Source organism: Elgaria multicarinata, chromosome 1, assembly GCF_023053635.1.
Source record: "Elgaria multicarinata webbii isolate HBS135686 ecotype San Diego chromosome 1, rElgMul1.1.pri, whole genome shotgun sequence".
NCBI lineage: Eukaryota > Metazoa > Chordata > Lepidosauria > Squamata > Anguidae > Elgaria > Elgaria multicarinata.
This window is the reverse complement of record NC_086171.1, coordinates 217,109,989-217,254,167: the sequence shown is the minus strand read 5'-3', so window position 1 is coordinate 217,254,167 and position 144,179 is coordinate 217,109,989. Positions and strand designations below refer to the sequence as shown.

Genomic DNA, 144,179 nt, shown 5'->3' with positions numbered 1-144,179 from the left:
AATTCCATCATTCATTTCATCCGTGTTCCAGATTTTGCCACCACACTTCTTCGCAATGGGCTTCTCCAGAGTCACATCCTGGCCATTCACTTCCCAGATTCCCCTCACAAAGGACACCCTGACAACTGGATCATGGGGTAAGTTGACGATGGTGAGTTTGCTGCTTCCCCCACTCCCACCCCACCATTGGAGGAGTCAAGGAAAGGAGCCAGATTCAAAGGATGCTTTGTCTTGGGAGATCTTTTCTCGCCTGGGGTTATGGCAGGGGACATCCAGCAATTTTAAAGGCTAGATGTTCTTGGCTGGCTTTGGACTGGACTTGGCAGGGTTGAGTGCTGGTGTTTTGTTTGACCATCTGCTTGCTTAATCTCGTTTGGAAGCGATTAAGCCCAACGCTAGACAATCACCAAAAGTCACACTGTGGGTCTCAAAAAATGACCTTTGATGCTCTTGCGACAGGAGCCAGCCTTCAAGGTAAATGTGGTCTGAGGTCACTGGACTCACGTTAAGAATGATGCAATGGATCCTGTTGAACAAGACAAGGCGAGACCTATGCTTAAGGGCCAAACTCCGTGTGACTCTAAATGTCACTAACTCCATGTGACTGTAAAGTATTTTAAGGAATGCCAATGGTGGCTGCAGGGAGAGGCTGATCAGGACTGGGACTGCAGGGCTCAGCGAGGTGATTTTAACCCTTCCCTTCCCCATGCCATGGTCCCGATGGAAATTGTATCTCCACACCGCCACAGGGCTGGTTAGGATTTAGTTTCTTCTTTGGAACTAAATCATAATCATTTACACTGGCTGGAGGTAATGGGGGTTGAAGTCCAGCCCGTCCAGAGGACATCAGGGTGGGGAGGTTCATCTTAAACCATATGCACGGGTGTCATCCCCCTGCCCCAATTCATCTACTGACCTTCAAAGCTCTTCACTGCCTAGCTCCTGCCTATCTCTCCTCTCTCATCTCACACTATCGCCCCGCTCGGGCTCTCCGCTCCTCCGATGCCATGCTTCTCGCCTGCCCAAGGACCTCCACTTCCCTTACTCGGCTTCGTCCTTTTTCTTCTGCTGCCCCTTACGCCTGGAACGCTCTTCCAGAACACTTGAGAACTACAAACTCAATCACTGCTTTTAAGACTCAGCTCAAAACTTTTCTTTTCCCTATAGCCTTCAAATATTGAGTTTGTTCTGACTTTACACTGTTGGTTTTGCCCTACCCTGTGCCTGTTTACACTTCCCTGTGCCTGTTTGCATTCTCCTTCCCTCTTTATTGTTTACTACAACTTATTAGATTGTAAGCCTATGCGGCAGGGTCTTGCTATTTACTGTGTTATCTGTACAGCACCATGTACATTGATGGTGCTATATAAATAAATAATAATAATAATAATAATAATAATCTACATACTCAGCATGGAAAGGATTCCATCTTCCACTCTTCACCTCAGTCAATTTCTGTCTCTCCACTGAATTGCAGATGATGGCTTCTCCCCACCAGCCCCAATCCGGTATTCATTGTCAGACTGCTACTATTCTGATACTGTTCTGACTCTATTCTGTTTAGCTTCACCCTACCCAGTGCCTGTTTACACTTCCCTGTGCCTGTTTGCATTCTCTTTCCCTCCTTATTGTTTACTACAACTTTATTAGATTGTAAGCCTATGCGGCAGGGTCTTGCTATTTACTGTGTAATCTGTACAGCACCATGTACATTGATGGTGCTATATAAATAATAATAATAATAATAATAATAATAATAATAATAATAATAATAATAATAATAATAATATATAGGAGCTTCCATTTGCAATGAACTAAAAATTATTGGTTAGACTTGTTCTCCTTGAATGCGTCTGATTTCCTTTTAATGCCATTTAAGCAGGGGCCATCCAAACACAACTTGTGGCAGGCCAATTCTGTCAGCTAATGGTGTATTGTGTGAAGTATTTTATACAATACTTCACACAATACACTTTGTTTCCAGGGGTCTGGAAACAAAGCCCTATGAAGAGAGTCTGAAAGAACTGGGCATGTTTAGCCTGGAGAAGACAAGGCTGAGGGGAGACATGAGAGCACTCTTCAAATACTTAAAAGGTTGTCACACAGAGGAGGGCCAGGATCTCTTCTCAATCCTCCCAGAGTGCAGGACACGGAATAATGGGCTCAAATTACAGGAAGCCAGATTCCAGCTGGACATCAGGAAAATCTTCCTGACTGTTAGAGCAGAATGACAACAGAACCAGTTACCTAGGGAGGTTGTGTGCTCTCCCTCACTAGAGGCCTTCAAGAGGCAGCTGGACAACCATCTGTCAGGGATGTTTTAGGGTGGATTCCTGCATTAAGCAGGGGGTTGGACTCGATGGCCTTATAGGCCCCTTACAACTCTACTATTCTATGATTCTATGATTTATTTATTGCCTGCCTTGAATCTACTGCCAAGCAATTCCATTGGGACACCGCATGTTCTAATGTTACAGGAGAGTAAGAACTAGGGATGTGCTCCACTCCGATTAGAAGCGGAGAATCAGAAGTGAATTGGCCTGCTCCGCCTTGCCCAGAGGCAGAGTAGAAGCGGACCGGGGACCCGTAGAAGCAAGGCGAAGAGAAGCGGCCATTGGCAGAGCGCTTCTCTTTATGTGGACCGATCCGATCGCTATTTTGAAACATTTTGCCCATAGGATTGCATTGCGGAAAAGAATTGGGGATAACTGTGTTGTTTTTTAAGCTATCTTTCTGAAACTTATTGTGCTTAGAGAGTCATGGATGGGGGTCATTTTGAGCCTACTCTCAGCTCTCTGCATGCTGCGGTTCGCTTGCTAGGATTTTTGGAAAAGTCGGGTAAACAAACAGGGACAGCGGGTAAACCGGCGGGTTGTGGGTTTTTTTTTGAAGCGATGACAGGCACATTCAACTCCCAATCCTGATGAGAATTGATCACCTCATGAAGCATCCTCCAATCCCAGCGTTGGAGGGGGGGACTAAGGCAGAGGCACCCTCAGAGCTTTGAGCTCTCAGCGTCTTGTGGGTTTTGCGTTCGTGGGGAGAGGAGTTAGTTAGGTGCTGCTGCTGTGTTTGGAGATAGATTAGATTTAGCTTGGCGTGTGTGTGTGTTTGTTTGCTTCTTTCTGACTTTTTGCTTAGTTTGCTCTGTGTTTTTCCCTTATTTTGATTTAATATAAACTTTATTTTTAAATTTTGGAGTGTTTGTTTGGTTGGTTGGTTCACCCCCCCCCCTTCCCTCTCTTAAAGCATTCTTTCATCTTCCTTCTTTCTTCTAAATACAAAAAAATACAAAAAAAATATTCTCTATTTCTTCTCTCTGTTACTTGGACTGTGTGTGTGACTCTGTTATTGTGTGAGTGTGCTGTGTGCACTGTTTGTGAAGTGCAACAGCCACAGATTGAGCATTTCAAATCCTGTTTGGGCAAAGCATACACACTTCGTGTCCCATTTCCCTACATATAGTATTAGTAATATTCTTATACATATTATTATTAGTATTAGTATTATATTCTTATACATGATATTATAATTAGTATTAGGGTGGCATCTGGGAGGGTGCCCACTTCAATTTGTTTTTATCTGTCAAACCGTCGGAGAACAGCCCATGTCTGCAAATGGGGTGTCCGATTTTCATAAATTCCCCAAAAATCAGGGGATGATGGGACTGCCTTGAGTCTTGGCATGCATTTGTATCCCGGGATAAGCTGTCATGGTGGCGAGTTTGAGGTTTCTAACATGCAAATTGACGGAGCTATTGAAAGGGGTGTGAGTGGGTTGCCCGATTTTCATAAATTCCCCAAAAATCAGGGGATGATGGGACTGCCTTGAGTCTTGGCATGCATGTGTATCCCTGGATAAGCTGTCATGGTGGTGAGTTTGAGGTTTCTAATGTGCAAATTGACGGAGCTATTGAAAGGGGTGTGAATGGGGTGCCCAATTTTCATAAATTCCCCAAAAATCAGGGGATGATGGGATTGGCTTGTGTCTTGGCATGCATGTGTATCCCTGGATAAGCTGTCATGGTGGTGAGTTTGAGGTTTCTAACATGCAAATTGACAGAGCTATCGAAAGGGGTGTGAATGGGGTGTTGGATTTTCATAAATTCCCCAAAAATCAGGGGGTGATGGGACTGCCTTGAGTCTTGGCATGCGTGTGTATCCCTGGATAAGCTGTCATAGTGGTGAGTTTGAGGTTTCTAACATGCAAATTGACGGAGCTATGGAAAGGGGTGTGAATGGGGTGCCCGATTTTCATAAATTCCCCCAAAATCAGGGGATGATGGGACTGCCTTGAGTCTTGGCATGCATGTGTATCCCTGGATAAGCTGTCATGGTGGTGAGTTTGAGGTTTCTAACGTGCAAATTGACGGAGCTATGGAAAGGGGTGTGAATGGGGTGTCCGATTTTCATAAATTCCCCAAAAATCAGGGGATGATGGGATTGCCTTGAGTCTTGGCGTGCGTGTGTATACATCCATGTGGTGTCATGGTGCCAAACTTGAGGTTTCTAACTTGAACAGAAAAAAAGTTGTATACTTTTTTAGCTTAATGCAAGCCTATGGGGGGGAAACGGAGCTTCGATCATGATACGGAGCTCCGCAGCAGAGCAGAGCGGACATAGGCGGAGCGGGGGCGGAGCGAAGCGGCCCGATCTGCAAATCACGGATCTGGAAGAGAAGCGGAGCGGGGGGGTCCGTGCACACCCCTAGTAAGAACAACATGTCTCAGTCCATTTTCTCCACATAAGAACATCAGGAGAGCCCGGATACTAGGGTCTATGTTCAGGTGGGCACACCCCCTTGTTATTGGACACACACCCTTGGGGGCGACCATGTTGTCCTCCTTTTTAGTTTCCAAAATATGGAGGACAACATGGTCGCCCCCAAGGGGGGGTGTCCAATAACAAGGGGGCGTGCCCACCTGAACATAGACTTGGTCACATGTCTGATTTTACAGCACACATTTAAGACAAATCTGTTCTACATAACATCTTAATGTTAAAATCACTGAAATAAAGAACAAGTGAGAGATTCAATGTATCTGAAATTAACTTCACTCACTCCTACTTTTGTAGGTTTTGCTGTACTTTGAAGCTTTAACTGTTGGGATGAAGAGGAAATTTCACCAGGTTCTCCATATCTACAAATGACACCTGCTGAAATTCCCTTTTCCATGCAACTGTTAAAGATACAGGAGCCCTGTCCTCCTTTTCATAGGGTCACCCCAATTAAAGTGCAAGGAGAGTGGGGCGGTTTCAGTCCAGCACCTGCCACTACGTGATCTGGGAAAGGCCTGGTGCATTTTCCTCTATTGGTTGGTTTCATCATGGCCTCAAAGGCCGCTGAAGGACCATCGCAGACCTCCAGGGGCTATGGGGCTGCCACTCCAAAAAGATTAGATAGATTAAGGAGAGAGCTGCCCTGGTTTCCCAAAGAGGGTTAATCTGACTTGTGGTACACTCAGAACCTGACACTGATCCTGCCTGTAATAAAGATCCCTTTAGATCTTGTGTACACAATGATTTCTCCCAGGCCCAAATTCTCTTTGATCTCAGATTTCATGGCACTCTTCTAGGGCAAAAATGAGGTTCAGGTGATTACAGAAAGAATAATCTGGAGCTCTTTCCTAATGAGCATCATTGAGCAATATCACAACCAATGCCTTGGAGGGGCCGGTTGGCCAGATTCAGACCTGTGCTTTTCCTCATCTGCACAGGATGGGAAGGAACGATAGTTCCTAGTGCAAAGGCAGCTGTTGTCTGGCTCCCTGCCTGGGATTTATTTTATTTTCCCTGCAACACAAAAGAAACACCACCTGTGTGTGTAGCAGTCATAGCCCTGGATGGAGGACTGCAGCAGCTGTTTAGCAGTAAACAGGTAGTTTTTAGGCACACCCTAAATTTGAATGAAGTTCTTCCACCAGCCCACCCCCACCTCTTTCCCCCACCAAAGATGTACCTCAGTTCTAGTATATAGAGTTTGCACCGCCTCGTTTCTCACAGCCACCTGCTTTTCAATCTTCAGATTGCATATTGTGAAGGTCTTCGTTCCCACCATCAGTTTGGAGCTGCGGAAGAATGGATTTGCCTTGCTGTGTATCAAAGCCAGACTACATTTCAGTGCTAAATTGTGAGTCCCCCACAGGCGCTTTTGGCTATCGGATGACTCTGTATCAGGGACCTCTGTGGATATTGTATGGAAGGGCCACAGAGGCCACTTTGAATCCCAGTACTGGGGAAAAGGTGGAATACAAACATGATGGTGATGGCGATGATGATGATGATGATGATGATGATGATGATGATGATAGACTGGAAGAAAATGTTGGTATAATGTGTTAATATTAGCTACAGAATGGGTCTGTGTAGAAATTTGTTCAATGTTCTTCCCCTACTCAAAACCAAACAAACAAGAGACTGAAAGAACTGGGCATGTTTGTTTGTTTATTTATTTATTTATTTATTACATTTCTATACTGCCCAATAGCCGAAGCTATGTTTAGCCTGGAGAAGAGAAGATTGAGGGGAGACATGAGAGCACTCTTCAAATACTTGAAAGGTTGTCCCACAGAGGAGGGCCAGGATCTCTTCTCGATCCTCCCAGAGTGCAGGACATGGAATAAGGGGCTGAATTTAAGGAAGCCAGATTCCAGCTGGACATCAGGAAAAACTTCCTGACTGTTAGAGCAGTGCGACGGTGGAATCAGCTACCTAGGGAGGTTGTGGGCTCTCCCACACTAGAGGCCTTCAAGAGGCAGCTGGACAACCACCTGTCAGGGATGCTTTAGGGTGGATTCCTGCATTGAGCAGGGGGTTGGACTCGATGGCCTTGTAGGCCCCTTCCAACTCTGCTATTCTATGATTCTATGATTCTATGAAGAATGTGTTCTGTCCAAATTATCTCCATTCAAATGGGGCCCACAATGCTCAGGCGCACACAGCTATAAGGGAGCATCTTTTCAGTGCTGGGCCATAGACATGAGGAACATAAGGCCCAAAAAGAGCCTTTATTGAGCAGAGCAGATTCCATCTATTTCAGCATTTGGTCCCCCATTGTGGCCAGCTAGTTGCTTTGGAGAAGATCACAAGCAGAACAGGAAGTGGTGTCGGTCCTCTGAGGTCCAAGCTAAATTGGTTAAATACGTATAACTGAGTGACAATCCTTTGGGGACATAGCTCAGTAGAATAGTCCGTACATAGTGAGTGTCATCAGATGGGGAGGGGGGGAATCACATTTCCCTCCCATCATCACTATCTGGCCTCCTGCTGCTGTACCACAATAGCAAAGATTTCTTTACATGAGGAAAGAAAGAGGAAGCAGTAAAAACCATGTGGTCCATTCAGTGGGCATTTTTATTGCGCTGCTTTTCCTGCACACAGCTGGAAATGGCGGCGCATTTTGCTTTAAAAAAAATAAGTCAGATTTACAGGGGTCTATTTTGTCCTGGAAATAAGACCAGAAGGAGACATGCAGGAGGCAGCCATGGCGTCAAAAGGATGAGCAAAAAAACGTGAGTGGGCAGCAACAAGCATGCACTAAAATGCTCATCTGATGACACCCAGGCCTTAGCTAGACGGGGCGAAATCCCAGGGCGATCCCAGGATCATCCTTGTGCGTCCACATGACACACAGGGGTCCCGGAATCAGGGAGGGATGATCCCTCCCTCGCCCTGGAATCTCACCCTACAATTTAGGCTTGACTTTTCCACGGTCTCGGGCCCAGAACGTGTGTGCGGGTGTCGCAGTTTGTCTCAGTTCCTCACAGCTCCTCGCGAGGAGCCAGGACCCGCGCAAGGAGCACTGCGTCCATGGGGGGTGAGGTGGGTAGAGTGGGGATTTTTTTTAAAAAAAAAATCATCTTACCTTTTGCGCACGAGTGCTCATGCACATCTTCTTCTTTAAGAAAAAACCCAAAATGGTGGGCGTGACGCCTCTCCATCTGAGGTCGTCGTGCGCTGCGTGTGAACAGTGGGGGAGATCTCGCAATAAAAATATCGCAAGGTCTTCAGCCCTCCATCCCGCTAGAACAGACGGTCTAGCTAAGGCCCCAGTATGAAAAAAGTTTCAGGCTCAGCATCATAAGGCAGTTTTGAAGATTTGGACACAAAGTACAGAATACAAATTACTGAAGTTCTTCGCTGGATTTTTTTTCTTTAAATTGTTTTTTTAAAAAAACAACATGATTTCTCTCCTCCCCCAATAAAAAAAAATCTGTTTCTCTCCAGAAGCACAGTGGTGTGGGTAATGATAAGGGATGCTACAAATGCTGCCTAATATGGTGGAAAGGTATCTATGCTGCTCTGATTAATGTATATTTGTCTTTTAGCTATTTTGGCAAACACTTTGAACGGACTGATATCATCGTTGATGTGGACCTTCAAACAGAATTCAAATTTGTAGACCTTTTCGTGGGTATCCTTGATGTCAGGTTTGAGACATGCAAGAGTGAATTCAAAATTGCGAAGATAATCTGCCCTTCACAGTAAGTGCTGGTGTATTCCTTAATCTATATATGTGTACGGACACCTTTGTCTGAACTGCCAAACACGCCTCCACAAATCCCTTTCCAGCCACATCACGAGTCCCTGAGCTTCATTGCCAAAAGGTGGTATTATGGCACCATCAAGTGGAAACATTTTGACACTCCCAGTGGTGGGGAAAAAAAAAACACAAGGAAGTGTGAAGAAGGAATTTCACCAGGTTTCCCATATATACAAATGGAAAGAAAAGGAAAGGAACCTCTCGTGCAAGCACTGAGTCATTACTGACTTTTGGAGGGACACCAGCTTTCACCTGACGTTTTCATGTCAGGCCTTATGGCGGGGTGGTTTGCTATTGCCTTCCCCGGCCGTTATTACTTTTCCCCCATCTAACTGGGTACTCATTTTACCAACCTCGGGAGGATAATAATCTGAGTCGACCCGAGCCGGCTACCTGAAACCAGCTTCCGCTGGAATCGAACTCAGGCCATGGGGAGAGTTTCAGCTGCAGAAACTGCTGCTTTACCGCTCTACTGAAATTCCCTTTTCTATGCAACTGTCAAAGATACAAGAGCCCTGTCTTCCTTTTCATATGGTCACCCTAGGTGACACCTTGCCCCATTTCTCCTCACGACCTCTCCCAACGGCTTCATAGAGATATTAGATAACATTGCATCCCATAGTTGAACTGCCTTTGTGGAAGGCACCAGGTTGGGGTAGTCTGCACATTTAACATTTAAAAAAATGTTAGCTGTTTTTATGCTTTTGTTTTTAAATTTTGTATATTGGTTTTTAATGTTCAGTCTTTTTAATCTAATCTTTTAAATCTTTGTAAACTGCCCAGAGAGCTGCGGCTATGGAGTGGTATATAAATGCAATAAATAATAATAAAATAATACTAACCAGATGGCCATGGGGAGGTCCTGGTCCTTCCTTTTAAAAAAAAAAAATTCTTCTTTGTCCATTTCTGCAGCTTGCTAGTGAATAAAGTGAAGCCCATCGTAACAACTGTCCTTGCAGCAACACTTCCCAAATCGGTGAGTTGCTGTCAAAAATGAAAATATTAACCCAGCGTGACACATCAATGGAAAACCTGGAATCCATCTTGGGAATTTGTAGGGAAGGGGGTCAAAAAAGAAAACCGCCAGCCGATATTGTATTACCTTCATAGAGACTATTGATGCAGCCATATTTGGAATACTGTGACTAGTTTATTTATTTATTTATTTATTTATTACATTTTTATACCGCCCAATAGCCGAAGCTCTCCGCCCCGCCCTCTTCCACCGAGTTCTCCGACCCGGGTGGCTCTTTCCCCGGCAGCAGGAGGCCGGCGGGGAGGTGGGTGGCGGCAGCAGCGGCGGCAAGGACGCGGCCGGATTCCCCAGCCTCCTCCTCCTCCGCCTCTTCCTCCGCCTCTCTGGGCAGGATCTACACCATCGTTTTCGGGGTGCACTGGAGGCGCACGCAAGCGCCTTCAGTACGCAGTGTAGATTCCCTCCTGGATTCTCAGGAATAAACGAATGGCAGCCGAACAACACTGTTCTTCAATTTCCCAACACCTTTTTTTCTTCGGCTAATGGTATTATGGAGTGGGGAGTGGGCCATAGTGCTGAGGGAGGGGATCCATGGTGCTGAGGGAGGGGGTGAGCCCTTTCTCCATGCCATTTCCCTGATTTAGGCCATAGCTAGACCTAAGGTTTATCCCAGGATCATCCCGGGTTCCTCCCTGCCTGAGCGCTGGATGCCCTGTGTGGCACTTAGATGAACAGGTTTGACCCCAGGACAATCCTGGGATAAACCTTAGGTCTAGCTACGGCCTTAGATGAACAGGTTTGACCCCAGGACAATCTTGGGATAAACCTTAGGTCTAGCTATGGCCCTTGTCTCCAGCCCAAGCTGCGATTAGCCAAAGAGGGGGAAACATACAGGTGTGATACAAACAGCGTTGTGCTTTCCTTTCCCTGGGAAAAAGCAGCTTTTTTTAGGGGGGGATTTGGATCACAGTTGGAGGAAAGGGGCAAATCCACTCACTGCAATAGCAAAAAAAAGATGCTGGAAAATCCACTCACAGCTCTCCGGCTGCACGTGTAATTTTGCATGAAGAGCAAATACAGAAGAAAAGCGCTGGTGCGGAAACACGACCCGTTCTTTTCTCCAGTTGGATCCTTTACTTCAAAGCAGATGCCTCAGCATCCCCTTCCTCCACATGGTGCCCTCCAGATGTACTGGACTACAATTCCCTCAATCCTCAGCCAGCATGGCCAAGGCTGAGGATTGTGGTAGTTACAGTCCAACTTGAGGGCAACAGGTTGGAAAAGGGAATGCCCTCAGTCAGAGATCATAGAATCACAGAATAGCAGAGTTGGAAGGGCACCCTAAAGCATCCCTGACGGGTGGCTGTCCAGCGGCCTCTTGAAGCCGTCTAGGGTGGGAGAGTTTTACCCACCCTCACAGGGCCACGTTTTCGCTTTAGCGCCTCTTGTCTTGCCTTCCAGCTGTGTGCAGTGGTGCAGCTGGTTGTTCGGCTGGTCAGGATTGATATCCTGTATACATCAAATGGTGAGTTTCTTGGAGGAGCTGCTGGTAGCGGCCAAGTCTTTTGTCTCGTCGGTCTCTGTCCTGGCCCTTTCTCTGGCCTCTCCTCAGCTATCTTTCCCCCCTTCTTTCTCCTGGAACAGCAGCAATTGAGAGACATGGTTTCAGGGTGCTGCTGACCAGCCTGTGGACCACTGTCATCTGGCCTGCAGGCCGCCTCCCTCTGCAGCCCAGCTTTTTGGCTCTGGGCAGTGAGGGAAGGAAGAGTAAATGTGGAAGAGAAGGGCATGGGGTGTGGGTGGGTGGCCTTAGCTAGACCTAAGGTTTATCCCAAGCAAATGGAGGGGTCATCCCTGCCTGCTCCCAGGATCCCCTGTGTGTCATTTAGATGCACAGGGATGACCCCGGGACAATCCCAGGATACACGCCTGGTCTAGCCATGGCCAGTGTGTGCAGGAGCATGAGTGAGGATAAAGCATAGAATCATAGAATAGCAGAGTTGGAAGGGGCCTATAAGGCCATCGAGTCCAACCCCCTGCTCAATGCAGGAATCCACCCTAAAGCATCCCTGACAGATGGTTGTCCAGCTGCCTCTTGAAGGCCTCCAGTGTGGAAGAGCCCACAACCTCCCTGGGTAACTGGTTCCATTGTCGTACTGCTCTAACAGTCAGGAAGTTTTTCCTGATGTCCAGCTGGAATCTGGCTTCCTTTAACTTGAGCCAGTGTCCTGCACTCTGGGAGGATTGAGAAGAGATCCTTGCCCTCCTCTGTGTGACAACCTTTCAAGTATTTGAAGAGTGCTCTCATGTCTCCCCTCCATCTTCTCTTCTCCAGGCTAAACATGTCCAGTTCCTTCAGTCTCTCTTCATAGGGCTTTGTTTCCAGACCCCTGATCATCCTGGTTGCCCTCCTCTGAACACGCTCCAGCTTGTCTGTGTCCTTCTTGAAGTGTGGTGCCCAGAACTGGACGCAATACTCTAGATGAGGCCTAACCAGGGCCGAATAGAGAGGAACCAGTACCTCACGCGATTTGGAAACTATGCTTCTCTTAATGCAGCCCAAAATAGCATTTGCCTTTCTTGCAGCCATATCACCCTGAGTGGAGGAAGTCTGCCTGTGTGCATCTATAGATGTGCATCCACGTGTGTGGGTGTGGGTGTGGGTGTATACAGTATGCATTTGTGATGCTACAGTGACATGATGCTGTGTATTTTTCTTTGCAGTGTTTTTCTCCATTGGCACAGTAGCAACTATCCACTATCAGCTGGCTGCTCTTCCATTGATAGGTTCAGGCTTCTTGGCACTGGAATCATATGTAAGCAGCATCACTCTTATTGTCTTGAATTAATTGGTATTGGTTTTGTAATGCACTTGGGTGTTTGTTTATTTGTTTTTTTAAAGTGTGAACAGCATGTTGGGCTCTACAGACCCTTGGTCTGATCCAGCATGACGCAACTTACATTCCTTACAAAATTATTATAATCATCATCACCATTATTATTATTAGTATCTCTCTTTTCTTGCTTGTGCCAGTTTTTCTCGATGGACACGATTTATTTATTTTATTTATTTATTACATTTTTATACCGCCCAATAGCCGAAGCTCTCTGGGCGGTTCACAAAAATTAAAAACCATGAAGAACATAAAACAACCAACAAATTTAAAACACACATACGAAATACAACATAAAAAGCACAACCAGAATAAATCCCCACAGCAAAAATGGATATAGGTTAAAATATGAGATTAAAACAGCAAAGTTTAAATTTAAGTTAAATTAGATGTTAAAATACTGAGGCCACAGCTAGACCTAAGGTTTATCCTGGGATCATCCAGGGTTCGCCCCTGCCTGAGCACTGGATCCCCTGTGTGTCACCTAGATGGACAGGTTTGACCCCTGGACGATCCAGGGATAAACCTTAAGTCTAGCTATGGCCTGAGAAAATAAAAAGGTCTTCAGCTGGCGATGGAAAGAAAACAATGTAGGTGCCATGATGGGCTTTGCCAAGTCATGCTGTCTTTTACTGATTCAGGAATTTCCTGACTATTGAACATGTTTTAAGTATGACTGCATCATCATCATCATCATCATCATCATCATCATCGTCATCCAACACCACTTTGTTTTCTACTCTGTCCCCATGTCTTTTTCTAGATTGTTCTCCGAACTGGAAACCGATTCATTACTGTTCCTTTCAGCGATGTCCCATCCCCTGTGCCTTCGCTGCAGGACAACGCTCTCAGTTTGGGTATAAGTGAGAGCAGCCTAAACACCATCTTCTCTGTTCTGCTCCAGATTCAAGTGCAAGAATTCATCTGCACACCTCAGGTGGTGAGTGGTCATGATGCACTCATCACACAGAATAGCTGCACGCTCGTTTAGCTCATCATAATTTACAGGTAGGGACTCAAGACAATGTCAGCATGTCAAATTCCTCAGCTCTTAGAAGCTCAGGAAGCTCCTTTATCTCTGGACCCCAGTTAAAGCAAGGTCCGTTTGGCTTTCCTGGATGTCAGAATGCTGATTGACTCCACCATTTCTACATAGGCAGCAGCCAGCTAACAACCTAAAGGGCAGCTGATCGTGTCAATTCTCTTAACATAAGAGAATCCTATGCATGCTTACTTGGAAATAAATCCCCATTGAATTCCATGGAGCTTATTTCTAGGACAGAGCTACACCTCATATTGATATGATGCCATTATTGGCATCTATCGGGCTTCTCTGAATGAGGCTTTTATTGTGGGCTTGTGATTGGTCACTCGGGATTTTTTGCGGGGACTTTACATGATGTAGTCAACCTCCAGGGTGTATTATTATTATTATTATTATTATTATTATTATTATTATTATTTATTTATTTATATAGCACCATCAATGTACATGGTGCTGTACAGAGTAAAACAGTAAATAGCAAGACCCTGCCGCATAGGCTTACAATCTAATAAAGTTGTAGTAAACAATAAAGAGGGAAGGAGAATGCAAACAGGCACAGGGGAGTGTAAACAGGCACCGGGTAGGGTGAGGCTAACAGTATAGAGTCAGAACAAACTCAATATTTAAAAGCTATAGGGAAAAGAAGAGTTTTTAGCTGAGTTTTAAAAGCTGTGATTGAGTTGGTAGTTCTCAAGTGTTCTGGAAGAGCGTTCCAGGCGTAAGGGGCAGCAGAAGAAAAAGGACGAAGCCGAGTAAGGGAAGTGGACGTCCTTGGGCAGGCGAGAAGCATGGCATCAGAGGAGCGGAGAGCACGAGCAGGGCAGTAGTGTGAAATGAGAGAGGAGAGATAGGCAGGAGCTAGACCGTGAAGAGCTTTGAAGGTCAGCAGGAGAAGTTTATATTGGATTCTGGAGTGAATTGGAAGCCAATGAAGAGATTTCAGAAGCGGAGTGACATGGTCAGAGCGGCGGGCCAAGAAAATGATCTTAGCGGCAGAGTGGTGGACAGAGACCAGTGGACTGATGTGAGATGAGGGAAGGCCAGAGAGAAGAAGGTTGCAGTAGTCCAACCGAGAGATAACCAGTGCGTGAACGAGAGTCTTGGCAGAAGAGACAGACAAAAATGGTCGAATCCTGGCAATATTATACAGGAAGAAACAACAGGATTTAGCTACTGCCTCGATGTGAGGAGTGAAGGAGAGCGAGGAGTCAAATATAAAGCCAAGACTACGAGCTTCCTTGACCGGAGTAAGCGTGACATCATTGACAATAAGAGAGAATGAGAGGTGAGGAGAAGGTTTAGGAGGAAAAACAAGCAGTTCAGTTTTTGCCATATTAAGTTTCAAACGACGATGAAGCAGCCAGGCTGAGATATCTGAAAGACATGCCGAGATACGATCGTGGACATCAGGAGAAAGTTCCGGAGATGAGAGATATAATTGTGTATCATCGGCATACAGGTGATATTGGAGGCCATGAGATTGAATAAGCTTACCCAAGGGCAGCATGTATAAAGAAAACAGCAACGGGCCAAGCACCGAGCCTTGCGGAACCCCTACTGAAAGGGGAAAAGAGGAGGACGAGCTGCCGTTAGCCGACACACTGAAAGAGCGACCCTCTAGACCCTCTAGTTATAGACAGAGCCACAGAGTCCAAGGTCATGAAGGGAATCTAAGAGAAGATCGTGATCAACCGTGTCAAAGGCCGCAGTTAGATCAAGGAGAATAAGAACGGAATAATGGCCCTTAGACTTGGCAGTGAGAAGATCATTGGTGATCTTGGTAAGGGCTGTTTCAGTGGAATGCAAAGGACGGAATCCAGATTGAAAGGGATCCAGAGCAGAGTTACTAGAGAGAAAGTCAAGACAACGAGAGTAGACCACACGTTCCAGAATCTTTGAGACAAGGGGCAACAGAGAGACAGGTCAGTAGTTAGACAGAGATAGTCGATCAAGCGTGGGTTTTTTGAGAATGGGAGAGACTGTAGCATGTTTAAAAGCAGAAGGAAATGAACCAGAGGACAGAGAAGAATGAATGATGTGAAGCAAGGACGGGAGGATAGCGGGGATAAGATTAATAAAGACGCGAGAGGGAATCGGATCACGGGAACAAGTGGAAGGCTTCGACGAGTGCAGTATTTTAGACAGTTCATCAGCTGAGACCGAAGGGAACGCCGAGAGAGTTGCAGGAGGAACTGACAGGAGAGGAACAGGAGCTGGAAGCGGAGCAGAGCTGGCCAGATCGGAGCGAATAGTTTGGATTTTACCATTGAAGAAAGAGGCAAAGTCATTGGCAGACAGAGAGGCGGGGAGAGAGGGTGAATTAGGCTTCAGAAGAGAATTGAAGGACGCAAAGAGCCGCTGAGGGTGCCTAGCATTTGACTGGATCAACGTCTCCCGTGCTTTTGGCTGTTATAGGAGCTTTATTCTCAACAGGGAAAATGTGAGTGGGATGTTGAAGTGCGATAAATTCCCCGTGAATTTCCAGTATCCCACTATATTGCAGCTATACCCCAGCACCATCTAGTGGCTGTATAATGAAACATATAGAACTTGCTCAAGAAGGAAAACCCTGGGAAAATAAAACCATAAAAGAAGCCAATCTTAATCCTGCAAGAAATCCAGAAGCAGGAGCCCTGGTAAGGGTACAAGATTTTAGCTTCGTGTAGAGAAGCCCATCATAAGGGTATCTTGCACGTTCTCAGAGTGCATTGAATTAGGGATTGTGGTGCACCTTCTCCAAACTGCCACTGGTTTGTCCCAGACTGTAAGACAAAACTCTGAGCGTGAAACGGTAGGCTGCCTGAAAGTAGAGACTCCTGTTCACTTTGATAGTGTGACCCCAGACTGGTCCTACTATCATGCATGGTACTTCACAGAGTACCCAGTATCCAGGTCCCTGCCATGAGGAGCGTAAACTCTAAAACTTGACATAGAAAATCAACAAAAGAAGTGGAGGAAGCTGAAGTCAGAGCCAAACAGGGGGTGAATATTTGGGTTCCACATACTTAGATATGGGGACTGTTCCTAGCCCACCTCCTCCTCCCCCACCAAAAAATGACACTGTGGCCACGGCTAGACCAGGCCTATATCCCGGGATCATCCCGGGATCATCCTTGCACATCCAAATGACACACAGGGGGTACTGGAAGCAGGCAGGGACGACCCCTCCATTTGCCAGATCCCTGCTGGACATCAGGAAAAACTTCCTGAGTGTTAGAGCAGTATGACAATGGAACCAGTTACCTAGGGAGGTTGTGGGCTCTCCCACACTAGAGGCCTTCAAGAGGCAGCTGGACAACCCTCTGTCAGGGATGCTTTAGGGTGGATTCCTGCATTGAGCAGGGGGTTGGACTCGATGGTCTTGCAGGCCCCTTCCAACTCTGCTATTCTATGATTCTATGATTCTATGCCTGGGATAATCCTTAGGTCTAGCTAAGGCATACACCCCTGGGCTGCTTCCAGATGGAAGGCTCCTATCACCAACAGCCAGAAAACATTTGAAAGAAATCCGACCGACCATTGTCAACACAGTAACATTTTGTCCCAACAGTTTTCTGGTGCTGTTGAACTCACAGAATCCATTGCAGGTCTTCTTTCACATCAAAAGGTGAGTGTTTGTCTGTCTTTAAGAACTGTATGTCCCATTTTACCAAAGCAATTAGCAAGAAAAACAAAACATAAAAATTAAAAATTACACAACAGAGCAATAAAATAACACTGCAACGAAGTGACATCTAGCAGCCATAATCCATTGGTTATTCTTGTTGTTAATGGTTTATTAGATTTTTTTTTCCATGTTCCACTTTGGTGTGATTAACCTTTTTTTCTTGGTATTTGTAAGCCATTCTGAATATAGGAAACTAAATGTTTATTGTTGTTTCTATGCTTTTGATGGTTTTAAATTTTGTATATTTGCTTTTAATGTTCACTGTTTTTAACTTTTGTAAGCCGCCCAGAGAGCTTCGGCTATGGGGCGGTATATAAATGTAATCAAATAAAAAATAATAACTAAAAATACAATACAAACGATAAACCCTTCCCCATGCCTGCTCCATTTTAAGTTTAGCTCTCCCTACTTTATACCATCCTGTATTTAAAGAAAAAATGTTTCATGTCTGTAAGTAAAATCATTAAGCAAAAAGTGGATGAATTAATAATTACATAGAAAAAATAAATTGAGGCTGCAATCGTATGCATGTTCTAACAGGAAAAAGAAAGTCTTACAGCTCCCAGGGTTCCCCAGCCAGCCACGCTGAGGGTTGTAGGGCTAAAAAAAAATCACTCTGAACATGCGTAGGATCGCACCCTAACAAATAAAATAAGAGTTGTCTCAAGCTTGTCTTTTTGCTGGCCTACATGGCTACAACAGTGGATCACATTACCTTGCATATAATTCAAGATAAGTTCCATAAAATAATTGGAATTGATTATCTTTTAGCAATTCGGTGTAATATACTTTTTCATAGCCTGTTAAAAATCAATAGATCTTTGTTTTATCCCAGGTGCCAGGGGGGATTGTCTGTAATTTTCTATAATGTCCTGGAATGACAGGCTTTCCCCTTTAAGGCTGCTATGAGCATGTGCAGAGGCCCTGGAAAGTTCACTTTCCTGCCAACCCTGCACTGCCCCAATCGGGGCCCTTTAAGGTGGTAGCTGGGAAGGACACGCTTTCCGGAGGCCCCAAAAAGGCACCTTCCCACCCCACCCCCACCAGGTGTCTTCTTTTTTGGTTTCCCATATATGGTCAGGTGCATATCGAGTAGATACCAGAGCAGGCTGCTGTTTGCCCATTTGGGCCCATTGGATGGGTGGGGAATCCATTCTCCGTCTTCTGAACCCTCAGCGTGAAACCATGATATCCTGTCCAAGGACAGACAGGTATACGAGGCGAAGGGCCAATCTACACCTAGCAGGATACAACACTTTTAAAATGGTATAAAAACGGTGTATGTAATGTGTCCTGGGCCTGAACAGTTGTTATAACCCTTATAAACCGTTATAAGCAGTAGTGTAGATCCTGCCGATGTCTGAGCGCCACCTTTGTGTCCCCAACTCGTACAGTGCCCCAAGTGTCCTAGGAAGTCACAACTGAAAATCATCATCACTCTGGTTGGAACAAAGAGGATTATCCTGGAGCCCAAGAGAGCCTTCCTGGAGCTCTCCACCAAGATTGCGATATTAGCAAAGGGCTCGTCTGGGACCCTCACCGGCCTCTTTGTCCTGAAGGCTGTAAGTACTGAAACAAGAGCTTTCTGCATGGCTTGATTTTCAAAGGCTTCTGAATGGCAGGGTGGGCAGGGCCGGTGCTACTATAGAGGCCACTCAGGCGGCCGCCTAGAGCGCCAAGCTAAGAGGGGCGCCGGGCACAGCACAGCACTCACGCGCATTGTTGGCTGTGAGTCGGCCCGGCCCGAGGGTTCAGCTGGGCCTGGGCAGGCGAGATGGCACCCCATGCCAGCCCAGCCGAAGTGAAGCCAGGGACGCTGGGGTGGGGGTGGGGCGGCTCCACGTTCGGACTTCCGGAATGTGCCCAGAAGAGAGAGAGAGAGAGAATGTATGGGTGAATGGGGTGCATGGGCTCTTTGAGTGAATGCATGTGTTCATGCCCGTGTTTGGAGTGAGTGATGCTGAGTGTGTGTGCGTGGAGCTGATATTCCTATTAAATAATGCATTTTAGACTCATAGACGTTCCTTTCCAATTTGTTTGCTATAATTGGCATGACGTATTTCTTGCACTTTAAAATAAATTTAGCAGTTTCAAGTTTTGTGCTTCTTATTTTTTCCAGGAAACATCTATCCTTAAAAGTCAAAGTTGGCATTTTTGGGGTGGGGAGGGGTGAAAGTAGCTCACTTTGCCTAGGGTGCAAAATAGTCTGGCACCAGCCCTGAGGGTGGAGCGGGATGGAGGGGGAACAGATGGTCCCCCTTTCAGTCCACCCTCCCCTGAGACATTTTCCTCATTGTCTGATTGCAGAACTTAAAACTGAGTATCCTGGCTTCTGTTCACGATTGCAAACTGCTCTTCTCTGCAAAACTGATCAGGTATCGCACTTTAACGTTACATGATGAATCGCTCTGGAGGGGAGAAAGGAATGGGGGAAATATAAATTGCCATGTTTACAACCAGACAATGGATGCTACAGCCTTAGGGCATGTCTACACCAGGGGGATGGAGAGGGAGGCTCTCACGACATGTTGATTGCGAGGTCCTCCCCCTCAGTCTACACGTGGTGGCGCACGACGTCCTGGGAGGAAGAGGACATCGCGCCCGCCATTTTTTTAATCAAAAATGAGCGCAGAAGCACTCCAGCAAAAAAGCTTTTTTTAAAAAAATTAAAAAAACCCAACCCCTCCCACTGCCCCCACCCCACCCTGCAAGGAGCCAGGACAAACCGGGACACCCACCCACACATCCCGCTGTCTCAGGATCATCCTGGGACTGGGGGGAAACCAGGAGGAAAGTGTAGGGCAATATCCTGGGAAAATGCAGGGATCTTCCCTTCCTGCTCCCGGGATCCCCTGTGCATCTTGTGGATGCACAGGGATGATCCCAGGATGATCCCTGGGATATCACCCTGTCTAGACATGCCCTTAGTTCCTCAGAGACTGCTTCCATCTAAAGATGGGCAGCCTTGACCTGGCTCACTTTGGATTGTTTTGGAAAATAAGCAGAGCTATTCTACACACCAGTCTGAAAGTCATTGGCCTATATTCTGTCGCTAACCTTCAGAAGGTGCCCCGACCCAATCCCTTAAACCATCTCCCTCGTTCTCTTTAGTGTTCCCCTCCCAGGGCAGAAGAGCTGTCCCTTCAGCTGAAGGAAGAGGGGAAGCCTGGTCTCTCCTTCTCTTCCTTCTCCAGTGTGGCGTTAGCATTCCAGTAAGAAAGGCCCCAGTGGCCCTCGGGAAATGTACACAGTAAGCACTGCAGTCCAGGTCCGGGCCCGATTCAAAGTGCTGGTATTAACATTTAAAGCCCTAAACGGCTTGGGGCCAGGCTATCTGAAGGAACATCTCCTCCCGTATGTATCTGCCCAGACCCTAAGGTCATCCTCAGGGGTCCTTCTCCGCGAGCCCCTGCCAAAGGCAGTGAGGCAGGTGGCTACCAGGAGGAGGGCCTTCTCTGCGGTGGCACCCCGGCTGTGGAATGAGCTCCCTAAGGAGGTTCGCTTGGCACCTACATTATATGCTTTTAGATGCCAGGTGAAGACCTTTTTATTCTCCCAGCATTTTAACAGTCTATAAATAAATTTTAACTTGGTGTTTTAAATTTGTAATTTTGCATTGCTGCTGTTTTTATCTGGTTGAGCTTTTATATTGTATTTTATATGATGGTTTTATACTGTTGTTTTATACTTTGAATGTTTTTAATTTTTGTGAACCGCCCAGAGAGCTCCGGCTATTGGGCGGTATAGAAATGTAATAAATAAATGAATAAATCTCCAAAGTTTATAGCTGGGGCCAATCCCAGGGAGTTTCACCAGCACCTCTTTTCCAGTCCATTCAGTGAACATGGATGAATGGCCTGGTCATATAAGCACCCATTCATTGGCCTGAATCTTTCTACTTCCATGCAGAAGAGAGTTCATTCTCATGAACGTTTGCCCATGAATCCTCCCATCAGCAGTGCCCTTGGGCATGTAGCTTAGGGCGTTCTAGTGTCTTGACCCTTATGTCCATCTTCTCTTACCACAGCATTGAACTGACCCTGCTTTCTACAGAAGTTGGACCTGTCGAAGTATGTTCCTTTTTGCTTAGTGGTTGGTTGGTTGGTTGGTTGGTTAATTTTATGCTCCCCCCATCCATAGGGACAAGAGCGGATTATAATATTAAAATAACATTTATGTGAATGATGAAATAGGAGACTCCTGAAGGAGAGCTTCATTCCATCCATTGAAACCCAGACAAAATAGAAAGGTGGGACAATGTTTGGAGGAGGGTCTTGGGGGTGGATCTAGAACACCTTAAGGGGGAGAGACCTCCACAGCTATGCTGGGAACCACAACACAAGTTGTCTCCTAGGAGGGGAATCATTTTAGGGCCGCTAATGAAGAGACACATCTCATGATCCTTTGCAATATTGCAAAGGATGCTGAGACACAGCTCTCCCTCAGTATTGCTGAGCCTTACTTGGCTCAGCAATACTACAAACGAGAAGGATCTTGGAATTGTTGTAGATCGCAAGCTGAATAGGAGCCAACAGTGCAATATGGCTGCAAGAAAGGCAAATACTATTTTGGGTTGCATTAATAGAAGTAGAGCTTCCAAATCACGGGAGGTACTGGTTTCTCTTTATTCGGCCCTGGTTAGGCCTCATCTAGAGTATTGCGTCCAGTTCTGGGCTCCACAATTCAAGAAGGACGCAGACAAGCTGGAGCGTGTTCAGAGGAGGGCAACCAGGATGATCAGGGGTCTGGAAACAAAGCCCTATGAAGAGAGACTGAAAGAACTGGGCCTGTTTAGCCTGGAGAAGAGAAGATTGAGGGGAGACATGAGAGCACTCTTCAAATACTTAAAAGGTTGTCACACAGAGGAGGGCCAGGATCTCTTCTCGATCCTCCCAGAGTGCAGGACACGGAATAACGGGCTCAAGTTACAGGAAGTCAGATTCCGGCTGGACATCAGGAAAAACTTCCTGACTGTTAGAGCAGTACAACAATGGAATCTGTGACCTAGGGAGGTTGTTGACTCTCCCACACTAGAGGCCTTCGAGAGGCAGCTGGACAACCGTCTGTCAGGGATGCTTTAGGGTGGATTCCTGCATTGAGCAGGGGGTTGGATTCAATGGCCTTGTAGGCCCCTTCCAATGCTGCTATTCTATGATTCTATGATTCTAAGTGTTGTGTTCCAGAAGGAAATAAAGGACTTGGATCCTCCAGGTTTAAAGTTTTGGTACTAGTGTACAAAGCCCTGGAACCAGGATAGCTGAGAGTGCGCCTTCTCCCTTACCAACCTGCCCAGTCAATGAGGTCATTAGGGGGCATACTCCTGGTAGTTCCACATGGAATCCTAGAATCCTAGAATAGCAGAGTTGGAAGGGGCCTACAAGGCCATCGAGTCCAACCCCCTGCTCAAGGCAGGAATCTACCCGAAAGCATCCCTGACAGATGGTTGTCCAGCTGCCTCTTAAAGGCCTCTAGTGTGGGAGAGCCCACAACCTCCCTAGGTCACTGGTTCCACTGTTGTACTGCTCTGACAGTCAGGAAGTTTTTCCTGATGTCCAGCTGGAATCTGGCTTCCTGTCACTTGAAGCCTGCCCCCACCCCCCTTCATAGAATCATAGAATAGCAGAGCTGGAAAGGGCCTACAAGGCCATCAAGTCCAACCCCCTGCTCAAGGCAGGAATCCACCCTAAAGGATTCCTGCATTGAGCAGGACCTATGGTTTGATTGGAGCCCACCAGGAGAAGCCTTTAGTGTGGTAGCCATTTCTCTTTGGAACTCCATCCCCTGGAGGTCAGGCAGGTGCCAACGCGGTGCTGTTTCCGGCACCTCCTGAAAACAGCTCTTTTCCAGGAAGCATTCCTCAACCGACCAGACACCTCTTTTGCTGGTACTCTGCTTTAAATTGAATAATTTTAATATGCTTCTTTAAACTTTTTATTCTTTTACTATTTTATTCCGACGTTCACTACTCTGGAATATTTTAGATATGGGACAGTATATCAATATTGTAAATAAATAAATAATCAACCCAACTCAAGAAGTAATTCGTGAGGAACTCATTTGCTTCCTCTTGCAGTTATAAAAACAGCCACGCAGGATCAGACCCAAGGCCTGTCTAGTCCAGCGTTTTGTTCATAAACTACCACCTGCTTCCCCAGCAACTGGCAAACAGAGACATGCTGCCTCTGATGCAGGAGGTAATACGTAGCCATGTGACTAGTCGCCATTGATATCCTCCATGAATTTGACTAACCTGCTTTTAAAGCCGTCTGTGTCGCGAACCATCACTGCACCTTGTGCTTCACAAGAACCGGACCTCAGCTCTCCTTTCAGTGGTGCCCTTCGACAGGTATTGGAGCAATGAAAGAGAGCTTAGAGCATGACTTAGAGCATGACCGGTAGGAAGCATCAGTTCCGTGCATGGACAGCCTTCTGCCAGTTAAAACACACCTGTGGACATGAGCCAGATCCAGACACCTGCATCTTCTGCTGTTCTCTTTACTGGATCACTCTACTTTGCCTTTCAGATCTCTGGCCTTGTGAAGTTGATAAAGAGGCTTTTAGTGGAAACCTTTGTGCCACATGTCAATGGTAAGTCCAGCTGAGTGCCATCTCTGATGAACACCACTATCAGAGCATCTCGGAACTTTTTCTTTGCCCTAGAATCCTCTTTTACCAACTCACCCTCTCTGGGGTATATTTTGCAAAAACAACAACATATTTTTGCCTAGAGATGTTCAGGGCAAAATTCAGCTGTGAGCCACTGAGCGGGCCAATATGTGCATATGCTCTAAAACACATTGCGTGTGGAAGGAGAAAAATGGCCATGGCACAAGTTGGACACATAAGAACATCAGAAGAGCCCTGATGCTGGATCAGACTGAGGGTCCATCTAGTCCAGCAACTCAGTGGTCAACCAGCCATCAGCCAGGGATGAACAAGCTGGACGTGATGCACCAGCACCCTCCCGCCCATGTTCCCCAACAACTGGTGCACATAGGCTTACTGCCTCGAATACTGGAGATAGCACACAACTATCAGGGCTGGTAGCCATTGATAGCCTGGGCAAATTCAAGGGCCCTTACCAGCTGATCTATGTATATTTTTCCCCATCATGGAGACTCTATCCATGTATTTTCCCCACCTTTCCTAATATTTCTCCGACCAGTTGGGGCCAGGCCTCCAACATGTATATTTTCATTCACATGATTTTATACACTTAGGAGGACACTTGTGTTAATCTTAACATATGAAGTTGCTCTCAGTTGGAAAAAGTATTGGCAATTTGCACAGAGATGGTCTTGGTGAGTCTCTGGCATCATGGGATGTTGGCATTTGGAGAGCCCAATTGCAGGCGAGGCTTCCCCTCAGAGAAGTCCCTGCAAGGTGGAGATCGGATCTTAGATGATATGGGGGAGATGTTGCTTGGACTTCATGGCATTGGAAACAGCTGGAGCTGCCCCTCTGCCAAGGGAGGCTTTTGGATCATCTGGCCCAGTACGGCCTGCTGCTCTGGCTGGCTGAGACCATGGAGATTTCCTGCTGCTTCCAGAGATCCCATCACCTCCCACCTGCTCCTTTAACTGGAGCTGTCAAGGACTGACCCTGGGATCTCCTGATGCAAAGCAGGTGATCTACCTTTGAGCTGGGCCCCCCCTTATAAACACAATCAAAACATGGAGGCGAATGGATCTTGGAACATGCAGGCACGGTCCCACTCACCTATCCCCTGTTCACCTATTTCTACATCTGGCATTCCCCTCCCCAAAGGGAATTTAAGGCTCAGAACAGCCTTCCTCAAGCTGATGCCCTCCAGATGTTTTGGACTTCAACTCCCATCATTCCCAGCTAATGTGACCAACTTGCTGGGAATGAAGGCAGTCGCAGTCCAACGCATCTGGAGGCCACCAGCTTGGGGAGGGTGGTTCAGAAAGTGACCTGAGAAGAAGAGCAGCTGGGTGTTTTGCTCCCCAGCCTGCGGCTTGCAAGAGCGGGGATATGTTAAAGGGTCTTGTCCGGAGAAAGGGTTCTGCCATAAGATTTCTTGAAGACTTCCAGCAACGGGGTGGCAAATGGAACCTATGCCACAGGTTGAAATAAGGTAGCTAGAAACCCACAGCGTGTCCGACTCTGGTTGCCCGTTTCTGAAAAGCACCAGAGCAGAGGAGCACAATCTGTAGCTCCCAAGGCGTTACTGGTGGTCCCCATGACTCCCACGGCCAAAATTGCCACTGAATTGGATGCTGAGGACCCCAAGAGGGTCTGTTTTCCAAAAGACACTCCAGAAATTAGTACAGGGCCTACTTCAAGGGAAACTGTGTGGTTATGGGAAGAAATGAAGGGGGAATGACACAAATGAAAAGGATCTTGGAATTGATGTAGATCGCAAGCTGAATAGGAGCCAACAGTTTGATATGGCTGCAAGAAAGGCCAATGCTATTTTGGGCTGCATTAAGAGAAGTAGAGCTTCCAAATCACGGGAGGTCCTGGTTCCTCTCTATTCGGCCCTGGTTAGGCCTCATCTAGAGTATTGTGTCCAGTTCTGGGCACCACAATTCAAGAAGGACGCAGACAGGCTGGAGCGGATTCAGAGGAGGGCAACCAGGATGACCAGGGGTCTGGAAACAAAGCCCTATGAAGAGAGACTGAAAGAAGTGGGCATGTTTAGCCTGGAGAAGAGAAGATGGAGGGGAGACATGAGAGCACTCTTCAAAGACTTAAAAGGTTGTCACACAGAGGAGGGCCAGGATCTCTTCTCGATCCTCCCAGAGTGCAGGACACGGAATAACGGGCTCAAGTTAAAGGAAGCCAGATTCCAGCTGGACATCAGGAAAAACTTCCTGACTGTTAGAGCAGTACGACAATGGAACCAGTGACCTAGGGAGGTTGTGGGCTCTCCCACCCTAGAGGCCTTCAAGAGGCAGCTGGACAACCCTCTGTCAGGGATGCTTTAGGGTGGATTCCTGCATTGAGCAGGGGGTTGGACTCGATGGCCTTGTAGGCCCCTTCCAACTTTGCTATTCTATGATTTTACGTGCGCATGTACACCAGAACATCCTTATGTGCATATAGGCAACCAACATTGCATGTGGCCCTTAGAGACAAAAAGGTTATGAGCAGGAGAAGTGTTCGGGTATCTGGAGGTCAGAGGTCGTGGTCTGAAGCCAGAAGTTCCCACGATATTCTGCGTGTTGTCTGATGGCTTTGGCAATATTTGGCAGTTCTCCAAACTAAGCCAGTCCACTGCCAATGAGAGGAGAAACCTCAGCCTAGGACATGGCTCAGCATTTTGACAATGCCCTTGCCAAACAAAATGTGACACTCTGCTCTTCTTTGCTACCTGCTCTCTTTCCTATTTCAGAGTGCCTGACGATCGGAGTCCCAACGCCCTCATACATGGACATACACTTGACTTACCCAGTGATCCAGTATATACCGGTAAGACCTCTGATGAAATGTTGCTGCCTTCCATCCCTTCAAATCTATTTATTTATTTATTATTACATTTATATCCCGCCTTTTTTTTTACTCCAAAGAACCCAAGGCGGCATAAATAATCCTCCTCCTCTCCATTTTATCCTCACAACAACAACCCTGTTAGGTGGGTTGGGCTGAGAGTCTGAGACTGGCCCAAAGTCACTCAGTGGGTTTCCATGGCCAAGTGTGGGACTAGAACCCGGATCTCCTGACTCCCAGTCCAACACTTTAACCACTACACCACACTTTGCCTGCTCCCTCTGCCTGCTTTGGGGTTGTTTTTTAATCTTGGCTTACACATCTCACACATAAGACACTTTTTTTAATGGAGTTCTGCATGCTAGGTCCAGAACAACTGGACCACCCTGACTGCCCAATTTGCTTTCCAAGAGTAAGGAAAAATAGGAAAGGAACCTCTCGTGCAAGCACTTGAGTCATTGCTGACTCCTCGAGGGACACTTGCTTTCGCTGACGTTTTCTTGGCAGACTTTGTAGTGGGGTGGTTTGCCATTGCCTTCCCCAGTCACCGTTACCTTTCCCCCAGCTAGCTGGGTACTCATTTTACCGACCTCGGAAGGATGGAAGGCTGAGTCGACCTAAGCCGGCTGCCTGAGCACCAGCTTCCGCTGGGATCGAACTCAGGCCGTGGGGAGAGTTTCATGGCACTTACCACTCTGCGCCACACGAGGCTCATTTCCAAGAGTAATTTTCTTCATATAAAGCTCCCTGGGTAGGAATCATTCTGGAAAGAGCAGCTCTGATCCAGTTCTAGCTTTGGGAAACTAGCCAGGCATGGTAGCTAGCAGCTCTGGTGGGGACGCTCCTGCCCAGATATATCATACGACACACAGCCAGCCATTTCCAGGGCTCTTGGATGGGCAGGCATCACACGACAGGCTGCAATGTGCATGTGGAAGGATGCTTCTGCAGGCAGATCTCTTCCTAGACAAGTCTTCCATTCTGTAGCTGATAACAGTCCCAGAACCATAACGGCCTGCCCTGGACATGGGCACCAAACGAGCAGCAAATATGGCATATAATGTATTGGCAAATGACAACACTAATCTATGCAATGTTTTCTTTTCACCGTGGAATAATGAAATCTCTTTCAGAGACAAGAGCAGCTGTGCTGCCTCAGACCAAAGGCCTCTCCAGTCCATCATCCCCTTCCCCACAGTGGCTCAATGAGAAGCCCACGAGCAGGACATGAGCGCAACAGCACCCTCCTGCCCATGTTCCCCAGCAACTGGTATAGTGAGGCATACTGCCTCTCACACTGGAGATAGCATAGAGCCATCAGGACTAGTAGCCCATAAATTTGTCTAATCCCATTTTAAAGCCATCCAAGTTGGCAACCGTCTGCGCGTCCTGCTGCAGCCAGTTCCACATTTCCGTTATTCACCATGTGGGGGGGGGGGGAATGCTTCCTGTTGCCTGCTCTGAACCTCGCTCCTTTCAGGTTCATTGGATGGTCCCAGATCCTAATATTATGAGAGAGAGAGAGAGAGAGAGAGAGAGAGAGAGAGAGAGAGAGAGAGAGAGAGAGAGAGGGAGGGAGGGAGGGAGAGAGAAAAGAACACTACTTTCACCACACCATGTATAAGATGGCCGGTGAAAAAACAGATGCTCAGAGGCTTAATTAAGGTGGCAGGTGAGGCAGATGGCAACGCAGCAGTGTCCCATTGTCCCTGCCTCCGCAGCCTAACACAGTAAAGCTCATTCTGTCACTGCATTTTAATGAATCATAGAATCATAGAATCATAGAATCATAGAATAGCAGAGTTGGAAGGGACCTACAAGGCCATCGAGTCCAACCCCCTGCTCAATGCAGGAATCCACCCTAAAGCATGATAGTGCTAAGTTCAGAACTGAAGTGTTCTTCCTGACTGTTAGAACAGTACGACAATGGAATCAGTGACCTAGGGAGGTGGTGGGCTCTCCCACACTAGAGGCCTTCAAGAGGCAGCTGGACAACCCTCTGTCAGGGATGCTTTCGGGTGGATCCCTGCATTGAGCAGGGGGTTGGACTCGATGGCCTTGTAGGCCCCTTCCAACTCTGCTATTCTATGATTCTATAATGCCAAAAGCAAGAGCCCCTCCCCCATCCCTGCAAAAAAATGTTCTGCAGCTGAGCCCAAACGTCACTAGAATCATTAACTGGGAGGGGATCTACACTACTGCTTTTAAAGCGCTTTAAAGCACTTTGAAAACATTTTGAAAACTGTATATGGGGTGTGTCCCGGGCCCCAACAGTTGTCAAAACTGTTATAAAGCACTTTAAAGTGCTTTAAAGCAGTAGTGTAGATCCTGCCTGGGCCCAGCCGCCCCCTCCTCTTCCCCCTTATCCAATGACAGCTGCAGCATTAAGGAAGCCTAAAAGGCGATGCTTCCGTGGGGCCTCCCTCTCTCCCTCCTTCCCTGATGGCCTGGACCCTGGCAGCAAGTGCCAAGGTCCCTAGAAAGTCTAGTTGTCCAGGAAATGCATCGCATGGACAGCAGGTGTCATGGGAACGACGTGTACCCCTGAAATGCTGTCATGAGCAATGCTGTTTTCAGCAGCAAGCATTTCACACCACAGCGGCTGCCCATCTATCAGCATAGGAAAGGCTTTGCATTTCAACGGAAGGAAGAAGTAGCCCCATAGGTCTACCTCCAGCCCAGGGCCGGTGCTACCATAGAGGCCACTCAGGCGGCCACCTAGAGCACCAAGCTAAGAGGGGCGCCGTGCAGCGCGTTGTTGGCTGTGAGCTGGCCTGAGGATTCAGCTGGGCCTGGGCGGGCGAGATGGCGCCCTGCGCCTGCCCAGCCGAAGTGAAGCCAGGGACGCTGGGGGGGGGGTGTCTATGTTTGGACTTCCTCCTGGTAGCCACCCTCCCACAGCTGCTCTAGCCACCTGGAAGCCTCCCTCCCAGAGCCGGGAAGCTGCCGCCAGAAGAAGAAAAAGCACGTGGCAAGCTCGACCCTGGCCCAAGCCAGCCTCTGCCTTACTCCTGAGGAAAGTGCACCGGGTCGCCTGGCCTCTCTCCTCAAACAGGCTGCGAAGTCCAGGCAGGCGGGCAAGCGGGACTCCCTCTCCCTTCCCCCAGGAAGCTAGGGACTTGTGGACTTCTTGCAAGGCAAACTCTCCTACTTCCCAATCCTGCGCGCGTGGATCAATGGGACTTTCATCCAAGAAAGCGTTGCACTGGGAGGCACCAGTGTGGCCCGATCCACCTATGCCTCCTTACTCGGAAGCCTTATTCCCCCGAGTAAATGGGACACCAGGCTGCAAAGCGGGTTGCGTTCACACAGAAGTAAGTCCCGGTGAATTCCAAGCGGCTCAGTCCCAAATCAAAGTGAGCCAGTCCCAGCTCTCCACTCGGTGCACACGTTCGGACTTCCGCACAATTTAGGGGTGGGGGGGTGCAAGTAGCTCTGGCCTTGCCAAGGGCGCAAAATAGTCTGGCACCAGCCCTGCTCCAGCCGTAACTCTGCTCAGTTCCAGCAGAGAGGGGTGTGAAATAAAGGCAGGGCCATGACTAGCTGCGGCCACTCCAGCCCCTCACTTCTTCCGAAGGCCTCACACTCATCACAATCCTCACACCTGATGGAAAAGTGCAAGGCGCTCAACGTTTCACTTCTTACATTTCTGCAGGGGATGCTCGTGCTGTGTGTGTGAGAGAGATGAAGGGGGGACCTCGCTGCCAAACCCGGTCCCGGTTGCTTACAGCTCTAGCAGAAGGAAGGTCAAGAGGAACGTCTTAGCAAGAAAGAAGAATCTATTATCTATAAGATCGTTTATTTTCCTAACTTGATTTAACATTTTGTCTCAGGTCTGGGGGCGAGCTAGGTGTGATTTGCACAAGTACTAGTAGCCCCACATGCTCAAATAGCAAGGGGGAGATAGGCGTGTTTGGACCGTCGGTAGCTAGTTTGGCCTTGGGTGTTTTCTTTTTAACATAATGGAGGGATGCAAATAAATAAATAAATAAACAATGATTATATGATTATAAGGGGGAGGACTCTGACGTTTGCCATTACAAGCCCCCGCTCTCAATTCTGAACTTCAGTTGTATCATTTAGAGTTCAGTGGCTGAATGTGCTTTACTGTGTTAGGCTGCAGGGATAGGAATCATGAGAAGCAGCATGAGATTGAACGTGATTCCAAGGACCATTTTATAGAGTTAGCAGCAGAATCAAGGGACAAGGTTTTTCCTGGACTATACCGCTTCAGCCTGCAGGCAGAGGGTCCCATATTTGAGTATTCTGCTGTGAGAAAACCCAGAAACTCTCTCTAGGCATAAATGGAGCATATTTTGGAGAAGAGTTCAGTTTATCCTTCTTCCTGGCTTGTAACATTTCTATATGTGAGGAGGTAGGTGTGTTGTTGTGTGGGGAAGTATTTAAAAATGCAGCCCTCCACCTGCAGCCTGAGATACAATCCACCGATAGCATCAGTGCTCACATCTACAGATTGTATAAATTCGCCCAGAGAGGTAAAACAATAGTCTAATATGCATGCAAAACATGACCGTATTCAAAATGGCTTGATAAAGAAGCTTCTCCGTTCCGCAGTGGATTGTACAAATGTAGACACCTTTTTAGATTATGGGTGATATTTGATGCTCGTGGTAACTCGCTTTACAATAAACATATATGCTTTCTCAACAGCCAGAGGGTACGTCCATTTTGTATCACTTCCCATGATCCCTTGCAGTTGCTCTCAACTTGCAGCAACAGAAGTGTGATTCAGTATTTCTGGGTTGGCGGAGGTCAGATAGCAATGTAGTGTCTTGCTTCAGGCCTCTGCAAAGAGCTGTACTCTCCCAGCTACTGTTTGCAGGGGTATTAAACGCCAAACTCCCTTCACTATACTTCATAAAATATTACTGATCGTATTGGTTACATGGCATGTCCTTCCATTGACAATTGGCACAGATGTCGCTTAAACAAAGGCTACCATAAAGGATCTTAGAAGTTAAGTGGAAGAATATCCAAGGGGGGGGAGTTGTGAAGCCCTCTTAAACATCTGGAGAATAAAAATGCTAACTTGTGCTTTTTTAAAGGTGGGAGGAGGGGAGAGATAGATATATGAAGAAAGCACCTTCCACATGGGACACTGGGTGGTGCTGGGATACAGCTTATGGGTCATGTGTGGCTATGCTCAAGCCAAGAGCCACATAGAATCATAGAATCATAGAATAGCAGAGTTGGAAGGGGCCCACAAGGCCATCGAGTCCAACCCCCTGCTCAAGGCAGGAATCCACCCTAAAGCTTTCCTGACAGAGGGTTGTCCAGCTGCCTCTTGAAGGCCTCTAGTGTAGGAGAGCCCACAACCTCCCTAGGTAACTGGTTCCATTGTCGTACTGCTCTAACAGTCAGGAAGTTTTTCCTGATGTCCAGCTGGAATCTGGCTTCCTTTAACTTAAGGCCTTTATTCCATGTCCTGCACTCTGGGAGGATTGAGAAGAGATCTCGGCCCTATTCTGTGTGACAACCTTTCAAGTATTTGAAGAGTGCTCCCATGTCTCCCCTCAATCTTCTCTTCCCCAGGCTAAACATGCCCAGTTCTTTCAGGCTCTCTTCATAGGGCTTTGTTTCCAGACCCCTGATCATCCTGGTTGGCCTCCTCTGAACACGCTCCAGCTTGTCTGCGTCCTTCCTGAATTGTGGAGCGCAGAACTGGACACAATACTCTAGATGAGGCCTAACCAGGGCCGAATAGAGAGGAACCAGTACCTCACGTGATTTGGAGGTATCTGGGCATCCTCTGCAGAATTGCAGGGGAACCAGGATGCACCTCTTGGTTTGCACCCGGTTGTGGCCACGGAATGTCTTGTATCCTGAATGTAGGATTGTGCAGACTATGCGGAAACTACTAGACTACTCAGGATGATCAAACATGCCACTTTGAAAACACCTGCAAGACTGGCCATTCACTCCAGGCAATTTAGAACAGAAGACGTGTTTTAATAAGGCAAACATGGCAGCTAAATGACACATCTTGGGCAGCTGTCAGATAAAGCCAAGTGCTTGTAATGCCATCGATTCGTACAAGAGAACTGAGCATTCCACTGAAATCAATCTGAATTGCTTTGGCTGAGATTGCTGTCAATCTATTGATGCGGCGACATTTACAGGAAAAGGACGAGAAGGCGATTTGCAGAGGCGTAGAACGGGCGCCATGGCTCTCGCGAGAAGGCTGGCGAAGCCCACGCTGTGCTCCTCTCTTGAGTTCAGGCCAAGTCAAGGTCACTGTTGACTTCAGCATAACCCTGGAAGATTAAAAGACAGTAGAAGAAAAATGGCCAGAATCCATATTGTAGAGAAGACCAGCCTCCCAAATCCTGTCCACTCCATGGTTGAGCCAAACCTTTGAAGACTAAAGCCAAGCACGCTTTAAGGACCAAAGCGAGTTTATTTACACAACTAAAAGCTACCACGTAAGGCCTTGGTCCGGCAGTAAAAGCTGAGGGACAAGGGGGGAGGGGGGAGGAGTGAAGGAAAGAAACAGAGGAAAGGTTAGCAGCAAGCATTTACTCTTGGCCAGCCTTCCCCAAGACATCCAGACCCTTGGACCATAAAAAACCTAACTAACTTTGAGCAGCACCCCCTGCTCGAACTAGACCTTCCCCTGAACACGCATGTAGCCCGCAGGAAGAAGATGGAGGTTCTTCACGACTGGCCTTTTTTTATCCAGTCGGCCGGCCCCATGATCGTTTCCACCAACCGATGCCCTTCCCGGGCCCCGGGTGTCCCCCTCCCTTTAGGAGCAAGAATGGTTCCTTCTAAGCATTCTTTCCCACAGCTGAAACAAGTCAGCTTCCCAATTAACCCTGATACCCGCCAGGTACTGTGGTGGGAGTTGGAAGTGCCAGGCAGAGAACGACCTTGGCGAAGCCTCCTGGCTCATTCCCTCCCACAGATGCCTGGGCCTGCGAAACAGTTGGAGCACAGTAACACCAACAGGGACATAAGAGCAAGACTGAAGCCATCTTGGACCACTGTCCTTCACACATACAAGCTCTCACCTAGAAGCATTTTGGGTAGAGTGACAGAAGGGTGCTCAGCTTATCCTATGCAGCAGCATTTATTTCTGGAGCTCAGGGGACTGGGTGTGGCAGGGCAAAGGGACACACTATGGCCTCACATAGATCAGACCATCAGCTTTCAGTCCATTGGCCAGCGCACCACCATAAACAACTGGGCCTGTTTAGCCTGGAGAAGAGAAGATTGAGGGGAGACATGAGAGCACTCTTCAAATACTTGAAAGGTTGTCACACAGAGGAGGGCCAGGATCTCTTCTAGATCCTCCCAGAGTGCAGGACACCGAATAACGGGCTCAAGTTACAGGAAGCCAGATTCTGGCAGGACATCAGGAAAAACTTCCTGACTGTTAGAGCAGTACGACAATGGAACCAGTGACCTAGGGAGGTTGTGGGCTCTCCCACCCTAGAGGCCTTCAAGAGGCAGCTGGACAGCCACCTGTCAGGGATGCTTTAGGGTGGATTCCTGCATTGAGCAGGGGGTTGGACTCAATGGCCTTGTAGGCCCCTTCCAACTCTGCTATTCTATGATTCTATAACAACATCACCGCTGGAAAAGCAGAGGAACCCAGAAGCCTTGCTCCTAGGGATACAGATACCTATGGCCATAGCTAGACCTAAGGTTTATCCCAGGATTGTCCTGGGGTCAAACCTGTTCATCTAAGTGCCACACAGGGGATCCAGTGCTCAGGCAGGGGTGAACCCGGGATGATCCTGGGATAAACCTTAGGTCTAGCTATGGCCTATTACTCCTTGACATGGATTTAGCTCCAACTGCCTGCTAAAGCATTCCCCAAAACACTTGGTGATATGGCTCATGTTTACAATAAACAGGGAAGAGGCCAGAGACGGTGCAGCAAAGGTGGGTTTGGGGAGATGCGGCTGGTGGTGGAGGAGCAAGTAAAAGTGTGGGCTAGAGGGATTAGTAAAGACATTCCCCAAAGGAGAGACCTGGGCATAGAGGAACTGGAGGAGTTGGAGGAGTTGGAGTTGGAGGAGGTGGAGGAGGAGTTGGAGGAGGAGGAGGAGGAGGAGGAGGAGGAGGAGGAGGAGGAGTTGAAGGAGGAGGAGGAGTTGAAGGAGGAGGAGGAGTTGGAGGAGGAGGAGGAGGAGTTGGAGGAGGAGGCAGCAGCTCAGCCAAGAGTCTCACCTTATGAATCTCTATTTTGGTATCGATGTACTGGACACTGACCAGCTTGGGAAGAGGAATCCCGACACTCAGAACGGCTGAAAAGGAAAAATACCAGTGGACTCAGCAACTCCCATCTCTACATACTCTCCCATGGATCCGTGCTGCTGTCACCCAAAGAATCTACTCACCCAGGACAATGCTGCTGTAGAGACATTTGATGTGAAAAAATGCTGACCCAAGTGGGCAGGTATTTAGGCGCATTGACAGTAGCTGCATCAAGCCCTACCCTGGGTGGGAATCCCATCCAGGATGAAGAAGCCCTGAATTTCGGAACCAATCAGTGGTTGAACTGATTCACAAATAATTGGGGCTGCACAGTAACCCTGGTGAGACGAGGGCCATATATGGTGAGTAAGGATAGCATGTAACAAGGAAAGGCTTTCTTACAAATGGTTTTCACTGCCTGGTTTTAGGATTTTCTCTCTATCTCCCCTTAATGCTATTTTGGGCTGCATTAATAGAAGTATAGCTTCCAAATCACGTGAGGTCCTGGTTCCTCTCTATTCGGCCCTGGTTAGGCCTCATCTAGAGTATTGCGTCCAGTTCTGGGCTCCACAATTCAAGAAGGACGCAGACAAGCTGGAGCGTGTTCAGAGGAGGGCAACCAGGATGATCAGGGGTCTGGAAACAAAGTCCTTTGAGGAGAGACTAAAAGAACTGGGCAGGTTTAACCTGGAGAAGAGAAGATGGAGGGGAGACCTGAGAGCATGCTTCAAATACTTGAAAGGTTGTCCCACAGAGGAGGGCCAGGATCTCTTCTCGATCCTCCCAGAGTGCAGGACACGGAATAACGGGCTCAAGTTACAGGAAGTCAGATTCCAGCTGGACATCAGGAAAAACTTCCTGACTGTTAGAGCAGTACGACAATGGAACCAGTTACCTAGGGAGGTTGTGGGCTCTCCCACACTAGAGGCCTTCAAGAGGCAGCTGGACAAGCATCTGCCAGGGATGCTTTATGGTGGATTCCTGCATTGAGCAGGGGGTTGGACTCGATGGCCTTGTAGGCCCCTTCCAACTCTGCTGTTCTGTGATTCTATGATTCTCTGTTAGCCTTCCTTCATTCAGCCTGTTATGCCACCCTTCTCCTATCAATAAAATTTTTCTTTCTTTCTCTTTACCTTCAGCCTGCCACCCACCCTCATCCCTCTCCCCCTTCCTGTCCATAAAGTTGCCAGCTTCATGGCCTTGCGAGGGGAACTTCTGCCCACCCTCAGGTGTAAACTGAGGCCTTTGCTAGACCTACCCGAAAGTCTGCGACGTAATAGGGGAGAGCCCATGATGCAAGTATCGTTGGATGTCGCCCTAGTCTACACATCAGGCGTGATGAGCTCAAGGAGAGACCCATTGCGTCCGCCATTTTTTTTTAAAGGAACAAAGCGCACGAATGCTCATGTGCTAAGGTAAGGGTTTTTTTAAAAAAAAATAGGTTTCCCCACTCCCCCCACCCTGCCCCCGATGGGTGCAGCGCTCCTGGGGAGCACTGCACCCCATGTGCAGCTCCCAGCTCTGCGTGAGTTATCGCGCGGAGCCGGGAAAAGCCGCGAAAATTGGCTACACACTCACGGTCTTGGGCTCATCCCGAGACAGTGAGAAAAAGCAGGCCCAAAGTGGTAGGCTATATCCTGGGGCCAGGCACAGGGGCGATCCCGGGTATCAGCCCGGGATATAGGGTGGTCTAGCAAAGGCCACTGGTGCCGAGACCTCATTTGAAACGTCACAAATGTGATGCAAAGAGATATGTACCAACATGACCTCGGATGTAATGTGAATTGTGAACAACCTGATTGTCTCTGTGTTACCAGAACATGAAAATGTCAATGGACCTTATCAAGAGAAGGAGCGGGGGGATGAGGCAGAGACAGCAACTCTGTGTGAATTGCCCTGGCCGTAGTGGGAAGGATGCAGGTGACCCTAGGGTGCCAGGAAGAGCAGAAGGCGGGAGGAAATTGGAGGCCTACCAGAAGCCCCGACTCCTCGGATGTAGCAAGGTGGAGATGGGTCTGAGGGAAGGGAAGCCAGAATGTTCCCAAAACAACAAGGGACAAAGCGTTTATGGCTCTGAGGGCAGCCTTGGGAGCCACATTAAGGCTGTCAGAGGGGCTGTCAATCCTGCAGTAAAAAAAGCAACTTGTGCTGGTACCGAACATGATGAACTATCAACGAAGAGCATCCCAGACACCCACCTCCCTTTGTGGCCCTAAGCCCTAGTGAGAAACCAAAGGCATAAAAACCCTGAGCTTTCTTTGCTCAGGGAGGTTGTGGCATTTTTTATGTGTTTGCCTCTGTATACTGTGCAAATACTATACCAGATTATACATCCAGCTGAGGGCTGAGGGAAGTGTTCTCTCATGGCATGACTCCTCCCTGCCTCTTGGCAGGTTGGATCCAAGAAGCACCGTTCCAAGACTCAGACTGGCAGAGACTGTATAATCCAACAGAGACAACTGGAAAAACAGTGCCCCAGTAACCGGGAGTCAATGAACTCCTTAGGGGTTGTACTACCAACTGAGGACAGTAGAGAGAGCCCTCCTGGTGTGAATCACTCATAGAATCATAGAATAGCAGAGTTGGAAGGGACCTACAAGGCCATCAAGTCCAACCCCTGTTGATAGCAAAAGGTGATCCAGAAAGATTTGTTTCCCACTTCCTGATTGGCTGGGCTTGCACAATTCCAAAGCATTCCTGCCCTCAGAGGGGGTCTAACTCTGTGAGTGTTCTGTAATTAGGGGCTCGTCTACACGGGCGCTTTACCCCGGGACAGCTTCGGAGTGTCGGCAGGTGATCTACATGATGCAGCCGCCACTCCGAAAGGATCAAGGGGCAAAGCCCAAAAGCTCTGCACTAAAAAAGACCTCTGCAGAGCCTTTTTAAGGCAATTTTTTTTTAAAGGGGCTGTTGGAAGAGGGTGGACAGGGAGCTCCGGGCTCCACACTGTAAATTTATTTATTTATTTATTTATTACATTTCTATACCGGCCAATAGCCGGAGCTCTCTGGGTGGTTCACAAAAAATAAAACCATTCAAAGTATAAAACAACAGTATAAAACCATAATATAAAATACAATATAAAAATAATTTTATTTTAATTTAAAAAAAAAACGGTGGGGGGAGGAGAAGAACAGGGCAGCTGGCTCTCCTCCCTCTGAACTCACTCTGGCTGCCCCATTCCTCTCCCCTCCCCCCTGTTTTTTTAATTTTTAATCTGTAGCTGCGAACCTTCGCATCTAAACATTAAAAATTAAAGAAATTGGGCGTAGAGGAACGAGGTAGCCAGAGTGAGCTCAGATGTTCCTCCCCTCTCCTCGGTTCTGCCAATGACGGCAGCGGCAACTCCGATTTGGCATCCCTTCCCATGTAGATGCTGGGAAGGAGGGCCAATTTGGAAGCCCATGGCCTCAGGGCGTAGACCTGAGGCCGTCAAGATGGGGGGTGGGTTTTCTGCCCAGAGGGGGTAACACTCTCTGTGAAACACTTGTGCTTGCTTTCCTGTCTTGTTTTATTCATTGCTATTTCCCTTCTCCAATTCCCTTCAATATAGGAATTGAGGGGAGACATGAAAGCACTCTTCAAATACTTAAAAGGTTGTCACACAGAGGGGGCCCAGGATCTCTTCTCGATCCTCCCAGAGTGCAGGACACGGAATAACGGGCTCAAGTTACAGGAAGCCAGATTCCAGCTGGACATCAGGAAAAGCTTCCTGACTGTTAGAGCAATATGACAATGGAATCAGTTCCCTAGAGAGGTTGTGGGCTCTCCCTCACTAGAGGCCTTCAAGAGGCAGCTGGACAACCATCTGTCAGGGATGCTTTAGGATGGATTCCTGCATTGAGCAGGGGGTCAGACTCGATGGACTTGTAGGCCCCTTCCAATTCTGCTATTCTATGATTCTCGATCCTCCCAGAGTGCAGGACACGGAATAACGGGCTCAAGTTAAAGGAAGTGAGATTCCGGCTGGACATCAGGAAAAACTTTCTGACTGTTAGAGCAGTACGACAATGGAACCAGTGACCTAGGGAGGTTGTGGGCTCTCCCACATGAGAGGCCTTCAAGAGGCAGCTGGACAACCATCTGTCAGGGATGCTTTAGGGTGGATTCCTGCATTGAGCAGGGGGTTGGACTCGATGGCCTTGTAAGCCCCTTCCAACTCTGCTATTCTGACTCTATGATTCTATGAAATCCTTTTGCTTGCTTCACAAACTGGTTGCGTTTCTTGTCTCCTCCTTAAAAGATCCAAGCTGTCGCAGCCTGATCAACTGGCTGGGACAGTCCTTTTCACACTGGGAGTGGACCATGCTACAGGGTCTGATGCTAAGATGTATTTGCCTTCCTTACCATTCATGTGAGCCAGGAACGGCTTCTCCAGCATGGAGAGAACCACAGTTCTCAACCGGGAGACCTGCCAGAGCAGAAAAAGCAATGCGTTAGGAACATCGTGACATTTATTTATTTATTTATTTATTTATTAAATTTTTATACCGCCCAATAATCGAAGTGCTATTGCGCTATTCACAAAAATTAAAACCATAATAAAAACCAACGGTTTAAAAACACAAATACAAAATACAGTATAAAAAGCACAACCAGGATAAAACTACGCAGGAAAAATTGATATAAGATTAAGGGAGGGAGGCTTAAGCAGTTCTACCCACTGATATCAAGCATATGAGTACAGGAAGACAGATGAACCCAGAGTGAAACAATTTTCCCAAAAGAAAAACTTCACGCTGGAGAGTAACACAGGCAGAGGACCAATTTATAATAAGACCGAAAGGGGAAAAAGGAAAGAAACCGAGACCCAAACAACAAGAAAGATAATATTTTGCCATAGATAAGAGATGTGAACAATATAAACGATTCCATTCCTGATACAAAAGCCCTGTTGTTGTGGATCCATATCCCAAACAGACAGCAGATTTAAGAACATCACTGTCAGATCCACTGAAGAGACAAAGTGGCAACTCAGTGTGCAAGATGATACACAATTAAGCCAATTCTGGATAATAAAATGCATGCACACAACTCACTTCAGCAGATAACTTAGGGTGGCCATATTTTGGAAACCAAAAAAGAGGACAACATGGTCGCCATGTTAAAATTATTTTTAAAAAATAATTTTAAAACCTCAAACTTTTTTTAAAAAATCCTAAAACTCAATGTTTGGACAGATCTGTTTCAAACTTGACATAGCTAAAGTCCTTGTTAAGAGCAATCATGATGCCAAGTTTCATCTTTTTATCTTTAAAAATAACATTTTTAAAACAAATTAAATCCTCAAATTTTAAAAAAATTCCTAAAAAATCAATGGATGAACAGATCTGTTTCAAATTTGGTATGGCTAAAGCTCTACCTAAAAGCTATCATGGTGCCAACTTTCATCTCTTTATCTTTAAAAATGACAATTTTAAAAATAATAATTTTAAAACCTCAATTTTAAAAAAATTCCTAAAAAATCAATGGATGAACAGATCTGTTTCAAATTTGGTATGACTAAAGCCCTTCCTAAGAGCTACCATTGTGCCAAGTTTCATGACTTTATCTTAAAAAATGATGGCGTTATAAGCATTTTTGTTAATTCCCATTAGAGCTGCCCTTTGGGGGGAAATACAGATTTCCCCTCCCCCTCCCGGATTTGTCATCAGAAACCCAGGCAAATCCAGGCAAATCCGGTCATATGGTCACCCTAGGTAACTGTGTGGGCATGTTTCCATCAAAACATCGGATTGCACCCTAAGTGTCCCAAACATGCAATGCCAGCATGCAAGAAGATGGAAATATCTCCAGAAATACAGAGACAGGTTGTACACATCCTTGCCATAGATTTGTGCTTCCGCTTGTGATACTTGGATCTACACTACTGCTTTATAGCAGTATTGAAGTGCACTGATAACTGTTGGTGCACAATCCATATTCCATATACTGCTTTCATAGTGTTATATCCTGCGTTTTATTATTCCAAATTTGGAATGGTTTGACACAAGTTGTAGATCTTGCCCTGGTCTCCCAACGAGCATAAACAAATAAGATCAAGATAGCCCGGAATCATGGAAAGGAAAGGCTGCACACAGAGGAGGGCCAGGATTTCTTCTCAATCATCCTAGGCCTTTGCTAGACCTAAAGATTATCCCAGGCAAATGGAGGGGTCATCCCTGCCTGCTCCCGGGATCCTCTGTGTGTCATTTGGATGCACAGGGATGATCCCGGGATATACACCTGGTCTAGCCATAGCCCTAGAGTGTGAGACACGGAATAAGGGGCTCAAGTGACAGGAAGCCAGATTCCATCTGGACATCAGGAAAAACTTCCTGACTGTTAAAGAAGTACGACAATGGAATCAGTTCCCTAGGGAGGTTGTGGGCTCTCCCACACTAGAGGCCTTCAAGAGGCAGCCGGACAACCATCTGTCAGGGATGCTTTAGGTGGATTCCTGCATTGAGCAGGGGGTTGGACTTGATGGCCTTAGAGGCCCCTTCCAACTCTACTATTCTATGATTCTATGAAGGTGTAGATCTGGCCCTGGTCTCCCAATGAGCATGAACAAGATAAAGTCAGCTGGGAATCATGGAAAAAAAGGCAGCAACAGGCATTTACCTCTGCTACTTCTACACTCGAAGAAACCACCTTCAGACCAATCCCTCTGCAAGAGAAACTATTTATTTATTAATTAATTAATTAAGTAATTATATTTCTATACCGCCCGATAGCCGAAGCTTTCTGGGCAGTTCACAAAAATTAAAACCATGAAGAGCATAATAAAACAACCAACAATCTAAAAACACAAATACAAAATACAATGTAAAAAGCACAACCAGGATAAAACCTCACGGCTGAGATTGATATAGGTTAAAATACAGAAGTAAAACAGCAAAGTTTAAATTTAAGTTAAATTAGGTGTTAAAATACTGAGAAAATAAAAATAAAACTAGGATGACATAAGCACATAGCATCATGACCCTGTTCAGATGACATGCTATGGTACAGTGGTTAAACATTTTGAACTAAACGTTATGGCTTAGCGTGTCATGTGAACCATTCCTGACCACGGTGGCTACATAACCACAGTTTAAACACATTCATTAATCATTTGCTGCAAAGGGGTTAGTGGTCTAACCATGGCTTAGCGTGTTGTTTGAACAGGCCCATTGTTAAGACCCTGTTAGCAGCAGTGCTCAGAATAAATGAGTCACATAGATCCTTAAGGGAGCCCACATGCAAACAGAGAGGTGGAGAAGATGAAAATCTAGAGGCATTGGTCAGGCTTTCTCTTCGCCCCTGCTCTGATGCCTTGACATCAGCTACCTAGGGAGGTGGTGGGCTCTCCCACACTAGAGGCATTCAAGAGGCAGCTGGACAACCATCTGTCAGGGATGCTTTAGGGTGGATTCCTGCATTGAGCAGGGGGTTGGACTCGATGGCCTTGTGGGCCCCTTCCAACTCTGCTATTCTATGATTCTATGATTCTATAGCTGCCCCTCTCTGGCATGCACTGATAACTTCAAGGCTCGACTTCTGCAATGCACTGTACATAGAGCTACCTTTGTGCCTAGTCCGGAAGCTTCAACTAGTTCAAAATATAGCAGCCAGGTTGGTCACCGGTACACCTAGGGGTGACCATATTACACCAACTTTAAAATCACTTCACTGGCTGCCAATTAGAGGTTCATCCCACGTACACTTTTGTTCTGGTTTACCCTCGAATTATCCCATTTCGGTTATAAAGTGCTTTTATAGTGCTTATATAGCATGTGAAACTTGTAAACTTACACCTCTGCTGTATTATTTATTTATTTATTTTAAACATTTGTATCCCACCCTATATCATTAAGATGTCCAAGCAGCATACAGATAAAAGCATACAGTATAAAATAATAAATATGCACAGTTAAAAACAAATTAAACCATGAACCAAGTTAAAATAATATATAATTTAAAAGCAGTAAAAGAAGCGCATTGCGGAGACCCGTTTAGGTTCACTCACACATGTTGTTATCCCCACCCCCCAGATCTTCTTTGAACCTCCTCCTCCTGTTTATTGGTTCTTTGAAGTGGAGACAACTGGGTCTTGCACTGGAATTTGCTTCTCTTGTTACTGAACACCAAAGTAGAACATTAGGTAAGACTGCAGTCAACTCTTTTGCATGCTTATTCAGCAAATAAATCCCATTGAGTTCAATGGGATGCATTTCCAAATTAGAGCCCCTCGGATTGCAGTCTTAATTTTTGCAACTTTAAAAAGGGGGGAAAGGGGGTGGGGCAGCGAAATGAGGAAGGAAGTGGCCATCTCAACTCCCAGTGTACGGAGGAGACTTCAAATGCAGCGCCAGGACCGCCAATGACAAAGAAATTGAGAGGGAAATCACAGTTAGTGAGACGACTAAACTAAGCCATCTTTTCTCATATGGGGGGCTCCCAATAAAACTGGACCCCCCCCCATTGTTAAAAAAAAAAGGAAAGAAAAAGAAAAAGGTGGGGAGATGCAAGATCCCCCCATAGAGAATGTTTCCATCTCTGCTTCGCCCTGTTTGTGTCTCCTGCCATCTCCCACTCAGCTTCACATGCTCAAAGGAATGGAAGTACGATCTGTGTCCTTCCCCCACCAACTCCCGTTCAAATAAGAACAAGAGCAACATTTTAGGGAGACAAATCAATAAGGGAAGAGACACACAGCCTGTGTCTGCAAGGTTGGGAGGAGCCCCACCCTCATGGAGAGCAAGGAGGGGGTAGGGGAACGGGGCAGAGTAGGATGGAAAAGGGGACACACACACACACACACACAGGGATTCAGAAACAGCCAAAGGACTTCGCTTGAAACCGACAAGACATTTTGGGTGAAACTGACCAGTCTTGTCTTGCTTTGAAAAGAGCTCCTATGGACCTAAGGAACCAACCTGTTCCTTTGCAGCGGAAAACTATAAACTGCAAGGGTTTAAGTAGGGTGACCATATGAAAAGGAGAACAGGGCTCCTGTATCTTTAACAGTTGTATTGAAAAGGGAATTTCAACAGGTGTCGTTTGTATATACGGGGAACCTGGTGAAATTTCCTCTTCATCACAACAGTTAAAGCTGCAGGTGCCCTGCCCTCTTTTAAATCTGGTCACTCTAGTATAGCTCCTGCACTTTAAATGTTGTGATGAAGAGGGAATTTCACCAGGTTCTCCAAATATACAAATGACACCTGCTTAAATTCCCTTTTAAATTGTTAAAGATACAGGAGCCCTGTCCTCCTTTTCATATGGTCACCCTAGTTTAAGGGAGAATTTTTTTAAAAAAAAAAATCATATATAATCAACAGATGAAACAATCTGATTAAAATTTGGTATACTGAAAACCCTCCTTAAGACCTTCCACTGTGCCCATTTGGATCTCTTTATCTTTAAAAATCAGGGTGCTACTGGCAAGGAGGGTGTATTTTCCATATGCTTTGAAGCAAAGGCTCCATTAAAAACACACACAGATCTGAAGAGTCTCTCTCCCCCCCCCCACCTTCCTGTTCTACCTTACAGTCCTGTATATGTGAACTGCCCAGAGAGCTCCGGCTATTGGGCGGTATAGAAATGTAATTAATAAATAAATAAATAAATATGGCTGAGGGTTGTTGCTGCTGCTTTTTGCTTGTTAAACTGGGGATTAATCAGTCCTGTTTCCCCCACAAGGAGAGAATGGGGGATTTCAGAAGCAGGAGAACGAAAGGTTTTCAATTGGCACACCCCTCTCTTTCGTCAGCAATACACACACACCCTTTGAAACCATGCCCACAAAACAGCGCAATGAAACAATGGTTTCATTGGGGTGAATTTTCTCCACAGAGGAAAGAAAGGACTTTATAGAGTTAAAGCACTTGGCAGATTTGTCTCTGGACTGCAGCAGGTTTTCAAACCAGAGCCTGGCAGTTTTGGTCAACGTGCAAGACCTGGAGTAGAGACAATTGGTTAATTGAACCAAAGGGGGAAAGTATTTAAGATGTCCCTGTTTAAAGGCATCTTGTTTTTGTCATGTTGTCATGTTGTTGGTGAAGTGTGCTGTATATATCGATGACCATATGTAAAGGAAAGTTTGTTTCAGTAAAGTTATTCTTACTGACAAAATCCTGTGAGTATTGACTTTTTCCTCAGTAAGCCTCTCAAGTCAGAAACTTAGTGCTTCCAGCTATCGCGTATGCTACGCACTCTGTAAATTATTCAATTCCACGACACAAAATACATGTTAAAGTTTGAGCAATGTGCTTTCGCATGACCGGAAGAACCAGACTTTCCGCACACAAAAATATTTCGCTGTGAGGGGAGGAAGAACCGCAATCACAGCAGGACATAGTCGACGTCATCTGAGTCCTTCGCAGTGAAAGCAGACTATAATCCCGGTGTCATTTGAGTCTTTTGCATAGAATTCGCTGCAACAGCACAATATAAGGCTGGTGGGATGAAGCTATTAGTTTCTGGGCAAAGTATAAAGTGTTGGTTATCACCTTTAAAGCCCTACATGGTTTGGGTCCAGGCTACCTACAGGATCGCCTTCTCCCATACAATCCGCCCCGCACACTCAGGTCCTCTGGGAAGGGTTTATTCCAGTCAGCCACAACTAAGCTGGCAACTCTTACCCAGACGACCTTTTCTTCTGCCACCCCTAGACTGTGGAATGGCCTGCCGGAGGAGATTCGTCAGCTTAATGCTCTCTCTGAGTTTAAGACAGCTGTAAAGACTAGTCTCTTCCGGCAGGCCTACCCAGATGAATTTTAAACCTAAGAATTTTAAGATGCTGTGATTGTTATTTTAACATTGTATTGGTTTTATATTCACTTTTAACTAATTTTATGTATTATATTGTGTTTGGTGTTGTTCCCTGCCTCGATCCAGAGGGAGAGGCGGGTAATAAAATTATTATTATTATTATTATTGTTGTTGTTGTTGTTGTTGTTGTTGTTGTTGTTGTTGCCCAGAAAACTGCCTGGTGAATTGTGACTTCAGTCTATGTCAGGGAGTTGTATTAAGAAAATCAGAAGAGCCCTGATGTTGGATCAGACCAAGGGTCCATCTCGTCCAGCACTCTGTTCACAAAGGGACCAACCAGCCATCTGGAAGGCTCCAGCTTGGCGAAGCCGGGCTGACAAGCCTGTGCCCTTGCACCTTGCCTCATGCTGTGCTTCAACCCTTTAGGATGAGGTGACATCATTACTTCACTTTTACATATCATTCCACTTTCACTTCGTCTTGTGGCAGCTGTTGCTCACACTGCTCAGAAAGGCTTCTGAATTCTTTAAAATCCTGTTCTCATGGGGCCTTGCTAGACCTACCTGCAAATCCGTGCGGGAGGAGGGGCCAGCCCACACTAAAAGTAGTGCGGGCTATCGCCCCTGTCTACACGTAAGACGCGACGGGCTGCAGGAAGAACCTATCACATCCGCCATTTTTTTTTTTTTTTTAGTTTAAAGGGGCCATGTGCGCAGGAACGCACCGAGAAAGGTAGGCTTTTTTTAAAAAAAGGTTCCTCGCTCCCCCCTGCCCCAGATTCCCCCCCGCGATCTCCGATCCCCCACCCACCCACGATCACTAATCCCCCGCCTGCGATCTCCGATCCCCCCCCGCCCGCCCAGGATCTCCAATCCCCATCCCCCTCGGCTCCATTTCCCCCCCATCTCCCCACCCTGCCTTGATGGCGTGCCGCTTTTCCCGGCTACTTGCAAGTAAATGCGGTAGCCAGAAAAAGCGGCGGAACGGCCTACACACCCGTGGTCTCAGGCTCAGCCCGAGACTGCGGGAAATACTGGGCCACAACCGGTGCCGGTTATCCCAGGCCAAGGGAGGGTTACCCCTGCCTGAGCCCAGGATCCCCTGTGCGTCATCTGGATGCACAGGGGGCAGCCCAGGGCTCACACCGGGCTACCCCATTGTCTAGCAAGGCCCTTCATCTACTCTTGCTCTGTTCTATTCAAAATCCAACGACAGAGGCGGATGGGCCCGTGCCCTTCTTGGTGAGAACTTGAGGCTCCACCGAGCAGCTGGAGCTCCTCACTACCTGGTGCACCTCTACCACCTCTCTCCTCCTCCTGCCCCAGGTAAGGTTAGGGATCTTCTGTGGGGAAGGATGGGGGAGGCAGCTGTGAAGGTGGCAATGGGCACTTGGGGCACAGGCCAAATGTTTGGAACACACACAATGGATCAAGACATTTTGGGCAGCCAGGTGAAGCCGCCTGCTCCGAGCAGCATCGTCATGATGGGGCAATGGATGCTACAAAACCATCTCAACTTTTGGGCCTGACAAGGCGGTGGCATCTGAGCTCTGCCTCAGACAGCAAAATGATTTGGGGCTGGTCCTGGCTGAACTCACCCTTCCAAGGCAACCGAGATCTGAAGGCTTGTTGCTTTGACCTCCATCTTGAGAGCTAAGCTCAGATCCTGCAAACAAAAGACAGGAAGGTTAGGATGCTGGTAGGAGATGTTGCCCAGAGACTCCGACTTTTGAACCTGTCCCCCAAGGCAGGTAGAAGACTGCTTTCCTGCAGAGGCCCACATGACATCATTTGAAACTTTTCGGGGACTGCATTCCAGCAGAGGCGAAGGCCCGAGCCAAAGTGGGCGGGGTTTGAACCCAGTCTCGGCCCTGGCCAAGGGAACCATTTTATGGAGCAGCTGGGATGTATGAAGAAACTGCTCTGATCCTACACAGGAGAACCATATACAGAAGCAGTGTGTGTGTGTGTGTGTGTGTGTGTGCAGCCAATGCGATTGCAGCTTTGCACAGAGATGTGCCCTTGCATCGCAACGATCACACGAGCCCCACTGAGATGGAACAACGCTTGGTGGCAAGCACTGGATGAGAGTGCCGACGTCCAGTTGTGAACCGCCCAGAGAGCTTCAGCTAATGTAATAAATAAATAAATAAATAAAATAAAATAAAGCTGGGTGAGCCAACGTTTCTCCCAGAAGCTGCAAAACGAGGAGAAAAGGCAGGAGGAGAAGCAGCACATTTTTTTACTCACCACATCCAGAGTGCAGAGGATCTGACTCTGGGAGGAAGATCCAAAGCTGGCTGCTACCACCTGGACGGCAGGGCTGAGACGCAGGACAGCGCGGCCCTCCTGCAGGCTAATGATGGGGTGTCGACTGAGGACCACGTTGAGCCCAAAGACCGCATCCTGGGGATACCGTCCTGCAATCTGAAACGAGGAACGGAAGGCGTGAGAAGCGTTGCACTGCCGGGGCCACCGAACCTCTGAAGTGACCTTATACCGAATTACACCACTGGTCCATTTAGCCAACTACTGCCCATTGTGACTGGCACTGGGTCTCCTCTTTCTTTCTTTGATTTAGATTGAGGCCTTAGCTAGACCTACCTGTTATCCCGTGACAGAGGAGGGAAGACCTCACATTGTGTTTAACGTGAGATCCCTCCACTGTTTACACGCAACGTGCGACGACCTCAGAAGGAGAGGCATCGTGCCCGCCATTTTTTATTTTTAAAGGGACAGCAGCGCACGAACGCTCATGCGCAAAAGGTAGGTAATTTTTAAAATTTAAATTATTTTCCCCACTCCCCCCACCCTATCCCCTAACCCTACCCCCGTGCACGGCTCCCAGCTCCTCGTGAGGAATTGCGCAGAGTTAAGTCAACCCACGGCACCCGGCCACACGTTCCGCTGTCTCGGGCTCAGCCCAGGACCACGGAAAAACTGGGGCCAAAGGGGAGGACTACCGTATTTCTTCAATTGTAAGACGCACACTAATTTCAGTACCACCAACAGAAAAAAAAAAACCCTAAGACACACCCGCGATTCTAAAACGGACCCCATTTTTAGAGATGTTCATATGGGGAAAAAAGTGCATCTTAGAATTGAAGAAGTAGGGTATATCTGTTGGCTCCTGGATTGGATCTAGTTTTACTTTTACCACTGTTTTTCAAGTACCTGGAGACCTGAAGAAAATGAAGAAATCAGCAGAAATGCATTTTCTAAATGTCAAGGTCTCAGCTGGACAATTATTGAATTATTGGCTGGAGATGTTTTTCAATTAATCAATTCGTGGTTCCCTGACTGTACAGTTTTCCCTTACATAAATGCCTATGTTTCTCCATCTTTATTCCATTCCATCTGTAATGCTGCTGCTGTGTAAAACCATTATGATTGTTTGTGAGTATGTATGTGTATGTTGCTGTAACTAAGTTATTCAACTGCCAGTAAAAAGGCTTTGTTTTAACCAAGCAAAGAATCCTGAGCCTCATTTGAGTCTTTGCTGCATCCTACACTGAGAGCCACTGCTAATTCTGCTTATCTCTGGAATAGAATGTAACTTCCGACAATATCATCCCTCCCTGATCCCGGGATCCCCTGTGTGTCATGTGGAGGCACAGGGACGATCCTGGGGTTCGCCCCGGAATAAAGCCCCGTCTAGCTATGGCCTGACTCTGAGACTCTGGGCATCAGCCCCGGTTCCTGCATGTTGTACACAGCATGTGTCATGGCGCTGCCTTATGGCCTCACTCATAAAAGCAAGAGGCAAGATTCTGCTGGAGCAGCCTTTCCCAAACCGATGCCCTCCAGATGTGCTGGACTAGAACTCTCAGCGTCCCCGGGCAGGATCATGTCCAACACAATCTGGGGAGCCTCAGGTTAGGAAAGGCTGCACTAGAGAATGCAAACACCGGTCCCGCTACCTTGCACTTTTCCTCAACAAGAACCCAGGCAGGCCACGAAGAGGCAGGTTGCCTCTTTGCCTAGCAAGATGTTTCTGGAACACATTTGCATTGTGCTTCCTTCATGCAAAACTGGGATCCTTTTGCTGGCAGAAACAGAACGGTCAAAATCTCCCAAGGCCTAAATCCTGGGGAGTACTCGTGGGCATCACACAGCTCAATCTGGTCAAAGACGTGCATAAGACAGAGGACTGCACATAACAGCTGTGGGGGAGAAGGTGATGGAAAAAAACTAGGGATGTGCTCCGCTCCGATTAGGAGCGTAGAAGCAGTAGCGGATTGGCCTGCTCCGCCTTACCCAGAGGCGGAGTAGGAGCGGACCGCGGACCCCCTAGAAGCAAGGCGAAGAGAAGCGACCATTTTTCGGAGCTCCGAGTTCAGGCGGAGCGCTCCGGTCGCCATCTTGAAAACATTTCGCCATAGGATTGCATTGCGGCAAATAATCGCGCATAACTACGTTATTTTTGAAGCTATCGTTCTGGAAATTCTTGTGCACAGAGAGTCGTGGATGGGGGTCATTTTGAGACCACTCTCACCTCTCTGCGTGCTGTGGTTCACGTGCAATATTTTTAAAAAAATTGGGTCAACCGCGCGGCTCAAACTGCGTTTCGGCTTTTCGCCCATAGGATTGCATTGAGGGAAAGAATCGGGGATAACTGGGGGGGGGGTTTAAGCTATCGTTCTGAAAATTCTTGTGCACAGAGAGTCGTGGATGGGGGTCATTTTGAGACCACTCTCAACTTTCTGCATGCTGTGGTTCACGTGCAATATTTTTAAAAAAATCGGGTCAACCGCGCGGCTCAAACTGCGTTTCGGCTTTTCGCCCATAGGATTGCATTGAGGGAAAGAATCGGGGATAACTGGGGGGGGGGTTAAGCTATCGTTCTGAAAATTCTTGTGCACAGAGAGTCGTGGATGGGGGTCATTTTGAGACCACTCTCAACTTTCTGCGTGCTGTGGTTCACGTGCAATATTTTTTTAAAAATCGGGGTTTGGGTTTTTTTTATTTATTTTTTTATTTTTTTGGAAGCGATGACAGGCACATTCAACTCCCAATCCTGATGAGAATTGATCTCCTCAGAAAGCATCCTCCTCCAATCCCAGCGTTGGAGGGGGGACTAAGGCAGACCCACCCTGAGAACTTTCTGTTTTGTGTCTCTTTGTGGGTTGGCGTTCGTGGAGGGAACACTTAGTTAGTTAGTGCTCCTGCTTTGGACTTTGGAGATAGATTAGGATAGGTTTAGTTTGGCGCGTGTGTGTGTTTGTTTGCTTCTTTCTGACTTGTAGCTTAGTTTGCCCTGTGTTTTCCCCTTACTTTGATTTAATATAAACTTTATTTTTGAATTTTGGAGTGTGTGGTTGGGTTGGTTGCCCCCCCCCTTCCCTGTATTAAAGCCTGACTGTTCTGCTTTTGTGAAAGCTTTCTTTTGAAAGCATACACACACTTTTTGTCCCATTTCCCTACATTTATATTCTTAAACATATTTTATTATATTCTTTCACATAGTCCATTAGTATATATTCTCATACATATTATATTAGTATTCATATTTTGTTCTTCTTATAGTAGTGGTTGGTTCTTTTCCCCCCTCCCCTCTCTTAAATCCTGATTGTGTTTCCTTCTATCTTCTATATACCAAATATACCAAAAAAATTGGATTCTCTTTTTCTTCTCTGTGTAACTTGGACAGAGTGGGCTGCTTTTGTCAACTTCAACAGGCAGCCACAGATTGAGCATTTTGGGGAAAGCATACGCACACCATTTCCCTATTCTTAAACATATTATATTATATTCTTTGACATAGTCTTAGTAGTCTATTAGTATACATTCTCATACATATTAGTAGTAGTATTCATATTTTGTTCTTGTTATAGTAGTGGTTGTCCCATTTCTTGTCCCATTTCCCTACATTTATTAGTAATATTCTTAAACATATTATTATATTCTTGTAGATATTCTTAGTAGTATATATATATATATATATATATATATATATATATATTAGTATATTCTCATACATATTAGTAGTAGTATATTTTATTGTTCTTGTCCCATTTCCCTACATTTAAACATATTATATTCTTCTTATACATATTCTTAGTAGTACCTTATACATAGTATTAGTAGTATTAATATTTTGTTAGTCATCATGAAAAGAGGAAGCAGGCGTGCTGAAAGCAGCAAGGCTCAGTCTGCCAGCAGTAAGCAGGCTTCCTCTCCTCCTGTGAAACTCAAACGGGCAACTCCTTGGCTGACTGCTCCAAAACAGAAGCAGGACAAGCAGCAGGCAGAGCCACTCTCTTCTGCAACTTGTGCCCGGCGTTCTCTTTTTGAGGGTGGGAATGGGAAAAGTGCCCGTTTGCAAGAGGCACGTGGCAGCAGTGCCATTAGAGGAGGAGGAGTATCCCCAACTCCTTCATTCTCCTTTCAGCCCACGAGCCCGCTGATGGACCTAGACGAGGTCCTCAGCACAGTGGAGGGGGGGGAGGAGGAGGAGGCGGTGGGCCTCCAGGATGTGGGGGCTGAGGAGGAGCAGCAGCAGGCCGGGGCTCTCTCCCCAGTCTCATCCCACACCCCTGTTTCTGTGGCAACACCAGAGAGCTCAGGCGGGCAATTGGTGGTGTCACCACGGAAACGAAAGACAAGCATCGTGTGGGACCACTTTGAGTTGGGAGCGGATCCCCGCTTTGCTGTCTGTCGCCACTGCAAACTCAGCCTAAGCAGGGGTTCATCGACAGGGCATTATGGAACCAGCAGCATGAAGATGCATCTTCATAGGCAGCACCAGGCGATCTTGCTGGGGAAAGAGGCGGGCAAGGCGACTGGTTCCAGGGGAAAGCCGAAGGCTGCTGCTGGCACTGCCACTCTAAGCTCTCCATCTCCCATCCCCACAAGGGTTAGGCAGGCAACCCTGCAGGACATGGGGTGGGGGAAGTATTGACCCACAAGATGGCGTTTTCCAATGCCCACCCAGGGTGCTACTGTGTTGGGGCATCTGCCGGGACTGACTCCTCCCCAATACTAGATCTATGACATGTCACTCTGCCTGCCCCTCTGCTAGCCTGTCCTCCTCGGTGACCGACTCGCTGGGATGGTTTGCGTTTGCAATGCGTGACTAACTGCAATGCTGGCTTAGAAACCAGCCATCACTTCCTTGTGCCCCCAGAAATGCCCGCAGCCTGCCTGCCTGCCTGCCCGCCTGCCCGCCTCCCCCGGGGTGCTGCTGTGGTGGGGCATCTGCCAGGACTGACTCCTCGCCTACTCTGCCTGCCTCTCTGCCCGCCTGGTGCCTGGTTTGCTCCCAATCGTCCTCCTCTGTGCCCCTCAAGGCGTAACTGCTGGCTTAGAAAGAAAGAACCAGCCATCTTTGCCTCACTTTGCGCCCACTTATGGGTTGGTTTGCTATGCGTTAGTGCTCAAGCCATCCTTGCGGCACTACAATGCATGCTGCCTGCCTGCTTTCCCTCCCTTCTCCCCTTCCCGCCTTGCAGCGATGGTGTATGTGTCTTGCTTTGACTCAGGGGAGAAGTCCTTCCTGCGCTCACTTAGACTTTATCAAGTTCAATAATCCCTTTTTCAAATGTGCCAGAAGATTTAGGGTTATCTCGTGGCATGTTGGGATTGCCTTGGAACTGGCCCCATTGAGCTGTCTGCAATTGCAACTTTAAATCCCTGACATACTGGAGTGTTCAAATTTCAAAAGTTCCCCTAACATCAGGGGATGATGGGATTGCCTTGAAACTTGGTGTCCATGGGGACACATGGGTAAGCTGTCATGGGACCAAAGGATAGGTTTCTAACGTGCAAATTGACGTAGTTGTAGAATGGGACTTGATTTGGGGTGAGTTAAAAAGTTTAAGCCGCGCCAAAAATCAGGGGATGATGGGATTTGCTTGCAACTTGGCATGCATGTGGACACATGGATAAGCTCTCATGGTGCCGAGTTTGAGGTTTCTAACATGCAAATTGACGGAGCTATCCCAAGGGGTGTGAATGGGGTGCCCGATTTTCATAAATTCCCCAAAAATCAGGGGATGATGGGATTGCCTTGAAACTTGGCATCCATGTGGACACGTGGATAAGCTATCATGGTGCCGACTTTGGGGTTTCAAACATGCAAATTGACGTAGTTGTAGAATGGGACAATTTGGGGTGAGTTAAGCCATGCCAAAAATCAGGGGATGATGGGATTTGCTTGCAACTTGGCGTGCATGTGGACACATGGATAAGCTCTCATGGTGCCGAGTTTGAGGTTTCTAACATGCAAATTGACGGAGCTATCCCAAGGGGTGTGAATGGGGTGCCCGATTTTCAAAAATTCCCCAAAAATCAGGGGATGATGGGATTGCCTTGAAACTTGGCGTGCATGTGGACACGTGGATAAGCTATCATGGTGCTGAGTTTGAGGTTTCTAACGTGCAAATTGACGGAGCTATCTAAAGGGGTGTGAATTAGGGTTATGGGTGGTGCGTTAGAGGGTAGAGCCGCGCCAAAAATCAGGGGATGATGGGATTTGCTTGCAACTTGGCGTGCATGTGGACACATGGATAAGCTGCCCTGGTGCCGAGTTTGAGGTTTCTAACATGCAAATTGACGGAGCTATCCCAAGGGGTGTGAATGGGGTGCCCGATTTTCAAAAATTCGCCAAAAATCAGGGGATGATGGGATTGCCTTGAAACTTGGCGTGTGTGTGTATACGCCCATGAGGTGTCATGGTGCCAAACGTGAGGTTTCTAACTTCAACGGAAAAAAAGTTGTTTACTTTTTTAGCTTTCAATGCAACCCTATGGGGGGCAAAAACGGAGCTCCGGATCCGGATCCGGAGCTCCGAGCGGAGCGGAGCGGAAGTGGGCGGAGCGGGGGCGGGGCGGAGCGACCCGCTCCAGAAAATGGCGGATCTGCAAGTGAAGCAGAGCGGGGGGTCCGTGCACACCCCTAAAAAAAACCCTGCATCAGTCAGCTTGTGTGTTGCAGTGGCTAAGGTTTGTGAAGCTACTGGACCACATGTCAAACCATTGCTCCATCTAGCCCAGGGCCATTGCTAGATGAGGCGTTAGCCCGGTGTGAGGCCCTGTCTCCCTCCTGTGCATCCAGATGACGCACAGGGGATCCCGGGGTCAGGCCAGGCTAAGACCTCGCTTGAACCGGGATAAGCGGATGCGCTTATGGCCCGGCTTGTCCACAGCCCCGGCCTGAGGCTGGGGCTGCGGAAGGTCTAGCAGGGTCCGTGGCTTTTCCCGGCTGCTCACATACGAGTAGCCGGGAGAAGCCACGGACTGGGCACAGCACTCCATAGGAGCTTTGTGCCCATCAGGCCGTGGGGGGGAAATCACAGGCGGGGGGCGCGGAGGGGGCATCAGATATTATGAGCGGGCAGGGGGCGGGCATGATGAGCGGGCAGGGGGCGGGCATGACGAGCGGGCAGGGGGCGGGCATGACGAGCGGGCATGGCGAGCAGCGACGGGCATGGCGGATGGGGAAGAAGGACGGGGACGGGCATGGCGGACGGGGGGAAGAAGGACGGGGACAGGGCCTGGCGGACGGAGGGAGGACGGGCGAGCAGGCAAGGGGGGCATCAGGTATTGCGGGGGGGAAATCAGGAGGAGCGGAGGACCCTTTATTTTTTTAAAAAAACCTACCTTTTTCGGTGGTGCGCTCCTGCGCACATGGCCCTTTAAGTTCCAAAAGAAAATGGCGGACACGACAGGGCTTCCCCTTGCCCCGTCGCATGTTACGTCTGGGAAAGGGTGAAGGTGCGAGCTAACTGTAGCGTGCCGTCGCCCCTACTCCCCATCGGATTATGTGGTAGGTCTAGCAAGGCCCCAGGTCTCAGGCAGAGAGCAGATCCTGATCCTTGAACCAGAGAATCTAGGGATGGAGACCTTTTACATGCAAAGGGCATGCTCTATCCACAAGCCATGAGCCCGTGATGTCCAGGCACTGACATGAGTGAATGGGGAGGTCTGGATGTGGGAAATCCAGGTTCAAGCCCCCATTCAATTATGAAGTCTCCTGGATGGTTTGGGTCGAGTCACAACCTCCCCACTAACCCTACTTCACACGGTCATTGTGAAGCGAATGCTCACAATGGGGTACACATATAATAGCTAATACTTTTTCACTGGAGGGCGAAGCCAGTTTTGCACACTCAACGGATTAGTCACTGAGGAGCCTCCCAAATAAGCATCACTTACTGAGGGCATGGCAGATTCCAGCATGGACCTGGTGAGGTGGAACCCTCCAGAACTCTGAAAAGAAGGAAAGAATTCTCAGTTTGATCCTGGGGAATGGCAGGGAATGAACCTAAGAAGCTGCTGGATCTGACCTAAGGCCTCTCTAGTCCAGCGTTCTGCTTCCCAGAGGGTTCAACCAGATGCCCAAGGAAGCCCACAAGCAGGCCATGAAGAGAGCAGTAGTCTTCTCCTGACTACTGACAACTGGTATTCAGAGGTCAGGTTCCTCTGACCCTGGCTGGAGGTAGCATATAGCTACTGTGACTGGTAGCCATTAGCTTTCTGCCACACACTCCTGCATAGCATGTCCATAATAATCAAGAGTTTGGCTCTGAGTAGTGGAAACCAACAAGATTTGATTTGGTCTGGGCTTGGCATGGTAGCGTTTGCCATGCAAATCGTGTATTGGAGGGAAGTGACTGGTTTGGAGGACCTCCCTCTCCCGCTCTACTGACCGACTGGCCTCCGATGTTGAGATTGAAGGCTCCTGATTGTCCCAGAGTGGAAAATAGATTCATGAACAGATGTTCCGAGATGCCCATGGTCACCATGGGATCATTGGAAACCCTCTCCTGGGGCGGCAGGGAGAAAGCCGGGGCGGGGCTGGACACGTCTATCGGCTTCCCCATCAGTGCAAAAGCTGCCTGCAGAGAGGAAGAATGTGTCATATTGGACCCTTTGCCCCACAAATCCCTTGTCAGAACTTTGTAAGGTTTGGGGTGGGGGCTTACATTTAAATCCACATCAATGTAGTCACTGGTGATTTCGGGGGTTTCCAACATGGCGTACTGAAGTTGGGACATGGGATTGATGGTATTCAGGCCTGCAGGGGGTAAAATAATATCCAAAAGAGGGTATCAGTATTTGAAACAGGCATTTTATTTATTTATTTATTTATTTATTACATTTCTATACCGCCCAATAGCCAGAGCTCTCTGGCATACTTAAGAGGGAGGAGGAGGAGGAGGAAGATGAGGAGGACGAGGAGGACGAGGAAAACGAGGAGGAGGAGGAGGACGAGGACGAGGACGAGGACGAGGAGGAAGATGAGGAGGATGAGGAGGACGAGGATGAGGAAGAGAAGGAGGACGAGGACGAGAAGGAGGACGAGGAGGAAGAGAAGGAGGATGAGGAGGATGAGGATGAGGAGGATGAGGAGGAAGAGAAGGAGGACGAGGAGGAGGAGGAGGACGAGGACGAGGAGGAAAAGGAGGACGAGGAGGAGGAGGAAGAGGAGGAGGAGGAGGAGGAGGAAGATGAGGAGGACAAGGAGGACAAGGACGAGGATGAGGAGGACGAGGAGGAAAACAAAACTAAACAGACTACATTTGGAAAATGCACACTCTCATGCAAATTCTCCAAAATGGCCACTGGTCCCAAGCCTCAGTTTCCACCAGGGAATCTCCGGCTGCCTCAGCTCCTAGTTCTTGTAGAATGAAGTGATGACTGTAAACTTCTGTTGACTCAGCAGATGCTGAAGGCTATCAAATATCTGAAGGGCACCAAGTTGGGGAACAGTGCTCTACTCAGGGCCAGGCTCTACCACAATTGCTTAAAAAGCAATGGAAGCCCCGTCCCCAAATTGTAGAGGCCTCTAAAGTCTTCATCCACCCACAGTTTCCTTCTCTGCATTCTGTCCCTCCAGAGGATTTTCTCCACAGCTAAAGTTCCAAAACCAAAGTGAGTTTGGCTGAGGAAAAGCCCTGGGATGTCAGGAGTGGGGGGCAACTAAGGGGAGATAAATGGCAGGCTACCATACCATATACATGACTAGGAAAAGTCTGGTTTTAAGCCAACGGGACTGACACCATCATGTCTAAGGTTACTCTGGCCTTTGCTAGACCTACCTTAAAATCCAGGCGTGAGGAGGGGAGAGCCCACGATGCAACTATCGCGGGCTGTCGCCCTTGTCTACATGTCAGACGCAACAGGCTAAAGGAAAGACCCGTCGCGTCTGCCATTTTTTTAAAAAAAATTAAAGGGCCAGCTGTGCAGGAGTGCACGAACGACTAAAGGTAAGGTTTGTTTTTAAAAAAACAAACAAAAAAGATTTCCTCGCTACCCCCACCCTGCCCCCGGTGGGCGCAGCGTTCCTGGGGAGTGCTGCTCCCCGTGCGCGGCTTCTCCCAGCTATGCTCGAGTAATTGCGCAGAGCCGGGAAAAGCAGCGGAATGGGCTCAGCCCGAGACCGTGGGAAGAGTTGGGCTGAAAGGGGTAGGCTATACCCCATGGCCAGGGAGGGTTGAGCCCGGAATCCCCTGTGCATTATCTGGACGCACAGGGGCGATCCTGGGTATCAGTCCGGGATATAGCCTGGTCTAGCAATGGCCTCTCACCATTCACTGAAGTGTACAGAATAGGCTGAAATGCGTTGAAGTGGTTCCCCATGGCTATTTCTTTAACTCCCAGCAGGGGGTGCCCCTGTTTTGCTCTGTGGTTGTTACTGCTGTTGTTCATAACCATCTCTCCATTCTGCCTGCCCACAACTACGTGCCCAACATGGTGCATAACTGTGAATGCTGCTCTATGGAACGCTCTGGTTAGTGGCAGCATCCCCCCAAGAAGCAGCGGACAGAGGGGTTTGGAGCAATTCCCCAGTTGCACTACATGCCTCGGGTGGTCTGATTGAGACCCCTGGGTCCTCACACCCTTCAAGTTGCAACTTACCAACCAAAGTGCCCAGCTTGGCATTCAGTCCCAGGACCGTGTTAGAGACACTCAAACACATCTGCATGGATGCATAGAAAGGGGAAGGGAGAAGGGTCAGCGGAGACCATCAGTAGGCTGGATGAAGCAGCCAGAACTTGTGTTTGCACTGGAAGCACCCTTGCACAGATCACCTGCTCTTGAAGCTAGTCTGAGAACAAATCTGTGTGTGTCCCCCCCTCTCTTTCGCTCATGCCAATACAAAGAATTTGGGATCACCTGCATGCAAAGTAGGGACTCTACTTCTGAGCTACGGCCCCTCCCTGCAGTGGAAATCATAGAATCATAGAACAGCAGAGTTGGAAGAGACCTACAAGGCTATTGAGTCCAACCCCCTGCTCAATGCAGTCATGCGGCCATGTCCAGAATGGGAGGGGTCAAGGGGGTCATGCATGATTCCCTGGGGGCCTCTCAGTTCAGACCTCTCCGAAGGCCAGGACTGGTGTTACTGGTCAACCCACTGGAGCTGTTCAGCACAGCTCTTATCTGATTTGCTCATCAGATAGGAGTACAAGGTTCCCGGGGCGGAAGGAATGTATACTTCATTGCTTTTTCTTGCTCTATTGGCCTATTTTAGCTAAATAAACCTCTTTCCTTTGCCCACTGGTGTGTTCATTGCCTCTGAACATCCCAAAAGAACCACAGGCTGTTGGCAAAACGCTCCCCGGTCATGAGTTGCATTTGCAAGACTCCAGTGCAAACACTTTCCATAAAAAGAGGACAGGAACATTCTCTGGATGAATGAAACATTTTCTGGGCCTTTTTACCTTGTCGATCAAGACGGCACGGATGTGGTCCTGAATAAGTTTCGGGAGACCAAACAAGCTAAAGAAGGCAGGACACAAAGAGGAAACACTTCTTTAAAAAAAACCACTTTCCATTTTCTCTATTAATGTAGCTTTGATATGTGTACCAATTGGAAGAGCTCCTATGGGGTGATCTAACCCATCACTATCCTAAGCTACAATATGGGGTCCCTAAGGCAGCCTTCGCAGAGCCGGAAGGCCCACTCACACACTTCCTTGGCCAGCTCTGGCCGACCTTGGAAACCGTCTCAGGACCCTTGCAGATGTTGCCACAGTGGCTTGCAAGTCTCTTTGCCATGGATTCATCTCACAGCACTGCCATCAGGTGAAGGCCCAGCACTAGGGTGACCCTATGGGAAGGAGGACTGGGCTCCTGTATCTTTAACAGTTGCATAGAAAAGGGAATTTCAGCAGGGGTCCTTTGTATGCAGGCGTCTCCCCTCTTCTCAGCTGCCTTTTTCGTGTTCCTTATGGAACTGTCGCTCTCTTGCTTCTAAGGCCCCTGTCATCCAGGACTTGTTTATCTCTAGGTCTCTCCACCTCCTTGCTCTTACTGAAACCTGGCTTCCTGCCCATGATACTGCCATCTCTGCTGCCCTCTCTCTTGGAGGACTCTCTTTCTCTCACACTAGTCGCCCAGAGGGTCGGGGTGGTGGTGTGGGTCTTTTATTATCTAGTTTGTGCCAGTTCCAGCCTCTTTCCATTCCACCTTCACATTGCTTCTCCTCTTTTGAGGTACATGTGGTGAGGCTCTTCGCTCCACTGCGACTGCGGGTTGCAGTTCTGTACCGCCCCCCAGGCTCGTCCTCAAAATTTATCTCTGATTTTGATTCGTGGCTGTCCTTTTTCCTCTCTGACAACTGTCCTACTCTTATCCTGGGTGATTTCAACATTCATGTGGATGACCCTCAAGATGCTGCAGCTCTACGATTTCGCTCATTATCTTCCTCTTATGATCTTAAGCTTTGGTCTGATGCACCCACACATTCCCTTGGACACTGTCTGGATCTTGTTCTCACTCGGAATTGCTCTGTGTTGGACTTTTCTACTGCTCACTTTCCGCTGTCAGATCATCACCTAGTTTCTTTCAATATTACTCATAATCCTCCTCCTTCACGTCCCGCTTCTCGCTCTTGTCGTGACTTGCAATCTATCAATTACGAGGCTTTTTCCCAGTCCCTAGCCTCCTCCCTTCCTTCTGTCTGTTCGGCTGTCTCCTTGGACTCAGCTGTCTCCTTCTTTAATTCCTCCTTATCTTCAACTCTTGATAATCTTGCTCCATCTACAACTCGGATAGTTCGCCCTTCTCAACCCCAACCGTGGCTCACCTCTTCCCTCCGCTACCTTCGCTCTTGTTCCCGGGCAGCTGAACGCCTTTGGCGTAAGACCAGGGACCGGGCAGACTTTGTCCATTACAAATTTGTACTTTCCTCTTTCTCTTCTGCCATCTCACTGGCCAAACAGCAGTACTACTCAACGCTGATCCAGTCAAATGCTAGGCATCCTCAGCGGCTCTTTGCGTCCTTCAATTCTCTTCTGAAGCCTAATCCGCCATCTCTCCCCGCCTCTCTGTCTGCTAACAACTTTGCCTCTTTTTTCAATGCTAAAATCCAAACTATCCGCTCTGATCTGGCCAGCTCTGCTCCTCTTCCAGTTCCTGTTCCTCATCTGTCAGCTCCTCCTGCAAATTTCTCTGCGTTTCCTTCGGTCTCTGCGGATGAACTGTCTACAATACTGCGCTCTTCGAATCCTTCCACTTGTTCTCGTGATCCGATTCCTTCTCGCGTCTTTATTAATCTTATTCCTGCTATCCTCCCTTCCTTGCTACATATTATTAATCTTTCTCTGTCCTCTGGTTCATTTCCTTCTGCTTTTAAACATGCTACAGTCTCTCCTATTCTCAAGAAACCTACTCTTGATAGGCTATCTCTGTCTAACTACCGACCTGTCTCTTTGTTGCCGTTTGTTTCAAAGATCCTGGAGCGTGCGGTCTACTCTCGCTGTCTTGACTTTCTTTCTAGTAACTCTGCTTTGGATCCATTTCAATCTGGATTCCGTCCTCTGCATTCCACCGAAACAGCCCTTACTAAGATCACCAATGATCTCCTTACTGCCAAGTCTAAAGGCCATTATTCCGTTCTTATTCTCCTTGATCTAACTGCAGCCTTTGACACGGTTGATCATGATCTTCTCTTAGATTCCCTTCATGACCTTGGATTTTGTGGCTCTGTCTATAACTGGTTTGCCTCCTATCTAGCGGGTCGGTCTTTCAGCGTGTTGACTAATGGCAGCTCGTCTTCCTCCTTTCCCCTTTCAGTAGGGGTTCCGCAAGGCTCGGTGCTTGGCCCGTTGTTGTTTTCCTTATACATGTTGCCCTTGGGCAAGCTTATTCAATCTCATGGTCTCCAATATCATCTGTACGCCGATGATACACAACTATATCTGTCATCTCCGGAACTTTCTCCTGATGTTCACGATCGTATCTCGGCATGTCTTTCAGATATCTCAGCTTGGCTGCTTCATCGTCGCTTGAAGCTTAACATGGCAAAGACTGAATTGCTTGTTTTTCCTCCTAAACCTTCTCCTCATCTCTCATTCTCTCTTACTGTCAATGATGTTACGCTTACTCCGGTCAAGGAAGCTCGTAGCCTTGGCTTTATCTTCGACTCCTCGCTCTCCTTTATTCCTCATATTGAGGCAGTAGCTAAATCTTGTCGATTTTTCCTGTATAATATTGCCAGGATTCGATCATTTTTGTCTGTCTCTTCTGCCAAGACGCTTGTTCATGCACTGGTTATTTCACGGTTGGACTACTGCAACCTTCTTCTCTCTGGCCTTCCTTCTTCTCACATCAGCCCGTTGGTTTCTGTTCACCACTCTGCCGCAAAGATCATCTTCTTAGCACGCCGCTCCGACCATGTTACTCCGCTTCTGAAATCTCTTCATTGGCTTCCAATTCACTTCAGAATCCAATATAAACTTCTCCTGTTAACCTTCAAAGCTTTTCACGGTCTAGCTCCTTCCTATCTCTCCTCTCTCATCTCACACTATTGCCCCGCTCGTGCTCTTCGCTCCTCTGATGCCATGTTTCTCGCCTGCCCAAGGGCCTCTACTTCCCTTGCTCGGCTTCGTCCATTTTCGTCTGCTGCCCCTTACGCCTGGAATGCTCTTCCAGAACATTTGAGAACTACAAGTTCAACCACAGCTTTTAAAGCTCAACTAAAAACTTTTCTTTTTCCTAAAGCTTTTAAAACTTGATGTTGTGCAGACTTCTACTGTTACTTTCTACTGTTAGTTTTTCCCTACCCTGTGCCTGCTTACCCTTCCCTGTACCTGTTGGCATTCTCTTCCCCTCCTTATTGTTTTACTATGATTTTATTAGATTGTAAGCCTATGCGGCAGGGTCTTGCTATTTACTGTTTTACTCTGTACAGCACCATGTACATTGATGGTGCTATATAAATAATAATAATAATAATAATAATAGGCAGCACCTGGTGAAATTCCCTCTTCATCACAACTGTTAAAGCTGCGGGAGCTATACTACAGAGATCAGATACAAAAGAGGGAAGGGCTCCTGCAGCTTTAACTGTGGTGATGAAGAGGGAATTTCACCAGGTGCTGCCTGCATACAAAGGACATCTGCTGAAATTCCCCTTTTCTATGCAACTGTTAAAGATACAGGAGCCCGGTCCTCCTTTCCATAGGGTCACCCTACCCAGCACCACCATGGGACTGTGGGCAATCACACTGGAACTTCTCACGCAATCATGGCCACCTTATCCATGCTTCAAGATCCTCCCACTCCCCACTATAGCAATAACATTCTCCAGTCTGGGGCTTGCAGTTGGTCCCAAACCTGAGCCCTTTGGAGCTTAGTGCCGGGAAATTTCAGGAGGGTGTGGACAAAAAAATGAGCCCTTTGGCTTTCCTCTCTGGAATCCTGTCCCTAAATGATCCCCAAGCAGCAGGCTGGCGAGCACCCTTAGGGGCTAGGTAGATACTGTGACATTGGGCTGTGAGGTCCCATTGTCAAATCATAGAATCATAGAATAGCAGAGTTGGAAGGGGCCTACAAGGCCAACAAGGCCAACGCCCTACTCAAGGCAGGAATCCACCCTAAAGCATCCCTGACAGGTGGTTGTCCAGCTGCCTCTTGAAGGCCTCTAGTGTGGGAGGTGGTGGAGGTGGTGAGAATTCTCTTGGAGGGACCTCAAGTGTGGGGGAATGATTTTATCGTGTTGATGTGCATTATACTGGGCAAGAAAAACCCTGTTGTTGCTGGAAAGAAAGTTACGTCTGGCACAATTACAGGCCAGCCACCTTTTGACAAAACATAGACGTCTGCACACGGCTGTCTGCCACCTACTTCTTTCCACGAACTATGATTTGTATGTCTCCCAGAAGGGACTTGCAAGCCGTAATACTCAGGACGGGGAACCCATGAGGACTGCGCGTGACACGGATATCAAGCATGATGGAGGATCCCAGCTTCAGCTCCAAGGGCGAAATCAAGCTACACAAAGGGAGAAAACGGCTGAGTTGGAGGCAAAGTTTTTGCTTTCATTCCGTTTGTCAGATTCCCACCTTTAATTCCCTTCTGCATCAATTTGCAAATTTAGTTTTTAAAAGTTATTTTCTTCAAGTCCCAATATGTACAGCTTTGTATGCATTTTTTTAAAAAATGCATGGAACTCCACTCTCACCCCCCATAATACATAGTCATTTTGCGCACACTTTCTCGAAATATGAGCATTTGTGTCCGCTTTTCCCTAAGAAACGCATTTTTAACTGACAAACGTGATTGCAATGTTCCATAAGGTGCAGATTTTTGAGCACGGTTGTGTTCTGGTTCATGTAACAAGTACAAAGAGTGCAAATTACATAAATTAGCATTAAATCACAAATCAAACAAAATTCTCATTGGTGCCTACTACTGAGGGCCCAATAGCAGCGCTGCCTCACTAATGTTCCTGATTTAAAGGAATACTCATGATATGAGCCTATGATAATACCCATGACATGAGCCCACCTGTGTTGGCTGCCTATACATTTCTGAACCCAATTCAAGGTGCTGTTTTTGACCTACAAAACCTTACACAGCTTGGGATCACAATACCTGACGGAACACCTCTCCCGACATGAACCTACCCGCTCACTGCGCTCAACATCTAAGGTCCTCCTCCGGGTGCCTACTCCAAGGGAAGCTCGGAGGATGGCAACAAGGGAGAGGGCCTTTTCAGTGGTGGCCCCCCAATTATGGAATGATCTCCTCAACGAGGCTCACCTGGCGCCAAGATTGTTATCTTTTCGGCGCCAGGTCAAGACGTTTCTCTTGTCTCAGGCAGTTAACAACATATACTGAGGGTTTTTTTTAACTAACCCCAGAATAGTTCCTTTAAATGATATTGCTGTTTTTATGGTTTTAAAGTTTTGTATATTTGTTTTTAATGTTCACTCTTTTTAACTTTTGTAAACGGCCCAGAGAGCTTCGGCTATGAGGCAGTACATAAATGTAATAAATAAAATAAATAAATAAATTTTGTTTTTAATTGTTCCCTCAGAAAAGACAACTCGAAGGGAAGAACTTAGAACTTTTAGAGCTGAACTGAATTTACTCCACAGATTCCTTGTGGGCAGCCCCTTCGACAAATGTCAACAGAGAATCAGAGAATCATAGAATAGTAGAGTTGGAAGGGTCTCTAAAGCCATCGAGTCCAACCCCCTGCTCAGTGCAGGAATCCACCTTAAAGCATCTCTGACAGATGGCTGTCCAGCTGCCTCTTGAAGGCCTCTAGTGTGGGAGAGCCCACAACCTCCCTAGGTAACTGGTTCCATTGTCATACTGCTCTAACTGTCAGGAAGTTTTTTATAGAATCATAGAATCATAGAATAGTAGAGTTGGAAGGTGCCTCTAAGGCCATCGAGTCCAACCCCCTGCTCAGTGCAGGAATCCACCTTAAAGCATCCCTGACAGATGGTTGGCCAGCTACCTCTTGAAGGTCTCTAGTGTGGGAGAGCCCACAACCTCCCTAGGTCACTGGTTCCATTGTCGTTCTGCTCTAGTGAACCTTCTCTGAATGCTGCAAAAGGAATCTAGTATTTGGTAGCACAGCTACCTATTGCGCAGTGGCGTAAATCACAAGCCCTTCGTAAGTAAGCCACCACCACTGTCCCACATAAGAGCAAATCAAGCAGCTCACTCACAGGTTGACTCTCATGTGGAACTGGCTGCTGAAAGACAGCTGGACGCCGGTTTTGGGGATCAGTTTCAGGGAGAGGTGAGGAAGCTCAACTTTCAGAATGTTGATGCTGCAGGAATAGGGAGGGAGGAGGAATAAGAACATAACAGTCAGCATAACTTCATTATTATGACAGGTTATATGCATTGCTATGAAATTATAGACATTTGGGCACATATTATTCAAATAATATAAAATATGATAGAGTATATTTATATTTATTTGTAGCTTCTTCTATTTAGGGTGAAATCCTATGCATCTTTAGAGTCACCGTATGGAAAGGACCATTTCCTGTATCTTTAACAGTTGTTTAGAAAAGGGAATTTCATTTGTATGCATGCAGCACCTGGTGAAATTCCCTCTTCCTCTAGCTATACTAGAATGACCAGATTCGAAAGAGGGCAGGGCTCCTGCAGCTTTAACTCTTGTGCTGAAGAGGAGCTGAAACCCAAGAAAATGAGAAAAGAGAAAACAAATCAATAAAAGGTTTAACGAGTGAAATATATAGAATATTAGTGGAAAAGGGAGAGACAGAAAGTGTAGGTAAGATGGTGTGGGAAACTGACTTGAAGGAACAAATAGGGCAACAGAGTTGGGAAGGGATATGGAAACAACGAGTGTTGAGAAATATGTCCGTGAGGATAAAAGAAAATTATTACAAGCTTGTTTGGAGGTGGTACCTAACCCCAGTGAAATAAAATAAAATAAATAAGATGAATTCAGCAATATGTTGGAGAGGTTGTCAAGAGAAAGGAACGTATTTACATATGTGGTGGGAATGTGAATTTGTACAAAAATTATGGAAAATGGTGTTTAAAGAGATAAAATAAATTTTAGGAATGGAGATTGGAGAGACACCTATTGTGGCATTATTATCAGTTTATGGAGAACTGAATTGTAATCAAGAGACAAAAGAATTGATAACGAATTTGTTAACAGCAGCAAGAAGATATCTAGGAACTGGAAGATTCAAGGGGATTATCATATAGAAGATTGGTATAAAGAAATATGGGATATTGCTATTAATGATAAATTAACATATAACATGAAAGTTAGAAGAGGAATGATAAAAACGAATGATTTTGAAGGAATATGGAAACAGTTTTTAGAATTTGTATTATTAAAGGGGAGAGGGAAAACCCCTCCAGAGGAAGTAATGAGATTTTGGAAATATGAATAAGATCCTGGGGTTGGAGGGAGCACACTTATGTTACTTATGTTATGTTAAATAGAATTAAGTTAGAACATATGTTATTAAATTGTTTACTTTATATTATTGTGTATTATGGGGCATTGTTTCATATTGTATTGTTGTATTGTTTGGATGTTTTTTTTAAATATATATATATATATATATATATATATATATACTCTTGTGCTGAAGAGGGAATATCAACACGGGCTGAATTGGGATGGTGAACCGGCCCTTTCTGACACCTGCAGCACACATCTTGCCCAGACCGAATGCGGGATGCGTTGCCGCGCAGCTGCCCTGCCTGGTCTGTCCTGCGCAAGAGACGTGACTCACCCCACAAAGTTCAGAAGCGGTTGAAAAATAGTTCCACGGTCCACAAACTGTGGAATCTTGATGATGCTGAGGCCTCGCAGCAGGGACGGTCTCCCTTCCTGGCATACTGTGGAAATAAGACACGGGACACTTCGGAAGGCGCCTCCTCAACCTGTGCTATGAAGGACTGGTGACGTCCTTACAAATCAGGAAGTACGAAGTTCAACTCTTAACTTCGCCGCGGTGGCGTGCCGTTATCTGCACAGGAAGGAGCGCCATTGCGGACTTTGGGGAAGGAGAGGCCGCTGTGCCCGTCCACTGAGCCTGTGCGTGACATGCAGCGTGGGGGTTGGGGTTGGGGGGGGTGGCTTAATTCCCCAGGCACTGGGGAGGGCAGCTTTTTTTGGTCTTTGTTTTAATCTGTAAATGCGAAGCTTCACATTTACAGATAAATGGAGGGAGAGAAACAGCAACAAGGGAGGGGGAGAAAAGGGGCGCTCCACTCCAAACATCCACTCCACTTTTATTTGTCTTTTTGTTTGTTTGTTTTGCACAATGGTGCACAGAGGCACGGAGGTGGTCCAGCAACTGTTTGGCTTGCTGGTCCACCCCCCTCCCTGCCCAGCCTGTGGGCCGCCCCTTCAGCTCCCCTCTCCCCCAGTACTTTAATTTTAATTTTTGTACTTTATTTATTTTAAAGTGATGGTCAGCAGCCGTTTGGCTCGCTAGCCTGCCCCCGCCCCTGTCCAGCCGATGGTGACCAACCAGGGGTCACCATCGGCTGGGGCGCACCTCTGCCGCAGCTCCGGAGGAAAGCAACAGTATAAGGCAGCTGCTCCAGGCTGGCTAGCACCCTTAGGGGCTGGGTAGGTACACTCCAGGTAAAGTAAGTCAGGATAAGTGCCCGACTGTTTCAAACTGGAGCATTGGGGGTTTGCCGCTGGATGGCTTCAGGATAGCGGCTGCATCATATAGCTGCCCTGTTGCCACTCCAGATCTAGATGGTCCGTAAAAAGAGTGAGCAGCAAGTAGATCTCCAGAACTTTGGGACTGTAGCTCCCAGCTATCTCAGCATTAACCATGACATCCAAAACACCTGGTAATCGACCTTCTGCCCACCCTTGGTCTGCAAAGCCCCTCCAGCGCTTTGATTCTACAATCTGGCTTTCTATGTGCAGAGAATGGTTTTGTTTATTTGCATGGAGGGACCTTCAGTCACCTGGGAACCACCTTGCAGTCCAAAGTGTACAGTTTGGAGAAAAGGTTTTCCACTACATTTGCCATTTGTGCGATCCATGCTGAGTGATGATGACAATGATGATGGCCATTGTTAGCATTTGTGGTTTATGCCTGATTGCCCATCAGAGACAGATGCATGAGTTGCTACAGTCCCATCCCATCCCAATAATGCCCAGTCAGCTCACGGGTCATCTGTAGTAGTATTTATTATTTATTATTTGTGGAGGCAGCTAAGCTGCACTGAATATTATCTAGTTTTCACTTTCATTTCAAAATTAGCATAATTATGAAATTAAAGTGAAAATTAGCTAATATTCAGTCCAGACCTCTAAGAGAGGCAGAGGATGACATCATGTTATGAGATCCTCCAAGAGATCCTCCCAGAGTGCAGGACACAGAATAACGGGCTCAAGTTAAAGGAAGCCAGATTCCAGCTGGACATCAGGAAAAACTTCCTGACTGTTAGAGCAGTATGACAATGGAATCAGTTACCTAGGGAGGTTGTTAGCTCTCTCACACTAGAGGCCATCAAGAGGCAGCTGGACAACCACCTGTCAGGGATGCTTTAGGGTGGATTCCTGCATTGAGCAGGGGGTTGGACTTGATGGCCTTGTTAGGTCCCTTCCAACTCTGCTATTCTATTATTCTATCAGGAAAAACATCCTGACTGTTAGAGCAGTATGACAATGGAATCAGTTACCTAGGGAGGTTGTTAGCTCTCTCACACTAGAGGCCATCAAGAGGCAGCTGGACAACCACCTGTCAGGGATGCTTTAGGGTGGATTCCTGCATTGAGCAGGGGGTTGGACTTGATGGCCTTGTAGGCCCCTTCCAACACTGCTATTCTGTGATTCTATGATTCTATGTACACTTACCATACTCAAGTGCTTCTTGATTAACTCTTACCACAGTTCCTGGGTTGGTCCCCTGCGAAGGGACAATGAGGGGGAAAAGGATGCTTAAAATGCAAACCTTGAACATCTTCTGCATCATTGCAGAGCTGTTGGGCTGCTCGAAAAGAGAGGAATGAAAGGAAGGGCAACTGTCAGTAGGGTTGGAGCAGAAATTCACTAGCTTCACATTTTAAGGCAAACTTACATAATTTCGCACTTTTGAACTAATATGCAAATCAAAACTCAGTTATCCTTATAATAACATCAGAAGAGCCCTGGTGGATCAGATCCATCTAGTCCAGTACTCTGTCTACGCAGTGGCCAACCAGCTATCGATGAGAAATCCACAAGCATGACATGGGTCTAGTAGCACCCTCCTGCCCATGTTCCCCTGTGGGGTTAAAAACTTAAGGCTAAAATTCTAGGGGCCCTGATATTAAATATTCAGGCACACCTATCTTAAATAGTTGGGCTGTGCACGGACACACACCCCTCCACTTCACTTCACTTCAGATCCCAATTCAGAACTTCTGAATTTGGCCCAATTCGCTTCAATTCAGTTCAGACTTGGTCTTGCTTCAGATCCAGATCCAGATCAAGATCCAGATATCCAAATTATTCAGATTTTTTCATTTTCCATAAACTTGCATTGGGGAAAAATAACACCTATAACTTTTTTTATTTTTCAAGACAGAATTATGATAGTTGGAGACCTTACCAATGCCCTGGAGATGCTCATGTGTGCCAAATTTCAGACAGATCTGTGCTGTAGTATTCCTATAATCCACAGCTAAAAATGTGATTTTTCAAGGAAACAACGCAGCCACCCAAAGCTAATCTCTGTGTGGTTTTGAAGTGCAAATCTCCCCTACTTCAGTTTTCTTTTGTTTGTTCTGAAGCTGAAACATCCTGATGCTATTCCCATTCACAAAAGAAACAGGGGAAGTTAAACCCTGTCCTAGGCTGCCTGCAATACAGATATGACCTGGTTGGAAGCAAAGTGTCTCAAAGACGGAGGCCTTAGCTAGACCCAAGATTTATCCCAGGATAATCCCAGGATTGTCTCTGCCTGCTTCCGGGATCCCCTGTGTGTCATTTACATGAACAAGGATGACCCCGGGATGTGTTCAGAGGAGGGCAACCAGGATGATCAGGGGTCTGGAAACAAAGCCCTATGAAGAGAGACTGAAAGAACTGGGCATGTTGAGCCTGGAGAAGAGAAGATTGAGGGGAGACATGATAGCACTCTTCAAATACTTAAAAGGTGGTCACACAGAGGAGGGCCAGGATCTCTTCTCAATCCTCCCAGAGTGCAGGTCACGGAATAATGGGCTCAAGTTAAAGTAAGCCAGATTCCAGCTGGACATCAGGAAAAACTTCCTGACTGTTAGAGCAGTACGACAATGGAATCAGTTACCTAGGGAGGTTGTGGGCTCTCCCACACTAGAGGCCTTCAAGAGGCAGCTGGACAACCACCTGTCAGGGATGCTTTAGGGTGGATTCCTGCATTGAGCAAGGAGTTGGACTCGATGGCCTTGTAGGCCCCTTCCAACTCTGCTATTCTATGATCATCAAAGAGCCTGTCTGTCACTAACAGGAAAGAGGGTTTGCAAAGCATCCCCTTCATCAAAGAAGCTAGGGAAAGGATCCCTTTGGGTTCCTTCCTTCAGAGTTGAGTTACTGAACTGTAAGCACAGCTGCCAACAACAACAACCCTGCCTGACTTAAATAGAGGGGGAAAGCCTGCCAAAACAAGGAAGGGGGGAAGAAGGATGGATGTGCCTGTCACTCCCCCGAGGGCTTGAAGGTGGGATATCCCAGCAGGGGCAGATTGACTTTGAGAAAGACCAGCTGCTCCACCAACTCAGCGTCCAGGCAAGAGCGGTGGGGTGTCACCATGTCAGCCACCATGGAGAACACCCTCTGACTTCGAATGCTGGTCGGTGGGCAGCTGAGTCGATCCCTGGCCACCTGAGCCAGGTCTGGCCAAATCTGGCTGCGGGATGGCTAGCTGTGCCCATCGGGGTAGGGGGGAGTGGGGAACATAATTTAATTTTTTTAAAAAAAAAAAAAACATTTGCGCATGAGTGTTCGTGCGCTGCTGGTCGTTTAATTAAAAAAATGGAGGGCGCAACACTTCTCCTGAGGTCGTCGCACGTCGCATGTAAACAGAGGAGGGATCTCGTGATAAACACATCACGAGATCATCCCTCCTCCATTGTGGGCTAACAGGTAGGTCTAGCTACGGCCCAAGTCTCACCACATTAAGAGAACTACATGGCTTTGTCACCTATGCAGTGGCTTAGAAAGCCAAGGTGGCTGAACTTACCGTACTCTGTTGCTATGTGGTGGTAAGGCCTAGAGTTTCTGTTGGTGGCACTGCCTGGTCCCACTCCTCTCCCTGGACTAGACCCTGTGGGGGAAAGGACCTTGGCTTTATACAGCTCCCTGGGGTGGACAAAAAGCTAGAGATTGGGAGAGATAACAATCTCAGGTTTAACAAGGGTGTGGAACGTTTACTTGTGATCTAGTACACACTGAAGAAATGGGCAGGTTTCTTCTGCACACAATCCTCAATGTACAATTGGGGTGCAAACAATCATTCTGTCACAAAGCTGACAACAAGGATCAAGGCTTTCCTGGTCTTAGAGTGGTCAAGGTGGCAACACCTCCAGTATTTGGACCCCACCAAGTCGACAGTCTGGTCTGGATCCAGCAGAGGGCACGCATCATTTATAAAGCATTTTAGTTTGCAAAGTAATTAACCATGAGCCTTGGCATTTGGGCGCATTCACATTGCTTCAGGCACTTAGTCTTGGTAGTCCTTATAACACGTAATTTATGGCATTTCTATCCCAACTCTTCTCCAAAGACCTAAAGCAGCGGTGGGCAACATGCAGCCCTCCAGAAGTTTCGGCCTACGACGCCCATCCCATCCTCCCTCACCATTGGCTATGTTGACCAGGGCTGATGGGAGGGTCCACTGCTAATTTGTCCACTACTGAACTAAAAGGTGTCCAGCTAAAATAAGGTTGGGGCTGCTGCGCTATGATAGTTGTGCAGAAGAGGGGATTTCAGAGCATGTTCAGAGGAGGGCAACCAGGATGATCAGGGGTCTGGAAACAAAGCCCTGTGAAGAGAGACTGAAAGAACTGGGCAGGTTTAGCCTGGAGAAACAGTGACCCTAGACGTTCATACAGAGCTACCTAAGCCTCAATAGCACACAGTCAACCTAGTGGTAGTTGATGCCTTTACCTTATTTTGTTCCATGCACAGGCGGTTCTAGACTAGAGGGAAAAGAACAACTCTATTTCCAACTAATATTTTCACAAGACCTCCTGGACCAGCTGGTGTATTTTTCAGTCATTGGATATAGGACTGCTCTCCTCTGCTCTTCACCCTCCAACAGATAGGCAGATGGAATAGACAAATCAACCTCTGGAACCGCATCTGCGTTGATATACGACCGATCCATATGATAACTGAGCCTCACCAACTCATTCAACCCATGAATGAGTTTGCCTACAACAACACTGTTCATGCATCTATGCAGTGAAGCTCATTCTTCTCAAATGATGACTTCCATGCCCAGTATTTCCCCAATCCCTGCCCACATCCTACTGGACCAGCAGATGACCAATTCCTAGAAGAGTTGCACATGTCTAGACGGGTCACAGAGAAGAATGGGAACAAGCAGAATAGTCGTATAAGGCCCAGGCTGATAAGAAGCAACCACCAGCCCAACCCTGAACAATCAGAGATAAAGTTTCGCTCTCCACCAAGTATCCCAAAATTGTTCATCCCTGTTGAAAGCTGGATCATCACATCCTCGGACTTTCCCCCATAATCCAGATCATCATTCCTGTGGCTTTCAATCTCCACCTTCCCTGCTCCTTCAACATTCATCCAGTGTTCCATCCTTCCTTATTCCCTCCACAGCTGACTCAGACCCGCCTCCAATACAAATCGATAAAGAAGAAGAGTTTGAGATCCAGGATATTCTGGACTCCTGGGTACAGTGGACTGACCCCAATATCTGGTTGATTGCAAAGGTTATGGACTAGAAGCACGCTCGTGTGAGCCTCCCTGTATGTCCAAGGAAATCGACGCATCCAGAAATTTCATGAATGATATCATCAAAGCCTGGATCAAGTCAATCCAGATGGGGTCTGCCTAGAAGTGAGTGCCTGGTCCCCTACTTTTGAGGCTCAACAACGCCCTGAGGATGACTCAGATTAAGACTGACTGCATGCAGTTCCAGCTTGGAGGGAATCCTCAACAACCCCCTTCTAAATCTGTTCTTCAGTCACCAAGAGCGTGAGAACATAGAAATTGAAGCTGGTCCATTAAAAACTGCAATTAGTATACAAACCAGCTGCAGCCATTGAAACATCTGCTTCAGCCAGTTTTCTTAAGGCCCATCTTGACTGCAGGCCTTCATCCAGTTCACGGGAACACCTCCATCCTCCCCCCTCAACTCTATGTCCAAGTGGCACAAAGACAGACTGGGAATCTGCTGAGCCTGCAACATGGAACAGAGAAGGGAGGTCAAGTGGGAATTGATAAAGGCCACCTCACATCAAACTCATTCTCCTCTGCACATGGCTCCTCCAGCCTTCTTCTGGCTTCTCTGGACTGCAGACCTTTGCCTGAGCAACAGCTCCTTAGAGAGGAACGTTCAGCCAGCACTTCCGGTTCTCCAAGGCCCTGCCCCGCCTCCAGCTTGAGCTGATGTGGCAGCTGCCTTGCTCATCGTAACCCAGAAGAGACAAGGGTCACTGTGTGACTACTTTGTCCCTGGGGCTTGGACTGGAGCGAGGAAAGCCATCCCTAACGCTTCAGGGGAAGGATTTGAAGCAAATGCCTCCTCCCCTTCATCCAGTTCATGGGAACACCTCCATCCCCCCCAGTCAACTCTGGAGTCCAAGCGGCACAAAGACAGCTGCTTGGACCGGGAATCTGTCTTGGGATGGGGTGGGGGATGATCCAGGGCCTGCTGCCTTCCCTCCCGGAAGCCCCACCCCATCCCCGGAAGCCCCACCCAGATGGAAGCATCTCCTCGCGGAGGCCATGTGCCTCTTCTAACAGATTTGTCCCTTTAGCCCCCTGCCATACAAGTGGGGGGATGGAAGCAGTTAGATGTAGGGGTTAGGGATGTCCAAGAGATTTGTGTCAATTCGGCTATAAATTGCTCACATTGGCATAAAATTGGCAGAAACGCTTTGTGCACCAAAAAAAGCAAAATTGCAGAACTTCCGCCAGCTGGCCTGTCTTCTTGCCACAGCTGGGGGAAGAGGGAACGTAGTCTGGGGGGCGGAGCTGACAAGTATGTGTGGAGCTCAACCCCACAGCTGGATCCCTCCGACATACCTAACAGGTTCAGACTAAGGCAGGGCAAGATCTGGGAGGGAAGGCAGCAGGCCCTGGATCATCCCCCACCCCATCCCAAGACGTCCCAGTTACAAAAATCCTTCCCTGGATGGACGGCTTCCCTGATGGGGTGACGTGACCCCTCTGCAAACTCCTCATGCTCTTCTGGCTGAAGAGGAAGAGGCTGCATGATGGGTTTGTAGACTCTCATCTCACACTATTGCCCCGCTCGTGCTCTTCGCTCCTCTGATGCCATGTTTCTCGCCTGCCCAAGGGTCTCTCCTTCCCTTGCTCGGCTTCGTCCATTTTCGTCTGCTGCCCCTTACGCCTGGAACGCTCTTCCAGAACATTTGAGAACTACAAGTTCAACCGCAGCTTTTAAAGCTCAACTAAAAACTTTTCTTTTTCCTAAAGCTTTTAAAACTTGATGTTGTGCAGACTTCTACTGTTACTTTCTACTGTTAGTTTTTCCCTACCCTGTGCCTGCTTACCCTTCCCTGTACCTGTTGGCATTCTCTTCCCCTCCTTATTGTTTTACTATGATTTTATTAGATTGTAAGCCTATGCGGCAGGGTCTTGCTATTTACTGTTTTACTCTGTACAGCACCATGTACATGGATGGTGCTATATAAATAATAATAATAATAATAATAATAATAATAATAATAATAATAGGGTCACCTGACCTCATCGGGTGATCCCTCCCTCCAGAATAGGACTTCTTGGCATGGGGTTGGAAATGACCCATATGGGGTCACTTCCAGTCCCCCACATGTACAGCAGGGGTCTACGGCCTCATCCCATTTAATTTCATTTCATTTATTTTCATTTATTGCATTTTTATACCGCCCAATAGCCGAAGCTCTCTGGGCGGTTTACAAAATTTAAAAACTACAACAATATTTTAAAATGTACAAATCAACAATATCACAATAATATTCAAAATATATTAAATACACATGTACAGCAAAACAAACCAGGTAAGGGGAAAAAAGCCTTCAGCTCCAGCCTTGCTTTAAAGTCTCCAGGTTGGGGGGAGGGGAGAGGGGAGCAGGTGGAATAGCTCACCCTTGATGGCCTAGCATTTCTCCCCCAGAAGCAGCACCTCCCAGCCTTCAGCTCCAGCCTTGCTTTAAAGTCTCCAGGTTGGGGTGGGTGGGGAGAGGGGAGCAGGTGGAATAGCTCACCCTTGATGGTCTAGCATTTCTCCCCCAGAAGCAGCACCTCCCAGCCTTCAGCTCCAGCCTTGCTTTAAAGTCTCCAGGTTGGGGTGGGGTGGGGAGAGGGGAGCAGGTGGAATAGCTCACCCTTGATGGCCTAGCATTTCTCCCCCAGAAGCAGCACCTCCCAGCCTTCATCTCCAGCCTTGCTTTAAAGTCTCCAGGTTGGGGTGGGGGTGGGGAGAGGGGAGCAGGTGGAATAGCTCACCCTTGATGGTCTAGCATTTCTCCCCCAGAAGCAGCACCTCCCAGCCTTTAGCTCCAGCCTTGCTTTAAAGTCTCCAGGTTGGGGTGGGGTGGGGAGAGGGGAGCAGGTGGAATAGCTCACCCTTGATGGTCTAGCATTTCTCCCCCAGAAGCAGCACCTCCCAGCCTTCAGCTCCAGCCTTGCTTTAAAGTCTCCAGGTTGGTGGGGTGGGGAGAGGGGAGCAGGTGGAATAGCTCACCCTTGATGGTCTAGCATTTCTCCCCCAGAAGCAGCACCCTGATGGATCCCATTGGTCCATGGGGTCATGATGAGTTCGTTGAGGAGTCACATGACCCCCATCTGGTGATTCCTCCTTCCGGGGCAGGACTCTGGACGTGGGACTTGCGGGGATGGGATCGGACCTCCGGCAGGGGCAGAGTTAACCACCCCCACGTTAAAATAAGGCACAGGGTTTCCAGTTTGATGTGACGTTGCCTTTTCCCCTCCTCTCATGGGTTTGGTGTCCAATGTGGGGGGGAGATGAGACCTCTCTCTGCCCCATTGCAGGCTCAACCGGCCACAGAGATGGTGCCCCAAGAGGGGAGAAAATACCACAGGAGTGCAACTCTTGGGATGCCCAGGCCCTCTGAGCCATCTCTTCTAGGACTGGAGGAAGGTTTGGAGCCTGGGAAGGCAGCCATCACTGCAAGAGGCAGTCTGACATGGAGGAGTCTTCAGAGGCTGGTGCTCCAGAGAAGGCAGGGAGGAAGCTTTGGTGATCCAGCAATTCCAAATTCTCTGCAAAAAGTGAAACAATGATTTTTGGTTATATCAATGGAAGTTCCATTCTCATCTGTGCAAGTCAGACTTCACTTTAGAAACTGTGTGTAGATTTGGCACCACACTTGAAGAAAGCTTGAGATAAATTGGGGTGAGCTCAGAGAAGGACAACAAAGGGAATCAGGACAACAAAGAGAATCAGGGACTGGAACCTGAAAGAATCAGGGACCTGAAAGAATCAGGGATCTGAAAGAATCAGGGACTGGAACCAGGAAAGATGGAAAGAACGGGTAATATTTAGCCTCCTGAAGGTTGATACGATAGCACTTTCCAAGTATCTAAAGGGTTGTCCTGCAGAAGAGGGCTACAACCTGTCATTTTCTCATCCAAGACAAGAAATAACAGGCTTAACTTAGAAGAAGGCAGACTTTGGTTGAACCTCAGGAAAACATCCTTAATGGTCACAGCCATCGGACAATGGAACAAGATGCCTATGGGGGTGCTGGGCTCTTCGTCACTGAAAGTATTCAAGCAGAGACTGGGCAACCATCTGTAATGGATGGTTGAAACAGCATTTCTGCGTGAAGCAGGGGGGTTGGCCTCAACGGCCCCTTCCTGGTCTACAATATTACAATTCCCAATTCTATCATGAAGTCACGGAAGAATTTTACTCACAAGAGAATGGCCATGGATGGTTCTGGCGGTGTCTGAACATCGGAAGGGATGGTTGTTATGCAGGGGTTTCGTGGGCACCGTAGACCTGCCCCAGTTCCCAAGATCCATTGGAGGGTGGCATCAGTGGCACGCAGACTCCCATCTTGCCGTGACAGGAGAAGAAACAGAATGACCTCCTCCAAGACAATCAGTTGTTGGTCTATCTTGCTTGTTTTTTTTATTGGATATTTTATTGATTTTCTTGTTTTAATAATTTCATGTGAACTGCTTTGTGAGTTCAGTCTGTAAAGCAATGAATAAACACCCTTCATAACTCAATATCCAGTTGCTCATTGCATGAATGATGTCATGGCTAGATTTGTCCTTAGACTGAGAGTTTCTGGAAGGCCCTGGTAGCTGCAATAAGTCTAATCACTGTTTTTTCTCTCCAATGTAATCCCACTTTCCTTACCTACAATCCTGTGAGGGGGTAGAAGTTATGGGACCTCCATTCATACAGTCCGGTTTGGGGTCAGCAATTTTCTCCCTCATCCATAAACAAGGTTCTTGTAATAATAATAATAATAATAATAATAATAATAATAATAATAATGGTCCCTTTTCCCTTCTGGGATGTCATGCTTATTTATTTATTTATTTGTTTGTTTGTTTATTTATTACATTTTTATACCGCCCAAGAGGCGAATTAAAACCACAATAAAACAACCAACAGGTTAAAAACTTCCATTTAGATGGCCAGGGATGATCCTAAAAGCAGGTAGGTCTGGGATCGTCCCCCCTCCCTCCCTCCCTCCCTCCCTCTACACTTGTAGGTGTAGAAGTGGCCTAACTCTAAGCAGCCAACTTCTTTGGTCTCAGCTACCAAAGCTAGGATGTATTCCCAATGTTGAAAATTCCCATTTTCCTGAAATTTCAATGGATTGACTTTGGCCAAATTTGCCCCGTACTTCCACAGACTTAGCAAGGAGGAGATGGTTTTTTGAAAGGGCTTGCCAACTTCCCACCTTTATTGTGCTGCCTGTAAATAACCCGTGTGTGTTTTTAAGGCAGCTACAGGGTGTTTGCTCTTTAAGCCTTGCTTTGTTCTCTGCTCTCTATTCCTGGTCTTTCCCAGCCTTGGATCGTTGCATTCTGAGCTTACCCCATTGCATCTCAGCCTCCCACAGTGCGGTCCCTCCCCCATTCCCCTTGGATTTGGCTGCTGCTACTTCCACACTTTCAACATTCCCTTTTCATAGAATCATAGAATAGCAGAGTTGGAAGGGGCCTACAAGGCCATCGAGTCCAACCCCCTGCTCAATGCAGGAATCCACCCTAAAGCATCCCTGACAGATGGCTGTCCAGCTGCCTCTTGAAGGCCTCTCGTGTGGGAGAGCCCACCACCTCCCTAGGTAACTGATTCCATTGTCATACTGCTCTAACAGTCAGGAAGTTTTTCCTGATGTCCAGCTGGAATCTGGCTTCATTTAACTTGAGCCCGTTATTCCGTGTCCTGCACACTGGGAGGATCGAGAAGAGATCCTGGCCCTCCTCTGTGTGACAACCTTTCAAGTATTTAAAGAGTGCTATCTCCCCTCCATCTTCTCTTCTCCAGGCTCAACATGCCCAGTTCTTTCAGTCTCTCTTCATAGGGCTTTGTTTCCAAACCCCTGATCATCCTGGTTGCCCTCCTCTGAACACGCTCCAGCTTGTCTGAGTCCTTCTTGAATTGAACTGACCGTTAGGGACGTCAGAGGAATTTACAATTTGCTCAACACTGCAGGCGGAAATGCTCTAATTAGTCCTGGGTCATTCACTAGACCAACTTGCCAACCTCAGGCCATGAGGTATCCAGTCTGAGCCCCCAAATCCCTCACAAGTGCCCAACTGGTCAAGCTGTCATCATGACACCTTGCCCCTTTGGAATGATTTTTGTTGCCATCCCCCTAATTCAGCAAATGAGCCTTTTATCTGCCTCCGCTGCCTGAGATCCTTCCATTGATCATTCATGTGACACTTTGATGACCACATTTGTGAACTTTCCTACTGTGCTTGGAGTCCTTAGATCCACCCTTTGTTGTGTCCCACAAATAAAGCCATTTGGCTAAGAAAGCTGTGTTGAGTTGGGTCCTGGTTCTCCTGAATCCAAGTCATCAGTCAGGTTCTTTTGGTTATCAAAATGAAACAAAAAGCTGACAGGTTATTGATAGAAAATTGATGCAGAAAATAAACATGAAAAGAAAGTTAGCACATCCTACCAGCTAATCAAGCTGTCATAGCTGGGTGTCTATTAAAAAACCCCATGATAGGTGGAAGTCTATGAGAAAAGGGTGACATAACTATGAGAGAGGCACATCCAGGGAACAAGGCCTGTTCTTGTCAGCTAAAGCCTGCTAAAATCTATTTACTACGTTAGGCTACACAGACCTCTTAACACAGTATTTTGGAACTCTGTGAAGTCCATCTTCCTGCTCATTAACAAACTCACTCCAAAAGGACATCCAGGTTAAGCAGAGGGCCCATCATAAGGGCCCATCATGAAGCATTCTGCACACACTGAAGCCGGTGTGCAATGGATTTGGAATATACCCCAATTTGCAGGTGCCGGAACTGCTTTCCGCAACAAAGCTGGAAAGGGCTGCCATCTTTCATGATGCTGTGTGGTGGGGAGAGGCGTTCCACGTGCTCTAACACATATTTTCATGACACCGTTTTGGCTGCGAGAATTGACCCTCACTAAAATTCCTTGGGCTATCCTTCTCCATTCAGAATTTGGCTGGGAAAGGGACAACAGTCCTTTCTTGCTTTGTTAAGCACAAAGCTCTTAAAAACCACAGGTACTTACTAAGAGGGTGTGGGTGCAGCAGTGTTTACACTGAAGGTAAACAAAAGACTTTGCTTCCTTTCCTTTCCACAGACAAACCTTGTTTGGTGAGACATTAATATGACTTCACTGAGGGCTCTCACAGGCAAGAGTGACATAGGCCTTAGCTAGACCTAAGGTTTATCCCGGGATCGTCCCGGGGTCATCCCTGTTCATGTAAATGACACACAGGATATCCCGGGAGCAGGCAGGGACGACTCCAGGACAATCCCGGGATAAACCTTAGGTCTAGCTAAGGCCATAATCTCTGGACACTGAAACAACTTATTTCAGGAAATTCTGGATAGCAAAGTGCCTACGTGTTTCCCATCTTAGTAGAATTAAAAAAAACCACCTAACCACACACACCCCATTGGGGACTTAGCCTTTAGAAGCAGCTGTCTCACAATTGTGGTGCTGGCCATGGGCTTAGAGGTTCTGAAAGGGGACCACACCAATCTATCTAAACCAGGGGGTGAGCAATTTGTGGCCCTCCAGCTCTTTTCATCTACAGCTCACAATGGCTCCAGCCAACATTCCCAATGGTGAGAGATGATCGGAGCTAATACATCCAGAGTTGTCCACTCCTGGTCTAAGCAGATCTTCAGATCAACACGTATTACCCCAGAGAACTAAATTGAGCCGCCAGGGTTAGAGGTGGTCTTCCTCTAAATGGCAGTTGCTGGATGGCAGAGGGGGGATTAAATAAATGCCTTCATTTTATGTGGCTGGAAGCAGGATGCTGTGGTTGATGGACTCTTAGGCCTCAGCTAGATCTACGGGTGTAGCGCAATGGAGGGGTCAGGATCTTGTGATATTGCTACTGTGAGATCTCCCCCTCTGTTTACACACAGCGCACAATGGCCCTGGAGGAACGGGACGTTGCGCCTGCCATTTTGTTTTTTTTTTAGGGAGCGCATGAGCGGTCGTGCACTGAAAAGTACGTGTGTGTTTTTATTTCTCCGATCACCCCACCCCACCCACGATGGGGTGTAGAGCTCCTGAGGAGTTCCCAGTTCCCATGCACGGTTCCCAGTTACTTGCAAGTAACTACGAGGAGCCAGGACAAACCATGACAGTGGGACGCGGGACTGCAGAATAAACGTGCCTAAAGGGTAGGGTGATATCTCGGGGAAAGGGAGGTCTCATCCCTCCCTGCTCCTGGGTTCCCCTGTGCGTCATGTGGGCTCACAGGGACAATCCCCGGGATATCATCCCATCTATCTATGGCCTCAGTCTGATCTAGCAGGGCCCTTCTAGGACATTGGTATTCTTAAATCATGCACCATTAAGCTTGCTTGGCTAACCTATATAGGCTAACCTATATTGCTGACTATTAAGCAATTAAAATAGATACAGTGTTATGATTGCATGTTAAGTTCAAAGACAAAGACAAAGCAAAATAAAACAATAAAACAATGAAATAAAGCATAATACATAGGATTGCAGAGCTAGGGTTCACTCTACAAATATATCTCATCAGTACATTTCAATCAGGATTTCATTTCATTCCAAGTTTCTGCTTGCTCAAGCCAATCTCCTACTTGCTTAAACAATTTTAATTTTTTATTCCCATCTTGATATCATTCTAACATATGAAATCCCACCAGTGACTTTCAGCAAAAGTTTACACTTGCTTAGACCACGTAAAAAATCTCATTCTCATTTCAACTATTTTAGCACATACACTATTCTTCAAGAAACATTCAGTTTAACTTGTGTTTTCTTGTCTATTCAATTACCTTTTTCTTTTTGATAAACGCCTTAATCTACAATTTTGCTTCCTTCAAACTTGTTATCTTATCTGATTTCAGCTTGTATAGCATATGCATTTCTTTGTTCTCGTTACAAAAGCGACATTGCGTTTTGATCTTTGCATGGGAGGAGCTGCTGTTGGTGTATCTTCAGAGTGGCACATAAACCATGCATTCAGGAGTCAGGCATCTAGGTACTAGTATAATCAGAAAGCTTGCAGTCCTACATGATAAGAAATATTGGTGCAAGTACAGACATTAAGACACTTCTTAAAAGCAAAACAAGAACGAGATTACTGAACACATCATTTGCAGTTATGCATTTTTGCTTAAAGCCAAATCATTGTTGCACGCTCACACACACACACACACACACACACACACACAGGAAATATTTTTAATAGGCTCTGTCTTCTCTATCTGCCACAACCACCCCCACCCTCTAGGTGGCAGACTTGGGTAAAAGATTTATACTCTCTCTCTCTCTCTCTCTCTCTCTCTCTCACACACACACACACACACACACACACACACACACACACACACACACATACACACACACACACTGCTAGTTCCTCTCTTCATCTTTGGGCTTCTTATTGTACATCATACTTAAAAGCAACACAGAGAACATGTTATCACCTTCCACTAAGTGCTCTGACTTCCGGCATGCGCCGAAAGTCAGAACATGGAGCCATCTGTTCGCCTCCCCCACCCACCCTGCCCAGCATCCCAGCTTGGCTTTGGTTGGGAGCACCCAGCCGAAGCCAAGCTCTGGGGGAGGGCAGTCAGACAGCTCTACGTTCTGACTTTCACCACACGCCGAAAGACAGAACGTGGAGCCGTCCGTTCACACACCCCGCCCCGCCCCCCAGCATCCCGGTTTGGCTTTGGTTGGGAGCGCCCAGCCGAAGCCAAGTCGGGAAGCTGGGGGAGGGCGATCAGACAGCCTCCCCAAGCTTGAAACACTAAAACAAAATGGCGGGCGCAATGGCTCTCTACTAGAGTCGCATCACCTGATGTCAAGACGAGGGTGGAATCTCGCGTTAGTTACAACGCTAGATCACCCTTCCTCCCACACGGATTTGCAGGTAGGTCTAGCAAAGGCCCAAGTCATCAGATGACAGTTTTATTGATAGAAAATGGAGCCGTCCACCCTCCCCCCAGTGTCCCAGGTTGGCTTCGGCTGTTGGGCGGGTGCCCAGCTGAAGCCAAGCCAGGGACGCTGGGGGGGGGGCGGGTGGAAGGCTTTGGAATGGCGCGCCCGGAAGCTGCGCTCACTTGGCCAGAGCGGCTCTGGGAGTGGGAGGGCGACTTCCGGGTGCGACGTTCGGCGTCCCCTTACCTTGGCGCTCTAGGCGGCCGCCTAACTGGCCTCTATGGCAGCGCCGGCCCTGGACATGCTGACTTCAGTCCTGCACTTGCTCTCTCTCTCCCCCCCCCCTCTCTGTCTCTCTTTCAGTATGCTTTTCTTCCTCGAAGGAAGATCCCCAAACACTTCTATTCCACTCCTCAGGATTCCAGTCAGACAAAGCAACCAGAGCTCAGATTTCAGCTTGATTTATCATCTTGGCAACATAAATCGCCCGGCACTTATTAGTTTCACTTTTTTTCTACTTTTTGACTTCGTCTCTGAGCAACAATTAGAAAAATCCACTCTTCTTCCTTTAGAGCAGTGCAATCTTTCAGGGCTCGGAGCTTAACAGGCACGGCCTTACCGACAACTCTCTTCTTGTTGTTAATATCCCACAAGTCCCACAAAACAGTCAAAAACATCTAGTTTACCCCCACAGCTTCGGAGTTATTCTCGGCGTTTGTGCCCAGTTCACGCTTGCATGCCACCAGGGCATAAATGGTAGATTCCCTTCTCCTCCACCTCTGCATCTTGAATAACAGTAGTGAGAACGATGCTAGTTATCATTCGGGTCACATTCAGATTCCCTGCCATGAACGGGCCAAAGAAATCTTTCAACCACTGGTCCTTCCCTTTCTTTGCACACAAAGTGACACTGTTCAACTGGATAACCCTGCTCACTGTGCCAAATGTGTTGAGTTGGGTTCTGGTTCTGCCAAGTCCAAGGCCTTTGCTAGACCATGGTTTAGTCTGGGGTGAACTCCAGGCTTGCCCTTGTGTGTCCAGATGACAGGCACCACTTTTGGTCCAGTATTACAGCCCAAGAACACGAGTGTGTAGCCCTTTCTGCCACTTTTCCCGCAATTACTCGCGAGTAGCCAGGAGAAGCTGTGGATGGGGTGCAGCGCTCCACAGGAGAGCTGGGCCCATTGGGGCATGGGGAGAGATCAGAGCCCGGGGGGGGAGATCAGGGGGGAGAGATCAGGGCCGGGGGGTGGATTGGTAAAGTTTTTTTTTTTAAAAAAAACTTACTTTTTGTCGCCACAGCGCTCTTGCGCTGTGGCCCCTTGAAACACTAAAACAAAATGGCGGGCGCAATGGCTCTCTTCTAGAGTCACATCACCTGACGTCCAGACGAGGGCGGAATCTCGCGTTAGTTACAACGCGAGATCATCCCTCCTCCCACATGGATTTGCAGGTAGGTCTAGCAAAGGCCCAAGTCATCAGATGACAGTTTTATTGATAGAAAATGGATGCAGAAGACAGTCATGCAAAGAAAGTTGGGACCTCCTTGCAGCTAATCAGGCTCTCACAGCTGAGTGTCTCTTAAAGCACCACAGCCACCCCATCATAGACTGAAGCTGTACCTTTGAGTCACAGCAGGTTCTCCAGGCTGGTTGTGCAGTTGCTCTTGAAGGGAGGTCGAAGCATGAGGCCTGGGCATTGGGCCTAATAGGCCCTTCTGCTAGGTGCCTGCCTCCCTCTCAGGAGCTGAAAGGCTGCACCCCACCCCCACCCCCTTGCAGAAGAAGTGGGGGGCTCCCTCTCCCAAGTTCTCAAAGCATCTCAGCTTGGGAACCTAATTGCCTTTTCTAGAGCCTGATGAGAAGCGAAAACCTCCCAGCTCATCTTAAGACTCTATGAGAAAAGGGTGACATAACTATGAGAGAGGCCCATCCAGAGAATGAGGCCTGCTCTTGTCAGCTACAGCCTGCTAAAATCTGCTCACTATGTTAGCCTACACAGATCTCTTAGCAGCATTTTGGAACTCTGTGAAGTCCATCTTCCTGCTCATTAACAAACTCACTCCAAAAGGCCATCCAGGTTAAGCAGAGGGCCCATCATAAGGGCCCATCATGAAGCATTCTGCACACACTGAAGCCGGTGTGTAATGGATTTGGCATGTGCCGCAGTTTGCAATCCAACCTATCACAGAGTTACAACACACGTTGCAGGTGCCGGAACTGCTTTCCGCAACAAAGCTGGAAAGGGCTGCCGTCTTTCATGATGCTGTGTGGTGGGGAGAGGCGTTCCACGTGCTCTAACACATATTTTCATGACACCGTTTTGGCTGCGAGAATTGACCCTCACTAAAATTCCTTGGGCTATCCTTCTCCATTCAGAACTTGGCTGGGAAAGGGACAACAGTCCTTTCTTGCTTTATTAAGCGCAAAGCTCTTAAAAACCACAGGTACTTACTAAGAGGGTGTGGGTGCAGCAGTGTTTACACTGAAGGTAAACAAAGGATTTGCTTCCTTTCCTTTCCACAGACAAACCTTGTTTGGTGAGACATTAATATGACTTCACTGAGGGCTCTCACAGGCAGGAGTGACATAGGCCTTACCTAGACCTAAGGCTTATCCCAGGATCATCCCGGGGTTATTCCTGTTCATGTAAATGACACACAGGATATCCCGGGAGCAGGCAGGGACGACTCCTGGACAATCCCGGGATAAACCTTAGGTCTAGCTAAGGCCATAATCTCTGGACACTGAAACAACTTATTTCAGGAAACTCTGGATAGCAAAGTGCCTACGTGTTTCCCATCTTAGTAGAATTTAAAAAAACCACCTAACCACACACACCCCAATGGGGACTTAGCCTTTAGAAGCAGCTGTCTCACAATTGTGGTGCTGGCCATGGGCTTAGAGGTTATGAAAGGCGACCACACCAATCTATCTAAACCAGGTGTTGAGCAATTTGTGGCCCTCCGGCTCATTTCATCTACAACTCACAGTGACTCCAGCCAACATTCCCAATGATGAGAGATGATGGGAGCCAATACATCCAGAGTTGTCCACTCCTGGTCTAAGCAGATCTTCACGTATTACCCCAGAGAACTAAATTGAGCCACCAGGGTTAGAGGTGGTCTTCCTCTAAATGCCAGTTGCTGGAAGGCAGGGGCGGGGATTAAATAAATGCCTTCATTTTATGTGGCTGGAAGCAGGATGCTGTGGTTGATGGATTCTCAGTCTGATCTAGCAGGGCCCTTCTTATGTTGAAAAGGAAAGGAAAGGAACCTCTCGTGCAAGCACTGAGTCATTACTGACTCTTGGAGGGACGCCAGCTTTCGCTGACATTTTCTTGGCAGGCCTTATATCGGGGTGGTTTGCCGTTGCCTTCCCCAGCTGTTATTCCCTTTCCCCCAGCTAGGTGGGTACTCATTTTACCGACCTCGGGAGGATGGAAGGCTGAGTCGACCCGAGCCGGCTGCCTGAAACCAGCTTCCACTGGGATCGAACTCAGGCTGTGGGGAGAGTTTCAGCTGCAGAAACTGCTGCTTTATGTTAGACAACCATTAAACGGTTGTAAAGTCTGTGCAGAAAGAGCCAGAAATTTGTGTGAAATTATCCAAGATAACTTTTTTTGTTATGGTCGGGTAGTTGCAAAATGGAACAACACAGTTGCCCCCATAGCCATGGACTGATCACCACCATGAAGTTTGGAGCTGCTCTGGCCTTGAGGCTTTCTAGATCACATGCACCATAAACTCCAGGATTGCAGTTCACTTGTTTGTCCCATATTTTGAAACATTAGGGAAGTTCATTGCAGCTGCAGACAATATATCTACTGAAAGAGTTACATGAGAAAGGGTTAATTGTAACAATGAAAAACAATGAAGCAGGGAATTGGTGTAGGAGCGTCTTCATTTATTACATTTATTTTCTGCCCAATAGGAAAAGCTCTGTGGGTGGAACACAAAGACTAATTCTTGCTGTCCGGACTCTTTTTCCTTCTTGCTCCGGAGACCTCTGTGCATGAGAGATCCTCAGGTTCAGACACAGGTCACGAGGGCACCCTAAGCAAGGAGACAAAGGGGGTGGTTTGTTTTAAGCATGCTCTTTCCCCATAAAATGCTGCTTCTCCAAGTGACAAGCATTTTCTATTCATGTCCTTGTTTTGTCTGTTAAGATGGGTGGGCTGCCAGCCAGAGGTCTGTGCACCCCCATTTGATCCTGTCTACAGGTGGCATTCCTCGTATTAGCAGTGGACTCAAAGAAAGCTGGCCCTGGCATGGAGAAGTCCAAAGACTCCTCTGGAGTCAGGCAGAGAGAGCTGGAAAGGACTATAGAGCTGTTGGACTACCGTTTCACTCTACTCCTTCCACTTCTCCGTACTGGCCGAGCGTACTGTCTGAGAACGTTTTCCCTAGGAAGCAGGAACGGCAGGAGCAGGGAAAATGAACTGCTAGCCAGGTGGAGGATGAGCAGAGATTTTAAAACATCAGGTGGGGAAAGGTGGCCGAGGGCCCTACTGTCCCCTCCAGCATTCTCTGCCCATCTCAAGGAAAACCTTCCAAACTCTCAACAGTCCGGAGGTCCCCGCTTTGAGTCTCAATTCATCTCTGTCTTGGTGATACCATTGTCCTTTCAGCCTCAGCTCACCCCTTGCTCCTGCCACCCTCAAGAGGGGGATGATACAACAAGATGACACCTGTAACACACTAGCATTATCGGGATTAAAGCGCTGTAACTCAAATAATGGTGGGTTACGCTGCTTAGGTCTTACCTCGGCAATCCATACTTTGGCTTTATCCAAGGGAGTCCTCAATGGGCGAGGCAGTGGGATTCCTCCACCAAGGGGGCCTAGAGGAAGCACATCAAGTCATTTTGGAATGGTTGGAAGAGATGAGATTCTGCAGATAGTTGCTGATTCCAATGTTTCGGGGCTGGTTGTGGACCCTGAAATGTTTTCTGGGGTGGAGACCAGACAAGGCCTTCCTATATTCCTAGCTTGCTTGTTTAGAACAGGGGTGGACAGAAGGACTACATAAAACTACATTAAAAACTGGAGAAGGAGGAGGAGGAGGAGGAAAAGAAGAAGAAGAAGAAGAAGAAGAAGAAGAAGTAGAAGAAGAAGAAGAAATAATAATAATAATAATAATAATAATAATAATAATAATAATAATAATAAGCAATGAATAAAAACTAATGATAAGAAGCAGGAGTTAAAATACCTAGAGTGCATAGTGATAAAACATGAATCTACAGCCTTTTCAATGTCTGCATGAGCATGAAGGTTTTTGTCCGGCTTTTCAAAGACAAAAATACTGTGGCTAGTTGCACCTCTCTGGGGAGGAGAGCATTCTGCCATGGGGGTTCAGTGGTAGAGCACCAGTTTTGCAGGCAGAGGGTCCCAGGTGATCCCTGGCATCTCCAGGTAAGGCTGGGAGAGAGATCCTGCCTGAAACCTTGGCTGCTGCCAGACAGTGCTGGCAATACTGAGCTCAGTATACAATAGCTTCCTATGTCCTTCTACCCTCTCCGACTGCCCTCTCCTCCCCCACTCCCCTCTCCACCCCTACTGTCACCACTCAGCCTGTGGCATTTGGTGGTAGACAGCCTCTGAACATGGAGATCCCTTTGAATCTGAGCCCATCATCTTCCGCCTTTACCCAGAACCCTCTCCCGGCCCTCTTACCACTCAGAAGAGGCAAAATTCTTTCTCCCAGCAGGCTATTGCAGTGTGGCAGCAGACTGGCCACCTGGAGGAGAAGGAAGACATGAAAGGCGGACATCAGTAAGCTGCAGCATAAGAACACTTGAGCGGAGAATGACCCCGTGAAAAGATCAGCTTACCTCAGAGATGCCAACACTTGAAGAAACCAGCCGCAGATCATGGCTGAGGAGCAGGAAAAGATGAGATTGTCACAAGAAAAGCATTGTGTACATCTTACAGAGCCCACATAACACCAGTCTTGAAGGAATTGCACTGGCTGCCTATACGCTTCCGGTCAGAATTCAAGGTGTTGGTAATGACGTTTAAAGCCCTAAATGGCTTGGGACCTCGATACTTGAGGGAGCGCCTCTCCTTATATATGCCTGCCCGAGACCTCAGATCTGTTGGAGGAGCCCTTCTCCGCATCCCACCAACGCAACGTATACGCTATGATGGGACATGGGAGAGGGCTTTCTCTGTGGTGGCACCCCAAATGTGGAATGCCCTCCCCTTGGAGGCCCGACTGGCGCCAACGCTGATTTTATTCCGGCGCCACGTGAAAACATGGCTTTTTAACAAAGCTTTTAATGGTCGAATTCACTAAGTTGGCACATTGTTTTAACTGTTTTAATAGTTTTACTGCTTTTAAATAATATATATTGTTTTAACTTGGTTTATGGTTTAATTTGTTTTTAGCTGTGTATATTTACTATTTTATACTGTATGCTTTTATCTGTACGCCACCCTGAGATCTTAGTGATATAGGGCGGGATATAAATGTTATAAATAAATAAATAAATAAATAAATAAATAAATAAATGTAATCTCCTTGTGGTGGGTAAAATGGGTTTTACGATAGCAACAGTTTTATGATAGCAATGTCCATACACACAACAAGAATCCCCCCTTGCCTTGGCTGAACTCTTTCCCCCAACCTGATTCACAATCCCATTGGACAAACTATTTATTTTGGAGATCCTCGTTGCTCTCCCAATTGTAGCATCTGCAAATGGGTGCCAAATTTAGGCAGGCGATAAATATCAAGCTACTAGCTCTCACTAGTGGTAAAGCTTTTTATTAGGGCTGTGCTCCGCTTCTCCTCAGATCGGAGAAGCAGTAGCTGATCGGGGTGCTTCGCCTCCCCTTAAGGCGGAGGCGAAGAGGATCGGGGGAGCAGCGGAGCATCACGGAGCAGATCGAGATGAAGGCGGATCCTTCGCCTCGATCCGGAACTCCGTAAAAAAGGTAAGGTAGGGTGACCAACTGTCAGGATTTCCCCGGATTTGTCCTGGTTTTTGTTCTTTCCATAGTGTCAGGGGGGATTTTCTATAATTTTCAATAATGTCCTGGAATGACACACCTTCCCCTTTAAGGCTGCCATTAGCATGGCAGGAGGGAATGACATGCTTTCTTGAGGCACATCATTCCACCACCCCGAGCTCCAATTGAGGTCTTAAAGGGGAAAGTGGGTAATTCGTGGACATTATAGAAAAGGCCCCAATTGGAGTGGATGGTGGTGGTGCAGAATGAAATCCTTTCCCCTCCTCCACTCCAATTGGGTTCTTTAAGGTGGCGGGGGAATAACATACTTTCTGCAGGACTCAGAAAGCTGCTTCCCCACACACACACTAGGTGTCCTCTTTTTTGGTTTCCCAAATATGGTCACCCTAGGTAAGGGGGGTTACATGGTCCTGCCGCTGCCGCTGCTGCCCATGCAGCGACGGTGGCAGAGCCAGGTAAGGGGGCAGGGGGAGGGGGGTCTTACCTGGTCCATCGCGGCCCGTCACCGGTTTCACTAGAGCCCGTGGCTCAACCTGGAACTGTAGGCCACAAACAGCGCCTACAGTTCCTGGTTGAAGCACAGGCTCTAGTGAAGCTGGCGATGGGCCGGGACGGACGCAGGTAAGGGGGGAGGAGGGAGGGGGTCTTACCTGCATTCGTCCATGGTCCAGTAGCTGCTTCAACTGAGCCCGAGGACTCAAATGGCCTGGTCTTCCTGTTTGAGTCCTCGGCCTCAGGTGAAGCTGCTGCTGGAACGTGACGGACACAGGTAAGGGAGGAGGAGGGAGGGGGCCTTACCTGGCACCACCACCGCCACTGCAGTCCATGCGGTGATGGTGGCAGAGCCAGGTAAGGGGACAGGGACTTACCTGGTCCATCGAGGCCCGTCGCTGGCTTCACTAGAGCCCGCAGCTCTAGTGAAGCCGGCGACGGGCTGCAGGTAAGGGGGGAGGAGGGAGGGGGCCTTACCTGGCGTGATTCGGAGCCGGAGCTCTGCAGCAGAGCGGACCCTAGGCGGATCGAGGCAGGGCAGAGCAGGCCCGATCCGCAATTTGCGGAGCGGGTGCAGAGCAGAGCGGGGGGTCCGTGCACAGCCCTACTTTTTATTATTGTTGTAGTGGGCTTAGGGGTGTAGGGAAGGTTGACTATTAATAATTGGATGCTAGTTTAATATTGTTTTTCAAGGATTTGGGATTTTGATTTGACTAGTAATGGTGGGGTACATTGAACACTTGCACAATGGGTGTTTCTCATCCTGCCCTCCTCCCCCATCACTGCCCGCAGAAATGGAGCCCAGATGAAACCTTTAATTGCTAGATAACATAACAAAGCCAGAGCAAAGGGGGGATAAGAGCCCACGCCCATCAGAGTACCACCACCAATGAACTGGAGGAGGAAGGGGCGAGGTGGAAGAGCAAACAAGCGAAAACCCACATGAAAGGGACCGTGTGTGATGGAGCCCCTGCAGGGCTTATGAAACAGAAGTAAAAAAAAAAAAAAAAAAAACACCAAAAAACTCAGAGATGAACCAGAGGAAAAAATAGGTGTGATGGAGCCCAGACTCAAGACAGCAAGGCGTTTGCGTTCTCAGTGGGCTCTTTTCAGTGGTACGTTCAGAGCTCACAGATAGACATTTTCAATGGGGAATGCCAGCCATACCACAGAATAACTTTTCCTAAGCAAGGGTTAGGAACAAAGGAAGCTGCCTTATCCCAAGTCAGACCCTTGGTCCATCTACCCCAGTACTGTTGACACTGGCTGGCAGCAGCGGCTCTCCAGGGTTCATTCCTCGCCCTAACTGGAGAAGCCGGGGATTGAACCTGTGACCTTCTGCATGCAAAGCGGTTGCTCTGTCACAGTGCTATGGCCCCTCCTAATGTGGCCCGTGTGGGGTCCCAATGTTGTGTTCCCCAGGGGGACACAAGCCTTTCCCCACATCAGCACGTGGTTCCTGCTTTTGCTATCTGGCTGCTGATCAATGATTCCTGCACTGAGCAGGGGGTTGGACTCGATGGCCTTGTAGGCCCCTTCCAACTCTCCTGTTCTATGATTCTATGACCATTTGGTGGTCTGACTTTTGCACATCACCCCCCTCTTCCAAAATGCCAAAATGCCTCTCCTAAGGCTTTGTTACTGGCGGTAAGATATTTAAGTGAAAACAGGCTGGGATTTTTGGGATTTTGTGCCTGACATTTGGCCTTCAGCGCCACCCACCACCGGAATGCAACCCTTGAGAACTTGTCTGCATTTGGCCCTTGAGTTGAGAGAGGTTCTAAGGATTAGCCAATAGCCATCCATGTCACTTTTCCTGGAGACCAAAAGTCTCCAATTGGAATCTAAGATCCTGTTCGAAGAACGTTGCAGGTTCTGCACAATGTTTCCATGCAGAAACAAGGGTGTCCTCGCCTTAATCTGTCCATGATGATTATAGCAGGAAACCAAGGCCACAGCCAGACCTAAGGTTTATCCTGGGATCATCCAGGGTCCGCCCCTGCCTGAGCACTGGATCCCCTGTGGCCACAGCTAGACCGAAGGTTTATCCTGGGATCATCCAGGGTCCACCCCTGCCTGAGCACTGGATCCCCTGTGGCCACAGCTAGACCTAAGGTTTATCCTGGGATCATCCAGGGTCCGCCCCTGCCTGAGCACTGGATCCCCTGTGGCCACAGCTAGACCGAAGGTTTATCCTGGGATCATCCAGGGTCCACCCCTGCCTGAGCACTGGATCCCCTGTGGCCACAGCTAGACCTAAGGTTTATCCTGGGATCATCCAGGGTCCACCCCTGCCTGAGCACTGGATCCCCTGTGGCCACAGCTAGACCTAAGGTTTATCCTGGGATCATCCAGGGTCCGCCCCTGCCTGAGCACTGGATCCCCTGTGGCCACAGCTAGACCTAAGGTTTATCCTGGGATCATCCAGGGTCCACCCCTGCCTGAGCACTGGATCCCCTGTGTGTCACCTAGATGGACAGGTTTCACCCTTGGATGATCCATGGATAAACCTTAAGTCTAGCTATGGCCCAAGTCTGAGATGGAGCTATCAAGAGGAGGAGAACAACGGATCACTTACCTGTCAATGGACAGGGTCAGGATGAGCCTGTGACCCATCACTGAGAACATGGAAGTCAGTTTGAGGCTCTGAGAATACAGATTTGAGAAAGCAAAAATGGTCACCCTGGGGAAGAGGCCAGTCAGGTTCCCAATTCTCAATGATGTGGTGGTGAAGCCAGTGGTGACTGGTGTCGAGGAAATCAAGCAAATAGGTGTGTGGGCTGCTTCGTCTATGCCCACCCTGTGTTAATGTGTTGCTTTCAGCCTGGTTTCTTTTAATCAAAGATTTATGCTTTTATCAGTAACTAAAAATATATTGAGTAGAGCACCCACTTCTGCCAACCAGCTGGAACTGTTTCCAGCTCCTGACGAAGGACAATCAGTCCGAAACGTTGAGCAGAGCACGTTTGGATATAAACCAATAAAACAACTTCCATATGATTTCTGAAGCACCAGAGCTTGCCTCTTTTCAGCGCTTTCGAAATATTAGTCACCAGAGCGTGCGCCCACAATCGGGACATTTGAAGGGTGTGGTGGCCTAAGCAAGCTAACCTCAAAGGAACAGAGGGTCATGTTTCTCAATAATTAGTGAGGGGTTGTTTTTCAGTCCTAGGAAGTATTGCACTCTGCACATGCGTTAAATTCTTGCTTTTAATGGGTTAAGAGGCTTGCCTGTTACTGTTTTATGATTGGTGTACTGTATAATGAATATACAGAATATATCCTGACTGTTAGAGCAGTACGACAATGGAACCAGTGAGTTACCTAGGGAGGTTGTGGGCTCTCCCACACTAGAGGCCTTCAAGAGGCAGCTATCAAGTATGCTTTAGGGTGGATTCCTGCATTGAGCAGGGGGTTGGACTGGATGGCCTTGTAGGCCCCTTCCATCTCTGCTATTCTATGATTCTATGAAGTTCTGCCTTGTTTTCAAGGAGCCTGACCCTATACGTATGTTAGCCTCTCCTGAAAATAGTGGCCAGTTCCTTGGATCCTCTGCAGGCTGCTCGTAATAAACTTTTCTAAAGTGAGATAAATTGTGTCTGGGGGCGTTACTAGACGAGGCTCTAGCGTGCGTTACCTTCCGCAGTCACGTCGAGGCTTCCAGATGACGTTCACGAGGATCCGCCGTTATCCTGCGGTGAAGCCTCTTTCTCCCGACTTTAAAAAAGTGAGTTTTAGGGCGCCTTTTCCTGCCGTCCCGCGGTAATTCGGAGTACGTGTGGGAGGATGTGAGGTCACTGCGGTCCGCACTGGGCAGGAAAAGGCGTGCTAAGGGGGAGTGGTCAGCGGCTTCGGTCAAGCCGCCTCCGCCATTTGCGTGCAGTCCGCCAGCTGGGGCAGCGCGGCGGAGCGGCTTTTTTTTTTTACTCCCCCAGTGACAGTTTGCGCAGGAACGGAGGAACGGAAAAGTGGCTAGTGTGCTGCTGGGGTGTGTGGGGGATGGGTGGGGGATGTGCGCCTGTTCTAGTGGTTTTTTTTTTATTTCCCCAGTGACAGTTTGCGCAGGACCGGAGGACCGGAAAAGTGGCTGGTGACTCCTTGCGGTGGGCAGCTACCGTGGCCGCATAATGGCGGTGCTGTACGCTGCCTGTTAGTGTGGGTACCAGGCTGGCAGAGGGCAGAGCTGTTTGTGGGCTGCTGCCATGGCTACGGCCAGATGTGGGTTGGCTCCTTGGGATGGGGCAGAGGGCACAGAGGCGATCATCGCCGCCGACACCTCAGAGGCATGATGGGAGATGTAGGCACAGAGTGGCCATGCAGACGATTGACCTCGGGTCATATGACACCCGCCACGACCCCCATCAGGAAGTGAGCGCATCAATGTTGACCCTCAACAGCACCAGCAGCACTTCAGCTGGCACTGCCACTGCCGCCGCTGCCGCCGCCAGGGCCGGCGGCGGCATCGCTGACGGCTGCGCAAGTTTGCGGTCTTTCGGACGTGCGCAAACCGTGCAGCGAGCGGGGGAAAAAGCCGCGGCAATCAGGCTGGTGTGGCTGCGCAACCGTGCTCGCGGCGGCAGCAGCACAACCGGCGCAAACTTCCGCCACAAATCGAATGCAGGTGTGGATCATGAGGCGTCACGGCTGAACGGGAAAATCCGCTTTCACCGCTCCTCAACGACGGAACACCCGGTAGGTCTAGCAAGGCCCTTGGAGTCTTTGAATATCACTCAGCGATCCCCTAAACTGGCAACCCACATTTCCAGGGTTCCTCCACATTAGACATAGCCTGGTGACAACCAGAGAAGCATTCCTTTTCGTTGGCAGTACTTACATCTCTTACGCTGAGTATCGAAGTGGGAGGTCCATCTGCGTTCTTGATGAACACCTCGATTTGCACAAGGAGCTGCCCAACAGCTGTTTTATTTGCAAAATCAATCACTGGACCTTCCAGAAGGGAAATGTTAAGGTACCAGACGGTCTGGAGAAACAACAGGATATATAGGGTGCATAAACAATGGATTTCCAAGGGGAGGTGGGAATGCCAAAACTTTTAAAACAAACTATGCAGCCCTGCTGGACTGGTAAGCAATGAGGTCCCCAAGTGGGTATTACGTACCGTGGTGTTGATTCCAGAACCCTGAAAAAGACAGAAAAGGAATCTCAGCATTGAGTCTTGGGGAGGTTTCCAGTTTCATTCCTCGCTCCAGCTTGGAGTCTCCACAGCAATCCAGAGTTGGCCTGAGCTAAGGTTTTGTGGAGTTTGCTTTTCACAGCAAGGAAGTGTCTTTGCAAGGAGTACAATGTTTTCTCCAAAACTGCACTCCTTTAACGTGTCGCTGTTCTCATCATCCTTCCCCTCAATTGAAAACAAGTTCACCAAATCCAGGAGCCTTTTTTTAGTATGGAGGAAAGGTTTTGCAGAAAGGGAAGAGCCCCTCCGTTAAACCTCATTCCTAATTCAGGGCAGGACTCCTCGGCTCACACAATACGCAGACAATCAACATATTGTGTTTTCCTTCAGAGCCAACATATAGTAATGGGGAGAGTTTGGCCAGTTGACATTCCTCCTGTTACTAAACGGAACAGGATGCCTGCCAGGAAAAAAGCTGGCAATTTATTTTTGATATACTGGAATTTACTAGGGCTGTGCTCTGCTTCTCCTCGGACCGGAGAAGCAGAAGCGGGTTGGGGTGCTTCGCGTCCCCTTAAGGCGGAGGCGAAGAGGATCGGGGGAGCAGTGGAGCATCGCAGAGCGGATCGAGGTGAAGGCAGATCCTTCGCCTCGATCTGGAGCTCTGCAAAAAAGGTAAGGGGGGTTTACTTGGCCCTGCTGCCGCCGCCCGTGCAGCGACAGCGGCAGAGCCAGGTAAGGGAGCAAGGGGGAGGGGGTGTCTTATCTGCGTCCATCGCGGCCCATCGCTGGCTTCACTAGAGCCTGCGGCTCAACCCGGAAGTGTAGGCCGCAAACGGGGCCTACAGTTCCTCATTGAGCCATGGCCTCTAGTGAAGCTGGCTGCGGGCCAGGATGGAAGCAGATAAGAGGGAGGGGGCCTTACCTGGCGCCGCCCTCCACCGCTGCGGAGCTCCGATTCAGAGCCGAAGCTCCACAGCAGAGCGGAGTGGACCCTAGGCGGATCAAGGCAGAGCGGGCCCGATCCGCAATTTGCGGAGTGGGAGCGGGGGGGTGTCCGTGCACAGCCCTAGAAGTTACCCTGAGGAGACAGGTCATGGAATATAAAGCCCAAACAATAAATAACAAAAGAAAAATCACTGTAATAAATAATAGTTTGGCCAAGTCAGGCCGAATCTACATTACTGTAGCTCTAACGTTATAGATAGCAATGGATGACGTCAGTGATCATGTGATGTGTTCCTTATAACGTTATACAGAAAGGTTTTGTACCATTTTACCTTTCGTTGTAACACTTCTGCATCGTTAGACTTCTTTCAGTGTGCTCCGTTGTTACGATGTCTTCTGTGTCGCTTTGCAAAACTAATGTCACATAATCCCTCACCGGGCTTCCTGTCTGATGTAACTTCCTCTATGCACCTTAAGTAACCATTTCTTTGTTAGAACTATACTATGCGCATATGCGCATCCTTAATTTAATTTTTTAAAAATAAATTAAATTAGAAATTGGCTACGCGCATATGCGCATCCTTTAATAATTTTTTTTTAAAAAAGGGTTTTACCCAAGGTAGGAAAGAATGTTTAAAAAATGAAAAAGATTTAACACATTCCATTCACCAGGCATTCCTACACTTTCCTCAAGAGACAGTCAACTCCAACAATCTACAAACCACCCTCTCTAAAGAACTCCCACCACAAAGATTTGAAATTAAGAGCATGTGCATAAAGGAATGTTAGCTAGAGAGGCACGGAAAATACAAAAACAAGGACGTGGGAGGTGCAGAGAAAGGACAGTCTGGGAATTGCAAGGATTACAGAAACGAGAAGAAGAAACAACACAGACAACGGGGCAATGAAGAGTGTGCGCCACAACAACATTACAAGAAAAGGTAAGTAACACTACTGAGCAACGGTATACAAGGTAGCGATACAAGTTACAATGTTACAAAGACTCAAAAAAAAATTGTAAGCAGAAGTGTAGATCCACACTCAGCCATATACAATCAGCCACATACAATACCAATACAAGCGTGAAGCTAGGCTTCATCCTGCTCAAATGTCTTTTTTACAGCTCACCACACCCCTTACAGTCGCCTGATGCAAACTGCAGATAGCTCTGAACTCCCATGGGCCACAAATGGGCTTTGGTGAACGGTGGCTGCCAGCTACAGGAATATGGGACATTCCCCACCTGCATGGTTTGGGGCTGAACCTTCACTGCTGGAATGCAGACCATGAGAGATGAGAGGGATTGTTGCAGCTGGGGATGTTGTTGCATTTAGGAGCTGTTTCTGCATCAAACAATGTTGGGCTGTAATGGCACCATTCTGCCTCTTCCTTTCCCCCACTACCCCAACTTCCATATTTACTCTAGGGAGGTCTCCTCACCTTGAAACTGACCCTGAAATGTCCTGTCATCAGGCGGAGTTGAATGAACGCAATGCTAGGATTCTAAAGAAATCACTCACCCCACGTGGAATCAGAGCCAAAATAGCATCCTTCAGTCCCGCAGCTCCAGAGAACTGGAGGGAGGTGCATGTAGGGAAGAAAGAAAGAAAGAAAGAAAGAAAGAAAGAAAGAAAGAAAGAAAGAAAGAAAGAAAGAAAGAAAGAAAATTAAATCTCACAGTTCTGAAGTGCTGCGTCCTCAATAGGTACGTTCTAAAGGAGCCGTCCCCAAACTGGTGCCCTCCAGAGGGCTTGGTAGTTGTCTCCTGTCATGCCCAGCCAATATGATGATGCTAGCTGAGGATGATGGGAGTTATACTCCAACACCTCTGGAGGACGTCAAGTCAGGGAAGGCTGTTCTATTTTTTATTTATTTATTTATTTATTTAATAATTTTATTCAATACTTCAATACAATACATACATCAATACAATAAAAAACAATACTACATAATACATAAGTTGTTATATATCATTTGATAACATACATTCTAACTTATTCTGTTAACATAATCATACTTAACATAAAAGTGCACCCACCACCACGGGATCTTATTCCTGTTTTCAAAATCTCATTGTTTCTTCTGGAGGTGCTGTCCCACTCCCCTTAGATAAGACAAATTCTAGGAACTATTTCCATATTCCCTCAAAATCATTTGTTTTTATCATTCCTCGTCTAACTTTTATATTACATGCTAATTTATCATTAATAGCAATATCCCATATTTCTTTATACCAATCTTCTATATGATAATCTCCTTGAACCTTCCAATTCCTAGATATCATTAACCTTGCTGCAGTTAACAAATTTGTTATCAATTCTTTTGTCTCTTTGCTACAATTTAATTCTCCAGATAATGATAACAATGCCACTATAGGTGTCTCTTCATTCTCCATTCCTAAAATTTCTTTTATCTCATTAAATACCATTTTCCACAATTTTTCTACAAATTCATATTCCCACCACATATGTAAATATGTTCCTTTTTTTTTTTTTTTTTTTTGACAACTTCTCCAGCAATTTGCTGAGTTCAACTTATTTATTTTATTTAATCTCACCGGGGTTAGATACCACCTCCATATAATCTTATAATAATTTTCTTTTATCCTCACCGTCATACTTCAGGGAAGGCTGTTCTAAAGGCTAAACCTTTTCAACCAGATTAAGCATCATGGAAAATTGTTATAAAATAATAGTGTACCCAATGAATTTTTAGTGTTTTTATCTTAACTTCTTCGATATTTTTAAATATTGTTGTATATATGTTAAATAATAAATATATAATTTCCCTTCCATTGCTTGCAACAGGCGGGAAATTGACTATTAAAAATAAACCAGGCAGGAGGAGGAGAACGCTCCTGGCATTCCTCCCTAGTGGCCTGATCCTGGCTGGTTTTGGAGGAGGTGTTTCATCTGCTCTTTCATCTCCCCACCACAGCTGGTAGGATTACTCTTTTATTCAATCCAGTTGCTAAACAATCTAGAGACCAGGCATTAACAATATATTAATTATTTTGAATGTCTTCAAACTAGATTATAGTTGATCTAATTATGAGCATTAAGGACTGGATTCACTAAAAACCTTTTCTCACTTTGGTATTTTATGGGTTATTTATATACACCAGTTGTTGGGGAACATGGGTGGGAGGGTGCTGTTGTACCATGCCCTGCTTGTTGGTCCCTGGCCGATGGCTGGTTGGCCACTGCGTGAACAGAGTGCTGGACTAGAAGGACCCTTGGTCTGATCCAGCATCAGGGCTCTTCTTATGTTGCCCTAACACACTTTCCAAGTTTAAGACAGCCAATGGATTCCTCCCTTGAGCAGGGGGTTGGACTCGATGGCCTTGTAGGTCCCTTCCAACTCTGCTATTCTATGATTCTATGATTTGATGATAAAGACTAGTCACTTCCAGCAAGCCTACCCAGATGAATTTTAAACTTAAGAATTTTAATATGTTGTGATTGTTATTTTAATATTGTGTTGGTTTTATATGCTCTTAACTAGTTTTATGTATTATATTGTATTTAATGTTGTTCCTCGACTCGATGCAGAGGGAGAGGCGGGTAATAAATAAAATTATTATTATTATTATTATTATTATTATTATTATTATTATTATTAAGTATATTGACTGTCACTGGCTGTAACTAGTTGTTTTTATCTCTGCTTCAGGCATTGCCTATGGACAAGTCTTTATCTATATCAATAAATGACAAATAGATAGATAGATAGATAGATAGATAGATAGATAGATAGATAGATATGGTTTTATACTATTAAAAAGTTGTGGACCGCACAAGTCTCTTCCCCCCAACCCTCTTTAAAGGAAATAAAAGTTGTTCCCCCCTTCCATTGAAACAATACAATTCACCATCGCATCAAGGAGCAGGCTTCTATCTCTACTGAAGAGAGAGGAGAGCAGGCTGGATTCCCCACCCAACCATCCACCTCTCCACAGGCTGAATAATTTCAGGGAATGTGAATGATGAGGGGATTCCCCTCCACATTCACACCCGCACCCACCTAAGGCATCAACAGCTTTCTGGTGAGGAAGCATGGATCACGGATTAGGCCCATGGGCTGGAGGCCCCGCCCCACCCCTGCTCTAGCCATTCTCCTCCCCTACTGGGCCACACACCCCAAGAGACTACCCACCGCATCAGGGGTACAGTTGAACTCCCGAGGCTCTATATTGCCTATGACAGACATCACCATATTCAAGAACGCCGGATGGAGACTCTGGCACAACGAATAGTTCTGGATGGGAGGCTGGCTGATGGAGACGGTGTCATTTGGGATGGAGATGAGGCCCCCTTCTGCTAACTCGAAATCAGCCTAGAAAGAAAGAGCCAGTGGCCAGTTCTTAGATCCTCACAGCATGAAGAGCCAACACCTGTTCCTCTACCAGCATGGGTGGGTGAAGGAAACTGACAGCGATACTTATGCTAAAGACATAGCAGAAGACAAGGTGTAGCTGATACTTACAGATATATCATATTCAACAAAGGTATCCCTAACAGTCGGCATGTCCGCCAGCTGGTACTTCAGGGTTCCATATGAGCCAAAGGGAAGATCCACTACATGGAAATGGGGTCAAACAGCATCATGTCAAGCAGACTCAGCTCTGTCCATTCCCAGCCCACCCTGTTGTTGTTGTTGTTGTTTACATATTTATAGAGCCCAACAGGTGAGGCTCTCTGGGCAGGTTACAATTAAAACCACCAGGTGGGGTTGTGCACCCTTCTTCTACACCATTTTCATGGGTCTTTAGTGTAGGCCTTTCCAGGTGGAACTGTTCCTACTGGCATCCACAGGTGAGGAAGGGCAGATATGTCTTCCAGAGCCCATCATACACTCCAGAGCACATGCACTAACCATCCCCATGGATAGTGCAGTTTCAAGCACACTTAGGAAGGCCCAGAGGATGCTGCCTCCTTTGGAATGAACGAGGGATGCCCCTTTCAGTAAGGGCACTCCCATATGTTCCATAGTGGCCTCCCACCCACATGCATGCCACATAGCTGAGAAGTGGTGCCTGCCCATTACAACAGCATAGCAGGAAACAGACCACGGAAGGGAGCACACAATGTCCACCAATCGCCAGGGCTGATATGGGGTGGAGCAACTCAGGGCTGACACCACCGCGCAACTTCCAGGAGTGCGATGACAATTTTCTGCTGAATGAGTGAGCGACCAAAGTGAAAAGTGAGCTATGGCACACTGGTGGTCACATGGGCATGGTTGCACAAAGGTACAAAGCAGATGCATCCCAGAAAAGGTTCTGGAGATTGGAGAACATACAGCAGCATTCATTGCTATTCCTGTAAATGCAGGCCTGATGAATGGGGCTTGCTTTGTGATTAGATTTATTCAACAAGTTTTTGATGTGTTGGCTCACAGCTGCCTCTCAGGGAGAGGTGTCTCCTGTTTTGAGTGGTAATTCTTGCTTTTTAACACCAAAGCTATGATCCAATTAAGCTGGGGGGGGAGGTCCCTTAATTATAGTAGCCAAATTGTGCCCTCCAGAACCTTCCAAAATCAGTAATTTAGTGGATCATCACCAAAGATGATGGGGTGGGGTGGGGTGGGGTGGGAACGCTCTGGCCACTGTGTAATATGAGCACCACACTGAATCTCTAAAATTAAAGACATGGCTGTAGGGTTTGCAGATGGAAGCATTAGCGCAAAATGCAATGAAGGAAACAGAGGAAGGAAGGAAGAAATAGGAGTTGAATCCCACAGAACTCACATCGCAATGAAATAGAGCTGAGCCTGCCCTCCTTGTTCCTGACCTTCCAGCAATGAGCATTTGCTTGAATATGAGGAGATCCCTGATGAAGCAGCATTCCTGGTTGTGCAGAGGCTTCAACTCATGTTCAAGCAACCACAGGTAGACGACCCCTTTTGAATAGGGCTGTGCTCCACTCCGATTCGGATTGCGAATCCGGAGCAGAAGGACCCAATCCACCTCCACCAAAGGTGGATCCGAATCGGGTCCGACCGCTGATGTCGGAAGTCTACTGCATAGTAAAATAGGAAGCACAGGACTGATTATATATCAGTTACTAACAGGGACTGGCCGACGAGACCACATCATGCCAGTCCTTTTCCAGCTTCATTGGCTGCCAGTCCAGGTCTGGGCCTGATTCAAAGTGCTGGTATTAACATTTAAAGCCCTCCTCTCATATGTGCCCACCCGGACCCTAAGGTCACCCTCAGGGGTCCTTCTCCATGAGCCCCTGCCAAAGGAAGTGAGGCAGGTGGCTACCAGGAGCAGGGCCTTCTCTGCTGTGGCACCCCGGCTGTGGAATGAGCTCCCTAAGGAGGTTCACCTGGCACCTACGTTATATGCTTTTAGACGCCTTTTTATTCCCCCAGTATTTTAACAGGCTATAAATAAATTTTAACTCTGTGTTTTAAATATGTAATTTTGCATTGCTGCTTTTTTTAACTGGTTGAGTTTTTATATTGTATTTTATATTATGGTTTTATACTGTTGTTTTATATTTGAATTGTCTTAAATTTTGTAAACCGCCCAGAGAGCTCCGGCTATTGGGCAGTATAGAAATGCAATAAATAAATAAATAAATGGGCAGTTCACAAAAGTTAAAAACATCAGACACAAATCAACGTATAAAACAAACAACAGTATAAAAGCACAATCAAAATACTATATAAAAGCACAACCAGGGTAAAACCAAGTTATTGTTGTTGTTCGCAGAATCATAGAATAGCATCCTTGACAGATGGTTGTCCAGCTGCCTCTTGAAGGCCTCTGGGGTGGGAGAGCCCACAATCTCCCTAGGTAACTGGTTCCATTGTCGTACTGCTCTAACAGTCAGGACGTTTTTCCTGATGTCCAGCTGGAATCTGGCTTCCTTTAACTTGAGCCCGTTATTCCGTGTACTGCACTCTGGGAGGATCGAGAAGAGATCCTGGCTCTCCTCTGTGTGACAACCTTTCAAGTCTTTGAAGAGTGCTATCATGTCTCTGTTGGATCCTGGAATGGATCTTGGTTATGTTTTCCATTGCTTTGTTAATTGCTGAGAATCTGGAAGAACAGAAGACTCAGCAGAAACTTAAAGGTCAACTCTACACCTGGACATTGAGTGTCATAATTGAATAATTGTCTAACTGATTGTCTTCAATTAAGGGTTGCAAGGAGTTGCATCATTGTACAGGTTGTCTATAAAAGTAAATGTGTTTTCATGTTCACCTACTTCCATGTCCCTTGCCCAACTTGATGTGAGCTGTATTGACTGACCGTTTGTAAGTATTTGTATCTGTACTGCCATAACTAAATTATATATTTATTTGCCAGTAAAAGGTTTATTTTAACCTACATGAATCTTTGTCTTAATTAACGTCTTTGGTGACTTGGCTGAGAACCGCTGCAATCTCTGGAAGGCCCAGACAGAGACTTAACACAAAAGGTTATGTGCCAGAAGCCCAGTCTGTGCCATAACTAATAAGCTTTTAAAGCCATAACTCAACAGTCTCCCCTCCATCTTCTCTTCTCCAGGCTAAACATGCCCAGTTCTTTCAGTCTCTCTTCATAGGGCTTTGTTTCCAGACCCCTGATCATCCTGGTTCTCCTTCTTCCAGTTAAAAGGACTTTTAACAACAGCAACCCTAAAATGCCCTGCTCAGCTTTCAAGGCACTCAGCAGGAAGCAGCCCTGGACAGCTCCAAGGGAGGAAGTCCTGGTGAAGTCCTCGAGGAGCTTTCTAGGAAGCCCAAGCAGTTGGAGAGACTCCACCGAATGGCCCCGAACGGTAAAATGAAGAGCACCCACAACCCCCCTTTGCCGCATTGTTACAATAAGATGGACACAGAAGCTGTGCACAGCTGCCTCTCACAGGGAAAGGAAGAGGCTGCAGAAGGGAGGTGGGGTTTGGGGCAGAGCGTTACTTTGAAGCCTCTCCAGGAGTGTCCCGCCAAAATTTGGCAGCAAACCACAGATTTTTGCCAAACATTTTCAGCACCACAATGAGGGTGAGCATTGGGGGCTGTACCAGAGGATGGGAGGCTGAAAGTGGCCAGTGGCCAATGCGTTGCCCACTCCAGGAGTGTAAATGAACTATAAAAACTATGATCCTGTTCAGACGAGACGCTAAGCCACAGAGGTTAAGCATTTTGAGCTACACAGTATGGCTATGTGTGTCATGTGAGGCATGACTTAGAGTGTTGTATGAACCATTCCTAACCATGGTGGCTACACAACTGTCGTGTTTCTCAGAAAACTCCTGCTTTCGATGGGAGGCAAACAAAAAGCCTCGCAAAGTAATCAACAAAGCTTTTATTAAGCAACAAACTAGGGCTGTGCTCCACTTCGCATCGGAACATAGAAGCAATAGCGAGGCGGCCTGATTCGCCTCCGACAAAGGCAGTGGTGAAGCTGGTCGGGGGGGCTGCAGTTCAAGGCGAAGGGGATCGAGACCAAGCGGATCCTTCACCTCAATCCGGAGCGCCGAAAAAAAGGTAAGTGGGGGCTTACCTGGTGCTGCCACAGTCCGTGCGGTGATGGCGGCAGAGCCAAGTAAGGGGGCAGAGGGAGGGGGCTTACCTGCCTCTGTTGCAGTCCAGCAGCAGCTTCAACTGAGGCTCAAACCGGAAGACCAGGCCGCAACCGTGGCCTGCCCTTCCACTTTGAGCCTCGGCCTCAGGTGAAGCCGCTGCCGGAACACGATGGACACAGGTAAGGGGGAGGAGGGAGGGGGCCTTACCTGGCACCGGCGCCATCACCACAGTCCATGTGGCGATGGTGGCAGAGACAGGTAAGGGGACAGGGTCTTACCTGAGTCCGTCGTGTTCTGGCAGTGGCTTCACCTGAGGCTGAGGCTCAAACCGGAAGACCAGGCCGCAACTGCTGCCGGAACACAACGCACACAGGTAAGAGGTAGAGGGAGGGGGGCTTACCTGGCGCCGGCACTGCCACCGCAGTGCAGCCAGGTAAGGGGGCAGGGGAGAAGAGTCTTACCTGAGTCCGTCACATTCCAGCAGCGGCTTCAACTGAGCCCGAGGACTCAGTCCTCAGGCTTAGTTGAAGCAGCCACCAGACCACGACGGCTGGGGGAGGGGAGGGAGGGAGGCCTTACCTGGTGGCGGCGGCGCTGCTGCGGAGCTCCGATTTAGAGCCAGAGCTCCACAGCAGAGCAAAGCGGCCCGTAGGCAGATCGACACGGGGTGGAGCAGGCCCGATCCGGAATTTGCGGATCAGGTGCAGAGCGGTTCAGGGGTTCCATGCACAGCCCTACAACAAACGTCTCTTTAACCTGAAGAGGGTCTAATTTCTTGGAAACGTTCCCCAAACCAAAACTATGCAAACTAAGCAAGACAATTGTCTGCTCAAGAAGAATAGGAAGCCACTTAATGCCCATAACTTACTGAATGCTAGGGGTGTGCACGGACCCCCCGCTCCGCTTCACTTGCAGATCTGCCATTTTCGGAGCGGGCCGCTTCGCCCCGCCCCCGCTCCACCCACTTCCGCTCCGCTCCGCTCGGAGCTCCGGATCCGGATCGGAGCTCCGTTTTTTCCCCATAGGGTTGCATTGAAAGCTAAAAAATTATACAACGTTTTTTCTGTTCAAGTTAGAAACCTCAAACTTGGCACCATGAAAGCTTATCCACGTGTCCACACGCACGCCAAGTTTCAAGCAAATCCCATCATCACCTGATTTTTGGCGAATTTTTGAAAACCGGGCACCCCATTCAGACCCCTTGGGATAGCTCCGTCAATTTGCACGTTAGAAACCTCAAACTCGGCACCAGGACAGCTTATCCATGTGTCCACATGGACGCCCAGACTCAAGGCAGTCCCATCATCCCCTGATTTTTGGCGCGGCTCTAACCTCTAACGCACCACCCATAACCCTAATTCACACCCCTTTCGATAGCTCCGTCAATTTGCACGTTAGAAACCTCAAACTCGGCACCATGATAGCTTATCCATGTGTCCATGTATAAGAATATAATAATATGTTTAAGAATATTACTAAATGTAGGGAAATGGGACAAGAAGTGTGTGTATGCTTTCCCCAAAATGCTCAATCTGTGGCTGTTGCACTACACAAAAGCAGTGCACGCAATCAGGCTTTAAGAGAGGGGAGGGGGGAAACGAACCAAACAAACAAACACACACTCAAAAATTAAAAAATAAAATTTATATTAAATCAAAGTAAGGGAAAAACACAGAGCAAACTAAACAAAAAGTCAGAAAGAAGCAAACAAACACACGCGCCAAGCTAAAATCCTAATCTATCTCCAAAGTACACAGCAGCAGCTAACGAACGCCAAACCCACAAGACGCTGAGAGCTCAAAGATCTCAGGATGACTCTGCCTTAGTCCCCCCCCCCTCGAACGCTGGGATTGGAGGATGCTTCATGAGGAGATCAATTCTCATCAGGATTGGGAGTTGAATGTGCCTGTCATCGCTTCAAAAATAAAATAAAAAACCCAAACCGTTTGTTGACCCGATTTTTAAAAAATTCTAGCACGCGACCCGCACGACGTAGAGAGGTGAGAGTAGTCTCAAAAGGACCCCCATCCACGACTCTCTGTGCACAAGAATTTTCAGAACGATAGCTTAAAAAAAAACCGTTATCCCCGATTCTTTCCCGCAATGCAGTCCTATGGGCGAAAAGCCAAAAACCACCGTTTGAGCCGCGCTGTCCCTGTTTGTTGACCCGATTTTTAAAAAAATATAGCACGCAACCCGCACGACGCAGAGAGGTGAGAGTAGTCTCAAAATGACCCCCATCCACGACTCTCTGTGCACAAGTATTTCCAGAACGATAGCTTCAAAAACAACCCAGTTATCCACGATTATTTCCCGCAATGCAATCCTATGGCAAAATGTTTTCAAGATGGCGATCGGAGCGCTCCGCCTGAAAGAGGAGCTCCGAAAAATGGCCGCTTCTCTTCACCTTGCTTCTAGGGGTCCGCGGTCCGCTTCTACTCCGCCTCTGGGTAAGGCGGAGCAGGCCAATCCGCTACTGCTTCTCCGCTCCTAATCGGAGCGGAGCACATGCCTACTGAATGCCCATAACTTCAGGAAGCCTGGTGCGGAGGCAGGTTCTGGCATAATCGAGCCGACTTTCTCACGCCTTCCTTCCACACCATGCATCTGAGCTTCCGGTGGACCCTAGCATCAGCTAGCTTGTCGGGACGCTCAGCTCCGTAAGAACCCTCACTTCCCACTGAGTGTATAGGATCTGGCCTTGAGGAGATAAGCTCTGGAGAGGGCTGACTCTCAGCTGGGGAATCTCCCATAAGAACTTCTTCCCCCACTGTTACAGGTTGGCTGGTGTCTGGCTCTGCATCTTCTAGTTCTGAATCTGATTCTGATTGATTACTTGAAACATCTTCTCCCAAGACAGGGGCAGTAGGGTTAGACATGACAATAACCGTGGTTTAAACATGCTCCCTAACCATTTACTGCAAAATGGTTCGTGGCCTAACCATGGGTTAACATGTCATCTGAACAGGCCCTATAAGAAAATTTAGCCAGACACGTTTCAGTACAATGAGCCAGAATATATATATATATATATATATATATATATATATATATATATATATATCGCTTAGGTATGTTAATGTTTTGCCATGTCCATTTTGCCTTCAGGAATTCTAGAATGACTTCAGCTGATACAGGTAGTTAAGCAACAGCAACAACGTGTAACGTCAGCTGATACAAGTTGCTAAACCCCTCGCCCAACTTCTCCGGGCTTTCCAAGGTAATCCTACCCCCTTTCTGCCTCTTTGCTCCCCCCCCACACAAAGGGGGCAGCGCCACGGTCCGGAGCATGAGCGAGGCACAGCCGGGGCCCTTGGTGGCCAGGTGGGGGGCTGCTCGCCTGCTGCGAATAAATAAATAAATAAAATGCGATGATATTTAATTAATAAACTTTAAGATATGCTACAACGGTGTATCTCCGGTGTATGCTACAACCGGGTGCAGCTAGTCAAATTATAAACCATTACATCAGGTAGGCCCCGGTACTCACCGACCCAAAAGGCTGATGTCAGGGGCTCCCAACTCACAACCACATTCATGAAATTGAAGGTCAACACTACCTCCTGAATAGTTAACAAGTCCATATCTCACACGGCACGTCAGTTCTAGTGAGATTTTGGTCGAAGGGGAGGCTGCATGCAAACTGAAAAGAAACACAAACACACATACAAGTACACTCCACTTGTGATGCACCTCCTACACAGAGACAATACATAGCAGGACATGGATCCAATTCCATGTCAAAACACACCCCTTTTCAGGTGGCCTGGCATTTTGCTCATTTTCCCACTTCCCTGCGTGCCCACCAGTATCACTGGCAAACTATGGTTCCCATCCTGCTTCCAGAAGGAGAGAGAGGAGTGCATAAAGGTAGGTTTCCTGGGGGGATTCCATACATCATACTGAGGGTGCTTCTATGCGCCCCCAGTGCGACCCCAAAGCAATCGTGTAGCTTGCCTTTCGAAGAGACGAGGAAGAGGCGTCCTTGCTGCCGCCGCCGCCGCCGCCACCCACCTACCTCCTCACCGGCAGTGTCGGAGAGCTCGGCAGAAGAAAGCGCTCTCCACCCCGCCTTCTTCCACCGAGCTCTCCGACCCGGCCGACGAGGAGGTAGGTGGGTGGCGGCGGCGGTGGCGGCAAGGATGCCTCTTCCTCGTCTCTTCGAAAGGCAAACTACACGATCGCTTTGGGGGCGCACTGGGGGCGCATAGAAGCGCCCTCAGTACGACGTGTGGAATCCCCCCCTGAAGAGAAAGCAGCTTCAGCAAAATGGACCTACAATTCCAACTGATATCCTGCTCAGGGCAGACAGACACCCCCACGGCAGCTCTTCCCACCTCCATTGCCTGAAAATGAAGACACAGCTATTTCAAGGAGCGTTTGTCAGGGTGTTTGAGGAGAGCAGGGCTACGGGGATGTGGGGTGGGGCTCAGAATTCTTCTCTTACTCCTCTTCTGCCTTGGTGGTCCTGCTTCTGATGGATTTGAAGCATTTCTGAAAGCCCGCAGAATGGCCATTGAGAGACAATATGATTGTAGCGGAAAACCAGTTGTTATTTTAATCACAGCTATTTGTTGTAGACACACAACAGGGAAATCCACAAATACAACTGGTTATGAACCCTTCTGGACTTACCATCTTGCTGTGACAAGTCAGCCAGTGTGGTGTAGACTTAGACAGGGGCCACTGCTAAACGGGGCGATATCCCAGGGCAATCCCCAGGATCTTGGTCCCCCGGGATTTAATGGTCCCCGGGATCTTGCCCTACCCTTTGAGCCCACTTTTTCAACAGTCTCGGGCTGATCCCGAGACTGCGGAACATGGGGGGGCGTCGCGGTTTGTCCCGGCTCCTCGCAGTTACTTGCGAGGAGCTGGGACCTGCTCACGGGGCGCAGAGATCCCATCGGGGGTGGGGTGGGGGAGCGGGGGAAATTGTTTTAAAAAAACCAACACCTTTTGCGCACAAGCGCTCATGTGCTCCTCTCCTTTAAGGGGAAAAAATGGTGGGCGCAACATCCTCTCCCTCCGAGGTTGGCACGTGCCACGTCTAAACAGAAGGAGAGATCTCATGATAAAAATATTGCGAGATCTTCACCCCTCCATCGCGCTAGACCAGGTAGGTCCAGCAGAGGCCAGAGACTGGAGAGATCCAGGTTCTAGACTCTATTCGGGCATGAATCTCACTGGCTGACATTGGGCCAGTCACTGACTCTCAACCTAACCTACCTTACAGGGTTGTTGCGAGGCTAAATTGGAGAGAAGGGGGATTATGAAAGCCACCTTGAGTTCTTTGCAAGGATAAAAAGGTGGGAAATAAAAATAATACTAAATAAAATAAACGATTTGCTTATTCACTTCCAGAAAAGGAGAAATGAAGCTGTGGAAACGCTTGAGCTGCAATACTTACTCATTGTCACTGATCTCTATCCTTATGGAGGGAGACACGATACAACCATTGATTTCTGGCACTAACAACGTTGTGTAACCAGTAAGTTGGGCATCCACAATTTTTAGCCTGAAGAGAGAGGATGGAAGACAATGAGGAAGAGCAGACCGCCCAGGCAACATCAGTAACAAAGTTCAGAAGGGGTCAATGAAGGGGTACTCTCTACCAAGTCCGTTTGGTGGCCCAGCTATGCCCCTCTCTGGACAGGGATAACCTAGCTTCAGTCATCCACGCCCTGGAAACCTCCAAATTAGATTACTGCAATGCCCTCTATGTGGGGCTGCCTTTGAAGATGCAGCTCATGCAAAATGCAGCAGCCAGATTGATAACTGGAACCAGAAGGTTTGAACATATAATACCGATTCTGGCCCGCTTGCATTGGCTGCCTATATGTTTCCAAGCCCAATTCAAGGTGCTGGTCTTAACCTATAAAGCCCTACATGGCTTGGGACCACAATACCTGAGGGAATGCTTCTCCCGACATGAACCTACCCGGACACTGCACTCAACATCTAAGGTCCTTCTCCGAGTGCCTACTCCGAGGGAAGCTCGGAGGATGGCAACAAGGAAGAGGGCCTTTTTCAGTGGTGGCCCCTCAACTTTGGAATGATCTCCCCAATGAGGCTCGCCTGGAGCCAACGTTGTTATCTTTTTGGCGCCAGGTCAAGACGTTTCTCTTCTCTCAGGCATTTAACAGCATTTAACAACATATGCTGAGTTTGTTTGTTTCTTTAATGGACCCCAGAACTGTCGTTGTTTAAAGGGATACTGTTGTTTTATACTGTTGAATTTATATTTCTGATGGTTTAAAATTTTGTATACTTTTTAATGTCCACTGTTTTTAACTTTTGTAAACCGCCCAGAGAGCTTCAGCTATGGGGCGGCATATACATTTAATAAATAAATAAATAAATACTTTAAATTGGGTTCCTGTAGGAGTCTTACATTGAAGGAAACCCTCAGGTCTTGTCCCACCCACCTTGAATGATGCATTACTCCTAGCATCTTGCACAGCCCCAACACTAGCATAGAGGTGTTGGAAAATCACACTCTGAACCTGAGTTGAGCAGAAGTAGCAGCAGCTCTCAGTTTAGGACGCAACAAAGACTGAATGAGGCAAAGGATTCTTTGTAAGTTAATATTATTATTATTATTATTATTATTATTATTATTATTATTATTATTATTATTATTTCTTACCCACCTCTCCTTTTAGATCGAGGCGGGGAACAACATTAGAACAGGAATCAATACATCTTAAAAATTCATGATTTTACATTGATCTGGACAGGCCTTCCGGAAAAGGCTAGTCTTTAAAGCTGCCTTAAAATCACACAGAGAGTTAATTTTACGAATCTCCTCCGGCAGGCCATTCCACAATCTGGGGGCAACAGAAGAAAAGGTCCTCTGGGAAACTGATGTCAGCCTAGTTTTAACTGACTGAAGCAAGTTCACCCCAGAGGACCTGAGTGTGAGGGGCGGACTGTATGGGAGAAGGCGATCCCGCAGGTAACCTGGACCCAAACCATTTAGGGCTTTAAAGGTAATGAACAACACTTTGTACTTTGCCCGGAAACTAATTGGCAGCCAGTGGAGTGATTTTAATGTTGGTGTAATGTGGTCATCCCTAGGTGTACTGGTGACCAACCTGGCTGCCATATTTTGAACCCCCTTGAAATAATTTAGTTATGGCAGCATATATACAAATACTCACAGACGTTCAATACATAGCAGCATACAGCAAGATGGCGTAAGATGAAGGAATAATAAGCATGAAAAACACAGCTACTTATATAGGTAGTCCTGTACAATGATGCAATCACTAATTGATTAATTGCAGAAAAATGCTTCCATACAATAATTCAATAAGTGTCCAGCTGAGACCTTGACATTTAAGAGAATACGTTCTGCTGAATCCTCACTTTCTTCAGGTCTCCAGGTAATTGTAAAAACAGTGGAAAAATAAAAACCAGATCCAATCCAGGATCCAACAAGAGGCAGGGCCTTCAAAGACCTCCAACACACACACACACACACACACACACACACACATTTCACAATCTGTGTTGATCTCCACTCACCCAACAATCTTAGTGGGCAAGCCAAGCAATCCTCCAGTCTTCATGTCTGGAAGCACAATCCCTTCTTTCAAACGATTCTGAAGAAGCCCATTGTACTCCATTGAAGATGAGAGAACTGGAACAGAACACAGGAAGCTGCCTTATACTGAGTCAGACCCTTGGTCCATCTAGCCCGGTATTGTCAACACTGACTGGCAGAAGCTCTCCGGGGTTGCCAGCAGGAAGCTTTCCTCACCCTCCCTGTACAAGCCGAGGATCGAACCTGAGACCTTCTGCATGCAAAGCAGGTGTTCAGTCACAATGAGATATGGTCCCTCCAGAAATATCCATGAGACCAGGAGATAGATTGTTTTATTATAGTTTTAATCAAGTTTGGTTTCTGATGGTAAGCCCCCTTGAGTGTCATTGTTTGGCTAGAAAGTTGGGGTACAAATCAAATAAAATAAATGTGGCTGGTCTTTAGCATCCATGAAGTCAATTGCTGAATCTCCATTGAGGAGAAGCTGTGGATTCCATCCCATACACAGAAGCCCAGCTTTTCAGCCAAAGCTGCACATTCACTGGGACCCCTGAAACAGCCCCGTTCCATTTATTCCCTGCTTCACAGTGATTGAAAAAGTCAATGCAAGTCAGCGGGGAAATGTCTGTCTCCTCTGAGCCTGTGACTGTGGACCCAGCAAAGGAGAAAGACAGTGTCTTGTTGCTGCTCCTTCCCACGGCATGTCTGAAGAAGAGAGCTTATCTTGAAGCTCAGAGCATTCGGTGCAGCTGAGCCTCATACTCCACACAAATCAACCCCCATAGGTTCGCTCTCCATACCTTGGACTGAGAGGGCAGAATGGCCAATGCCCCTGGCAAAAGCGGCTTCTTTCTCCCCTTTCCAAGACCACCCCTCCTTGGGAGCTGATGGCACTTGAATGGATCATAAACCAAACTATGCACCCTTTCCATGAGCTTTCCACACTGCAGACATTATCCAACCAGCATGGGGCATGACCTTGTACGACCAGCCATCCCACCACCCAGGTACTGTAAGAAGAGCCCATTGGGCTGCTTCAGAACTAGGCAGGCAGAAACACTAGAAGCTGGTAAGAAAACTGTCCATTCTCACAAGCTCTTTTCCCAGCATCTCCTCAAACGCAAATACCCAACTCTAAATAGTTCTGGTGTGAGTCATGGAGCAGCTGATATCCCTCAGTGCCAATATTCTTAAACCATGGTGGGCCTGCCTCTCCCGACATGAACCTACCCGTACACTGCGCTCAACATCTAAGGTCCTCCTCCGAGTGCCTACTCCGAGGGAAGCTCGGAGGATGGCAACAAGGGAGAGGGCCTTCTCAGTGGTGGCCCCCCGACTGTGGAATGATCTCCCCGATGAGGCTCGCCTGGCGCCAACGTTGTTATCTTTTCGGCGCCAGGTCAAGACTTTTCTCTTCTCCCAGGCATTTTAACAGCTTTTTAACAGCATTTTAACAGCATTTAACAACGTTAAGTTTGTTTTTAATGGACCCCAGAATTGTTGTTTTTAAATGGATGCTGTTGTTTTTATACTGTTTTTATGTTTTTTTTAAATTTTTGTATACTTTTAATGTTTACTATTTTTAATTGTTGTGAACCGCCCAGAGAGCTTCGGCTGTGGGGCGGTATATAAATGTAATTAAATAAATAAATAAATAAAATGGTTCAATGTGTTTCCTTACATTTTGATAATTCTCGTAGGCTGAAAATAGTCCTAATCGCAAATACTTTTTCTTGCGAGGGGCTCAGCAGGGCACAGAAGATAAGAAGTCCCAGAATCTTCATCATCTTTCCGTTCTCACACCTGTAGGAGAAACTCTGTTTAGAGCAATCCGACCATCCGCAGGTGGCCCGAGGGAAGCCCACACCCACACGTCACCTAAGGGAGGCAAACTAAAGTTTGCTGCCAAACGCAGAAGAAGCTGCCTTACAGGAAATCAAACCAGGAGTCCCATTTTTGATACATAATGGGTATTTATCAGACTATTTTTTTGTCCAAAAAAAATAGGCCAAAACATGTTGGGCTTTTACAAATAAAATCTTTGTTCTGGCTTCCTGAGATGCTCTTCCTATTTTAGGGTCTATTTTGAATGTTCCCCTGCTTTTGCAACTTTGTTTTTTGCCTCATATGAAACGGCAACAAGTGGTTATTGGTTAATTATTACTGTTGTGTTTGTATCAATAGGTATTATTATTATTATTATTATTATTATTATTATTATTATTATTATTATTATTTGTATCTCACCTTTTGCCCAATGCTGAGCCTTAATAAAACCTATTTATATAATTAATTAATAAAACTGTTGCTTTTTAAATGGATACTGTTGTTTTTATGTTTCTGGTGGTTTTTAAATTTTGTATACTTTTTAATGTTTACTGCTTTAACTTTTGTGAACCAACCAGAGAGCTTCGGCTGTGGGGCGGTATATAAATGTAATAAATAAAATAAATAAATAAAATTAAGTGAGACACACAGGAAGTCAGATGGAAGAGGAAGTCAGGGACACTGAGGCCATAGCTAGACCTAAGGTTTATCCCTGGATCGTCCAGGGGTCAAACCTGTCCATCTAGGTGACACACAGGGGATCCAGTGCTCAGGCAGGGGCAAACCCTGGATGATCCCAGGATAAACCTTAGGTCTAGCTGTGGCCACAGGGGATCCAGTGCTCAGGCAGGGGTGAACCCTGGATGATCCCAGGATAAACCTTAGGTCTAGCTGTGGCCTTAGACTTTGATTAAAGGAATACTCACCCAATCAGGAGGTGACACAGCAGTCAGTCAAGGCTGGAAAGAAACTAGTTAGGAGAGTATATGTTTGTTTGAGGCAATAATGGTTTTATTTTTGTATAATACTACATTCCTCATTTGCAACAAACCCATCTTTTGAAACAGTGTTCTTATTCTGTGTTGATTCTATTTTATTCTATATGCTAAGTGGCAAGAGCAGCCTTAATTGGCTAGGGTGCTATAGCCAGCAAGCCGGATCTCCACTGCCAATTCCTGCCATGCTGCTACTGATCAAGATGGCCATGGGGGAAAGGGAAATCAGGCATCACGCTCATCACTGCCAGCGAAGGAAACAGCAGCAAGCATCCTGGGCAGTGAGAGAGGAGGTGGCACACGGATCCTCCGTGTCGACACACTTGCCGGAAACAACATCAAATTGGATGAAAGGAGCGGCTGCTCAGGCACTCATACTGCAAAGGGGTATGGGATAGAGCATTCGGAGGACCCAAGAGCACAGCCGAACGGTTTGTGATTAGCGTATGGTTTAGGAAACCAGGAAACGGGCTGGACTTACAAAGCTTCATCCCACGTCCCTGCTTCCCTCAGAATATCCCCGTAGCACTAAGCTTTCATGTTTGTTGTTGTTTTTGCTACAGGGCGACAGCGATCCTTTGCATACCAGGAAGTGAGTTTAAGGGGGGGAAATATAAAAAATCATAAAAAATCAACAGATGACCCAATTCGATTCAAATTTGGTATGCTTAAAGCTCTCCCTAATATCGATTACTGTGCCAATTTTGGTGACTTTATCTTTAAAGCTTACACAGATGTAAGCATTTCTTTAAAATCCTGCTCCTGCGCCCCAGCGGCAGCTCAGAAGATACTCTCAAAAAGTAGGGGCTAAATAGGGTGAATCTTTTTGCTTTATTGCACAATTAAGGCAGGATGCATGGGAGTGCTTCACAATCAAAGCAGATTATAAGGTGGAAATCTTCTGAGTCCCTTGCATGCAATTTGCAGTGAATGCACAGTATAACGCTGGTGTGATAAAGCTCACAGTGTTGTGTGTGACAGCACAGTGTGTGGTTAGTGCAAACCACAGAGAAACACAATTTCGCTAACCACAGTCCCAGAAATGTCTTCTGAACATGGCCCATGAGTACAGTTCTCCATCCCACCCACAGGTAGCTAGCTTTCTAATAAGAATGTCATGGGGCATTTTGTCAAATGCCTTGCTAAAGTGAAGATACGTTATATCCATGGTATTTTCTCAATCTACTAGGAAAGGAAGGAAGGAAAGGAAAGGAACCTCTCGTGCAAGCAATGAGTCATTACTGACTCTTGGAGGGACACCAGCTTTCGCTGACGTTTTCTTGGCAGGCCTTCTAGCGGGGTGGTTTGCCGTTGCCTTCCCCGGCCATTATTACCTTTCCCCAGCTAACTGGGTACTCCTTTTACCGACCTCGGGAGGATGGAAGGCTGAGTCGACCTGAGCCGGCTGCCTGAGAACCAGCTTCCGCTGGGATCGAACTCAGGCCGTGGGGAGAGTTTCGGCTGCAGAAACTTCGTCTGGCAGGATGTCAGGGTATCTGTCAGGTGAGCCGCATTGGGGTGCGACAACAACTGAGAAGATCCTGTCCCCAGTTGCCACATGATAGCACCACCAAGGCAAAATGGAGCCAATCGCTTACCCTTCTCAATTACTCTAAATTGGCATGAGGATGGATCCTTTTGGATCACTTATCTGGGTTGGGCATTTATTTATTTATTTATTTATTTATTTATTTATATATTACATTTCTATACCGCCCAATAGCCGGAGCTCTCTGGGCGGTTCACAAAAATTAGGACATAGGAGGCACAGTGCTATGGTGCTTCCAGATTTCCCCAGCTCAGGTAGTACTTGGGGACTTCTGGTCTGCCCCATGGCCATTAGGCTGTGGAGTGCCACAAAGTTCCGTCTTGTCCCTTTTGCTTTCCAACATCGACATGAAACCGCTGGGAGAAATCATTGGGCTGAAGTGCCATCAGTATGCAGACAACACTCAACTCTGACTAGATCTATATCAAGCAGGATATAGCACTATCAAAGTGGTATGAAAGCGGTATATGGAGGCAGGATCTATACTACTGCTTTATAGTAGTATTGAAATGCAGTGACAACTGCTGGGGCCCACTGATGCAGACCATACACAGCTTTCATAGGCCATAACTAGACCAGGCCTATATCCCGGGATCATCCCTGTGCATCCAAATGACACACAGGGGATCCCGGGAGCAGGCAGGGACGACCCCGGGATAAACCTTAGGTCTAGCTGTGGCCATAGTGTTATATCCTGCTTGGTGTAGATGTGTCAATGGTCTCCAACAGTTGTCAGTGCACTTCAATACCGCTATAAAGCAACAGTGTAGATCCTGCCCAAGTCCCTCATCTCCATCTAAACTTCCGGACTGTTAGAGCAGTACGACAATGGAATCAGTTCCCTAGGGAGGTTGTGGGCTCTCCCACACTAGAGGCATTCAAGAGGCAGCTGCACAAGCGTCTTTCAGGGAGGCTTTAGCGTGGATTCCTGCACTGAGCAGGGGGTTGGACTCGATGGTCTTGTAGGCCCCTTCCAACTCTGCTATTCTATGATTTCTGTGATTTTAGGGGGGATGATGAATGCCGGAGCATGAGTCGGTAATGAAACCTCAATTCTAGAATGGCTTCAGTTTTGTTGGCTTCAGAGAGAAGCCAGCCTTGCCATCAGGACTCAAGAGAACTGGATAACAGAGGCCTGATTCCGCTCATTTCATGTATTATATTCCTACATTGCCCTGGGCTTTTCACAAAAATTAAAGGCCATTAAAATACGTTACACAAAGCAGGAAAAAGTATTTACATAAAAACCATATAAACAGATAGACAGAGAGAGGTCTACAAACAATACGTGCAGCAATCAGCCAAAGGCAACCCAGAGCCTAATTAAATAACTTATGATATGCTGAGAGAAGACGCCAGTTTTCATCTGGCACCGAAAACATAACAATGTTTGCACCAGGCAGACCTCGCTGTTGGCAGGCTTCAGGCAACAAAAACACATGTGTGTGGATTATAACTTGGGGACGGAGCCAGCACATATGCAACTTATACACAGGGATGCTACGTTTTTCACAGGTCTCCTGGTTGCCCCCATTCTCCTTTGCTGCCCTTTTTGCCTGGCACTCTCTTCCTTGAACACACGCACAATGCCAACTCCTTTCCTTCAATTTCCTCCTCGAACCCCTCTTCCCAGTGACACCAACCCCATCCCAGGCTGAAAGGATGCCAAAATACATAGAATCATAGAATCATAGAATAGCAGAGTTGGAAGGGGCCTACAAGGCCATCGAGTCCAACCCCCTGCTCAATGCAGGAATCCACCCTAAAGCATCCCTGACAGATGGTTGTCCAGCTGCCTCTTGAATGCCTCTAGTGTGGGAGAGCCCACAACCTCCCTAGGTAACTGGTTCCATTGTCGTGCTGCTCTAACAGTCAGGAAGTTTTTCCTGATGTCCAGCCGGAATCTGGCTTCCTTTAACTTGAGCCCGTTATTCTGTGTCCTGCACTCTGGGAGGATCGAGAAGAGATCCTGGCCCTCCTCTGTGTGACAACCTTTCAAGTCCTTGAAGAGTGCTTTCATGTCTCCCCTCCATCTTCTCTTCTCCAGGCTAAACATGCCCAGTTCTTTCAGTCTCTCTTCATTGGGCTTTGTTTCCAGACCGTGACTTTTAAAATGCAGTGCTTCTCTGGAAAGTCCCAAGGTGGCTGTGTGGTGGCTGCTGCATCATATAATCGACACAGTGCCACCACAGAGCCACCTTGGGGCTTCCAGGGCATATAGACGGCCCCTAGGACTTACCAACTATGTGAAATGCACCTGAAGAATTATGTGTAGCAGCAATTGCTCTCCCTCCTGCAAGGAAGGTTCCCCAGAGCCAGTGGATGCTTCGCCTCTTCCTGCTTTCCAGTGTCAGGATGCGACAGCCAGCTTTTTATGCCTAAAACTCACCAAAGAATGAGGAAAGGATTATGCAAATGCATGATCCCTGTTGGGATTTATGAGCTGCAGATAGGGACATTTGTTTTAACAGCCCCACAAGAGAAACAGAAAAATGTGAAACTCATTCTTGACTAACAGGTTGCCCCATAAAATCGCGGATTCAGTCCTAAAGCTGGATACCTCTTTTCCATGGTGGCAGGACTGCATTTTCAGTGGTGCACCTATCCCTGCCTTCGAAGAGTGTTCAGAGATTTCTGCTGGTCCAAAATGCTGCTGCCAGATTAGCGACAGAGGCCAGAGAGCCTGTAACTACTTTGTCATGGCAGCTTCACTGGGTTCATGTCCCTTTCTAGCTGCTGCATATTATGACCTAGAAAGCTCTTCCCATCTTGGGACCGGGCTACTGGAAGGATTGAATTCTTCCATGTGAGTCAGCCTCATGTAGAGTTGTATGAATCATAGAATCATAGAATAGTAGAGTCGGAAGGGGCCTATAAGGCCATCGAGTCCAACCCCCTGCTCAATGAACATCAGAAGAGGCCCTTCTCTGTGTTCTGCCATCCCCAGAGGCATGTTAGGTGGTGGTAAAAAAAAAAAAAAGCCCTCCCTGGACCCGCTGGACCTTAATAACTACAGACCAGTATCAAATCTTCCATTTTGGGGCAAAGTGAACCCCAAAATGGAAGGGCAGTTGCCTTCCCAACTCCAAGCAGTTTTGGATGATACAGATTTTTGTAGACCCATTTCAAACCAGCTTCAGGGCAGGATATGGAGTTGAGACAGCTATGGTTGCCTTAGTGGATGATCTATGCAAGAGTATTGACAGGGGGAGTGTGTCCCTGCTGGTACTCTGGACCTCTCAGTAGCTTTTGATTAGGGGTGTGCACGGACCCCCCGCTCCGCTTCACTTGCAGATCCGCCATTTTCAGAGCGGGCCGCTTCGCCCCACCCCCACTCCGCCCACTTCCGCTCCGCTCCGCTCGGAGCTCCGGATCCGGATCGGAGCTCCGTTTTTTCCCCATAGGGTTACATTGAAAGCTAAAAAATTATACAACATTTTTCTGTTCAAGTTAGAAACCTCAAACTCGGCACCATGAAAGCTTATCCACGTGTCCACACGCATGCCAAGTTTCAAGCAAATCCCATCATCCCCTGATTTTTGGCGAATTTTTGAAAATCGGGCACCCCATTCAGGCCCCTTGGGATAGCTCCGTCAATTTGCACGTTAGAAACCTCAAACTCGGCACCAGGACAGCTTATCCATGTGTCTACATGGACGCTGTTAGAAACGGTGAGGTGTCTGATGGGGAGGAGTCGGAGGAGGATGAGCCACAGGCTGGACCCAGTAACAGCAGGGCTGAGCAACAGCCAGCAGAGGCTTCATCCAGCGCAGACTTAGAGGAAGAGCAAGCAGACTTGTTAACCGTGCCATCGTTCAAACAGCAGAAGGTGGAGAAGGAGGCATTATGCAGATCCAAGCGGATTGCTAATAAACGCCAGCTAAACAGGGAACAGCTGTGATGCGGAGCTTGTGTATTTAAGTAACTGTGCGCAGGCCAGGAGTTTGTCAGACTTTATCTGGTTTGCCTGGGAAAGCTCTGAACCGTGAAACCTTGACCGTGCCGTGTTTCTGCTGGACCGTTTGGACTACGGACTTCTTGGACTCTGTGACTCTCTCCTGCCGTTTGGAACCTGGACTGGCTTTATGGACTTTCGTGACTCTCTCGTACCCTCACTGACATCTGGAATGCTTTATGGACTGCCTTTGTGTTTTGCGTAAGCAACAAACGATTGCTCTATGTATTTCTGTTTCAACTGTGTGACCAATACACATTATTAGTTACCTCTTTAGTTGCTGTGTTTGCTGTTTCTTGGCACACTTCCCAGACTGGGCACACAGCCAAGTAGATAAGCTAAGGTGGCTGCTTGCAGACTTGCTTTCACAGGACAGATGCCCAGACTCAAGGCAGTCCCATCATCCCCTGATTTTTGGCGCGGCTCTAACCTCTAACGCACCACCCATAACCCTAATTCACACCCCTTGGGATAGCTCCGTCAATTTGCACGTTAGAAACCTCAAACTCGGCACCATGATAGCTTATCCATGTGTCCATGTATAAGAATATAATAATATGTTTAAGAATATTACTAAATGTAGGGAAATGGGACAAGAAGTGTGTGTATGCTTTCCCCAAAATGCTCAATCTGTGGCTGTTGCACTACACAAAAGAAGGCTTTAAGAGAGGGGAGGGGGGAAACGAACCAACCAAACAAACACACACTCCAAAATTTAAAAATAAAGTTTATATTAAATCAAAGTAAGGGAAAAACACAGAGCAAACTAAGCAAAAAGTCAGAAAGAAGCAAACAAACACACGCGCCAAGCTAAAATCCTAATCTATCTCCAAAGTACACAGCAGCAGCTAGCTAAGTAGACCCTCTCCCAACGAACGAAAAACCCACAAGATGCTGAGAGCTCAAAGATCTCAGGATTACTCTGCCTTAGTCCCCCCCCCTCGAACGCTGGGATTGGAGGATGCTTCATGAGGAGATCAATTCTCATCAGGATTGGGAGTTGAATGTGCCTGTCATCGCTTCAAAAATAAATAAAAAAACCCAAAGCGTTTGTTGACCCGATTTTTTAAAAAAAATAGCACGCGACCCGCACGACGCAGAGAGGTGAGAGTAGTCTCAAAATGACCCCCATCCACGACTCTCTGTGCACAAGAATTTTCAGAACGATAGCTTAAAAAACAACCCAGTTATCTCCGATTCTTTCCCGCAATGCAATCCTATGGGCGAAAAGCCGAAAACCGCCGTTTGAGCCGCACTGTCCCTGTTTGTTGACCCGATTTTTAAAAAATATAGCACGCGACCCGCACAACGCAGAGAGGTGAGAGTAGTCTCAAAATGACCCCCATCCACGACTCTCTGTGCACAAGAATTTCCAGAATGATAGCTTCAAAAACAACCCAGTTATCCGCGATTATTTCCGCAATGCAATCCTATGGCGAAATGTTTTCAAGATGGCGATCGGACTGCTCCGCCTGAAATAGGAGCTCCGAAAAATGGCCGCTTCTCTTCGCCTTGCTTCTAGGGGTCCGCAGTCCGCTTCTACTCTGCCTCTGGGTAAGGCGGAGCAGGCCAATCCGCTACTGCTTCTCCTCTCCTAATCGGAGCGGAGCACATGCCTACTTTTGATATCATTGACCCTGGTATCCTTCTGGATAGCCTGAGGGGACTGGGAATTGGGGGCGCTGTGCTTCAGTGGTTCCAGCCCTATCTCTTGGGGAGGTTCCAGATGGAACCATAGAATCATAGAATAGTAGAGTTGGAAAGAGCCTCTAAGGCCATCGAGACCAACCCCCTGCTCAATGCAGGAATCCACCCTAAAGTATCCCTGACAGATGGTTGTCCAGCTGCCTCTTGAAGGCCTCTAGTGTGGGAGAGCCCACAACCTCCCTAGGTCACTGGTTCCATTGTCGTACTGCTCTATTTTTTTTTAATAATAGTTTTTATTCTTTTCAATACTTAAACATACATAAATACAATAACAAAAAAAACCAACATAATACATAAATATTGAGTAACCTTAATAGCATATTTTCTAATTAAAATGTTAATCATACTTAACATAAAAGTGCACCCCACCCCACCCCGGGATCTATTCCTGTTTCCAAAATCTCATTGTTTCTTCTGGAGGTGCTTTCCCACTCCCCTTAGATAAAACATATTCTAGGAACTGTTTCCATATTCCCTCAAAATCATTCATTTTTATTATTCCTCTTCTCACTTTTATATTACATGTTAATTTATCATTAATAGCAATGTCCCAAATCTCTTTATACCAATCTTCTATGTGGTAATCCCCTTGAACCTTCCAGTTCCTAGATATCATTAACCTTGCTGCCGTCAGCAAATTCATTATCGATTCTTTTGTCTCTTTATTACAATTTATTTCTCCATATAATGATAACAATGCCACTATAGGTGTCTCTTCAATCTCCATTCCTACAATTTCTTTTATTTCATTAAACACCATTTTCCACAATTTTTGAACAAATTCACATTCCCACCACATATGTAAATACATTCCTTATTTTTGACACCCTCTCCAACAATTTGCTGAGTTCAGCTTATTTATTGTATTTAATCTCACCGGGGTTAGGTACCACCTCCATATAATCTTATAATAATTTTCTTTTATCCTCACAGACATATTTCTCAACACTTTGTTTCCATATTCCCTCCCTGCTCTGTTGCCCTATTTGTACCTTCAAGTCAGTTTCCCAGACCATCTTACCCATACTTACTGACTCCCCCTTCCCAACTACTATTCTAGATTGTAAGCCTATGTGGCAGGGCCTTGCTATTTACTGTTTTACTCTGTACAGCACCATGTACATTGATGGTGCTATATAAATAAATAAATAAATAATAATAATAATAATAATAATAATAATAATATATTTCACTCGTTAACCCTTTTATCATTTTATTTTCCCCTTTCTCCATTTCTTTTTTTAAGATCAGCTCCTCAAATTTCGTATTCACTCTACACTCTCCATTATCCTTTAAACATTTCTTCGTCCATTGTTCTAATTGAAAATAATTTAACCACGATAATTTTTTCTCTTTTAATCTCTCCACTAATTCTTCTCGAGTATTCATCTTTCCTAGCCAATCTTTTAGCTTCATTACATTCCTCTCTATTAATGTTTTCTCCAACCTATCTTTTAAGTTTCTTGGAAAGTTCCGCAACATTATCACTGGTGTTATTGGGGAAATACCTGGAAGTAAATCCTTTTTATATACACGCCATATTTCCCAGTGATTTTTTAAAAGGGGGTTCTCTATTTCTTCCCCCCATTTTTTGAATATTCTCTGAAAAATATATTTTCTAGTTTCCATTCTTTATCTTCTCCCTTTCTATCCTCCAACCAACTTAAATCTCCTAATCCTATCATGCTTTTTACTACATGTGTCAGCCTATTAGCTATGTAATATAGTTTTAAATTTGGGAATCCTAACTAGGGATGTGCTCCGCTTCTCTTCGGTTCAGAGAAGCAGGAGCGAGGCGGCCTAATTCGCCTCCGTAAAAGGCGGAGGCGAAGAGAGTCAGGGGGGCTGCGGATCGAGGCGAACAGGATCGCCTCAATCCAGAGCTTCGCCTGCAGGTAAGTGGGGGGGAGGGGGACTAATCTGGCGCTGCCGGCGCCGCAATTCATGCAGCAGCGGCAGCGGCACCAGGTAAGGGAGGAGGGGCACTTACCTTCCTCCATCGCAAGCTTCAATTGAGGCCCCGGTTGAAGCTGGAAGTGAAGGCCGAGGCCTCTTCCGGCTTCAACCGGGTCCTCAATTGAAGCCCGCGATGGAGGAAGGTAAGGGGCGGGGCAGGGGTGGGGGCCTGGCTTACCTGGCAGCGCCGGCAGCGCCATCCATGTGGTGGCGGTTGCAGCACCAGGTAAGGGAGCAGGGAGGAGGGACGCTTACCTTCCTCCGTCGCGGGCTTCAATTGAGGCCCCGGTTGAAGCCGGAAGAGGCCTCGACCTTCACGTCCGGCTTCAACCGGGGCCTCAATTGAAGCCCGTGACGGAGGAAGGTAAGGGGGTGGGGTGGGTGAGTGGCTTATCTTGCGCCGGCACCGCCGTCCATGTAGTGATGGCGGAGAAGCCGGATCTCACTCCGCAGAGCGGAGCAGGAGACAGGCAGAGTGGTGCGAAGAGGATCGGGCCCGATCCGGATTTTCCGGATCGAGCCACGAAGTGGACTGGGGGGTCCGTGCACACCCCTAGTCCTAACCCTCCTTTTTTTGCAGTGTATACCACCTTTTTTATTTATTCTCGCTTTCCTATCACCATTACAAAAAATATTTATAATATTTTGCCAACTTTTTAATTCTTTTTCAGATATTATTATTGGTAAGATTCTAAATAAAAAAATTACCTTTGGTAAGATCCTCATTTTTACTAAAGCTATTCTTCCAAACCAAGATAGATTTAACCTTTTATATCTTTCTAATTTACTCATAACTTCTTTTTTCAGATTATTTAAATTTTCCTTTTCTAAATCCTCTAAATTTTTTGTAATTTTGATTCCCAAATATTTAATTATTTCTTTAATTTTCATATTCTTCTCTTTACTTTCCCAATCTTTCCCTTCTTTTTTATTATAATTAAATAGCATCATTTCTGATTTTGTCCAATTTATTCAGTTTTATCCTGGTCGCGCTTTTTATACTGTATTTCGTAATTGTGTTTTAACCTGTTGGGTGTTTTACTGTGGTTTTAATTTTTGTGAACTGCCCAGAGAGCTTCGACTATTGGGCGGTATAAAAACGTAATAAATAAATGAATAAATAAATAATCCCGTCACTTTCTCAAACTCCCTCAGATGATATTTTATTCTTCCCATTTTCTCCAATGGATTCTTAATTGTCAGCAATGTATAATCTGCAAACATATTTATTTTTATTTTTTTGTTGAATCCTACTCCCTCAATGTTGTCATCATCTCTTATCACGTTCGCCAATAGTTCTATGACCAATACAAATAGGACCGGTGAGAGCGGGCATCCTTATCTTGTTCCTCGGGCCAGTTGTATCTTTTCTGTAACTCCATTGTTTATCACTACTGAAGCTGAATTTTGTGAGTATAATTGTCCAATTAAACCTTTGAATCTATCTCCAAATCCCATCTTTTCTATTATCATCTTTACTGCTAGCCAACTCACACAATCAAACGCTTTGAATATATCCAAAGCTATTATTCCTGCTTTTATCTTTGTCTTTTTTTATCTCATGTACTATATTTATAGCTCTTCCAACTAAATTATGCATTTGTCTTCCCTCTATAAAACCACACTGATCCTCCCAATATATTTACCTATAAATGTATTCATCCGCCTTGCCATTATAGCTGATAAAATTTTAGCATCCTGATTTATTAAAGAAATAGGTCTGGAAGAGTCTGGGACTGTTAAGTCCTTATCTGGCTTTGGAATTAATATAATTAGTGATTGTTCCCACGATGGTGGTATCTTATCTCCTTCTATTATCCCATTATAAAATTTCAATAATTTCGGTACTAATATTTTTAAAAACATTTTATAATACTCCGATCCCAATCCATCTATACCGGGGGCATTACCCCTTTTCAATTTATCTATAGCTTCTTCAATTTCTTTTTGAGTAATATATCTTTCCATTAAATCTTTATCTTCCCCTGTCAGACCCTTCTTTATATGTTTATCTATATAGCTCTCCATTTTTATCTTCAGTGTGTCCTTTTCTTTATATAGTTCTTGATAAAATTCTTGAAATATCTTTATTTTCCCTTTCATAATACTGTATGGCTTTCCTATTTTATCTTTAACTATCCCTATCATATTCTTTGACTTTTCCTTTTGTGTGAGTCTCGCCAGCACCTTTGATTTTTTATTACTATTCTCAAAATACTCCCTCTTCATATAAATCAAATTCTTCTGTACTGCTTCTAAATTCCTATTTTCTAATTCTTTCTTTTTTGCTTGTAATTCTATCAGGATTTGTTTATTTCTACTTTGCAAAAACTCTCTTTCAAGCTTCTTAATTCCATCCTCTAACTTTTTCAGTGTTTCCTCTTGTTGCCTCTTTAAATTACATGTTTCTCTAATACAGATCCCTCTAGCCACAGCCTTCATTGTATCCCACAACACTGCTGGGGAACATTCCTCATTCTCATTAATTTCCCATATTTCCAACAATTCTTTCCACATTTAACTACCACTTTATCATATTTCAATATTCTGTTATTTAGCTTCCATCTATTCGCTTCTCTATAGTCTCTTTTTACTTTAGTATCTAAGCTTACCAGTGCATGATCAGTTATTTTGATTACCCCTAATCGTGTGTTACAAACCTTTGTTACTAAATCTCTTGAAACAAAATATAGTCTATTCTGGAGAAAGTTTTGTGAATTGGAGAATAATAAGTGTATCCTGGTTCCCCCGTCTTTGTTAATCGCCATGTATCAATATAATCCTTTTCTTTTATCATTTTATTTATTTAAAATTGTAATATTATTTCTCCTTTCATAAACAGTGGGGTTGGACCTGTCTACCCTATTATCCATAACCATATTAAACTCTCCAGCTAGTATAACATATCCTTTTTTAAATTCCTCTATTTCCCTAAATAGTTCTTTATAAAACTCTTTTTGTCTATCATTAGGGCATAAATATTTAATAAAGTATAATAATTGCCTTCCAATTGTGCTTGTACCATAATATATCTCCCTTTCTCATCTTTTTTACTATTTATTTATTTATTTATTTATTTATTACATTTCTATACCGCCCAATAGCCAGAGCTCTTTAAAACATTAAATCCACTTTTCTTCGAAATAATTATGGCCACCACATTTTTATTATTATTATTATTATTTTTGAGGTCCCCAAGGACTTTTCATACCACACTGACCACTTTAGACGTAATTCATTTACACCTTCTTTGGCTTGATGTGTTTCCTGTAGAAAGATAAAATCTGCCCCTTTTTATTTAATAATTGTTCGATCCTCTTCCTTTTAACAACTGCCCCCAGACCTTTAACATTGAGTGTTTAGATTCGTATTTTCTTATCCATATTTTTGTTTAATTTCTTGTAGATCCCTTGTGCGCACCCACATTATTATCAAAACCAAAAAAATAAACTTACAACAACTAACAAATACAATTTTTATTCCCACCCCTCCCCTTCTCACCCTTAATCCCCCTCCCTCCCCTCCCTTCTCCCCCCCTATTTTCCCCCCTTTACTACTCCATTGGTGAAACACCCCGATCATGGCTATCTACCTTTAAGGGGGGAGATAGAACCCACAGTCTCGATGCAGCAAACCTCTTACTCATTATTTATTCTTATTATCTCCTTTAAATTATTAAACCTTTAAATCCCACTTGGGCCAGGACAATCCTCCTCTCTTCCTTCTGGTTGAGCTGACAATTCTTCATCCAGCCCCAGACTTCTCAGCAGATCCATTCCCTGTTCCAGAGATGTTACTCTGTGCTGCCTTCCATCTCGCATAAATCTCAGGAACACCGGGTAACCCCATGAATAAGCAATTCCCTCCCTCTTAAGCTTTGCTATCACGGGCCTCACGCTCCTCCTCCATTCAACGGTTTGCTGACAGAGATCATTGTAAATTTGAACTGATGCTTCTTGAAACTACAGCGTAGATATTGACCTTATTTTTTTCATGAACTGCTCCTTCTTATAATAATTTGCAAATCTGACCAAGATATCTCTGGGCATAGCCCTTGATCTGTTTCCAGCCACTCTGTGAATTCTCTCAATATCCTGCTGCGTTAAATCCATGTCTGCAGCCAGCTCTTTAAACCATCCCAGAATGCTCATTCTCAAATTCTCTCCTTGGATCTCTGGGAGGTTTTTTATTCGAAGATTTGCACGTCTTGATTGACCTTCCAAAAGGATCAGCCTCAGTTCATATTGATCAAATTTGACACTGTGTTGAGTTATTTGTTGTTGATTCACATCCACTTGATTTGATACTTGTTTGAGATCTGTTTTAATCACTTCCAGCTCCTTCTCAACTTTTACTACTGATATTTGAACTTTTTGTATACTTTTAATAACTTCGTCTTTAATCATTCTCATTTCCTGGAGCAATGCTTCATTATTACTTTTTATTAATTCCATCATCTTAGTATGAGATTCATCAAGTGCTGATTTTGGCTCAGTGCCAACTTTGGCCGCCATTTCGTCACTTTCCGGAAGATTTGTTGTCAGGCCGTTTGACTCTTGTGCATTCCCACTCTCTCCCCCTTCCTCGTCCTTTGTTAATCTGGCCGCAGACTTATCAGATGGATTAGGTTTTGTCCTGGTCCAAATCAGTTTAGGTCTGTTTTTATTTATTTTTCAGCATAAGCTTCCCATCGCCCTTTCACAGTAGCACTAGGCAGAAATCACGTCGCGTCAACACCCACCCGGGCCTTCGCAACCCCTCCTTTGCCTCTTTAAATAATTTTAGAGTGACTGATTTATTTTATCTATCTCTCCTTGAGATAAAGAATGATTTAATTCCACTTAGAGTCTCTGCATTCCTTCAGAATAATTTATTACAGTTCCGTAGGACCCCCCTTATGGAGTAGCAAAGCAAAGTGAAAGTAGAAATTATGTTTCCTTTTTCAAGCTCTCCGGGGGACGTCTCTACTTTTCCAGATACACAGAGATCTCATAAGTCTTTCTGTATAGTTTACTCACACATTATGCCGATCAGATGGAGATAAATACGCTTCTAGGCTTAATCCATCAAGAGCTGAGAAGAAGTTCTACCGCTCCATTAGACTGTTAGGCTCCGCCCCCTGTCGTACTGCTCTAACAGTCAGGAAGTTTTTCCTGATGTCCAGCTGGAATCTGACTTCCTGTAACTTGAGCCCATTATTCTGTGTCCTGCACTCTGGGAGGATCGAAAAGAGATCCTGGCCCTCCTCTGTGTGACAACCTTTTAAGTATTTGAAGAGTCTTATGTTTATTTATTTATTTGTTTTATTACATTCATATACCGCCCCACAGCCGAAGCTCTCTGGGCAGATTACAAAAATTAGAAATGGTAAACATTAAAAGTATACAAAACTTAAAAACCATCAAAAACATAAAAAAACAGTATAAAAACAACAGTATCCATTTTAAAAACAATTCTGGGGTCCATTAAAAACAAACTTAATGTTGTTAAACACTGTTAAAATGCCTGGGAGAAGAGAAAAGAAGAGGGGGGGAAATTGTCTCTCCTCAATCTTCTCTTCTCCAGGTTAAACATGCCCAGTTCTTTCAGTATCACTTCATAGGGCTTTGTTTCCAGACCCCTGAGCAGGGGGTTGGACTCAATGGCCTTGTAGGCACCTTCCAACTCTGCTATTCTATGATTCTATGATTCCTCTTAACACGCTCCAGCTTGTCTGCATCCTTCTTGAATTGTGGAGCCCAGAACTGGATGCAGTACTCCAGATGAGGCCTAACCAGGGCCAAATAGAGAGGAACCAGTACCTCACATGATTTGGAAGCTATACTTCTATTAATGCAGCCCAAAATAGCATTTGCCTTTCTTGCAGCCACATCGCACTGTTGGCTCATATTCAGCTTGCTATCTACAACAACTCCAAGATCCTTCTCATTTGTAGTATTGCTGAGCCAAGTATCCCCCATCTTGTAACTGTGCATTTGGTTTCTATTTCCTAGATGTAGAACTTGGCATATAACTGCCTCCCTTGTTGCTCCAGCCTCTTCCTTCAACGTTTCATCCAGTGTTGAATTTTAGATTGAACGTGTCAATGGTCTCCAACAGTTGTCAGTGCACTTCAGTACCGCTATAAAGCAATAGTGTAGATCCTGCCCCAGTCCCTCATTTCCATCTAACGATTCTAGGGGGGATGATGAATGCCGAAGTATGAGTCGGTAATGAAGCCTCAATTCTGGAATGGCTTCAGTTTTGAAATGCAGATACTGCAGAACTGTCTTTTCATCTTATTTTCGTCTGTCAAGCAAGTGCCACACACATTGTGCTTTGTAGTCATAAATACTACACCGTATCCTTGAGTGCCATCTATTGGAAATGACATCAGATCTAACTACAACGGTATAATAGGAGTGATAACACTCAAACCACAAAAACATCAAAACAACTATCATAGATGAATAATTCAAAAACTTTACAAATGTACGAAGAACAGGCACATCGACAATATTTCTAGGATGTTCACACTAACATTCACAACAAAGCCTGCAATATAAACTCCTAATATACATATAATGAACTATTCACATAAAGCGTCTATATATATATATATATACAGTAGTCCGGTACAAATAGCTGTTTCGAAGATTCTTCCTCAGTATGACGCTGAAAGATAATTCAAAAACACCATACTCAACATTTATAAACCAATCACATACATTGTTATGCAATGCAAATAAAACAGAAAATTTTTGGCCTCACCAACTGGTTTACAAAAGGAGGCATGGCTACACAATTAGAAAGGAACACACCAGGGTTTATCTAAGAGAATGATAGTGAGATTTATCATTTGTAAACAATTCACAAACTCAGTAAATGATGCACAGGTATGCTAAAAAACCGTCTAAGCTTACCACCATATCATTCTTACGTCCTCCAAGCCGACAGAAATGTTCTCAGAACTTAGAAGAGATTTCGAAAAAGCTCCCAGTTCTTATAGTATAGTTAAAGTGACTTAATTGGCTAATAAATCACCTCAAGCGAGGAAAGCTGTGAGCTCTAAAGTAGCGTTTAGTCCTAAAGGTTGAATACAATTCAGTCGATGTATCCACTCGGCTTCCCTTTGGAGAAGCTCCTTATTCAAATCACGATGATTATACTGAAGGGGAAAGATCCTGTCAATAACAAAAAACTGGAAATCATTATAATGATGATGGTGCTCAATAAAATGTTGAACTAGTGGTGCCTCCGTTATACCATTTCTAAGTTTGGAACGATGTTCAAAAATTCGTGCCCGTACACTCCGCATAGTTTTGCCCACATAAATTAAATGACAAGGACAGATGATGATATAGACCACCTTCTCTGTAGAACAATTGGAAAAATATTTTAAATCAAAGGTGCGATTTTCTGTAGGATGTTGAAAGTTCTTAATTTGTAATGCCAAATCGCATACTGAACAGCCCCCACACCTATAAAGTCCTTTTATCTGAATGTATTAAATAATCTTTAAGATTCTTAGTCCTTTTCCAACCAATCCATGGTAGTGCCGCACATCCTGGAAGATGGTTAATAATATGCCAATGACGATTAATAATTCTCATAATAACATTTGCGGATGGTGAATACTCAAATGCACATGATAGTCGGTCAGTGATTGGACGTGGAGATCTGGTCAAAAGAGAGTTCCTGGAAACTGCATTCACGCGTCGTTCAGCCTCATTAATCACCCTATGGGGGTATCCCCTATCTTGTAGTGGACAACCATCTGCCAGGGATGCTTAGGGTGGATTCCTGCCTTGAGCAGGGGGTTGGACTCGATGGCCTTGTAGGCCCCTTCCAACTCTGCTATTCTATGATTCTATGATTCTATGAAATCCACTTGAGGACCTGTGGTGACTAAAATATTGGCATTGGGAAGCCCCTGCTTTGAATCTCATCTCTTCTTCCATGAGACCGCCGTCCTTTCAGCCTCAGTTCATGTCACCCTCAAGAGGGACTTGGTAATACTGACCTGCATATTTTACAGGGCTTTTGTAATGGTTACAACCAGATGACATCTGCAAAGCGACGATGGTGATGACGGTGATGATGATGATGATGGTGATGGTGATGATGATGATAATGATGATGATTCCTCTACTATTCTATGAGTGTATAGGTATGCTTTGAGGTGGGTTCCTGTATTGAGCAGGAGGTTGGATTCGGTGGCCTTATAGGCCCCTTCCAACTCTGCTATTCTATGATTCGATGATGATGATGATTCGATGATGATGATGATGTAACTCAAAGCAGAAGGGCTTACTGTGCTTACTCCTTAGCAAGTGTCCTTAGTGCACACCCTCAGATCTGCAACCTTGGCACTTGAAGGGATCTTTCAAGATTGAGCCCTGAGCACCCCAAATCATAGCACCTTGAGTGGTTCACTGGATTTGGCAACGGAAGCCATTATTATAAGGTTAACTTTTATTGAAACAAACCAGCAGTTCTAATTCTTAAGTCAGGCACATTGAAAGCAATGGTTCAGTGCAACTGACTTGCAGGTTGTGGGGGGTGGAGAGACGAAGTCTTGGCAGCAAAGAAAAGGAGGGAGATCAGTGGGGGGCCTGGCAGGGAAGGAGGCCGGTGGCTGAGCTTGTGGGCAAAGAGAGTCCGCTAGCAAGCTGCTCTCTGGAGACTCACAAGCCTGAGGGAGAGGAAGAAAAGGGAGCAGAGAAAAGCTGGGGAAGGGAGGTAATGAAGGGAGAGGGGGGGTCTGGCAAGCTAATGGACTTGTGGGGAAGAAGTTAGTAAGGGGGTTCTTACCTGTCTATATCTGCCCAGTCTGGGGTTCAATGAAGTTGGAGGCATTGGGGAGCCTCCGGAAAGGAGGAGGAGGAGGAGAAAGAGGAGGCAAAGGCGATCACAAGATTACTCTTGTGAGAGGAAGTGAAGCTTCTTTGGGTCAAAGAGTCCTAAATTTGGGGTTCTCTGGGTGGTGCTTATATGCCCAAAACTAGAGCTTAATGATTAAAATCTAGACTACGACAAGAGTCCTGGCTCTACCATGTGTTCCCGCTGGGAATCAAACCAACAATCTTTCCTTCCTCTCAGCCCAAACTAGCAGGTAAAAAATTAACATGTGTTGACCAGATTTTTCTGTTGACTTTTCCCTGGGCAGACAGCCATAGAATCATAGAACAGCAGAGTTGGAAGGGGCCTACAAGGCCATCGAGTCCAACCCCCTGCTCAATGCAGGAATCCACCCTACAGCATCCCTGACAGATGGTTGTCCAGTCCTGAGCTTTAATGCAAATTGAAAACAGAGCTTCATCACACCAGGGTTATACTGTGCAATCACTGCAAATTGTGTGCAAAGGACTCCAAAGTTTTCAACCTTATAATCCATTTTTATTGTGAAGTACTCCCATGCATCCTGCTTTAATTGCGCTTCTTTGCCAAAAGAAGTGAAATATTTTGGTGCGCAGAAAGTACGGTTTTTCCGGTCATTTGAAAGCACATCGTTCAAATTTCAACATGTGTTTTCATCTATCGATTTCAATGCGGTGTACTGTGAGCGTGTTTTCAAGGGGCAGTATTCCTGATGAAGAAGAGGGGTGTGCCAATTCAAATCCTTTCCTCCTCCTGCTTCCAAACTCCCTCGCTACCTTCCTGGCAGGGAAACAGGAGCAGCTAATCCCAAGCAAAAAGTAGCAGTAACAACCCTCGCCAACATATATACAAATCAAGTGAGCCAGGACAGCGAGGGAGGAAAGGAAGGAGAGACTCTTTAGCTCTGTGTGTGTTTTTAACTGTTCAAAGCATGTGGAAGTCACAGTGGGCAGCACACACGGAAAATACCTTTAAAAAACCCAACTCACAGGTTTCTGGAATCTTAAACCATTTTGCACAGCAGATAGCTCAGGAGCAAGCAGTCACACGCATCCGAGGGGGGAAGCCGCAGAGGTTTCCCTTCCTGCATAACAGAACAGAACATCACACACTTCACTAACAATTCAATACAATATGCTTTTAACATGTTGTTTGTTTTTATTATGGTTTTAATTTTTGTGAACCGCCCAGAGAGCTTCGGCTATTGGGCGGTATAGAAATGTAATAAAGAAATAAATAAATAAAAATATATCTAATAAAAACACATATGCAAAACATATAAGGCTATATTCCATTTTAGGCAATGTTCATGTCAGACATATAGGCTATCAGTTACTTCACTTTAGCCAGCCCAGTGTTATGTATTAAGTAGGGGTGTGATCCGCTCCAATTAGGAGCGTAGAAGCAGTAGCGGATTGGCCTGCTCCGCCTTACCCAGAGGCGGAGTAGGAGCGGACCGCGGACCCCTAGAAGCAAGGCGAAGAGAAGCGACCATTTTTCGGAGCTCCTAGTTCAGGCGGAGCGCTCCGGTCGCCATCTTGAAAACATTTCGCCATAGGATTGCATTGCGGCAAATAATCGCGGATAACTACGTTCTTTTTGAAGCTATCGTTCTGGAAATTCTTGTGCTCAGAGAGTCGTGGATGGGGGTCATTTTGAGACCACTCTCACCTCTCTGCGTCGTGCGGGTCGCGTGCTATATTTTTTTGAAAATCGGGTCAACCGCGCAGCTCAAACGGCGTTTTCGGCTTTTCGCCCATAGGATTGCATTGAGGGAAATACTCAGGCATAACTGGGTTGGTTTTTAAGCTATCGTTCTGAAAATTCTTGTGCACAGAGAGTCATGGATGGGGGTCATTTTGAGACTACTCTCAACTTTCTGCGTCGTCCGGGTCGCGCGCTAGAAGTTTTTTAAAAATCGGCGGGAAAAATACCTTTTTCAAAGGGCTGAGGGGCAGAGTCAGCTCCCGGTCATGATCACATGATCCCAAAGTTAGAGGAGGGCATAGGCAAAACGGGTAACTTGGGATTCTGGGAAACTTCTCTTTCTTCATCTGAACGGACTTTTCCCAGTGTTTTTTAAAACAGTAGCCCCACCAAATGCACAAACACAACCTGAAATCATATACTAAGCCAAGAATAAGAGATAGAAACACAGCACTGCTACCCACCCTAACTTTGGGGAACAACTGAAAAGATGTGGTGCAAGGGGATGAGCTCCCCTAGGGCATCTCATCGTGGACGTGCCCCCACTCTCTCCTGCACTGGAAGGCCATTAGAGCCTTCCAAAGAGAGGAAAACGGTGGAGCAATGCCTATTATGAGTCGAAGTGAGCGTTTACTTCTTAGTGGTGGAGCGATGCCTGTTATGAATTGAAGTGAGCGTTTACTTCTTAATCTCAGAGCTGTTGGTGGCTGTCTTGAGTTGAACTGGCAGCTGCTTCCCCCTCCCCCGGGCACATCCCCCTATTGCTGGTAAAAGACAGATATAGCCTTTTTTTAAAAAATCTTCTTGCTGTTTATTGAGCAACACTGCTGCTTTTAATTCCACCCCTCCTTCGTTTATTTATTGATTTATTCCATTTTATATGCATTACTGGCTTATCCTTGGCTCACTTCCTTATGCCCCCAGAAATGCCAGCTGCATGCCTGCCTGCCTTCCCTCCCTCCTCCCCTGCCCACCTCGCAGGGATGTTGTGTGTGTGTGGCTTTGACTCAGGGGAGAAGTCCTTCCTGCGCTCACTTGGAGTTTTGGAAGTTCCAAATTTTGCAGGTTTAAGCCCCGCCAAAAAACAGGGGATGATGGGACTGCCTTGAGTCTCGGCGTGCGGCATATGTATCCCTGGATAAGCTGTCATGGTGGTGAGTTTGAGGGGTTTTTTTAACGTGCAAAATTGACGGAGCTATGGAAAGGGATGTTGAATTTTCATAAATTCCCCAAAAATCAGGGGATGATGGGACTGCCTTGAGTCTCGGCGTGCGTATGTATCCCTGGATAAGCTTTCATGGTGGCATGTTTGAGGTTTCTAACGTGCAAATTGACGGAGCTATGGAAAGGGGTGTGAATGGGGTGCCCGATTTTCAAAAATTCCCCAAAAATCAGGGGATGATGGGATTGCTTTGAAACTTGGCGTGCGTGTGTATACCCCCATGAGGTGTCATGGTGCCAAACGTGAGGTTTCTAACTTGAACAGAAAAAAAGTTGTATAATTTTTTAGCTTTCAATGCAAGCCTATGGGGGGGGAAACGGAGCGGAGCGGAAGTGGGCGGGGCGGGGCGGAGCGGCCCGATCCGGAAAATGGCGGATCTGCAAGTGAAGCGGAGCGGGGGGTCCGTGCACACCCCTAGTATTAAGACCACAGATTATATGTAAAAACCACAAATACATCATTCTTTTGCAATTCTTGTATATACTCTATCAGAGGTTTCCAGTGCAGTACAAATGAGGTTGTTGATTTTTCTCTTACTAATGCCATAAGTTTCGCCAGCTCCGCCAGCTCCTAACCCTTAAGCAGCCATTTCTGCATTGAAGGTAGGGATGTGCTCTGCTTCTAATCGGACCGGCGAATTAGAAGCGGAGCGGGGTGCTTCGCCTCCCCTTAAGGCGGAGGCGAAGAGGATTGGGGGGCCGGCGGAGTGTGGCGAAGAGGATCGAGGTGAAGGCGGATCCTTCGCCTCGATCCAGAGCTCCGCTGGAAAGGTAAGTGGGGTTTACCGGGCCCTGCCGCTGTCACTGTCGCCCATGCGGCGACAGCGGCAGGGCCCGGTAAACCCCCCCTCCTCTCCCTTACCTGCCTCCGTCTGCGGTCCCTCAGCTTCTTCAATTGAGCCCGCGGTTCTACCAGGAAGTCTAGGCTGCACTTGCGGCCCAGACTTCCTGGTGGAACCGCGGGCTCAATTGAAGACGGCGACGGACCGCGGACGGAGGCAGGTAAGGTCCCCCTCTCCCTTGGTCCCTTACCGGGCTCTGCCGCCGTCGCCGCCGCATGGGCGGCGATGGCGGCAGGGCCCGGAAACACCCCCCCTATGGGGGGGAACGGAGCTCCAATCCGGATCTGGAGCTCCGAGCGGAGCAGAGTGGGCATAGGCGGAGTGGGGGCGGGACGGAGCGGCCCGATCTGAAAATGGTGGATCTGGAAGTGAAGCGGAGTGGGGGGTCCGTGCACACCCCTAATTGAAGGTACTTGTGTATTTTTCCAGTATTGCACGTAGAGTAGTCTGGCAGCTGTTGTCATGTACAAAAACAACGTTCCTCCTTTTTCTTTAAGTTGATTATCCATAAGCCCCAACAAGAATGTTTCTCGTTTCATTTGCAGATTTGTCTTTAATATTTTTTGCATTGACAAATGGATCTGAGTCCAAAAAGATTTTGCTTTTTTACATGACCACCACATATGGTTAAAAGTTCCTTCTTATTCTTCACATTTCCAGCAGTCTCCCAAATACCCCTGTACATTTTTGCTAATTATAGATGTTTTAATCCTGTTTGGATCCATTATATAAGATGTCATTTTGTCCAGGGAGCTACTTTATAACTCTGACTGTGCCCCACCCCCATTAGAAAATCATTCATAGCTTTGCATCGACAATGTATGCCTTCTGTCTTTCTAGAGGGAAGTTTTAATAATACTCCAATCTATCAAAAATGTTGTATTTGTGGTTCTGGAGAGGTTGGGGATGTTTTCTACTACTTCTCCTTCTGCCTCCAGTTCATTTTGACCTGGCTTTGATCTGGCTTTGTTTTCTAGTGATTTACAAACACGGTGCTGGAGGAGGAGAACTGCCCCGCCCTCCCCTTTTGTCAGCAAGCTCTCCCTTCAAAGCACACACACACCCAAAAAAGGAAATAGTGAGAGGATGGCAGTACACTTGGGCTGAAGGGCACTTTAATTCCATTTGGGGGAAATAATCCAGATTTACCCCGCTCTAGGAAAACACAATAAAGGGAGGGGAAGAGGCGGGGTTTCTGCAGGACAGGCACAATGTCATCTGAGTGCCGTGCTGCAAAACTGCAAACCAGGCATAATGATAGTACAATAAAAGGCTGGTGTCATGTAGCCCAGTGTTTGTTATTGTCCTGTCTAACCCTACTGCCCCTGTCTTGGGAAAAGATGTTTCAGGTAATCAATCAGAATCAGATTCAGAACTAGAAGACGCAGCGTCAGACACCAGACACCCTGTACCAGTGGGGGAGGAAGCTCTCAGGAGCGATTCCCCAGCTGGCCGTCAGCCCCCTCCAGAGCTTATCTCCTCAAGGCCAAATCCTACACACTCAGTGGGAAGTCAGCTTTCTTCTGGGAGAGAGCGTTCCGACAAGCTGGCTGATGCTAGGGTCTGCCAGAAGCTGAAACGCATGGAGCGGAAGGAAGGCGTGAGAAAGTCAGTTCGATTACACCAGAATCTGCCTCCGCACCAGGCTCACTGAAGTTACGGGTGTTGGAAAGTGGCTTCCTATTCTTCTTGAGTGGTTCTAAACTATGCTTAGTTTGCATAGTTTTGTGTAGGGGGACGTTTCCAAGAGGTTAGACTCTCTTCAGGTAGAGGAGAAGTTTGTTGCTTAATAAAAGCTTTGTGGATTACTTAGCAAGCCTCGTAATTTGCCTCCCATCAAAAGCATGAGTTTTCTGAGAAACACGACAGCTATTTCCTGCAGCCGGCAGCTCTATGAGTCCAGAGTGTTCCTCTTTGTTTCAAAAAGGCCTCGAGCAACATCAGCTACCTAAAAAATGGGAAACTGTCCCTGCAGGTTTCTTCCCCCTCCAACATTTCAGTCACTAATCCAGAAACAAATTTCCCAGTTAGCAACTGGAGAAAAGGTCCAATCAAAAAGCAGAAAATGGGGGGATGTCGGAGGATTTGAGAAAGCAACCTCACATGTGTTCCTAGCTTGCTTGCTTGTTTTTGTTTTGTTTTTTACTTTTTTTGCTTAGATTTGAAGTGATCCCAGTTTCTGCTTAGAATTACATTTATTAATTATGTTTGTTATCTTTAAAAAAGTGGGAGGGGTAGGATGCATTGATGGGCACCACAAAAAATGTCCAGGGCTGCCCTGGTGCCCAGGGTGCCACATTGCCTAACCCTCTTTTGCAGGCACAATTGGGACTTCCAACCATCAATTATGTGCTGTACAATTCCCAACCCAATTCAGTTATTCAACATTGAAATTATTAACAGTTAGGAATGGGTGACTTTTCCCCCCTCCCCTCCCCAGCTCAGTTCAGAAGGTGCTTATCACAACTGACCTAATTCTGTTGTGATTTGGACAATGCTTTGTTTAGAAATGTTGCCAGACACAACTTCGGACATGCTCAGAGACCGCAGTGTCCCTTTATCCCAGGGCTTGCAAGCATAATTTTGGTTGTTCTCCACCTGTCCCTGGAGCCTTAAGAATTACTCTTGGGGGCACATTTTGGAAGGGTGACTGCCTCATTCACAGAATTCTTGGGGATCTGCCTTCAATTTGTTGCCTTCCCATGTTTCCCCCCTGCCAGAAAAAGATCGATCAAGTAAGAAAAGACAGAATAGCTGCACAATGCTTTTCAATTGGTATTGCTAAGGAGCCCTCCCTCTGGAAGCACCTTGAACTCACAGATTGCAGAGGGATCATGTGTGCGTAGTTTCAAATTGTGAAACGTTAGGAATATCCACTGCAGCTGAAGACAAGATATTTACATGGAAAGGGAAACCATTAGAATCAACTTCAAACAATGAGGCAGGGGAGTTAGTTAGGGGGCTCATTCATTTCATTCGTTTTTTACATTTCTTTTCTGACCAACAGAAAAAGCTCTGTGGGTGGTACACTTGGAGCTTCATCACACCAGCATTATACTGTGCAATCACTAAATTGCGTGCAAAGTAGGGCTGTGCTCCACTCTGTTTTGGGTCGCAGAAGCGGTAGCGGAACGGCCCGATTTGCCTCCGTTAAAGGAGAAGGTGAAGCAAGTCTGGGGCGGGGCGAAGCGTCACAAAGCGGGTCGCTCATTTGTGGAGCGATCCGCTCACTTGCAGAGCTCTGCCCGCCATTTTGGATTTTTCCCATAGGATTGTATTGGGCGAAGAAATGCCTATAATGTCTTTGTTTTTAAAGCTATATCCCTGAAACTTACTGTGCTTAGAGATTGATGATTAGGGGTCATTTGTGTCGATTTTCAGAACTTTTCATCATGCAGTTTGCTTGCAATTAATTTTTATTGAATGGGTAAAGCGGGAGGGGGGAACCTGCTTTTTCCCAGGATTGATAGACAAGTTCATCTCCCAGTCGTGATAACTGATCAGCCCATGTGAAGCACCCTCCAATCCCAATGTTGGGGGGGGGGGGAATAAGCAAAATGGGATACTTAGTAACTTTTCTTTCTTTGTCTTTTGTAGGACTTATGTCACTTTTTGAGTGCATTGGTGAAGCAGTAGCCCCAGCACACTCACACACACAACCTTAAATAATATACAAAGTAAAATAACAGAGAGGCAACACAGCACTGCAAGGCACCCACCATAACCTTGGTGAACTGAATAGATGTGGTGCAAGTGGATGATGTGGACGTGCCCAGTGCCCACTGCCCTTGAGGGTCATCAGAACCCTCCAAAGGGGAAACAGTGGAAGGAAGCCAATGATTTGCATGAGTTGATGTGTGATGTGGTTTCTCAAAGGCAGGTACCTAGACAGGACCAGCCAAACAACTGGTGGCACAGTCCACTGTCCCACTGGACACGTCCACTTTCCCCTTACTGGTAATAAAGTCAGACAGCATTTTTGTTCTAGTTCTTCTTGTTGTTTTGATTATTAGTATTTTTATTGTTATTGTTATTACAATTATTGGCTGGACATACCCTAGAGTGTGTGAACTGTGACAGAGGTGTGTGTGTGCATCTTGGAAAACCTACACGTTATAGCACTTTGAAATGAGTGGATGGCATGAAAGAAATTAAGTTTTTAGAAGTATTGCGACCCAAGCATGGCAATGCAAGGTCTGAGTTTATCCCATGAACAGCTATATGCTGTACACTCACCCACTTTAATAATTTTCTATCTTGAAGTTCCCTGTGTTCATTTTTGACATAATTACCTGAGAGGAAGATTCTGATTTAGGTTTAACTTTAAAAATTCCCCCAAAATCAAGGCATGATCGGATTCCCTTCAAAATGGGCATTAATAAGGATGTATGTGGAAGCTCTCATGGTGGCCTGTTGCAGGTGTGTATCTGGAAAAATGACAGAGATGTATGCAGTTTTGTTTATTGAGGTTATGGTTGAGGGTCAAAATGTTAAAAATTCCCCCAAAATCAGGGCATTATCACATTTCTTTCAAAATGGACATGAATAAGAATGTATGTAGAAGCTCTCATGGTGGCCAGCTGCAGGTGTGTATCTGTAAAAATGATGGAGATACATGCATTTCTGTAAAGGGCGGGAATCTTTTAAATATTCCCCAAAATTCAGGGCATGATCGGATTCCATTCAAAATGGGCATGACTCTATGTGAAAGCTCTCATGGTGCCCATTTTGATGTTTCTAAGTTGAAAACTAAAAAAAGTTATGAGTGTTTGACATTTTCAATGCAAGTCTATGGGGGGGAAACACGGAGCTCCGATCCAGATCTGGAGCCCTGCCACGAAGCGGAGCAGAGCAGAGGCAGATAGCCCCAAAGCAGAGCGGACTCAATCCAAAAGTTGCGGATTGGGATCCAGAGTGGATCGGCGGTCTGTGCCCAGCCCTAGTGCAAAGGACTCTGAAGTTTTCCAGCTTATAATCTGCTTTTATTGTGAAGCACTCCCATGCATCCTGCTTTAATTGCACTTCTTAGCAAAAAGAAGTGAAATATTTTGGTGTGCAGAAAGTACGGTTCTTCCGGTCATGCGAAAGCACATCGCTCAAACTGCAACATGTACTTTCATCCCTCATTTTGAATCCGGTGTTCTGTGGGTGTGTTTTCAAGGGGCGGAATTGCTGATGAAAGAAAGGTGTGTGTCTTGTGTCCAGTGGGTGTTCTTAATTGCCAATTCAAATCCTTCCTCCTCCTGCTTCCTCCATCTTAACTCGTCCATTTTCACCTTAAAAGAAATGTGGGAAATGCACCCTCCTTTTCAGCAGCACCTTCGTTTTTTAAAGATAAAGAGATTCAAATTGGCACAGTGGTAGGTCTTAAGGAGAGTTTTCAGCATGCCAAATTTGAACCAGATTGGGTCATCCATTGATTTTTTACATTTCCTCCCTCAAATCCATTGGAGTTCATAGTCTGCTAGTGTGGAGGAACGTAGGATCGCATTTCCATTCCTTTGAACATAGAATCATAGAATAGCAGAGTTGGAAGGGGCCTACAAGGCCATCGAGTCCAACCCCCTGCTCAATGCAGGAATCCACCCTAAAGCATCCCTGACAGATGGTTGTCCAGCTGCCTCTTGAAGGCCTCTAGTGTGGGAGAGCCCACAACCTCCCTGGGTAACTGATTCCATTGTCGTACTGCTCTAACAGTCAGGAAGTTTTTCCTGATGTCCAGCTGGAATCTGGCTTCCTTTAACTTGAGCCCGTTATTCCGTGTCCTGCACTCTGGGAGGATCAAGAAGAGATCCTGGCCCTCCTCTGTGTGACAACCTTTTAAGTATTTGAAGAAGTTGTGTATCTTCAATGGGATTTACTTTACTCAAAAGTAAATCCCATTGATTTCAACTGTTAATATGACATGCTGCCCCTTGGTCTGTGCTTGGAGGGAAGAGAAATGGATGGAAGGGGGGCTGGAAAGATTTTCCCTCTTTCTGTGCCCTTTTCCTAAGGAGGAGCCACAGAGGGAGGGAGGGAGCCTCCAGGCAGGGTTAGGGGAACGGCTGTAGCCTAGACAACATGTATTAAAATTGTAGGGAGGGAGGGTGCGGTGTCTAACTACAGCCAACCAATTTCCTCCCTCAAGCCCTTTGGAGCTTATAGTGCAGTACCGCGAAGGAACGGAGGAGCAGTCTTCCACCCCTTTGAACAAGCGAAGCTCTGCATCTTCAAGTTTGAAATGCAAAAGGGGGAGGGGGAAATGTGAATTCACCCCAGCAACAGTTTAAATGGGACGGTTTTTCTCTCTTAGAGCTGCTTCCCCGCTGAAGTTTGGGGCGATCGTTGGAGAAGTGCATGGAGTGCAGAGTGGAAGACAAAATACAGTTTGATGGAAACATCCCATTTGGAGTGAAGTGGGTTATGCTGCCCCACAGATCTCCTTGGAACTTGCTAATCAAAGGGGTGGGAGAAGAAGAATAAAACCTAGAAGGAGACAAGGAAGCGATTGCATCTGCATAGCTGTTTATCCAGGATTTCCTAAGAAGCTGATGTACTTGGGAAAATCTGTGCCCCCATCGTAAACTAGCTCCCTTGGAAGAACCCCCCAAGAATTTTAGTGGGGGGGTTGCTATCCCACCTAACAAACAATGCTTAGTGGCAGCATGTGAATTTCTTTCCTGCCCCCTTTTATCGCAGATCTAGGGGGGTGTCAGTCCCAACTCCCAGCCGAGGAGAGCGGAGGACGAGCAGCCATGAAGCAAGTGGTGTTAAACCGGCAATCATGGCTCCTTCTCTTGGAGAAGCGGGAAAGAAAGCGAGCCGGTGAAGTGGTGGTGGTGGTGGTGTGCGTGTGTGTGTGCGTGTGTGTGTGTGTGCTTGCATTTTTAAGTTCATGAACTACAGATGTGCTGGTT

At 46.7% G+C, this 144,179-nt stretch overlaps 1 protein-coding gene across 1 annotated transcript; it reads right to left on the bottom strand.

Annotated features, from left to right (window-relative positions):
• Positions 1-47,129: 47,129 nt before the first annotated feature.
• Positions 47,130-101,445, bottom strand: BPIFB2 (BPI fold containing family B member 2). Its single transcript, XM_063144337.1, has 21 exons — positions 101,400-101,445; positions 101,083-101,174; positions 100,753-100,932; positions 98,118-98,171; positions 95,635-95,655; positions 95,350-95,496; positions 93,094-93,161; positions 88,883-88,925; positions 88,725-88,788; positions 87,813-87,889; positions 69,104-69,236; positions 67,011-67,116; positions 65,448-65,552; positions 63,610-63,756; positions 59,202-59,259; positions 58,396-58,456; positions 56,460-56,551; positions 56,184-56,372; positions 55,690-55,743; positions 47,786-47,962; positions 47,130-47,201 (listed from the first exon to the last, which is right to left on the bottom strand). The coding sequence occupies exons 1-21, from the start codon at positions 101,443-101,445 to the stop codon at positions 47,130-47,132; spliced, it is 1,986 nt and encodes a 661-aa protein (XP_063000407.1).
• Between the last annotated feature and the right edge of the window lie 42,734 nt (positions 101,446-144,179).

What these genes read in the sequence shown, in the direction of transcription:
- BPIFB2 (XM_063144337.1), bottom strand. Translation starts at nt 101,445, where the DNA reads ATGGGCTCTGGAAGACATATCTGCCCTTCCTCACCTGTGGATGCCA. An exon ending in TTCCTCACCTGTGGATGCCA is followed by an intron (nt 101,175 to 101,399) that starts GTAGGAACAGTT and finishes ATTTCCATGTAG; the next exon opens with TGGATCTTCCCTTTGGCTCA. An exon ending in TCAACATCGGAGGCCAGTCG is followed by an intron (nt 55,744 to 56,183) that starts GTCAGTAGAGCG and finishes CCTTCTTTTCAG; the next exon opens with AGTTCTGGAGGGTTCCACCT.